General features: G+C 41.5%; 1 protein-coding gene across 4 annotated transcripts; it reads right to left on the bottom strand.

Annotated features, from left to right (window-relative positions):
* Positions 1-26,428: 26,428 nt before the first annotated feature.
* Positions 26,429-142,445, bottom strand: SUSD1 (sushi domain containing 1). Of its 4 annotated transcripts, none has more exons than XM_087419303.1 (17): positions 142,329-142,445; positions 126,995-127,102; positions 123,554-123,709; positions 111,453-111,605; positions 110,625-110,804; positions 100,511-100,690; positions 89,112-89,209; positions 88,303-88,489; positions 81,490-81,599; positions 77,481-77,673; positions 55,925-56,016; positions 54,796-54,982; positions 44,879-44,975; positions 41,238-41,496; positions 37,794-37,833; positions 27,513-27,606; positions 26,429-27,157 (listed from the first exon to the last, which is right to left on the bottom strand). In XM_087419303.1, coding segments are annotated over exons 1-17 (2,229 nt in total). In that variant the 5' UTR covers positions 142,423-142,445; the 3' UTR covers positions 26,429-27,156. The 4 variants fall into 4 exon arrangements, with proteins under 4 accessions (XP_087275429.1, XP_087275430.1, XP_087275432.1 ...); XM_087419304.1 differs by having other exon boundaries at positions 81,490-81,596; XM_087419306.1 differs by lacking the exon at positions 142,329-142,445 and adding an exon at positions 130,887-131,401.
* Positions 142,446-144,179: the final 1,734 nt, after the last annotated feature.

The raw sequence follows: 144,179 nt of genomic DNA, 5'->3' as shown, positions 1-144,179 counted from the left end.
AAAAAGCATTTTCAGGGCACAAAGGTATTACTGGAATTTTTCAGATGGTAAAACTGAGACCCAAAGACATCAATGCTGTGTCCGTGATCATACAGCTAGTGGAGGAGCTGGAGGAGCTGGACTCGGAACCCTGGTCGTGCTGATTCTTGTCCAGTATGGCTGAGCTGCCCAAGACTCAGTCCCAGCACTCAAGAAACTCACAAGAGAGGATCTAATGGACAGCACGGTATCTAGAGTTGATAATACTGCGTTGTATAATTGAAATTTGCTAAGAGAGTAGTTCTTAAGCGTTCTCACCAAAATAGCTAACTAACTATGGGAGGATATGGATGTGTTAATTAACTTGATGGTGGGAGTTCATTCACAATGTATACGAATATCAAATCACCATGTAGACTTTAAATATCTTGCAATTTTATTTGTCAATTATACCTCAATAAAGCTAAGGGAGAATAAAAGAAACTCACAAGAAATGTACACAAATTATCATAAGGTGACTGTGTGCATTAGAGTCCAGTGGGAATTTAGAGGATGGAGAAATCACATCAAAACTTTTTAATTTGGGAGAAGTGGTCCAATTGTCTGAGTAAAACCAGTCAGGATATCTGAAAGCAAGTTTGCTCTGAAAAATCTTGTGGGTGAATCTGCAAGTTGAATAAACAAAGCAAGACTTCAGGGGGTGGAGAGTACGGGCAAACATTTAAGATGGGACCTGATGGTAGGATTTGGATACGTGGAGATGGAGGAGACCTGTGGGTGTTACTTCCAAAACAGGACCAGTAACACAAAAGCCAGGAAGGCCTAGCAGATAAAGCATGATGGGAATGAATTTGTAACACAAACCTTAATGTGCAAGAAAGAGCATATTGCTTTATCTACTTTACATAAATTAGGGTATGTGTGACACTGAGCCCCTATTCCATTCAGCGGGTGGGAAATTTAATTTCAGAGATTGAGAAGGTTGCTCTTCTCTCCCCACCTCCCATTCCCATCCCCACGCCCAGAGCTAATGACCAGGAGTCGTGATGTGAAGCAAAACATTCAGGAGGCATCTCTGGTCATTGGTGTACATGGGGGGCCAGCAAACTTTTCCTGCAAAGGCTCAGATAGTGAATAGTTGAGGCTTTGCATGCCAGACAGGTCTCTGTCACAACTACTCAACTCTACCACTGTTGCTTGAAAGCAGCCATAGACAATAGGTAAATGAATGAGCTTGGCTGTGTTCCAATACTTTATTTATGGACACTGCAATTTGAATTTTATATCATTTTCACATGTCATAAAATATTATTCTTATTATGATTTTTCTCAAACATTTAAAAATGTAAAAGCCATTCTTAGTTCACAAGTCATACAAAAACAGGTGACAGGCCAGATTTGACCTATGGGCAAACTGCTTATCTACATGGTTTCCACCAAGATGCCTGTAGGCCAAGCTTACATAGATCCTTGAAGTTGGGTGGCCCTATTGCCCTGTGGAAATCTTTGTCAGGGCTGGGAGTCCCGGTAGCCAGAGTCCAGGAAGATCCTTCCTATACTTCACATGGAATTATTGCCTCTGGATGTCTTGTCATCTTCCTGAAGTTCTATGAAGGATGGGCCACAGAGCCCCATTACTTAGAAAAACTGTAGACATCCAATCCTTCCCTTGGGGAACAATCTTCCTTCTTTCACTACTAAGGATTCCACTCCTCAAAACCACTCTACAGCTCCCTTCCCTAGCATAGTGTGCTCAACTCCCTCAGGATAAAGAGAGAAAAGTCAGGAAGGGAGATGGCCTGCAGATGACTTCTTCTTTGGCCCTGCGGTAAGGGAGCATAAAGACTTGGCTACCTGCTGGAATGTTGAGTAATGTACAAAGAAAACAGGCAAATACCTCAATAAATTATCCTGCCTAGGACCAGAGCTTTCTAGCCAGGGAGCAAGTTCAGGCCTCAACATTCCAAGCTTAAGAGATCAGGCTGTTCCCCACACCTCAATGGGTATTGGTCTTGGGTGTCCTCAGAAAACCTCTGAAGGGGGGTCAGGATCCTGGTGACAAAGAGGGAAAGTACGTGATTTGGCCTTCCCCAGGACACCAGGCTCCACTGATGGTGACTCATGGTCTCGGCTTGTAAGCAACTTTGCTAATCCCTTTGACCACCACTGGTCCCTACCAGCTTCTGCTCCAGGAAGACTTCTAGCATATCTGTGGTACAAACAACACCTATCAAGCAATTTCCACTTTCCCCACAGAAGCCTGTTTTGCTTCTGCTTTGGGTGAATTGCTCAAGATCTGTGGAACTTTAGCCATAATTCCAAGAATGGGAGGTCAAATGCCCCTTCAGTCATGAAATTACCTCCAAGCCCCCAGCCTGAAGAGGCCTCTTCCCCTCCACCGATCTCAAAGCACACACTCAGCAGTGCCTGCTACTCATGTCATTACTGTATCCTTGCTCTATCTCAGGCCCCTGTGGTAACAGGATTGGCTTCAAGCATGGTTCCTGTAGCCACCTGCTCCTCAGTAGGATGGCCAGGCTTACTGGAAAAGAATGTTCTCTATGCAAAGTAATTTGAGGTAAGAAAAGTCATCCTTGAAGGGTAGGGATTGGGCAGACATGCGAGCCTAGAAAATGCAGTTTGTGCTGGGGAATTGCTCTTGTAAAGAACCCACAGGCCGTCTACTGCCCAGACTTGAACGTTATTCTCTCAAGTGGAAAACAGAAACCATTGTCCAGGCTGATTTCTTGCTCCTTATCTGTGCACCCATCAATCTTTGATGACAAGATCATTTTGATCATTGTGTACCCACACACGTCATACAGGAAAGACTCAACGAAGCCTTGTTATATGCATGGAACACTTTCAGGAGTTTGGCCAGTATTTGTCTAATTTTCTCCACACTCTAGAAAAAGGATATTTTATAAAATAGCCCTGTCATTCCACAGAGCTATATAAAGCTCCCTGGCTTAATTGACTTTTTTTTTAACTTGACACAATGATTCTTAAGTTCAAGATGGCTGCCACACATCTGCTATCTAGACAGGAAGAGGGGGAAAGGAGAGGCAACAGCCCCAATGGTACCCTTTATCAGCACAGTAAAAGCTGTCTCAGAAACTCCCCTAGTAGACCTCACTTCAGCCTAAATGACTAGACCTATATCCTCTGTCGACCCAGGGCAATGAAGGAAGCTAAGAACCTGCGAGTTCAGCTTCTCCAGCCTCTGGTGAAGAGGAGAAGGAGGATTTGGATGAGTGTAAGTGGAGTCAACCTGAAATTCTGCCACAAATAGCTATACAGTTTTGAAAAATAAAAGCACCGAAGGGGAAATCAGCTCTGTTCGCTACTAAAATATGTTATAAAACCACAGGAATAAAATCAGAGTGATACACACAAGATGTGACAGAGATTCGTAGAAGAATTAGCCCAGAATTAGCCCAGAAACAGATCCTAGTATATGTAACAAGTCAATATATGATTTTTTTTTAATTAAAGAGTTTGCTGACCCTGGGGCTAGAGGATGAAGTACTCCTGCTCCTTAGGGAATTTGCAAGACCAAAGCAGCCTCAGCTCTTGCTGGAGGGAAAATTAACCCAGAAGAGTAGAGCTCACCATCTACTCCATTGATAGGCCAGACCCCCTTCTTCCCTTTGAAGTTGGTAAAGTGTGAGCAGTGCCCAAACTAGCAACCAGGTGACGTTAAAGCTGCATTCCGGGGCCCGGCCCCGTGCGTAGCGGTTAAGTGCGCACACTCCGCTGCTGGCAGCCGGGGTTCGGATCCCGGGTGCGCACCGACGCACCACTTGGCAGGCCATGCTGTGGCGGCGTCCCACATAAAGTGGAGGAAGATGGGCACAGTTGTTAGCTCAGGACCAGTCTTCCTCAGCAAAAAGAGGAGGATTGGCATGGATGTTAGCTCAGGGCTGATCTTCCCCACAAAAAAAAAACAAAAAAAACAGCTGCATTCTGAAGATCCTGGGGGCAACAACTTCCAACTCCCCTGGAACAAGGTTGAGTTTTCCAAGAAAACTGAAGTGGGAACTAGGAACTCTGGGGACTTCAGAGTAGGCTGTAGAAGGAAGTGGGAAGAAGAGCTCTTTAAGGAAAAGAGGCCTCTGCATGGAACATCTTCTTTCTGGAGGTGGTAAGGACTTGCCTCTTAGGTTATATAAGAGGAATGAGTCAATGAAGAAAGTCTCAGTTTCCGCTCTGTGACAGTAAATTTACTCTTCATTAACAGATCTGTGATTAGCCCATTATGCACCACCAGGTGCTTGGTCTGTGGGAAAATTGTGAGCAGAAAGTTCTAGGAGAGGAGACAGCAACCACTGTTATGCCCCTTTGTTGAGCTCTGGCAGAAACGATCCTGAAAGTTCATCAGTCCCCTTTCATAAGCGGTGATGATTATAACGGTAAAAATAATAATAGATAACATTTAATGAGCATTTAGTATGAGCCAGGAGTATGGATTATATAATTTCATCCTCAAAACCACCCTTTGGAATTTTGCTATTGCCCGCCCTATTTTTTTTTTTTTTTAGATGAGGAAGCTAAATATGTTAAGTCAATCATCCAAGGCCATGCAACAAGGAAGTAATGAAGTCAGGATGCAAATCTTGGTGGAGAGACCCCAGGGTTAGTCATGGTCCTACCCCTTATCTTGTCTTGTCTCCTTTGGCAGAGCCACAGCTCCACCAGACTGACTGCTGGCAATGAGAGACCTGAGACCCACAGCAGGAGAGATGGTCCCTGGAACGAGAGAGCATGAGGCTAAATATCCTAATTTCCTGCCTCCTTCCATCTCACAGGATAATAAGAAACACCTTCATTGTATAAAAATGAAAACCGCCACTACATATAGGCTACACCCAGAATTAGTGTTGCAGTGCTCTGTTAGGAACAGGGGGGAGCAGATATTTTCTAGATTCCTTATATTCAATAAGGAAAGCAAATTCCCCTACCTAAAATCCCATCATTGACAAACAGAGAAATATAGCTTAAAGAATGCTTTTAAAAATCTTAGAGTATAATATAAGTATAATTTAAAATGTGATCTGTGACATCCAAAACCTTGAAAAACATAAAAATGACTCAGAATAGTAAAAAGATGAACAAAGAAATATGAGGCAAATGCAAACTAAAGGAAAATAGAGACTGTAGTTATTATTCTAGATAAAGTAGAACTGAAGAAAAAAGAACTAAATTGAAAAACGCACATAATTTATAATTGATATATAATAGACTTTATCTTTTATGTATCAAATAACATATCAACATATAAAAGTAAAAACTGCCAAAACTAAGGAAAAAATGATAAAAATATAATAAGAATGAGAGATTTAAAAATATTTCTATCACTATGTGACAAATCAAATGTGCAATAAAAGAAAAAGAAGCAAGGAAAAGAGAAACTGAATAATAAATAATAAGATGAGGATCAGTTCAGAAGAGCATGTTGTCTGTAAGATTTGTTTCTGGGCCCAACCCCCCAAGGCTAAGTGACAGACCCCATGCATCTCTCCTCTGACGTGAAAGACAAGCCAAGTTGCAGCAAAGATTCTTGTACACATATACTTACAGACCCGTGTCTTTCTTTCTTGGAGGTGGATTACCAAATGTGAGATTTCAAGGCCAGAGGTAAATATGTTTTTCCTTTTAATGGATATAGCTGGATTGCATTCCTAAAGACTGCACAATTCACATTCCTACCACATCTTCAGTGCTCTTTTGTGCTTCGCTAATCTAAGTGAAAAATGGTATCTCATAATTGCTTTAATTTGTATTACTGTCTTCCACATTTATTGGTCATTTGCATTTCCTTTTCTATAAATTGCCTATTCATGTCCTTATCCATTTAAAATTTGGCTTCTTTGGGTTTTTTGTCAATTTGTAAGAGCTCTTTGTACATTAGGACATTAAAACTCTATCATATGTATTACTAATATTTTTCCCAATCTGTCATCTGTCTTTTGACTTTGAGTTTAGTGTTTCTCAATATACAAAAAAAATAAGTTTTTTTTGTTTTGTTTTTTTAATTTTTATTTGTTTTTTTCCCCCAAAGCCCCGGTAGATAGTTATAGGTCATAGCTGCACAACCTTCTAGTTGCTGTATGTGGGACGCTGCCTCACCATGGCTGGAGAAGCAGTGCGGCAGTGCGCGCCAGGATCCGAACCCGGGCCACCAGTAGCAGAGCGCGCGCACTTAACCGCTAAGCCATGGTGTCGGCCCTAAAAAAAATGTTTTTAATGTAGCCAATGATATCTATGTTTTCCTTTATAGATTCTGGGTTTTCTGATTTAAGAATTCTCCCCTTGTCCGAGTTTATGCATATATTCTCCTAAATTTTCTTCTTTTTTTACATTTAAAACTTTAATTCATCTGAGATATACTTTTTGTATGTGATGTGTGAGGAAATGGTCCAACTTCATTTTCCTCATAATGCATAGTGAGCACCACTGATTAAACAGATGGATTCTTCTCCCACTTAATTTAAAGGCCACCTTTGTCCTATATTAATTACCCATGTGCACCCAAGGTTATAACTGGACTCAACTGTGTTTCTCTGATCTATGTATAGATTCTTGCATCAAGTTCATATTGTTTTTATTACCATTGCTTCATAGAATTTTTTTTTAATTTTATTTATTTATTTTTCCCCCAAAGCCCCAGTAGATAGTTGTATGTCATAGCTGCACATCCTTCTAGTTGCTGTATGTGGGACACGGCCTCAGCATGGCCGGAGAAGCGGCGTGTGGGTGCGCGCCCAGGATCCGAACCCGGGCCGCCAGTAGCGGAGCGCACGCGCTTAACTGCTAAGCCACGGGGCCGGCCCGCTTCATAGCATTTTAATGGTGTTAATTAACTACAGGTCAAGCAAAATGAAAAGTGGGACGCTATTGGATTTGGATTTGGGTCCTAAAACCATTGATCACCTTTGTGAGTACAGCTTCCATGGAGATACGGAGATGGAAGCTAGGTATGGTGATGTGCGGGAAAGAGTGGAAAGTATAGATTGTGCTCTTCAAGAATTTGGCAGTGAGAGGATGGAAGAAGGTGGTAGGGTGGATTGAGTGGCGAGCAGAAAAAGGAAAATATTTTAAAGTCCAAGGAAGATTTGCACGTTTGTGGCTCAAAATGAAAGAGTCAGTGGAAACAGATTAACTGACAACTGAGGATACACATCTACCAAAGAGTTATAACATCCATAAACTTCTTCCCAAAAGAACTAAAATAATGTGATTATCATAAAATGGTGTTACTTAGTTTCAGGATCCGTATAATGTGCGCTGCCATTAAGACATCCAGTAGTCTCTTGGGCCGGCCCCGTCGCTTAGCGGTTAAGTGTGCGCGCTCCACTACTGGCGGCCCGGGTTCCGATCCCGGGTGTGCACAGGCGCACTGCTTGTCTAGCCATGTTGAGGCCGCATCCCACATACAGCAACTAGAAGGATGTGCAACTATGACATACAACTATCTACTGGGGCTTTGGGGAGAAAAAAGGAGGAGGATTGGCAATAGATGTTAGCTCAGAGCCGGTCTTCCTCAGCAAAAAGAGGAGCATTAGCATGGATGTTAGCTGAGGGCTGATCTTCCTCACAAAAAAAAAAAAAAAAAAGACTTGCGGCAGTCTCAATTCAACATTAAGCACTATATTAAAAGAATAAATTAATTAATTAAGTTAAACGAACTACATTCTTCCCTTTGGTGAAAACAGTGATGAAGTTAATTTTTTCTCTGTCAAGTACAATTCTGAGGACAGACGTTGGGGGAGGAGGATAATGGAGGACACTAGATTTCAAGGCATCACAGGGACTGGGCTTCTTGATAACCAAGGTAATAGCAATGGTTTTACCCACCATTTGCCTGTTCCCTTTTATTCTGCTCCAAACAGGAGATTGGCTTAACCTGCGCCCTGGGGCTCTGGGGCAGTGGTTTCCAAACTGAGCTGCATGTTAGTGTTGCCTGAGAAGCGTTAAAAAAAAAATCTCAATGCCAAGGTGGCACTCCAGACCAATTAAATCAGAGTCACATGAGACCTGAGCATCAGTGTTTTTTAAAGCTTCCCAGATGATTCCAATGTGCAGCAAAGGTTATGTACCACTGATCTGGGGCTTCCGAATCAGCTGACAATGTAATCCTGTTTTCTGAAACTGCGACGTGAGCTTTGGCAAGGTCTAGTGTGAAGAAATATTAGAGACAGATGACCAAGACTCCTTCACGTGACAGAGTATATTCTCTGCAAGCTGGTTTACTTAGGATGTCCTTCCAGGAAAATGCTATCGATACCTTGAATTAGGATGTTTTCTACAGGGTTTCTAGCATGGGCAAGAATCAGAAAGGCGCAAGAGTGTTTGCATAATGAGGTGGTTTGGTCACTGTGCGAGGAAAAAAAGGCTTAAATATCACAGGAAATGAAAGAGAATCTACTTCTGATCTGGAGTTGAAAGTGAGAATTTAATTGCTAAGAGCAAGAAAGGAGTCATTCTTGAGTAGTTTCTGAGGAGGTGAACTCATTTATTTGTTGACTCTCCCAGTGGCTCGAGTGCTGTTTAAGCCAACTGCCAAGAGGCATTTAAAAATTAACTGTTCTACAAATTGTTTTGACATACAAGCACCTAGAACAAATACATATTCACACCCACCCTAAAATCAAAGTTTGCAAAACTGAAAAAATATTTGCCTGGAAACAAAATGAATCATATTGAAATTTGAAACATAGGTTGCTAGGGTGTCACCCTGACATCTGAGAAGCAAAAAGAAATATTTGCTAATGTTTGATTTTTATTCCCAGAGGTCAGTCTTTTTGTGATCTCTTAACCAGAGAACAGAAAGTCGAGTTAGTCACCCAGAAAATCCTCTAATAATGAGATAAATTTCTGTATTTATGTAACTTAGTATATACAAAACATTTCCAAGCTCAAGATTTAGACTTTGAAGCCCTAAGTTAGAATCCCAACTCTGCTAGGGGCTGGTAGGTGACCTTGGATAATGATTTAACCACCCTAAGACTCAGTTTTATCATCTTTAAAATGGGGATGATGATAATTATGATGATGATGATGATAATTAGATACCTACAACATAGGTTGTTTACAAAGTGTTTAGCTCCATACCTAGCACAGGGTAAGCATTCAATAGATGGTAATCATTCCTCTAGCCATATTCTATTCATAAATTGTCTAAGAGACCCAGAGAAATGTCCCTATCTGTCATTATCTGATATGTAAAGATCATATAGAAATAGCTGAAATTTTCTGGCATTAATAAAAAACATGTGGTTTCACTTAAAGATGCACTCTTCTGAATCTTAATTCTTGATTCTGATCCCTCAGCTGGGACCACTCTCCTTCTGAAGTAGTGCTTCTCTCTCTTAGTTACACTAGTGCCCTATCTCCAGTGAAAAACTAAAAATACATTGAGTAAACAGTACGAACTATTGGTTTATTTTTAAATTTTCCAGATTCCCTTGGAGACATAACCATCTCCCATCAGCATAACAGCTCATGCTTGCTTTCTCCTTGCTCTCTGCTGCCACACTATTCCCATAATTCAAACTCCTTCAAACCTCACACATCCCCATCTTCAATGCCACTAGGCACTGCCCTCTGGGACATTCATTATTTCAGGACCATTTTCACAGTCTTCCTTTCTGCCCCATACTCCTCCATCAATTCATGGCATTTCTAATAGTTTTTCACACTCCCAAATACAGGGACATCCATCATTACTTCATTTTAATCACTCACTCATATGCTAGTAGAGACATACCTAGGACTTTATAAATACCTAGATCTCAAAATTTTCAAATATTGCCTCTCCTCCATTCTCCCTTCTGAAATACTGATTATATTATTTCAGACTTTCACATTCTATCCTCCACATCTCAACCTCCCTTTTATACTTTATATATCCTTTTCTGTCTGTGCTTCATTCTGGGTAATTTCTTCAGATCTATCTTCCTGGTTTGCTAATTCTCTCTTCAGCTGTATTTAATATTCTGCTTAACTCATCTACTAAGAAAAATTTTTTTTAAAATATTTATATGTTTCATCTCTAAAACTTCTATTGATTCTTTTTTAATTTTATTTTTGAACAGATAAAAAGCCACATGAATCAAAAGTTAAAATGATATTAAAGGTATAAATTGAGACTTTTCATTCCTTTTTTTTTTTTTAAATAATTTTATTTATTTATTTTTCCCCCCAAAGCGCCAGTAGATAGTTGTACATCATAGTTTCACATCCTTCTAATTGCTGTACGTGGGACGCGGCCTCAGCATGACCTGACAAGCAGTACGTCAGTGCGCACCCGGGATCTGAACCCGGGCCACCAGCAGCGGAGCGCGTGCACTTAACCGCTACGCCACGGGGCTGGCCCAGAGACTTTTCATTCCTACTCCATCCCTACCCACCCCCATAGGTAATCACTTCAATTAATTTTTTGTGTATACTTCCAGTGTTTATTTATGCGGATAAAATCATATATGTATTCTCATTTTTCTCTTTCTTACACAAAATTTAGCATACCATCTATGCTATTATCAATTTAATTTTTTTTCACTTAAAAGTATATCTGGGAGATGTTGCAATTTGGTTATTTTTAAATCTTCCCAGTCACAATGAATAATTTCTGATTACTTACTCATTTTTTTAATTCCATCTTTATTTCTATAAATATTCTATGGATAGTTATTTTATATTCTGTGCCTAATAATTCCTGTATCTGAAGTCCCTAGAGTCTCCACATGGTAATTATAGATTCAGCTAACTCCCAGTCATAGTGACTTGTTTCCTTGAATGTTCAGTGATCTTTGAGATATAGTTCATAATAATTAATGGGGATCTGCTTTCCTCCAGAAAGAATTTGCATTGGTCCAGGAACTAGGAGCAAGGGGTGTTACTGACCTGCAATAACTTGAGCACTACTTCAGGGTCTTCTGCTTAATCTGAGTTTCTCATTTAGTGTCCCCTGCCCCACATACCAGGGCCAAAATTTAGGCCTACATAGAAACATTGACACCAGTGCTTGCCCTGGGTATGTTTCTGGACTTTCATTTAAATGATCTATCTCCTTCTGTGCCAGAACCAATTTACTTATTCCAGCTTTATGGTACAGTTTAATAATATCTATAGGTAGGGAAAAACTTCTCTTTTTCAAAATTGTCTAGGCTTTCCACAATCACTTATTTTCCCAAATGATCTTTTGAAAACTCATTGACTTTTCCCAAGTGAAACAATCTGTGAGGACTTATAAAGAATACGATGGCAGAAGTGCCTGTTAACTCCTAAACCCTATACCAACACAGACAGAAATGGAAAAAATAAATAAATAAAAACAAGGAAAAATGCTTTAAGTATGCTGTAGCTATGAAAGGCCTCAACATCATACTATACACTCTGAAGAATGCAGCCAGATATAACACGATTTTGAACAAATTCAGAGAGTCCCATGACCTAACACCAATCTCTAGCTCACAACAACAGTGCAGTGTTGCAGATTGCAAATGGAGGAAATTCCAAATGTTCCCACCACTGTGAGTTCTGGGAGGTTAGGCAAGCTACCGGAAGAATAAGAAACACTCCTCCTTGGAGCCCATTGGCCCATCATTGATTGCTAACGGATGCAGTGTTGCAAGAGATACTGCCTTGCCAAGCACACCATTTCTTCTCTGTCGTCGTTTTCTATCAGATTGGGGCAATGTCTAGAGGCAAAGTCCACTTCACAATCACAGGCAACATTGAAAAATCTTGTGCTGACACAATTGTAAAACTGGATGGAAAGAGATTGATAATTCCTACGCTATTTAAAATGATCTAGATCACAGAAAGAAGGAATTCTTGCCAATTAACAAATACCAATGTACTGCTGTTTTATATAGATAATGCACAACAGAAAGCTAGAGATATCAAAATTGATTCTTAAAAGATTCTAAATAAAGTATTAGCAATAGAATCTAGGAGCAGATTTAAATAGGAATACATCATGACTACAGCTGTGTATTCCTAAGGTGGCTAAATATTAGGAAATCTATATTAATGTTGAACAAAGGGGGGAAAAGCGTAGGCTCCTATAATAGATATCAACAAAACAGCTCATAAAATTTAGTGTCCTTTCCTGATAAGTGTTCCTTGTAAAATGAGATTAGGTGAATTATTTCCTTAATATCAAAACATATCTTTAAAAAAAGCCAATATCATGCTTAGTGATTAAGCGCTTATAATTTCTATACTATGACATTGCTTTTATGTGATAGACATTGCAATTAGACAAGAGAACAAAATAAGAGGTTTAAATATTAGAATGAAGAAGACAAAATTATTATTATTTGCAGATGATAGCAAGTCTAAGATTTAGTAGAAAATTATTGAAAAGTAAAAGAGCGTTCGGAAAATTTTTGCGACATATATTAATGTTCAAAAATAGAAAGTCTTATAATGCATTAAAAATATAATCCATTTGTAAAAGTTTAAAAACATAAAATTATATAAATAAATTTGAATTATATGAAAAAAATCGAAAGTTACCAAACAATATAAAATAATATGTGACTAAGTGAAAAGGCATACACTGAGTGGACAGAAATATTCAGTATAGTGTAAAAATATAAATTCTTCCAAAATAATCTAGAAAACCATCCTATTTCTGGTCAAAATCCCAACGTGATATTTGCAGAAGGAGCATTTTAAAATGTATTCCAATCTCGTGATTAAAAGGTGGTATTTCAAATCAATGATGATTGGGGAAAGATAATCACACAAATAATTGTGCAATTATAACTGCAATGAGTAGTATGAAAGAAAAATACAGGTTGGTGTGAAATGTTTTAAATACGTGGGTTCTTGTTTCACTCATTATACAAAATAAATTCCCAATACAACAAATGTTTTAAAGTAAAACTACAATTACATAAGAACTGGAAGAAAGACTGGACAAATATTTTCATAATCTTGGGTGGAAAGTCTTTCTGAGCACATCATGAAAACCTGTGATCACTAACAGAAGATCGATAACCTCAACTATGTAACAATGAAAACTTTCCAATAGCAAAAACAAACAAAAGCCCTATAAATAAAGTTGAAAGATGAAGGACAAATGAGGGCAAATATGAGCAATCAAAAGGACCGACAATCTGCTGCTACTCTGACATAATAAGAGTTGTATAGTTATTAAGACTAGGTCATTCCTCCTCCCAAGCAAAAAAGTATAGGTTCTTCAGCTGATAAAATTTTTTCTCCTATCTGTACTGACCTGCTCTCCCACACTCTGAAGGGGAAGGGAGGAGGTATGACCAATGGCAGTTCTTATCACCCACTCCTACCAGGATCGTCCTAGGGCCCTTCACACATACACTCACACACACCATACACCTCCAACACACTACGCATGTGTGCACACACACAATACACATATGCACACATATACCACACACACACACCCTCTTTGGACAGTTTACTGGCGGATCCCACCCGTGTGCTTGTAGTGTGCACCTTCCCAGTATACTGCTCAGCTGTTTCCAAGCTTTTCGTTCTTTCTGGATCCAGAATATTGCCCATGAATGTGGTGGTGGAGGGGACACATTCTGCCTGCCCCCCATAGTGGAATCAGTGCATGGAGAAGCATGGCTGCCCATTCCCTGGTTCAGGTCGTGGGAAAGGCCTTTCCTCCCTTTGCAAAAGGGCTCTGTTTTCATGAGACAAAGCCAGAGTATGCCATGAAGTCCATCCCTCCTCAGATTCTGCCATTAGGGTGTCTGTCTTGGTCTTTGACGGTATTAGGAAATTTTCTCGCCCCAGTTTTGTCGGGGTCTTTCATGGGTGATTTAGGGAGAAGTTCTAGTTATGAGTGACTGCATTGGAGGCCACTATAACAACTTGCCCAACCACGATGACAAAATTCCCCAGAATGTATATAATCATGGAATGTGATCCCCGTGTCAACAGTCACCTGTGCAGGCCAACACTGATTCCAATCCTGTGGCTGCTCAAATTATTGCTGGAATCCCTCTTTGAAGATTGCCATGGGAGCCTGAAGCACGTTTTTTTGGTATTCTGAGTCCACAAGTGAAATCCTTTTTAGACTGTATTTGATTTTTGGAAATAGGTAAAAGCCATTTGCCACATGCTCCAGTTTATAAAAGAAATTTCCAACTGGCTAAGTTTTAACAACATATTTTATATGCATATATAATGTTTTCACCATATGTAAAGAGACAGACAGAGACAGAAAACTGTGAGATAATAAGACTAATTTATCTTCTGTTGCAGCTCATAAACACACTCTGAAGGCAATTCCCAAAGGGGATTTCTAAAGATTTTTTTAAACACTAATAGCATCACTGGAGTAACTACTTAGAAGGAGAAATATAACTTAAATAAATATCTAGTATATTTTAAGGAAAAGTCTCATTAGAGTCATAATTTGTCTAGCAGATGTTCTCTTCTTTCTAAATGTTATTTTGAAAGACTTAATAAGCAAATTTTCCCCTTCCAATACCTACCTCTCTGTACCTCTTCAACACTCAGCCAATCCAATGCACTATCAACTCCTTCGTTTTCACTTTAGTGGTCTGTCTTACATTGGACTTTCTTCTCTAGTCCCTCTATTGTGATCTCTAATGTCTCTCTTCTTGAAATTTCATGTCTTTGTTCACATTCTTATACCCCATTCCCCACCCTATTACTGGAATTTCCCTCCTAGTCTTCTCTGCCCAATAAAACCCTACTAATCCTTCAAGGTCCAGTTCAAACTCCACCTGAGTAGCATTTGCTGGCCTCCTGCCCTCCTTCTCTCTGTCGTTCTGTTTGTCACTCTGAACCACTGTGTAGTGTAGAAACCATCACTGAGGGGGCTCAGTGAGACATTTGCTGGGTGTTGTGAAATGAACATTGGACTGATTTCTCAATCACAGGGCAAAGTCAGGGTCAAAATGAAAGCAAATTATATCAGTTTCAGTCAGGCAAGAGTCCAATTTGCTCATAACGAATGCTAAATTAACAACAGACGGGACTTTTACATTACCAGTCTCATTCCTTTGAAACTGTATTGGGAAGCTTCCTGGGTACACTCAATATAGAGAACACACATCAAGTCCTTCTAAGGTTTTAAGAAACATGACTTGAAGAGATATGATCAATTGGAAGCCATCAATTAGAGAAGAGTAAGATTAGGTAAGAAAAGAAAAAAGTGTTATCTGGTAATAGAAAGGTTGAAGACACCTGCCATGTGAGCTAGGATGAAAATCACACCTAGCCTTTTGTTAGTGAACATCTTGGTCAGTTGGCTGTGTCCACCTGGCTTCCTACTCCGATGTTCTCGTGTTCTTCATTTGTTGCTCCATTTTTGCTGGTGCAAGAAAAATTAAAATACAGGTATGACTTCCGGAGAAAAAAAATATCAGCAGACTTGTTGTGAATTGTTTGCTCATTTTTTTCTCCTTTGTAGGAGGATCTTACAGTTTTTCTTATTGATGTGTGAGAATATTATATAGTAAACCTATTAACTCTTTGTTAACCATACTTACTGCAAACAAGTTTTTCCCAAATGGTTAGACATTTATTCCTACGAGTCCCTGATAATCCATCATTCCCCACTAATTTGAAATTGCCACCATGGCTTTATGCTTAGCAGGAAGGACCGTCAATATAATGCACTTCTCCAAATGACAAACAGGCTCTAAACGGGAGCTCAAGGGTAACCCAGAGCAACCCCAAGCCAAATGGACAATGACATTCAGAAAACTAATAGTTAAAAACAAAGAGACAAACAAAAAAACCCTGTGTGATTCAGCAAGCTTATTCCTCAGAATAATAAAAAATAATCTACACACTTTGGTCTTAGAGCATGTGGCTTAAGTATTGAGTTTGGAGCATTTGTGAAATACAGTACAACTCAGACTAACTTAAGCTATGGTTTCTTTTACTGTGCAGCAAATCCCATCCCTTTGTGCTGTGGATAGTTAAAAAAAAAGCTTTCCTTTCACTATAAACATTCACTATAAATCATATAAAAATAGATATAAATAACTCTAGTGACCTATGACCACCCACAGAATGGGGTTCCTCAGGAGTATCATCAGATTTAGACGGGAATTCACTGAGATCAGAGAATTTTGGAGGTTCTCAGTTGAAACACTTGAAAGTTCAGTATAGCTAGGCATCCTCTCCTTCAGACTCAAGTCTCAGGCTCTCATTGCACTCAGCAAGTATCTGCTCAAAATAAGATCTTTTTCCTGTTGCTCAGTTGAAACAATTTCTTTTTGTTTCAGTTTACCAGAATACAGCATGTTGGTTGACCAAGCAAGCAAATATGCAAAGCAGAAGTCATATAGCAAAAAACATAAGACAGTTTGGAAACTTGATCAGAGTTTACAAAATGGACAAAAATGCAGGCTAATGGGCAGCAGCAGACTAGAATTAGTATGAACCATACATTCTTGGGAAACTGGTGAAGTCCCAGGGATTAAGGGCAATGACCTGAGTGACGAGGCTGATGAAAGGGCAATAAAGGGCCAGTTGGCAACCCATTTGCAGGCAGAGGCTGAGGACAATGACCTGGCTGGTCAACCTTAGAAAGCTAAGTGTGCAGTACAATCAATACAGACCACAGTCCCAGGCCAAGTGTAGAATAAACACAACTATCCCTCCAACGCACATAGGCAGCCCTCCAAGGCACACACTCAGCCTCCAATGCACACAGTCAACTCTCCAAGGCTGTTAGCGTTGTGTGTCCCTCCAGGAAGGCAGACTGCCTCCTGTCCTCCACCAGTGGGTCTCTATTTCTTTTATCTCATCCAACGACAAGCCTTGGTCTTTCTATGCTCGGCTCTCACTAAGACCACATGCTCTCCCAGCTGTATCTCCATTGTGGGTGCCAGTTCTGCATCTAGCTCCAACCTCGTCTGAGTGGCCTCTCTACCGAGGTCTGCAGGGGTCCTCCTTGAGGAAGAGGAAGCCACAGTGGCTGCAGAAATGAGGGGAAGTGGAGGAAAGTGGTTGACACCAGAGAGGTGTTTCAGCTGGAGACTAAGAGATGTAGTCTCACGAGGTCAGTGTGGGGGCTGGTCCTTTTGCACTTGCGGAATTCCTTCAGTCTCCATCTAATCCAGTGAACTGTTTCAGAGGCACCAAACTCTAACAGAAATTTAGACCGGATGGCTATGTATTAACTTTCCACGAAAAATCCGCTAAGAATGTTCACGAATGCAGATCACAGGCAGCCAAGTCAGACTCAGCTGCTTTGTGCCCTTGACAGCAAGCTGGAGACAGGCTGGAGTCTTTGATAGTGACAGCCCCATGCAGTATCTCCCTTATAGGGCTCATGCAGTGTGGACGTTTACACTCTCTGGCTAGGACCAGGACACTGTCTTCCTTGTTCGGTGCAGGAGTTGTACTGCCCAGCTGCTGCCCCTTCCTAGGCTCTGTGGTAACAATTCCCCTTTCCTAGGCACTGCCCTTCTTGAGCCAGAAGGCAGCACGGTAGAGAGCCTCACGGCTATCCCTGACCATCGCCAGCATGGCAAAGCCCATGCGAACCATCAAGGTCCTGTGGTTTGATATGGATCTCACATTTTTGTGAGATCCAAAGCATAGTGATCATCCCAAGACAACCCAAATTCCCTCTGGCTCTTGGAACTGAGCCCTCTTTCAGGTTCTAGGGTCCACTCTTCACTGGAAGGCACTTTGGACAGAGGGAGTCATAGGTTGTGGCTAAGAGCATTAAGTGATTTCCCCTCAGCCCCAGCCATTCTCTGCTGCACACAGCTGCTGCCCAGTCCTTAGCTAGGGAGGGTCCTGTGGGCTGGGGAGGACCTTTGTGCTCTCCAGCTCTGGTCCCTGGAGCTCTCACCACCCTCTGGAAGCCTTGAATCTGGTCAATGTTGCCTTACCCTGCCCAGCCCACTAAGACTCAGGATGGCTACTTCCAGGAACTACAGAACAGAGCTAACCCTTCAGGGCCACTTCTTAGGCTCTCCGGAGTTTGGCAGAGATTGACTTTTGCAGGCCATGCTCACAAATCCTGAATCCTACTAACTCAAAGGCTAGGAGATAGGACACATGCCCATGGACCCAGAGAAAGGATGCCCTTTCCCTCCCCCAAATCTTGGTGCCTCATTCAAGTGAATGGATCCAGTCCAAGGTGAGAAAGCAGCCTTATTTCCACCCCTGGCAGCCTTGGCACCTGTCCCTAGAGAGAATAGAATTATGCCCAGGCTTTTGCTATAAAGTCAAGTAGCCCTGTCAGACGAATCCAGGAAATATTGTGGTAGAGTTTAAAGTTTATAATTGGTTTTTTCTTTAGTAACTTCTGGTAGGCAGACTTCTAAGATGGCCCTTACAATCCCTGCCCCCTGGTGTCCACAGCCTGTATAATCCTTTCCTCTTGAGTGTGACTTACTTCTAACCAAAAGAAAATGGCAAAGGTGAAGGGATTTTGCAGACGTAACTGAGGTTCCAAATTAGTCATGTTCTTGTTAGTTAAAGGGGAGAGTATCCTGGGTAGGCCTGGCTGAGTCAGATGAAAGCCCTTTAAAAGAGGGCCTGGGCCCTCCCTGCAATCAAAGATCCTCCTTGCTGACTTGATAAATTAGGCAGTCTGTTCAGGAAGCCCACGTGGTAAACAACTGCAAATGGCCTCTAGGAACTGTGGGTGGCATCTAGGAACTAGGGACTGCCAGCAAAAAGTTGGGACCCTCAGCCATGCAACCACAAGGAAATGAAATCTGCCAACAATCTGAATAAGCATGGAAGAGAAGTCTTCCCCAGCTGAGCCTCCAGATGAAAATGCAACCTAGCCAACACCTTGATTGCAGACTTGTGATACTTGAGCAGAGAACCCAACTAAACTAAACCTGGATTCCTGACCCATAGAAACTTGGGGATAATAAATGTGTACTGTTTTAACCCACTAAGTTTGTGGTAATTTGTTACATAGCAATAGAAAATTAATACACGACTATAAGCATGTATAGTCTCTGCTATAATTCTCTTACAAATATTTCACCTTCTAGTTTCCTGTTGTCCTCCAAAATAACATTACCAAAGATTCACAAAAAATTTTTTAAGAAATCTGAAGCAGCACTGTGCAAGAAAGAAGAATGCACTCAATAATCAAAGCTTTGGGAAATTTTCAGAAGGTCAAAAATATCAAGTTTAAGTTAAATGCTGGCAACAGGGGCCGGCTCCGTGGCTTAGCGGTTAAGTGTGTGCGCTCTGATGCTGGCGGCCCGGGTTCGGATCCCGGGAGCGCCCCGAGGCACCACTTCTCCATCCAACGTGAGGCCGAGTCCCACGTACAGCAACTAGAAGGATGTGAACCTGTGACATACAACTATCTACTGGGGCTTTGGGGGGAAAAAACTGAATAAATAAAATCTTAAAAAAAAAAAAAAAATGTTTTAAAAAAAAAATAAATAAATGCTGGCAACAGAATTCTTAAGAAGGAAACTATTTTTGGTTTAAAAAATGCTTTGGTAAACTATTTGGGTAAAGATGCGTGTTTAGGGCAGGGATTAGCAAAAAAATAAAATAAGATATAGCTAAATTGTTCTGCATTTCAGAAACTTAGGGGATTTTAATAAACAATGAAGATAGGAAGGGATAGGTAGAGAACTTTGAAGACAAGGGATAACTAATATCCACTTCTAATTGTTTGCCTATCTAAAATATAATACTCTCTGTAGTAGGCAGAATAATGGCCACCTAAGATGTCCATGTACTAATCCAAGAGCCTGTGAATATGTCACCTTCTATGGCAAAAGGAACATTGTAGATGTGATTAAGTTAATGATCTTGAGACAGGGAGATTAACCTGGATTTTCCAGGTAGGTCCAATGTAATCACAAGGGTCCTCATAAATGAAAGAGGGGTAGAGGCAGGAAGGTCAGAGTCAGAGAGAGATTTGAAGAGGCCACACTGTTGGCTTTGAAGTTGGAGGAAAGGCCACAGCTAAGGAGTGTAGGTGGCCTCTAGAATCTGGAAAAGGCAAAGAAGTGGATTCTCCCTAGAGCTTCCAGAAGGAAAAAAAACTCTGCAAATAACTTGACTTTAGCCCGGTGAGGCTCATGACAGACTTCTGACTTCCAGAAATGTAAAATAATATATCTGTGTGGTTGTAAGCCACCAAGTTTGTGGCAATTTGTTACAGCCTCAATAGGAAACCAATATACTCTCCACTCACGTTATCTAAATGCCCAAAGTCCTTAGCGAGATTTTGAGTGGAAATCATGAAAAGGAGCTGAGTTCCACAGGTAGGTCAATGTGGGTGGAACAGGAACCCCACACAGGAGGGTGAGATGATCCTTCAACTGAACTAATTCATAAGAAGCAGAAACCAGGCCCTAAAGTTGACCATGGGAATGTAACACATACACCTCTACCCGCTCATGAAATTTTCAGAAATCTTAAAAGACAAATTCTGGATGCCCCACCAATTTTGGAATGGAGAGTTAAACCAATCTTATCCAGATCTTAAGTGTCTTGGGTTTAGATTGAGAAGGAAGCCAAGCAGTACCCTTCAGACTTTGATGGAACACATGTGTAATAGGATATTGAAGGAAACACTTTCTTTTCATTATAAAATTTTATTTTTAGGTTTTTGAAGAGTAATATACTTACTTGTTTAAAATCAAAACAAAATAAGGAGATAAACACTCAAAAGACTCACTCACACCCTGTCCACCTCCACCCCATTCTCCCTTGCTCCATTTGTTACCATTTTCATTAATTCATTGTTATTATTCCAGTGTTTATGTGAAATCGAATAAATATTTTCATTCCCCCTTTTTCTTACACAAAAGATATCATACCATATACGCTATACTCCACCTTGCTTTTCAAATTAAAACAATACATCTTAGAGATGTTTCCATTATCAGTGCACAGAGTTCTTCCTCATTCCTTTGTTACAACTGCGTGATATTCCATTGTATACATGGAAGTATCATAGTTTATTTAACTAGCTTCCTCCTGAGAGGCATTTGGGTTGTCTCCAAGCTTTTGCTTTATAAACTATGCCACGATGAATAACTCTGTGCATGTATCATTTTGAAAATGTGCAGGTGAACCCATACGATCGGTCCCAGAAGTGGGACTGTGGGGTTAGAAGACAAAGGCACCTGGAAAAAGGCAAACTAAATATTGCCAGATTCCCTTCCACAGAGGTTGTTCCGTTCTATATTCCCACTAACAATGTTTGAGTGCCTGTTTCCCCACAGTCTCAAAAAAGAGTGTGCTGTCAAGCTTCTAGATCTCCTCCAATTTGATAGGTGAGAAATGATATCTCACTAACTTGCATTGTTCTTAAAAGTGAGATTGAGCGTCTTATGTTTAGGAGTCATTTGTATTTCCTTTTCTGTGAATGAATTTCCATATCCTTTGACCCCAAATTGGACTCGTGTTATTTTGACCAAAATTCCAAAAAATTGAGAAGAAAATAATAGATTGCAAGCACTCCCATATTCTAAAATGAGGATTTCCAAATGGTCTTGTGACCCTTAGCCCAATACCCGGATATGAAGTGGTTTAAAATTGAAAAGGTCGAAAGAAAGTAGTTCTTTGAGAAAGCTGTTGGCTTGCTGAGCATTTTCTATCCCCTACCACAGTGGTAGGGGGTGAGGAGTCTTCCTGAGGAGCTTCAAGGAGACTCCCACTCACAGAATTTGACTTGTGTCCCCTAGATCTTCAGAAGACACAGTGGTCTGGTATCTGATCCCAAGGGTCAAGAAACTGAGGCTGTCAGGCCAGCAGCAGGACAAAAAAGTGGGAACCACATTGGAAGCAAACTACACTTCCACTAATGGGAGGACAAAGGTCTAATGGGTAAGAAAACTAAAGTCTGTGGTTGGAGCCATCCGTGATGGTGGGGCAATCCTTCATGTGGCATGGCAAGGGTCTGTGAGTTTCCGTAGGTCAAGCAGATACTCTGGAAAGTAACTGTGCTGGAGGAACCATCTTGATGTGACTTTTCTCAAAAAAGGCAGATTGCTAGGACAAGAGAACTCCAATAACACCAGCAGTGGGATGTACTTTTGGGGGCAGGAGCTGAGGTAGTGACTCGAGAGTTCAGGGTGACAAAATATAAAGTATCTAGACGTACACAACAAAAATTAAGCATGCACTAATTACCTCGTAAGTGGAAAACTAGAATACTCTGAACAGGGACACACAAAAAAATCAAATGGAGACACATATCATGTTTTAGGATAGGAACACTCTTTATTTAACACTTCCCCAAGAAAAATATTAAGATTTTGGGAGGAAATTGACCAAATAATTCTTTAGTTTATGTACGATAAATATGTATACATGAATAAATATATAACAAAAGCTGAGAATTAACAGAAAAAGAATGGTAACTTATTTTTACTTGGTATAAAAAAACCTATTTTTAAGTTACAGCAGGTGGTATTGGCACAGAAATAGATCAAGAGAACAAAAGAGAAAGTTCAGAAATAGACATTAGTACATGATTCAGTATACAATTCAAATCACTAGGGGAAAAAAATAACAGTCAACGAACAATAATAGGTCAATTGGCTAAACCTTTCAGCAAAAATAAAAAAAGATTCCCCCCACAACCTCACTCCTCATACGAAAATACATTTCAGATGATTAAAGATTTAAATATTTTTAAAACTGCTGAATTATATTTATTACCTTGAGATTGGAAGGTCCTTCTAAGCATGGCACCAAAGGCAGAATACATAAAGAAAAAAACTGATAAATTTGACTCTCCTAATTTAAAGTGTTTTTGTAGCAATGTAGGACACAAGCAAAGTCAAAAGGGAAATGGTAAACTAGAAAATTTGTTTACAAAATATATGATAGCTAAGAGTGAAAACTTCTATGATACAAAGAGCTTTTTCAAATCTACAAGAGACAAACAAGCCAAGTACTGAGAAAAAAGACAAATGATCAATCAACACGCAAAACAGTCAGAGAAATGCAAACAAAACACTAAAACATCATTTTTCACTTACCAGCTTAACCAAGATTAAAGATATCAACAAAGCCCAGTGGCGTTGAGGCTGTCTGCTGGCGAGAGTGTAAACTGGTATAGACTTTCTGTGAGATTCCTCTGATAACATGTAGTAAACATAAAACATATATAGTTTTCATTCCAACAATTTCACTTCTAGAACTTTAGCCTAAGTGATCCTTGCATACAATTATACAGACTTGCATAGGGATAGTAAACATCTGGAAACACTCTAAATGCACAATGCATAATAGAGAACTGGTTACATAAATTATGGTACCAACTTTTAACGCAGTCATTATTGACATGAAAAATATGCCCAGGATAGGTCGATGAATGAAAAAAGCATGTTACAAAACCACATGCATAGTGTGACCCCATTTTGGTAATCCTGAGTTGTGCCAAAAAAGTATGGATATGGATACACGCATACACACACATCACCAGAATGATTCATTCATTCATTCATTCTCTCTCTCTCTCTCTGCAACAATGAGCTTACACCGTTTTTTAAAGTTGATTTGCTTCATTGTATCACCCGCCCTCAAACTTGAGCACAGGAAAAGCCACACCCTCTCTCCCCTCTAAAACTGGGCACTTCAGTTGAACCAACAATGGTGTGGTAGGCAAAAGGTCCTTAAAACACTATCTGATTGACTACTACCACTGGTTTTCTCTTAGATAAATAGAACGGAAAAATAAAAGGTTTAGAAAATCAGAATGTGAGATTAGCAATAAAAAGGGAGCATTGAGAATTCTTTTTTACTTCCTTTAAAATCGATTTAAATATTAACTTTATTCCAAGCTAATGTGGAATTTCAAGATAATCACTTCTGCTCTGGTCTTAGCTTAAGCGCCCAGCTGCAATTTCAGGTCTTGAGTCAGAGACAGACTGTTACCTATTTCCCCTAATTAACCTCCATCTATTTGGTTGTTGGTGGCTCCTTCTAGAAGTGATGGGAGGTGGTACCTTACAGTGAAAAGAGAGGTATAAAAAGACACGTGCTATAATAGCAAAGGCAATGGTTACAAATATATATATTGTTTAGAAATGTGCAGGCCTGACTCTCTCAAGACCCAAAAGCACTGGCCAAAGTTTAGCTCAAGGTCGATCAAACCCCAGGAATGAGAACTAGACCTGCGGTCAGAAGAACTAGCCCCACAATTCAAGTCACGTGTCTGTCTGAACCCACTTCTCCATTCTAAAATGGGAAAAAAATAACCTCTAATCTTCCCACCACACAGAACTGCTGTGAGGATGGAATGGAAGAACGCATATAAACAAAAACCATGGTGGAGATAAATAAAAACTATGGGCACACACACACAGAAAATCAGCCAGGGAATAATCTGCTTCTTATCTGGGCAACCTCCCAATTTTGACTCCTAGTCTAGAAGGGAGCTCAAGACTGGATCTTAGTGCTCCCCTCTACACACTGTCCCCAAGACAGTTAATTGGGAAAAGATCCTTCTTCCAGCCCGCCCCCAGGATCTAGCTTTTTTCAGTGGCACTCATAACCCAACTCCACGTGCTGCCTGATCAGTCCTTCAACAGAAGCAGCCTGCATTTTCCCAGGAAGACTCACTATCAGTCTCCTGAGATGCCCTCCCCCGTTAAACAGGAATCCACTTGAAAAAAAAAGAACAGTATTGTGGTAAAGCTACCAGGAGAATTCAGAGAACTTAAAGCTGCCTTCACATTTAGGAGAAAATAATTAGAAAGGAACTGTAGAAAAACGGTATGTTCTCTTTGCAAACGCTCAGCACCTGCTTCTGTTAAGTATTAACACTGTGCAACTCTGTGTTATAATTTGGAACTTTTAGAGGAAGTGACAAAGTCCATGTTTTTGCCATTTTAGTATTCTTTCATGAACTGGTTTTACATTTCTGCACTGTACCCAGAAGAACATTTTCCTTAATATTTAGTCAGTTATTTTAACCAGAAACTTTTGATACTAAGCAAGTGGGATTTTTTCCTTTCCATGACAATTATGCTGAACTCCCATGTGGACAACTGTAGCTTCTCTAGCAGTTCATTCTAGAGCTGGAAATTAGGGGGGCTATAGAAACATATGGCGTTTACAGAACCGGTAAAAAATAATAATAATATGGCGGGGAGGCTCAGATTCTGTCTTTGGATAGAAGAGGCTTTGAGGAAAATCCTTACTCATCCGAGACCCTACCCTATACTAACCACAATAATTTGCAATGATTCTAAATTTAATTCAAGAGATGTGAAAATAGTATGAGTTTGAATTGTTGCATATAAAAATTAAAATTGAAAGCTATTTGTATTATTCTATTGAGAGTTCTACTCTATCATTCATCTAAGATGAGAGCAGGAAGGGTTCTAAACGTTGATCCTAAGATATAGGCCAAAGTACTACCTCAGAGGACCAAGGACAATTATTCCTTTTTTTTTGTCCCCCCAAAGCCCCAGTAGATAGTTGTATGTCATAGTTGCACATCCTTCTAGTTGCTGTACGTGGGACGCGGTCTCAGCATGGCCGGAGAAGCGGTGCATCGGTGCGCGCCGGGATCCGAACCCCGGGGCGCCAGTAGCGGAGCGCGCGCACTTAACCACTAAGCCACGGGGCCAGCCCAAGGACAATTATTCCTAATACTGCCTAATAATGGCATGGACTACCCAAGTGTCAGGATATCACCTCCCTCTCCCTGCCTCTTCCCATTTGAGTGGATATTCTTTGCGCCGGATCCCCCAGAGTGGAGCAGCTTCATAGACAGTTTCCACCTGTTCCTATTGTTCCTACTGTCTCCTCATCTGCCCACAAGCCCAGGCTACTCAGATCTGTCCCTCACTAACGCCCAGTAAGCCAGTGGAGAAACGCCAGCCCACCATGTTGGAAAGATTTTCCCTTTTCCTCAGGACCGCCCTGTTGCCCAATTCCGGGACCACGTTCACATATGCTGTCCCCTGAGGTTGTGCAATATAACTGGCCCCCTTCTTCTTCCCCCATGCTTTATCTTCTCCAGGCCTAGAAAGGGAGGGAGAAGAAGAAGGAGATACCACTGCTACTTGGAGAAGCCACAAGCTTCTGGCTTTCTTCTCCATTCATTTCTTACAAGTTCTCACTGAACTTGGAGTTACACTGTCGGTTAGGGGGGAAAGTTAAAGAATACTGATTCAGGCTTTAAAAGTTAAACCTAATACACACCTTCTATAAATTCCACGTGTTAATAGTAGGCCCAGAGCTGCTTACATCTAATGTGCCATGGTTCATGATAACAGTCCCAGTCACTCAGGCTGTAGATGAAAGGGATGATCATGTCACCCACATTGATGCCCCTTCCCTGTAAACACATGGGCTCCGGCCATGGGCCTGATATCATTTCAACCCATTGTCACTACACGACCACTGAATCTAAAGGGAGGCACAGAGCATTTTTAGGAGACGCTCAGTAATAAAAACAATAACCAAGGCTGCTATAAACATTCATGTAGAAGACAAGAACTGTCTAATGTAACAGAATATTTTTACTGGAATGAAGACTTACGGCTTTTGAATACATATAAGACAAATGGAACTGCATCAAAGCAATGCCGCCTAACGGACATTGCAGGGAGCTTATCAGAGTAGCCAAGCTAGCACCCCTTCTAATTATATGTCAATTAATTGTAAGAAAAAATAAAAAGCTGCTTTTAAAGTGTTTGACAAGTTTTCCTACTTCAATGGTCTCTATCCTTTTTGATGACTGCCTTCATCAAGTCAAATTCTAGCCCAAACTTAAGTCCATTTCATTGCTTATTGTAAAAGAATGGGTTCTGAAATAATTCACAGAGATGCTATAAAGGAAGATGCAGACACTCTCTTGCATTCAGTGTCTAGAGGAGCTGACTCTCAGGCATCACTCAGAGGAAGTCATGGGCCCAGCCCATGTGATCTGTAGCCTGTGGTCAATATCACATTGTACATCAGGAGTCTCAAGTTCATAGACACAGAACTGGTCGTGTAGCAGGGACGTCGTCAGCAATTCCTGAGTTTCTTCCTTTTAGGGGATTCCATAGCGATAGTCACCATCTTGAATCCAAGAATGGGGCCAAGCTGGAAATGGGGAAAGTTTCAGGTTCACATACACACTTGGATGGAAGCCACATGGGGCCTCTGTGCAGGCACCTGAGAAGCTGTCATAACATCTGTCCCAGCAGCAGTGCATCCTTCTCACGTAGCGCCCATCTGCAGTCTAGACATAGAGGAGGAAAAGAGAGTCCACTGACACACTTTGGTTTTCCCATGGCGCCTCCCTGTGTGCAGCTCATGCACACTCACGGGAAGCAGCCTGGAGATCAGCCATCACTCTGTGAGCAGCCAGGGCAGCCATCACCAGCCCTGCTCTTTTCCTGGGCCAGGAGGGCATCCCCCTCTCCACCCTGAGGTGCAGAGTCACTCATGCCTTTCACCTGCCGAGTGTCTGCTGAGCCCAGGACAACCTCTACCTACATCTCCTTTGACCCTCCTCAATCCCAGCTGTTCTCCATGACACCAACCCCAACCTCCCTCCATTCCATTCATTTCTCAAAAATGACAGTCTCACATACCACACTGCTGAGAAGGAGAGGAATGCGAGAACAATCACAGCAGCCACGGAGCCCAGCCCAACGCCCACCATCTGCTCTAGCGTGAGTGAAGAATCTGCGGGACAAAACCACACACTAAGCCCACAGCACGTGGACTCACGGCCCTCCCAGAAGGTGCACACCCACCTGTGCTCACTCCATTTTACCCCAGAGCTTGGGCCCATTTAACAAACCAGCCTAAGAAAGCCCAGAGAGCCTCTCTGCCCCCTGAGTTGGCCCTGAAGATGGAGGGCCTCAAGAAAACACAGTTCCAGGGTATTTCTGAAAAGGAAATGTAAAACCAGGGCACATTCAAGTTACAAGGGATAAAAAGGCTGATCTTGTTGAGCTTACAAATACATCACACTGTGGTGCTTCTGTTAGTCCTCTCCCGAGTCAATGACACTGATAGATTTTCATGGGCAGTTTTCCTTTGTATTAAGGAAGAAGTCATTCTGACATCACTTGGATTTTTGCTCCAAAAATGATAGTTAGCACAGTGGTCAAATAGAGCAAACAAATCCTCTCTGTTGGATAGTCATCTGTCATTTTCCCTACACATCAACGAGGGTGGTACCTCCCTGCTCCGCTTAGCAGGTTGCCGTGAGGATAAAATAAGAAAATTGATGTAAAAGCTCTTTGAAAGACATACATATGTTCTATTTGGGGTGCATCACATGCCAACTCCAGGGAGATCCCTGGTTATAAACTGAAAAACACCCACATTTGAGTTGCACATTTGGGCCAAGTGACTGGATCAGAGCATCATGTTCTAAAGTTCTCATCTTAATTTGCAAACACTTATTTAGCGCTTACTATGTGCCAGACACGGTTCTAATTACCTCTCCCAACCACCCAGTGGGTACCATCATCATAGTACCAGGTATTATAATAATAGTACCCAGTATAACAATAGTACCCTGACGACTATTATTATTCCCATTTTACAGACGAGGAACTGAGGCAGGGAGTGGTAAAGCAACTTGCCCAAGGTCACCCAGCTTGTAAATGAAAGAGCCAGGATTCAGACTCAAGCTGTCTGGCTCCAGTCTTTGCTTTTGACCACAGCATTGTGCTTTTCCAGTGCAGATGCATCCAGCTCTGTCTGCAGCAGAGCAGGCCATGTTCCCCCACAGAAGTCAGGGGTGCAAGCCCAGACATTTCCTGCACAAGCTGATGATGATGGGGGCTCAGGCTGCAGTAGTTCAAGTTCCTCTCTGGAAGAACAAAATTCTGTATGCAATCGTGCCAACAGACATTGAAAAGATCTTGGGGGCTGACTCTGCATGTATAGAATTAAAAATAAAAATATCACCAAGCCATAGAATAAGTGTAAGGAAGTGCACCCAAGTCCAAATTTTGCCAGATGATTTGTTGCGGTTGTCATTGTTGGGATATCAAAGTATTTCCTTTTTCTGTACCATCCTTTTACCAATGCCCCAGGGATGTGCTTCGTCTGCCCCTTGGGTAATCCAGCCCTGCCTTGGAAGAGCTGGAAACAGCAAAAGCAAAGATCTGTTACTGTAAGAGAGGAGAGGCTTGAGGGGAAAAATTGTAGCCCCCGGACTTGAGACCCTCAAAATGTACATGACTTGTTTTCCTGGCAGTGAATAAGGCACACTTGAGAACAATTCAAGCTACTTAACTATTTCATCATCTAATCTAAGCTATCCAATACGGTAGCCACTAGCCACAATGTGGCTATTTACATCTAAATTAAATTAAATCTAAAAATTCAGTTTCTCAGTCATACTATTTCAAGTGCTCAATTTCAAGCACACTGCAAGTGCTCAGCAGCCACGTGTGGCTAGCGGCTACCATATTGGATAGCACAGCTTTAACATCTTTCCATCATTGCAGAAAGTTCTATTGATCAGCACTGCTCATATCTCTACAGCCGGGTTAAGAGCAGTTTGTTTTATTGGAGACTCTAGAGGACAGCTGGCGCCAGCAAAAGCAGCCGTGGAATACACCTCTTGCTAAAGAGCCCTGCAAAACCTATTACCTCAGGAAGTGTTGTCAAGAGACTTTCCAGAAAAACATGGCTTATATTGTTTGGCTACTTTTAATATTCCGAAGAAAAAGGGCTTGGTATTTTAAGAAGCTATATTATAAAATGGAAGGAGCAGCTGTGGTTAAATTAGAAATTAGTAAAGAAAAAAATTGGGGAAGTGACTTGAATTACTAGATATTAAAACAGTGCAGTAGCAGCATAGGAATGAATACATTGGAACAAAATAGAAAGCCTCAAAATAGACATGGGTATATCAAATAATCTCAGAGCTTGAATACTGGAGTCAAGTTGTCCAAGTCTGTATTTGAACACCACTGCTTCCTAACTGTGATTTAGGGTGAGTTATTCAGCCATTCTGTGCCTCAGTTTCCCACTGAGGGATGATATAATAACATGGGAATGATAACAATAGTACCCACCTTATAGAGTTATTGTGAGAAATAAATGAGTTAATACATGTTAGAACTGTGCCCAGCACACAGTAAGCAATTGGCCTATGGTAGCTATTGTTAGTTATTGTTTTGTTTCAAACCATTGTGGAAATGATACATTACTCATAACTAGTGTTGAGAAAATTGGCTAACCATTTAGAACAAAGTAACTTTGATCACTAGTTATACTATGTACCAAAATAAAATCCAGCTGGATTAAAGACTTAAATTGAAACCTAAAAAAATTAGACAAAATATAAGTGAATATTCACCAAATATTAAAGCAAGAATTTTCTAAGCATAATTATTAATACAGAAACCTTAGGAGAATGAGAGATCCAACTATATTAAAAATCATACAGTTCTGTATACCAAAAAGTATCACAAGCAAGCTTAAAGGGCAAATGGAAAACTGGGCAAAATATTTAGAATAATTAATATGCAAGGAGTTAACATAGAGAGAGTGTTACAAATTAATAAGGAAAAGACAAATACCTCAATAGCAAAATGAGCAAATTCTATGAAAAGGTAAATCACATATAAAACATGATTACAGACGATTAATAAACCTTTGACCAACTGCTCTCTTACAAGTAATAAAAATGCTAATTAAAACATTGAGAGGCCATTTTTGTGCACTAAATTTGCTAAGTTTTTTTTTTAAGAGAAAATACAGCATTGGAGACAGTGAAAAGAATCCAGTACTTTCCTTCACTGCTTGTTTCATCCAATCTACTCAGTATTCCTCCCAATTTTAATCATCCATGCTTTCTCTATATTTTTTCCTGTATGGTTTCATCCTCTATGGTATATTTTTAATCATTGATTGATGAAAACATTGAACTGAAGATGACTGTAGACAGTGACACGTGTCCTGCATATTCCTGGATTTGACATCAACTCGTTGAGAAGCAAGCTTCAAGTAGTCGTCCAGCCAGTTTCTAAGCTCATGCACAGCCGTCATTTCCCTACATTGTTCACAGGGCATTGTTAAGCGTTGGCTGAAGTCAAAGTACATTATGCCTCCTATATTTCCCTAACCAATTAGTGACTCTGTGCAAGAAGCAAGGAGAGAAATGTGACCTAATCTACTGACTGCTGGAAACTTCGGCTTCTTCCACCAGGTAGACACAGAGCCATCTCTCGACGATCTTGCCTGGCCTTGACTTCAAGCCATCATCTTCATCTACACTTTGCAAAATCTATCTCCTTTGTACAAAGTTCCATGTTCTTTGCTCATCCCCAGTCTTCCTACTTTTCTCTTCTTCATCAAGATTTCTCAAAGACCACGTGCAATGGTTCATCCCTCTTATTTGCAAACTGTATGAACCTGCTAGAATGTGCTTAATCCAGGTCAGAAGACTTTAATTTACATAGAGCAGTTAGCTCTTCTCTTGCTTTCAAATATCCCCTGACAAACCAGCAGGACAGAAGCAAAGTAGGAGCTGAGGAACCTTTCTCTTGACCATCTGGACATCATTCACCCTAAGCAGTGGGCCCGACTGTTCCTTACTCTAGACATAAGTATTGGAAAATCACCTTTATTTATTCTGCATAACATGACTTGGGTTTGGGCTCCAGGCATGATTCTTGCTGGTAGAACAGTTCCTGGTTATATGTCTTTTTGTCTACTTTGTATATGTACTCTGTGAAACTCTGAGTCAGTCCAATCAAGAGTGAAGCCAATCATGGTGTTGCCACACAGGCTTCTTGAGGGACTTTCCTCATTAATTCCTTACTGACCAAGTTCACAACTGGCCAATTTGAAGTACATTTTTTAGAGCTTTGCCATCCTCTGGTTACCCTCCCTTCCATGCTCTCATGCCATGAAATCATATTGACTTTTCTTCTGAATCACTTGTAGAATATTTTTCTAGAAACCCAAGTGAGTGAATCATGTGTTATAGCCCAGATTCTCAGTGACTCATTCCTGGAGAAAGTAAATCTTTCAGGCTTAAACTCCACCATTCTCTTCAGGGTGGCTCCCTGAACAGGTAGAGTGCTCAGGAAGAGTGATGGAGCTTCTCTGGGCTTATCTTTAACCCTTTCACTAATGAAAATATCACAGGTGCTCAAGAGCAAGTTAGAAAGGCCCTATTCCTACCCTCAGACTTTGAGACAGCTTGAGGACTTCCTATGGCTGTGGACATTTTCTCACGAATTTACATCAGCAAGGTCATTTCCTGAAAGTAACAATTCTGTTCTCCAAAAGGTACAAATAATTAGCACTGTGACTTTTATTTAGTGTGTTCAATTTCTCTTTGCTATCCTAGGGTCTCCTCACTTGAATTCCCTGCAGAGCAGGAGATGGCAAAGGATCAAAGTAGAAAACTAATTTAGAGATAAGTAAAGCCTAATGAATCAGCAACATTATTGAGTTCCTTTTCTATTGCAGCTAAACAAACCACCATAAACCTAGCAGCTGGCACCCATTTATCAGCTCCCAGTTCCGTGGGTCAGAAGTTCAGAAACATTGTAACTGGGTCCTCTGCTCAGGGTCTTAGAAGGCTGAAATTAAGGTGTCAGGTGAGCTGCATTTCCCTCTGGAGGCTCTGGGGAAGAATCTGCTTCCAAGCTCATTCCGGTTGTGGGGTAAATTCAGTTCCTTGCAGTTGTAGGACTGAGGTCCCCATCTTCTTACTGGGTGTCAGCCAGGGGCCGCTCAGCTCCTACAGGCTGCCTGCATCCCTGCCATGTGGTCCCCTCCATCTTCAAAGCCAGCAGGAGAAACCCTTATGTCAAATCCATCTCTCCCTTTGAATCTCCAGTTTCCCCTACTCCTGACCTCTAGACCAAGAGTTAAAGGGCTCATGTGATTAGGTCAGGTCCATCTGGATAATCTCTCTATTTGGGACCTTAATTACTCTTCAAATCCTTTCACAGCAACACCTAGAATAGCCTTTGAATGAATAACTGAGAGAAGAGGGGTATACACCAGGGGCCATAAATTTGTGAGGCCATCTTAGAATTCTGCCTACCACAATTATGAAGGTTTAAAATGAGTATGTGTGGGCCGGCCCCGTGGCTTAGTGGTTAAGTGTGTGCGCTCCGCTGCTGGTGGCCCGGGTTCGGATCCTGAGCACGCACCGACGCACTTGTCCGGCCACACTGAGGCCGCGTCCCACATACAGCAACTAGAAGGATGTGCAACTATGACATACAACTATCTACTGGCGTTTTGGGAAGAAAAAAAGGAGGAGGATTGGCAATAGATGTTAGCTCAGAGCCGGTCTTCCTCAGCAAAAAGAGGAGGATTAGCATGGATGTTAGCTCAGGGCTGATCTTCCTCACAAAAAAAAATAATAATAATAATAATAATAATAACAAAATGAGTATGTGTGTGTATGCGTATGTGTGGTATGTGTGTATACATAACATATATATACATATGCATATACATACATATATATAGCATACACATACTATATGTATTAACATACATATACATACATTTACATATACATGCAATTATGAAGGTTTAAAATGAGTGTGTGTGTATGTATATGTGTATGTATATGTGTGTGTATGTGTGTATATATAGCATATACATAATACACAGATACATACATATATATAGCATATACATACATATGCCTTCACCCTAGGCTTATATCTTGATGTAAATCTCCTCTGGCTTATTTAATGTGATAAGTATTACACCTACTTAGCTTCATTTTCACCACACTGTACTGCTGGTTCCCTGGTAATCATTCAACCCAACTCTATAAATTCTGATTAAGCACCTAACGTGTGCCAGGCACTGCTCCAGCTCTTCAAATGCTCTCCCTCAAGGGTATGAAGTCTAGTAAGAAAAGACAAGTGTAAGCATTGCTCTAAAGTATGGCAGAATGGCTACAGAGAGGGAGAGAGAGAGAGATCCTGGCCCGTGGAGCAAATAAAAAATGCTTCAGAGATGACGTGGCATTTGATTTTAACCTTGAAGAACAGGTGGAATTGTAATAAACAGAGATTATGTAATATTACAGAGATTGTAATAAACAGAGAGGAAGGGCATAGGGCAATCCAGGGGGAAGTGAGCAAGTAATCATACGAGCAAAGACAAGGAGAGAAAGCAAGGCCCACATCCAGAGAAGAGCTGGCACATCAGTTTGAATAGAGAATAATGAGAGATGCAATTAGAAGGGTATGTTGGTGTCAAACTGAGGCCTTGGAAACCAGACTAAAAAGTAATGGAGAACTATAGAAGAATCATCAGGGGAAATAATAAAATTAGTGCTGCGCTTTAGAAATATGAGTCAGGTGGTAGTGTGCAGGCTAGAATGAACAGGGAAACCCCGAACACTTGTGATGGGAGGTGAGAAAGGAGGCTTTGCCAGTTGTCCATGCTACAGATATAAAAGCCAATGCTCAGGGAGTGAACACAGAAATGAAAATCAGAGAGGTCTGCCCAAGGTGCAAAATCTGGGTAAAAGAGAAAGGAGTAGTCACTAATGACTCAGAGGTCTCATGTGTATGACTGAAGAATGTTTCCTGATTAGTTTATCATCACCTCACATATATCAAATGACCTTGCTTTATGACTCAAAAAAATCACACATTCATAGTATTTTGCGGCTGGAAGGGATCTCAGAGACCTCAGGAAGAGGCAATGGAGAACCAGCCAAGTTAAATACAATTTCAAAGACACTCGGCTGATTAGTAGCAGGCTCGGGCAAGGAAGCCCAGGCCTCTGCATTTCCCATCAAACCAACTGCTGGTTCCCTGGTAATCATTACAAAACTCTTTTAGGGGTAATTTGCAAAAGGTAAATAGCATAACTAGTCACTGGGCAAAGGCAAGAATGGGGCTGTTGTTTGGTAGAAGTGAACTGGAACAATTTCAAGACTAATTTGGATGCTCGTTCTCTCCAAATTACTTTCTGAAATGGCAGTTTCCAACATTTTTGCAAGAGATGAGTACACAACACAGGTAAATTTTGCACATAGATAGATATATAGAGAGAGAGAGAGCGAGAGATGCTAGAACTGCCTTCAGAATTTCAACATAACAGCGGGTTTTCTATTATCTCTAGAGCTTTCCAGTGGTTTGAACTCAAAGGTTGGAACTCCCTTTCAATGTTGGTTCTTAAGTTGAGGGGTGAGGGAGGCACCGCCAGGAGCCACTTAGATATTTCCAAAGGAAAATCCTCCTGTTAACTTAATCACAGGAGAATGACTGCAGCTGGCTCTTTGGCCATTTCTTCCACCAGTTTGAGTATTCACTAATCATACCAAACAGTTGCTGAAAGCAGTGGGTTCTGGAAGCTATTGTTTCTGTGCCTGGCCAGGATGCTTGCATTTCTCCATTCTTCTGATAAACACTCCTCTTTTCCTTGTGGGAAATCCATTCCCATCCTTAAAGCTTTAGAGAATGGACTGGCAGAAAAATTTCCAAAGGTTGGAATGTGTGGTTGTTTCTTGTGGGCTTCGTTAAACTCCAAGAAAGGGAGCTGAGCCTATCTCCACGCAGAAATGTAACAGCACACATCTTTGTTAAGAGAGGCCCTCACTTACTATGCTAAGTGAAATGAGTCAGACAGAGAAAGACAAATATTATATGATCTCACTTATATGTGGAATCTACAAAGCTGAACGGATAGAAATAGAGAGTAGAATGGTGGTTACCAGGGGCTGAGGGGTAGGGGAAATGGGGAGATGTTGGTCAAAGGGTACAAACTTCCAGTTATAGGATAACTAAGTTCTGGGGATGTAACATACAGCATGGTGACTATAGTTAACAATATTGTATTGTCTACTTGAAAGTTGCTAGGAGAGTAGATCTTAAACGTTCTCACACACAAAACAATATATATTTATATATGGTAATTATGTGAGGTGATGGAAGTGTTAACTAACCTTATTGTGGTAACCATTTTGCAATATATATGTGTAACAAATCATCACATTGTACACCTTAAACTCACACAATGTTATATGTAGATTATATCTCAAGAAAGCTGAAAAAAAAGAGAAAGAGAGAGAGAGGCCCTCGTTGACTGGCAATCGCAATCCAAGATGGCTGATGGTCAGGTAACAGGCCTTGCTCGGTTGGAAAGCCATGTCTTCTACCCTTGTTAAAGTTGATGTGAGTAGAGATTAAAAGATGGAAAATAAGATTAGGGGATAAGCAGACAAATGAAGGAAGCCTAATTCCCTGGGTCCCTCCCAAACATTTCCTGCTATGTACCCTCTATTGACAGAGTGACAAATCCCCCATTGTAAAGCGCTGTCCACTGGAATCTTCCTGGAAGCAGGGTTATGTGGGTGCTTCCTCACCATCCCAGCCTATTGTTTTATGCTGCTCTGAGGTAAAGGGCAGGATGTAAGGGGTTAAACTGATATTTGGGCTAAGAGCAGAATTCCTCAGGCTGTTGCTAGGATTCCTAAACCACAAGGAAAAGGTCCAGATTCAAAGGTCATAAACTTGACAAGATTTGTGGTATTAGCTACAAACTAACGGAATTCCTGGGAATCAAATCCACTGGCTGGCTGCCTGCTGGTTTAAAGAAATGTACTGCCAGGGAAATCCCAGCCTGGCAAACAAGGACCTGTGATTGCTCAATCCCTAAAGCAATTCCCCCACCCGGATACCGGACAACTGCCTGTGAGAAGCAGAAGGTTTAAGCTGTGTGGCACTCAGCAGAGATCCTTCTCGCTGCATCTCTTAGGTGCGGCTTTGGAGGAAATGAACAAGTGTACTCTCTCATCAGACAGAGCCCAAGGCAGCCAAACTGACTGACCAAGTGACCCATTCTGCTGCCAGAGCAGAAGACACTTGCTTTTCCCATCCAGCAGGACGTGGTCATTGTTATGGGCTCCCTGACCACTACACAGCACTTTATCTTTTCCTCCTTTCTAAATCAAAGTACTTCTTGTGGTTTCCCAGTTTTCTCTTTCATATTATATACTGTGGTTTGAGAATGGTTAAATTTGCCATTTCATCACAGATTGCTGAACGGATCATGAGAAACATGTCTGGATTTGATCAAGAGGAGTGGATCATTCCAGGAATCCTGGTCTTGGAGCTGGATGCAGTAACAGACCCACTTTCGAGTTGTCTTCCACTAGGGTTCCATTTTTGGTTGTACGGAGGATAATTCCACTTTCTTAATGGAGGGTGTTTTTCTTAATAGTATCTGTGTGTATGTGTGCACATGCTCAGCAGCCAAATGGTTGAAAGTAGTGGACTGTTGTAGCTTTTTGTTTTGATCTGCCAACATGTTTTTCTATGCCTCTCTTCCTGATGGGGGTCATGTCCCCCTCTCACTGCAACCCTGGTGGGGTTGTCAATCACACTGATCTGCCCCCAATCAGCCATACGAGTAAGCCCAAAACCCAAGGCATGCGGATCATAGTACCCCATCTCCTATTAACAGTGATTCATCCAACGGATAGTCACTTAACCTAGGAGAAAAGATTCTTTCCCTGAATTGAAAAACTTTCTGTTTCCACTGAAGTTGCTGAGCTGGGGCAGTTGGTGCCCATCTTTCCCCATCACATGGGCTACAGTAGAAGAAAATGAGGCCAACTCACACTTAGAAACAGAGAGCAAAGACAAGAGACAGAAAGGGAGAGTTCCACTCATGGTGTCGAGTCCCAGGTCCCCAGTTCCTGGAGTCCTGATGATGTTGCTCTGGTTCTGATCACATAAGCTCCCACCCCCTCATATTTTTAGCTATGGCTTTTTGCTTAAGCTAGTATGAGATGGGTTTCTGTCACCTGTGACAATTTAAAAAGAAATCTCATTAACATACACTTGATGCCACAGATTGGACAGAGGAGAAATAGGGCAGCATTCTTAGGCAGAAAATGGTTTTACCTTTCACCTGAGCCCAAACTGCACAGGAGTATCTTCTCATCTGCAAAGGAAAACACAGCAACACATTTAATAGGTGGCACATGATGTCAGTTTAAATAATACACTTTAGCCCTCCAAGTTTCAGGGTTTTACCACTTAATTTGGACTAGATCTTTAAAGTCTCATCTAGCTCTAACATCTTATAACTTACCCATATGATCAATCACCAAGTGTTCAAGGGACTGGCATGGGTAGCAGGGACAGAAGTGACCCTAGGGATCAATTCTGTAGCTTTCCAATAGATCTCAGAAAGCATACACTGCAGGTAAACAACAGAAATGGCAATAAGTTTCATTCCCTTTGCCAGCTCCAAGCCACTGGCATTGACTGCCTGGAGAACTATGTTGAAAAGGATTCTGAGGTCACATCTAGGTTCAGCAATAAGCAGTGATGCATGTTATAGGCAAGGTTATGAGAAGTCCTGGTCTATAATAACACTTCACCTATTAGATGATATTTACCCATAAACCTCAGTTACCCAAAATGTAGCCAAGAACCAGGAAGAGAAGAAAAAGAATATGTATGAAAGCTCATCCATGGTAGAAGGGACCCACAAACTCATTGAAGTGAAATAACTTTTCTTCTTCTCCCCCACTGTTATCATATGCATATTTGTCTGCTAAGAATGCTGAGATAACTGTCTATGATAAAACTCAGCAAAATATTCCCCCGAGGAAACTGAATAGCAGGGGTTAGAAAAAGATCCCTCCAACTTCAATAGGAGAGTCTCTTTCAAGTAACAACCTTGGGCATTCTGGTTTTATTTTATTAAAAATTTTAAAAACATATTTAAATTAAAAATTCTGGGAAAAGCTTAAAATGGCCATAAGGGTTTGAATGTGACTACATTTTTCCTTGATGCTAAGTGCATCAAGTACATTTAATGGAAAGTAATACGCAAGAATAACCAGTGAAGGACATATTTCAAGACATTGGAGAAGAAAGGGGCCCTCAAATAACAAGGCAGGTACCAAGGAACTAAGTGTATGAAATGAGAGACATTGGCAGGGCCAGGTGAAGAAGGGAGCCCATTAAAATGGAGTGCCTTGATCAGATTTGCATTTTATAAAACTCATTCTGGCAGTAGTATGGAGCAAAGAGACAGGCAGAATAAGAGACAGGAAGATGAATTAAAAAATCGATGTTCAGCCAAGAGATGTCAAAGGCTAAACAGTGCTAATGAAGAAGGAGAGGAAAGGTTGATTTTAAACAGCATCAAGGTGATAGAATTGACACAGTTTGATGATGGACTAGACAAGAAGATAAGAAAAAGGGAGGATACAAGAATTATTCCTAGATTTCTGTCTTAGCAACTGGGAGCATGATGGTGCTATTGATTGGGACAGATACACAGAAGGAATAGCAAAAAAGCACAATGAGAGAATTGGAAAATTCACACTTCCTAATTTCAAATTTTACTACAAAACTACAGTAATCAAAACAGTGTGGTACTGGAATAAAGACAGACATATAGACCAATGGAATAGAATACAGAGCCCAGAAATAAACACTTGCATATATGGTCAAATGATTTTTGACAAGGGTGCCAAAACCATTCAATAGGGAAAGGAAATCTTCTCAACATGTGGTGCTGGGAAAACTGGATATCACATGCAAATGAATGAAGTGGGACCCTTACCTAACACCATATACAAAAATTAACTCAAATGGATTAAACCTAAATATAAGACCTAAAGAAAACATAGAGGAAAAGCTTCATGAAATTGGATTTGGCAATGGTTTCTTGGATATGACACTAAAGGTACAGGCAACAAAAGCAAAAATTGACAAATTGGACTTCATCAAATTAAGAACTTCTGTACACCAAAAGACGCTTCAACAGAATAAAAAGGCAACCTACAGAATGGGAAACAATATTTGCAAATTGCATATCTCATTAGGGATTAATATCCAGAATATATGGAGAACTCCTAAAACTCAACAAAGAAATAAATAATGCAAAAATGGGCAAAGGACTTGAATAACCATTTCTCCAAAGAATATATATAGATTGTCAACAGCACATGAAAAGATGCTCGATATCACTAATCAACAGGGAAATGCAAACCAAAACCACAATTAGATACCACCTCACATCCATTAGGATGGTCATTTTAAAAACAGAAAACAGCAAGTATTGGAGAAGACGTGAAGAAAATGGAACAGTTATGCACTGTTAGTGGGAATGTAAAATGAGGCAGCTGCTATGGAAAACACTATGGCAGTTCTTTAAAAAAATTAAAAATGGAATTACCATATGATCCAACAATTCTACTTTTGGGTACATACCCCCAAAAAATTGAAAGCAGAGACGCAAAGAGATATTTGTACACCCATGTTCATAGCAGCATTATTTGCAATAGCCAAAAGACAGAAGCAACCCAAGCGTCCATCCACAGATGAATGGATAAAGAAAATGTGGTATATACATACAATGGAATATTATTCAGCCTTAAAAAGGAAGGAAATTCTGACACATGCTACAACACAGATGAACCTTGAGGACATCGTGCTAAATGAAATAGGACAATCACAAAAATACAAATACCATATGATTCTGCTTACATGAGGGAACTAATGTAGTCAAATTCAGAGAGACAGAAAATAGAAAGGTAGTTGCCAGGGGTTGTTAGGGGGAGGAGGAATGGGCAGTTGTTTAATGGCTATAGAGTTTCAGTTTTACAAAATGAAAAGAGTTCTGGGGATTGGTTGCATAACAGTGTAAATGTACTTAACGCTACTAAACTGTACACTTAAAAATTGTGGGTTTTTTTACACCAAACGTCTCCTAGGGCGACCGTCACAGTGGTTCTTCCAGAAGACCTTCCATCCCTGACTGACTGATCCAGCTCTTGCTGTTCTGTCTGTCCAGCTCATTATATTTATTCATCATGTAATGAATATACAGTTCTACGTTTCATGGAAGAACCACTTCCGGAAGAAACAGCCTTTCTAAAGCCAGGGGAGAGGACAGTAGGGCCTATGCCGAAGGAAGTGATGGAAACAGAAAATAAGGCAATGCTGAGCTTAATCTGCCCCTCCTCCCTACTTCTGGGAGAATGAGGAGAGTCAGCAGCCTGGCAGGAGTACAGGGAAGTGACAGAGCAATCTAGATGTTCCTCTCCAACCCAGGCTTCAGCAGTGCAATAGGATGAGGTCATTCACCAGGCTTAAGAGGAAGAACCGAAACCAGGTCAGTCCAAATGCAGATCCAACCAGGTCCCCCAGGAAGTTCAGACTGTCTACCATCCATAAAGGTTTCACCTGCCCATCCTTTATAAAGGCAAAGTATTCAATACATTTTTATGGTTATATCTCAAATACTGGGAAAATAAATGTTCAAACATTTAAATTTCATGGGAAGAAGAAAATATAGAATTAACAAGAGCTTTTAAAGAAACATACCTTATTCCATTCACTTGTGATTCGTAATATAATGCAGTAATCATTGCCTGTTTTCAAGGGGGCATTATAGTATTTCCCGTAGTACAGCCTGTCTCCAATAGCTATCTCCATGGCATCATCTGGAACATCTTTGGCCAGTAGTTCTGCAGCCACATATCCATTAGCATCAGAAGCATTGCTGAAGAACGAGGTAGCCCCTTCAGAATCACAAGAAAATGTGCTTTGGAAGGCCAGAGGAAGCACTATCACCTGATATGAACTGGAAGAAAAAAGAAAAATGTCTATTTGACTCTTGCTTGGGGTATTCATTCATTCATTTATTCATATTTATTGAGCACCTGCTATAAGATAAGCACTTTTCTCAGCACTGAAAATATAACATTGGACAAGAAAAAGTCCTCGCCCACATGGGATTTACAGTCTGACAGCTTTAAAAGTCATGGAGCTGCAGTTTTAACCTACAGTGTCAATGCCAGATGACACTGGGCAGGGAATCTCTTCAAGTTGTGGCTGCAGATGGATGCCAAGTACATCCTCTTCATCTGGGAGAAGTTGTTGCGTGTATCACTGCCCTGCGTGTACAAGTCATCAAGTTGATCTAATCAGTGATTTTCACTTGGGCAAATAAACCCCAGCTGTGGAAAGGGCTTAACAGTCACATGGAGGCTGACTGCCTACAGGAGTTAATGTACTAAGCCTGCAAAAAGGCTCCAGAAGATCACATGGCAACCTAAAACAGAACTCATGTGACTTACACTCCCTCCAGTTCACAGACTGATACCAAAGTTCATGTGCGATAAATGAGAAGAAAGGGGTGTAAAGTCACCATGAGTCAACCTAGTCTGACAATATCCTGAAACAGCCAGAAAGGCAAAATGTCATAATGCACATTGTGACCCTGTTCCCTAAATGTGGACATAAAAAGACACCAGCATTCGAGTGTCGTTGTATCATGTGTTTTATTATTATTTATCCCACCAAACAGAAAACCTGTCCATGAAGGGAAGTGTAAGAATAAAAATGCACTGAAGACACATGTGTGTGGTGATGGGTTGTAGTTAGTATTTGGGTGGTGAACCTGATGTAATCTCTGCAGAAATAGAAGTATAATGATGTACACCTGAAATTTATACAATGTTATAAACCAATGTTACCACAATAAAAAATAATAAATAAAAAAAATGCACTGAGGAAGAATCATGCCCTCCTTTTTATTCCCATCTACTTATCACTTATCTCCTGCCTCGAGGACAGAAGTGTTTGAACGTCTGCTTTCTCTTCAGGCCTGAGAGCAGGGATTTAGATGATTTTCTTTGAAATCCTTGCACAGTTCTTTGGCTAAGGTTGACTCCCCACTCATGTTTCTTGAGTTGAAATTTCAATAAAGAGGAAAAACATGCATCAGCACCAAATATGATTAGGGTAATTTCCAAAACTCAGGAGGCCACGTGATTCTACTTCACCAGTCAATACACTCTTCCTGCTCCACATTCCTATAGCCCCATCTCCTACTTCCTGAGGGCTCCTGAGTCACTAGGTTAAGAAAAAGGAGCCCTCCCCAACAGCAGCTGTTGGATTTGGAAAGTATCGACCCAAGAGGCTCCCAAAATTCCTAGGTGTCCTCAGGGCCCTGATTTCCACAAAGTCTGGGTTCACTCTCAGCAAAGGGCTTTCTACAAAAGGGACAAAGTAAAGCCTGCAGGGCGCTGAGTTGTCACCGCCACCACCAGTAAACATTTACTAAGCCTCCACTGCCTACAAGGGAACACCTAAAACAGCAAACTTTCCTGGGGACTTGAAGACACCCCTACGAATCAGAGCCACAGGTAAGAAAGTAAATGTTGCAGCAGCTCCATGCTGTCCATAAGCGCATCTTCAAATTCCTCTCGTCTTTCCACGTAGGTGGTGGTGTTCAAATGCAAGTTCAAGGTTCACCTGAACTCATTTGGCTCTGTACATGCCCACTAGAGGCACCATTCACGGGGCATAAAGCAGTCTCTCCAATAGCATTATAATCATCATAATCACCTGAGTTGTTTGATAATCATACCAATTCCCAGCCCCTATCGCACACCTACTGAATCAAAATCTCCATGAGTAGAGTCTGAGAATTTCTACTGCTGATAAAGATTCCTATAATCTGGCAAGTATAGGAGACACTAGCATGAAGAGAGCCCAGGAACAGGCGGCATCACCCACCGAGATCACCAAGCTAAGGAAGGGAGCCTTGGTCCCAGAGCACCTGCTCCACCGTGTGCCCCCTAACAATGCACAAAGCAGATTCAGGCCCGTCTCACACACCGGGAGGCTGCTATCCTCAGCTGAAACCAGGTAGACAGGCTGAGGACACGGCCCCACTCACCTGATGGTAATTAGCCCTGATGACGTCAGGGAAGCAGTTGTGGCTGTTTAGAACATGACTGTTCTGGAAGGACAACTCCCCTTTTTCTCATCACCACCCTCCCTTGAATGACTCACTGATCTCCACTTCCTGTTTTGGAGGCACTGGCCGGCACATAACCACAAGGATAGATTGTCATTGGCTTTTCTTTCTGCCTGACGTAATTATTTGGCCTAAATATCACATTTGCTCTTGCAAATTCTCTCAGGCAGTGATATCACAACTTCTGCTCTCTTTATAGCAACAGAATTACAATGCCTTCCAGTAACTTGTCAGGAATCAAGAAATAGAACAATTTAGGCAATATCCACGCCTGGAAAGACTTCTGAACTTTTACTGAATTTAAACTAATGGAAAGGCAGGCAAAGCCTAAGTTTCATTCTAAATGGACATACAAATAATATCTCCAGACTTTCTTTTTTATAATTTTATAATATCTCACATTTATTTTTACGTTGATTGTACTGAAGGGTCATTAGACTGAAGGGTCAAGAGAGACCTAAGGCAATGTAGGTTAAGTCAAGGATGTCAAGGTTATTGTCATCTCCTTGACTTATTCCTGTGAGCAAGTTTTTCATCTCTCCAGGTGAACCTCAATCTTCCTCTCTAAAAAAGGGAATAATTCTGCTTTCATAATCCTACCATGACCTTTGTAAATAAAATGCTTAATTGAACACTATGTAGTCCACCAACTGAGGTAAATTAATTCCATCTAATACCATCTAGAATCCCAGGAGCAGTCATTAACTACGTAGTGTCTACGTAGTCAATATGTGAATGAATTAAAAGAATTATCCAAATGACCCTGTCAGAAACCACTACAAACATCCCAAGATCATCCTTAAATAAGAGATAATATGCTCTGTCTTTGGTAAATGAAATGATGCTCCTGATTCACCATCACTATGATGTACATGGAGATGTGAGTGCAAAGAATAACACTTGACACGTCATAGACACTCAACCAATGCTCCAATGAAATGGATTCAATTTTTTTAGCTAAGCTGCCCAAACGCTTGTCTCTGGTCCCTTAGAAGTCTCTCTACTTGCTTAGGAGGGTGCTGTTTGGAATTAAAGGCTCAGTCTGTGCTCAAAGAAACAAAAAAAGAGGACCTGACTGCATTGCCCCAAGTACTCAGGTAGAGTCACCTAAATGAAGTCTCCTCCTCACTCAAACCAAAGTTTCCAAAACACTCCAAGGGGATCACAGGGCAACCACGGGAAAGGGGCCACTACTAACCTGATGGGTCCATTTCTCTCCTTGGCTTTCCTCAGTCTCAGGCGTGGTAGAAGCCCTCCATGCACTGTGAAAAAGTCTACTTCTGGAAGGGGAGGCTCTGAAAACATGTTGAAAAGAAGAAAAGGGTACGATCAGAACAAGTAAAAGCACGAAGCAAGTGGTCCTTGTGGGGCCATCAAAAGGAAAATTTTAATGTAGGAAGTGATGAGCATATTCTGACACATGCTACAACATGGAAGAATCTTGAAAACACTATGCGAAGTGAAATAAGCCAGACACACAAGGACAAAGATTGTATGATTCCACTCATATGAAACAACTAGAACAGGCAAATTCAGAGATAGAAGTAGATTAGAGGTTGCCAAGGATTGAGGGGGTGGGAAGGGAGTGGGGAGGTATTGCTTAATGGTCAACAGAGTTTCTGTTTGGGGTGACAAAAACATTTTAGAAATAGACAGTGGAGATGATTTACAACACTGTGAATGTACTTAATGCCAATAAACTGTGTAATGAAAAATGGTGAAAATGGTACATTTTATGTTCTATACATTTTGCCACAATAAAAAATTTTTTTTATAAAAAGAAGAAGAAGTGATACCCCAGCACTGACAGAGGGTAGATGCTGTGGGCATTACAGTTTACTTGGTGGATAGGGTCCTATTTGGTGGGGAAGACCAGCATATCATTCCAGATCCTTTATAATCACACAGCTCTCTGTCTTTATTTTGTTCTCCCCAGAAACCAGGTTTCCCAAATAGATTTTCCGCTGGGAGGAAAATATACTAATTGGCTGACACCAGTGTTCTAGCATCTAACCGGTAGTTACATTCATGGTATAAAGGCACCAGCTGCTTTCAGCCTTATGGCAATACACCTGCCTTAGATGCACTGGGCACTAACCAAACGCACTATACATGTCCTGTATATGTCTCATCTCATTTAATCTTCTCACAATGCTATCAAGCTGTGAGCTTTATGGAGACAATCAGTTTCTCCCTCTCTTAGCGTTCCTACATTGGCCCAAGCGATAGCAACTTTCCTTTCCAAACCATTAGGAAAAGAGCTTCCACCTGTCTTTCTACGCCTCTGATTTGTGAGACAGCTAGAGTTTGGATGATGTTCCCACGTGGTTTCACCCTATTTTTTTTTCCTTTTTTTTGCAGGGTAGGGGGCAGCCTGCACGCAGGACAGGTGTTTCTCTTCCTGCTCCTGTTCTGCACGCACTAGGCAAGCCTGAGTCAAGGCAAGTCTGAAGCCAGGGCTACATTTGCCCTATAGATTCAATTTACCCATAGGTGGGGTCCAAAATTTAGATGTGGGAGGAAGTTCCAGGAAGCTTCAGACCCAAAGGTCTTGGCCTCAGACCCAAGCCAGTTTTATTGACAATAAAACTCATCATTTGATCCCTATCTTACTCTTGTTTATATTGAGAAAATAGCTTTGGGGTAGAAATCCTCAGTCCAAATGATAATAAAAACTTAGGCCTGCCTAGATAGTTTTTAAAGCTCTGTAAATGTGTTATTCATACACGCCCAGGCAACACACATTTATTAGCCACATCTATGCACCAGGCACCATACAAGGCTGAGAGAGACAGTCATGAAAGACAATTTCTTCTTTCCAGGAGCTCAGAGTCTAATAGTGGAGACAGTTTTGTAAACACGCAGAGCTTAGAGCTATGATAAATTGATACACAGGGTGTTGTGGGAGTGCAGAGGAAGAACAGCTGACCAAGGGCAGGCGGTAAACCCATCAAATTCAGAAACAGGTATATGCAGGGGCAGGAGGTAGAGGAGAGAGCGGGCAGAGACAGAACTACAAGTAGTTCAGTATGGTCGAAACATTGAGTCCCAGTGGGTAGAGGCAGGCAATCAAGTGAGAGGTGGGGTTACGTAAGGTCAGCTCTGAGGTCCTGGAAATAATGAGAAGTCATTTGAAGATTCTTAGCAGATGAGGATTTTAGAAATACATCTTAGGGACAGCCCGGTGGCGCAGCGGTTAAGTGCGCGCGCTCTGCTTCGGTGGCCCGAGGGTTCGCAGGTTCAGATCCTCGGCGCCACGGACGCACCGCTTGTCAGGCCATGCTGTGACGGCGTCCCATATAAAGTAGAGGAAGATGGGCACAGATGTTAGCCCAGGGCCAGTCTTCCTCAGCAAAAAGAGGAGGATTGGCATCGGATGTTAGCTCAGGGCTGATCTTCCTCACACACACACACACAAAAATACATCTTAGCTGGTTGGAGAATGAATTGGAAAAGAGCATAAGCACAAGTTGTCCAAAATTTGGGTAAGAAGCGCCTGAGGTGTGAAGGGAGTGATGGCACGGAGAAGGGAGAAGAAAGAGAGGCAGATGGGAGAGCCACGCAGGGGAGAGAGGAACAGTACGTACCAGAAGGAAGGGGAAGGAACCTGGGCTTGGGTTTCGGCAGCTGAGTCAGTGGTGACGTCAGCCATCAAGGTCTGGGGGAAAGTACAGAAGCAGCTCCCTTCTAGACCTGGTCAGTTTGAAGTGCTTGTGGAATTGTCGAGCAGGGAGTTAGAAACACAGATCCAGAGCTCAGGAGTAAACTGTGGTGGCGATACGGAGTCAGCCATCAGTAGGAGAAGATATGGCTGCCCAGGGGGACGGTATAAATGCATCCGATAAGAGATGAGCACCCAGGGCGGACCACCGGGAAACCCAGGCATCTAAGCCCAAGTGGAAGAGTGAGAGTTCCCTATAGTTTTTATTAAACAGTGCTAAATCTAGAATGTCTTCCAAAGTCATCCAGATGTAGTCACATAGATTATGTTTTCCATAAACCTGTGGGATTGCCACGGACCCTAGGAGGTCACCTGGAAAACCCCTGCTTACAGTTAAGGCTTCACACAAACGTGTTGAAGGTCTATGCTGTTTCCAAGAGGAGTCTAGAAAGAGATTCCATAACTGACACCCCTGAGGAAGACAATCGCTAGGTTCCAGCAGCAGTAATGGGGATAAGGGGAACTGAGTTTGAAAAGCCCCTACCAGCTCCGCCAGGGGAATGTGCCCCATCCAGTGGGAGAATTCTGCCCTCAGCCCTTCATACTGTCACTGAAATGCGCCTTCATTTGTGATGTTTTGTTGTCACAGTAAAGAAAGTGGTTTTTACCACACATTTCCTGTTTTCAGCCCTGAGGGAGATTAACTGCTCACTCTTTTTCGTGTGAGAACCTGCCTCAGGCTCTTGCAAATTATTCCTTTGTTTGCTCTTCTCTAAGATTAATAATTCTAGTTCCTCTAATCTTGTGGCTAACCTTTTAAAACCACTTGGCTTTTCATCACCCTCAGTAACAGCAGAACAAAGTGCTCACTCAGCTTGGAGAAGGTTGACCCACAGGCCAACCCACAGACCAAGCAGGAAGGCCACCACATTGCTCCTTCCAGTCTAACATCATTCTTGCAATTCTAAATGTGCCACTACCATCTGGTTGACTCAACCAACATGCAGCTTCTAGACTGTTTTCTGCTCTGCCTGCTTAAGGCCTTCCCCACTTTATATTTTAAACAGTCTACTTTTTCTCTCTAATGTAAAAGCCTGAACTTCATCAGACTGGTTCTTAGCCACGTTTCGAGGTTAAATAACTTTAACTTCTAGCCATATTTTCCAAGGTGCTGTTTCCTGTCCCCCAAACTGCTGTCCCTGGCAGACCAGCTCTCCTTTCCATTAGCCTTATTACTGATTTAAACCAAATCAGACCCAAGGCAAGAAATGGATTGTGTCTGGGCTGGAGAATGTAGTTCTTGCTCTCTGGGTATGTGAGATGGGGGAAGACCCAGGAGAGAGACCCTCAGTACCATTCCTAGGTGTCAACAATATCCATCCTCTACTAGAAGCAGACAACAAAGCAAAATATGGGGGCTGTCGTGTGAGAAAACTTTGAAGAGTAAGGAGAAAAGCCATAAAGGAGACCTGCAAAACATTAAATATATTATAAAATTGCAATAATTGAAATAGTAAGGTACAAGCACAGGACAGGCAAAGCAATGGAAGAAGCTAGACAGTCTAGAAAGAGACCCAAATAAATAAATGAGAATGCAGTGTGTGACATGGACAGTCTTCCCAAAGGTCATGGGAAACCGGTTTACCATTTGGGGGAAAAAAATTACCATGTAAATTCAGCCTTATACCACACATCAAAACAAACTCCAAATGGGTCTACGTTTAAAGGCAAAAAGAAAAACTATTACGAAGCATTAGAAAATATTAGAGAATAAGAATTGATCTGATTTCAGGGCAGGGAAGGCATGACTAGAGGCAGAAACTATAAAAGAATCAATAGAATTGATCACATGAAAATTTAAAACATCTAAATGTCAAAAAGAATATTGGAAAGGAAATTAAAGAGTAAATAACCTGGAGGGATATCATATGTACAACAAAAGATTAATATCATTAATGTAGTCAAACTATTAATATCAATAAGAGAAAGGAGGTAGTGTAAGTGCAAATGTGTGAAAATTCCTCTAAAACCCACCAAAATAAACAAAAAGAACCAAAAATAGAAGAAAACTTTATCTGTAGGAAAACTAAACAAAGGTCCCAACTTTATACTATAAACTTCAAGTAAATGCAAGGAATTAACACACATAAGTAAAAATACACAAATAAAGACACAGTGATGTTTCTTTTCTAATCCTCAGCACCTCCCCAGATAGATCACACCACCCACTCAACACTGGATAAATTGAAATTGATGGCAATAGAAAAAATGGTAGCTTATGCCATAAGTCGTAAGATATCGCAAGGCTAGCTACCTCTCCCCTATCAATAAAGTTACGAGACTTGGCCTCCCAGGGAGAAGGAACAATCTTCTTTTCATCCTTATATCCCCGTCAGCACTTAGCACAGGTTTTGTTCCACAATCAATGAAATATTTGCTGAATTAAATTAAGTCGCACCATGCCCCTCCCCCCCTCCTACCACACACAGAAACCCTGGTTTTTAGGCTTCTGATATAAATAACAAACTTTCCCATTTATATTTTGTAAAAGCTAACCTTAATACCAGAAAATAAGCCCGTTTTCCAGCCCATCCAGCCCGTTTTCCTCTGTGGTGTATCATCTTGCCTCAGTGGGCCTAAGCCAGGGCGTGGATGCTTTGAGTGAGAGGAGCTGGGAGACACTCATCTCCATATAGCCACTTTCTTGGGGGTCTGGGGGTTTGACTTGAAGCTAGAAAGTAGTTGGAAGATTTCTGGGGATGAGAGGAATAGGTAGGTGCCTCAGGGAGGTACGGAAGGGCACGTGTGCCTCCCTCCTGGCCTGACCTAACATTAGGTCTTCAGATGTCAAAAAGAACCTGTGTCCACAAAAGACTTTGAGAGAATTTGGACAAAAAAGGGAAACAGTTGGGTTGAAGGTGAGTCCCTCTCCTGACCTCTGGTTCAGCTTCTGCACCCTGGGAGCCAGGGGGACCAGCAGGAATAAGTGTGGTACCCTGGAACCAGCCTGAGGACACAGAAGTATGCTGTCTTTGGATGGTTTGTGGGTAGCCACGCAGGGAAGAGAAGCCTATGGCAGAAGAATTCAAGAGACTTGGTCCAGCACAGTCCTTCCTGAGGACAGCCAATAGTAAGAGAGGAGGTGTCAAAGGTGAGGCTCTGGTCCCTAGTTTCATAGGGAGAATCAGAGCTATCCTGACTGGACCTCTCTATTAAAGGGACAGTCTGATAATGCTTGGGACACATCTGTGTTTTCCGCTGCTTTCCTGAACATCTGAAAAAGTACATTCTATTTTCCTTATTATGAATGCACGTAGAGATGGGAAATTCCCATATAGATAGCCAGCCTTAGTACTGAAGGTAGACTCAGGAAGGAGTAATTTCGTTTACATATTTTCTTCCCTTTTCTCCTCCAGCATTCTTGGTTCCCTAAAAAACATTCATGGGGGCCAGCCCGGTGGTGTAGCGGTTAAGTTCATGAGCTCCACTTCGGTGGCCCAGGGTTGACAGGTTCGGATCCCGGGTGTGGACCTACACACCACTCAGCAAGCCATGCTGTGGCGGCGTCCCATACACAAAATGGAGGAAGATGGGCACGGGTGTTAGCTCAGGGCCAATCTTCCTCACAAAAAAACCAAAAAACAAACATTCATGTTGTGTAATGTTCACCATGTTGTGTCGTACAAGTAGTTTATTTATGCATGCATTTGCTTTCTCTCCTTCTCTCTCTCTCCCCACTTGTCCCTCTCCAGTGTTCTCTCTCTCCCTATGAGAAAAATTTTGCCTACAAGCTTTTTGACTTAGCTAAAAAATAGCATAACCAATGAGTGAAAGCTCCTCTGACTCTTTGGGGCTACGTCAAGGATGAGAGTTTGATCCTCACGCTGTCCTAAAGGAAGCAGAAGTGGTGGAGCCATTCTGAAGAATTGGGATCAATGGGCTACCTGAGGAAGCACGCCAGCCACGAGTCAGAAACACCGTGACGGCATCCGCATCTCACCCACCCCTCACCAGCACCCTCCTCCATTTTCACTGCAACACTTGCCTCTGTCCTTCCATGTTCCTAGAACTTTCACCCTCCTCTGAGGTCAGCAATATATTTGAAGGGCTTGTTTTCATTCTGTTCCCATTAGTAAGACTTAGTTTAATGTAAGACACTCAGAAGCGAAATTCCATTCACTTTTCTTCTGGGAAATCAGCTATTGCGTTTTCCAGACCCAAATCTCTTGCCTCATATTTCTGGTGAAATTCAAAAGTTCACAATTCTACGGAGACAAAGGCACATGTAGGCAACCAGGCATACTTCTTCACATCAACATATCAAGTTCTGTTTTTCCCCCTTTTATAAAAGAGAGGGTTTGGGTTTGTTGCTTTTCTTTTTGTACCCTTTCATAAGACATTAACCACTTGAATTTTCCCACTTTTTAAAAATTGCGAATTCTCTAAAATAGAGTAGAGTTGAAAAATATGTAGTCATGGTCTCAATGAATTTAGCTTCAGGGTCTCAATGAACTTAAACAGCTCAACAGTGTCCCCTGGTGGCCATGAGCACAGACACAGGGTGCTGGAGCTACTGGGGCTATATTTAGCCTACAAAACAAGGTAGAAATAAGTGTCTCATGGAGATGAACCTCCCTCTCCCCAACTCAAAAAATATGAAATGCTAATTTGAATCAGCAATGCAAACCATCCAAACACAACAAGGACCATAGAGAAGGAGATTGAATAGCTGTTCACCTTAATAAGTGACTACAGGAAGGAAGGCCCAAATTGCACATTACTTCTCTTTCCAGCTCAAAATTTGGTAAATTTTTTTTTCGGTCTAAAGCCTTTCTTAACTAATCAGGCATCTCCTCAATACGCCATACCACCCACTGGCCATTTTGGGGTTGACTCTCGTATTCATTCATTACAAAAATATTTCTTTGCTGTGCCATGTGTTAGCACTGTCCTTATGTGTTAGGGATTCAGTGCAGAATATACAGAAAAAAATCTTCAGGGAGCCTCCTATTTTAGTAGCGGAGAAAGAAAATAAACAAGTAAATTAAAAAATACAAGTTCTGAAAACAAGTTAAATGAAGAAATTCAAACAGGGTAAGTGGATAGAGAGTTAAGGGGTGGAGATGGAGAGGTTATTTGTGAAAGGATGGGCATACCTCTCTAAGGTGATGGCATTTGAGCAGAGACTTGAATGATTATAAAGAAACCATGTGGAGAGAGTGTCCCAGGAAGAGTAAACAGCAGATGGAAAGGCTTGGATGCAAGAACAAGTTCGACCTGTTTGAGGAATAGCAAGGAGGGCAGGGAGGTGATGCTTAGCAAGAAAGGGGGAGAGCAGAGGGAGATGAAGTCAATGAGGTAGACAGGGGCCAGACAACATGTTCCACAGTAAGAAACTTGGATTCTATTCTAACACCAGTGCAAACTCATTGGACAGTTTGGAGCTGGGGATGACATGTCCTCATATGCATTTTTAAAAGATCACGCTTACTCCTGAGAGATTTTTTTGTGTGTGTGAGGAAGATCAGCCCTGAGCTAAGATGCTAATCCTCCTCATTTTTTTTGCCAAGGAAGATTGGCCCTGGGCTAACATCCGTGCCCATCTTCCTCTACTTTTTATACGGAACGCCGCCACAGCAAGGCTCGACAAGCGGTGCATCAGTGCGCACCTGGGATCCGAACCTGCGAACCCTGGGCCACCAAGGTGGAGCACACGCACTTAACCACTGCACCACCGGGCCAGCCCCCATGAGTGATCTTTTTAAATTTATGGTGAAGATTAAGACTGGGGCAAGGGTGGTTGATAGGCAACTGTGAAAGGAGGGAGACCAGTTAGAAAGCTACTGCGGGAGTCCAAGCAAGAGGTTGCTGGCTTGGATTAGGTCACCAGTGGTGAAGGCAAAGCTGGGGAGAAGTGGTTGGACTCAGAATATACTTTGGAAACAAGCCAACGGGGCTTGTTGGTGGATCAGAAATTGGTGGAAGGGGTAGAATCAATTATGACTCCTTTTTGGCCTGAGCAGTTGGTGACTAGGAATGCCAATAACTGAGATAGAGAAGCCCGGATGGAAAATGGATTTGGAGGTGAGGGAAGGAGGGAGAAATCAAACGTTCCATTGGATTTGCCTATTAGATGTTCAATAGGATATGTTTAGGAGACGGGTGGATATATGAGTCTGGAGCTCAGAGGACAGATTAGGACTAGCATACACATTTGGGAATCCTCAGCATATAGGTTATATTTACAGCCACGAGGCTGGTAGAGATCGCCTAGGCAGAATGGGTAGATAATGGAGAAAAAGGAAGAGAAGAAGGCTGGGGGTCAGGGAGGAGGGGGCACCAACGAAAGTAGACGGAGCTAGAGAAGAAGACTGAGAAGGGGCAACCAGCAAGGCAGAAGGAACCAAAAGCCAAGAGAAAAGGTGTTTCAAGAAGGAGGGCAGGTCAAATGCTGCAGAGAAAATCAGTTAAGAACAAAATTGGCCAGTGGATTTTGCAAAGTGGAGACCCTTTCAGTAAAGCAGTGAGAACAAACGCCTCTGGACTGGAAGCAGCTAAAGGGAGAACGGGAGGCAAGGATGTGGAGCCTACACACCAGACACTTCTTTCAAGGAATTTTACTGTAAAGGGGGCGCTGAGAGCAGATAAAGTAGCTGGAGGGCATATGGGATCAAAGGAAGTATTTATTTTTTCTTTGTTTTCATTGAAAAAGGAGATATTACAACATGATTGTGCAGTGTTGGGACTGGTTCTATATTGGGAGGAAGTGATGATTAGGCAAGAAGGGATAGGATCCAATGCACCAGTTGAGGGGGGTGTGGTATGGGGACAAGAGAAAAGACAAAATATTCAGTTCTGTGTGCAGGTAGCAATGGAGATTTGGGAGTGGCAAGTCCTCAGTGAAATAAGATTTCACTTATTTCAATGGCTCAGTGAAATAAGAAACAAGAAGCTAATACTCTGAGTATTTGCTCACTGTGGTAGGAGGGGCGGTATCACAGATTTGAGGAGAGATGAGAAAATGGGTGGTAAGCGATTTTGCTAGGACACTAGTGTGGGACTGCCAATCATTTACCCGAGAGTAACCTCCTCTTACAGCACTTGCAACAGAATGACAATTAGAGACATTATTGAGAAAGAAACAGTAAGAGGAAAAATTCTTGTTAAGTATGAAATATTTCAAATATTTCAAATATCCAGAAGGAATTGAACCAACTCTCATGTACACACTACTCAGATTTAATCAATGTTAATATTTTGTTTTAAATATCTTTTTAAGCAGTAAAACGTTACAGTCACAATTGCAGTTCCCTTAGCACGGTCTACGTCCTTCCTCCTCTCTCTCTCAAAGTTCATTATATAAGGATAGAAAGCAGTAATGTTCCTCTTTATCTGGACCTCTCTACAGCTCTGTGGTGACTTCATTCCTCCAAATGTTGTTATTCAAGATTTACCTGTTATCTGGGTTGTCAGGGAGACGACCACAGGAAGTTCAGAAGACAAAGCCTGGACGCTGATACTGTAGTTGGTACCCGGATGCAGGTACAGGCAGATCTCAGGGGTCTGGCTGCTGGTAGTGATATTAAAGATCATTTCCTGGGCAAATTCCTTCTGATACCATCTCTGGCCCTGAATGTGGAACTGAAACATAGAAAAGTTCACTAGATGAATCGCTAGCTTGAAAGGCTCTGAACGCCTGCATACTCACCCTTTCTCACGAGCTCTCTTGCTGTCGACTCTAAAGTTTCTTCAAAGAGTGAAATACAACAGTAAGAAAATATCAGAGTTATAACACCAGAGATATTGCAGTTACAATATTATCAGTATAATAAATATATTTTTAAGTCAAAATGCACACAAAGCTGAGGCCCCAATCCTGACGACTTTCTCTTTCTCGTTCTCACACATACAAAGCACATGCAAAGTCTGTTGGCGAAACTGCAGAAGCAAAGCCAAAGAACATTTTCCTAGAAAGAAAATTAAGAATCTGAACTAAGGCTTCTCCAAAGCAGGATCTGAATTAGGATACTCCTAGCTCGTCCGGTCAAACCTGGGACGGGTTTTTCTCGTCGTCTGCCCACCCCCGTCTGACATTCCCTACACTTTCCTGTAACAACCCCGCACCTTGGCCAATAGACACACTTTTCTTCCTACTTAATTTCTTCTAGTAGCAGCTCATTCAATCCACAGTCCTCCCCTTACCTACTCACACCCACATCTAGCTTCAAAAGTTCTCCTGTACTCTCTAGGCAACACATTCAGACCCTGGTCAGAGACACTGGTATGGAGAGACACACACATGTAAAAGCCATCGTATTCCTTCCAGGGATCCTGCCTGAACATCAACTCTGCATCAGACTATGTGCACGAAGAAACCCTCACAGCTTTCTCATCAATCCTCAAGGTCTCTGTCTTCAATTACGCAGCAGAAGTGCCCATTTTCTTGTTTCTTATTGCAATTGTAACTATAAATCTTCTATTGATCATGGAAGCTATATAAGTAGATTTTTAGGTTTGTTGATATTTTTTAAACCTCCCACATAAGACAAACACCTATAAATAGAGTAACTTGCAATAACTTACTAGATACATCTCTTCTATATCAGCCGTCATCATACTTCTCCATCTCAAGCAGGTTTCATTAACTATTGAAATGTTACCAATGGTCTGTTTCACTGCAGGGGGAAAAGAAAGAGAAATCAACTTACACTCTATACAAAAATACTACTTTTTGTAGTATTTTTAACTGAACCGTTTTCCAAGGGTAAGCATTTACATAGGATGATTTCAGCATAATTTTAATTTAGAAATTAGTGGTAGCAGTCCAAGAAACACCACTTTTATGTTTATGTAAACTCAGTCCTGATGAAAGATTTAAGATCAAAAGATACACAATCAGAGGATCCGTCTTAAAAATTATTTAAATCTATTCATTGCAAACTCCCTTAGTAAAAATTGCAACTCATTGTCCCAGCCTTGGACAACCTCATCTATACAAATAAGCATCATTTGAAATTCTCAGCTGAGAGCAACATTTCAGCAGAGAACTGAGAATTGCTCCTTGAGGAACTGAAAAAGGCAATCTCAAGCAGTCAGGCCTTTCATGATGAAAAGGGAGGAGGGGTCTCTCTTGGTTTGGGCTTTCTCATCTCTGAGGATCAAAGAAGCATTTGTTGGCCTCTGCTCAATTTCATGGTAATCAATCGAAAAGGTGGTTCAGATCTGGTCCAGTGTAATATAGAGGCACATCCCCCAAGCTTTTTAAAATAAAGACTACTTATTCAAAACTCTGATATCAGAGGTTACTTCCTTCCACAATGACCCCTGTGCCTAAACTGGAAGTAATAGAGCAGACTTGCTAAGAAGTTTCACAGGAACACTGGTGATTAATAAGTGATAAAGACAACTCCCAAAGCACCTGAAAAAAAGCACTCCCAAGGCTTTATTGTGTAAGCCCCTGGCCTGACAGGTTCCTGTGAATGAAGCCAAGTTGGTAGACGTGACCCCTCTTTATCGATTGGGCAGCTTTGCACAGAGAAAACCTGCTCCACAGGTCCCAAAGCTATATTTCAAATGTTGTAACACAGAGTAGGTAAGAAAGTATAGATGATTCACGATAACGCAACCTCACTGCTGCATAGAGAAGATGTTTTTAGAGATGTTATAGTGGTCCAAGGAACCTCACATTTATAAAATTTTCAAAAACCAAATAACTCCAATACTCTTTTAAACAGTTCCAGACCATACAAAAAGGTAGAAAGTTTCCCAATTTGTTCAATGTGACTAGATAATCCACAATGCCCAAACTGTACAAGGATGGCAGAACCAATCACTAAACACACTATGCCAAACTCACTTCTTAATATAAATACAAAAATCCAAAAAACATATTAGCAAATAGAAGTCAGCAGTACATTCAAAGAACAATACACTATGACCAAGGGAGATTTATTCCAGGAATACAGAAACAATCATTATTGGGAAAGCTATTAATAGATTAAAAGAGAAAAACCATACGGTTACTTTTATAACCATAATGGTTAATATATTTAATATACATTCCTGACTACAAATCTTAGTAAACTAGGACTTAATTTGACAGAAATTCATTAATTTAAAAGTGTTTATTAGGAAACCACCATACCTAGTGGTAAAACAATGAAGCAATTTCTAGTAAAGTTAAGAACAATACAAGGATGCATGGCCTCATAGCTATTATTTAGCATTAGTCAGAAGATTCTAGACAATGCAGAAAGAGGCAAGAAAAAAAATGAGCTATAAATACCAGAAAGAAAGGGAACAAATGAGGCCATTGCCAGTAAATCTAAGAGAATCAACTGAGAAACAAATATAAAATTGTTTGAAAACAAATACAAAAAATAGGAGTTTGGTAAAGTGCACCCAAATATAAGAATGCAGAAAAACAAATTGGTTTCTGTATATCTGCAAGGACAAGTATGGTAGGCTGAATAGTGGCCCCCCAGAGATGTCCACTTCCTAGTCCCTGGAATCTGAAGTCATGTTACCTTACAGAAGGAATTTGCAAATGTGATTAAGATAAGGAGATTATCCTGGATTATCCAGTGGGCCCAATGTAGTGACAAGCGTCCCTCTAAGAGGGAGACAAGAAGATCAGGGTTAGAGAGAGATTTAAGGACGAAAGCAAAGGTTAAACTGATGAGCTTTAAAGGTGGAAGATGGGGCCACTAGCCAAGGAATGAAGGTAGGCTCTAGAAACCGGAAAGGGCAAGGAAATGGATTCTCCCTTCGAGCCCCTAGGCCTGCCGCCACCTTGATTTTAACCCAGTGAAGCTGATTCAGACTTCTGACCTCCAGAACTATAAGACAGTAAATTCGTGTTGTTTTAAGCCACTAAATTTGCAGAAATTTATCATACAAGCAATAGAAAACTAAAACAACAAATAAAATGCAATAGAAAAATTAAAAGATCCCTATTCACAAGCGAAGAAACCAAGAACAAGCTACAAATACCTAGAAATAAATCTAACTAGAAATATCCAAGACTTACATGAAGTTTTTTTTTTTTCTTTTTCTGAAGGACATAAAATAAAACAATAAAGAGAGAAATGCCACATCCTTGAATGGAAAGACTCAAAAGTGAAAAGACATCAATTCTCCACCAGTTAACCTATAAATGGAATGTACTTCCAATGGTGAGTCCAATGGACTTTCTTGCAACATGGTAAGTTTACACATTCATTCAGTGAATATTTTGAAAGTTCTCACCAGGTGCCAGGCATGCTTTAGGGGCTAAGGATAAAGGGGAGAGAAAACAAAGTCCCTGCACCTAATAGAATCCATCCTAGGGAGAAAGGCAGAAAATAAACACATAAACAAATAAATAAAAAAATATAATCCTGTGCACTGGTGAAGACTATAAAGAAAAGCATCGTCCAAGGATAGAAAGGATGGTCAGGGAAGCCCCTCTGTGGAGGTGCTATGTGAGCAGAGACCTGAAGGACATGAGTGATGAGCCACCAAGAGTGGAGGAAGAGGGCTCAGACAGAGGGCACTCCAAGGTCAAAGTCCCAGATGCAGGAATCAGCTTGGCGCCCTCAATGAACAGAAAGCAATTACTGCTAAATTTCTCCAGGAAGATTAAGAAGAATAGCAAGAAAAGAAATTGAGGGCCAGCCTTGGTGGCCTAGTGGTTAAGTTTGGCATGCTCTGCTTCAGCAGCCGGGGTTCGGTTCCCTGGCGCAGACCCACATCACTCGTCTGTTAGTGGCCATGCTGTGGAGGCGGCTCACATACAAAAAGAGGAAGACTGGCAACAGATGTTAGCGCAGGGTGAATCTTTCTCAGCAACAAATAATAAATTTAAAAAAAGAAATTGAAATATAAACATTGCAAGAGGACATAACCAGGTATCAGTGTTTCTCAACCTTTTTCATTATAGCCCCACAAGGGGCCTCTTTAAATATTTTTTTCCTGATCTTTCACCTTCTATAAAATTTTAATACCACAGACATGCTGTATATTTCTTATGTACTATGTTTATCTATGCTTCATACATAAAAAGAATATTTTTTTGCTCCTCAATTTTTTCCCCCTTGTGGGCAATTTTGCCCCCCTGAGGTGGTACCACCCCCCTCACTGAGAATGCTAGAGTAATTAGACAGTTCGTTCCTAGCAAAGGAATAAACAAATAGATCAATGGAATGGAGTAGAATCCAGAAATCAATCTATCTATGCATGGGAATTTATATAAGAGTGGAATTGCAAATTGGTGGGAAATAAATTGAGTTGGGAAATAGTTGGGAATAGAGATAAACTAATATTAGATTCCCACTTTGATATAACAGGCAAAAGTGATTCCAGCTGTATTAAATTTTCTTTTATGATTCAGTATTTCTCAGTATATTCATGATGTTGTGCAACCATCAATATTATCTAATTCAGTAACATTCTCATCACCCCAAAAAGAAACCCCATACCATTAAGAAGTCATTCCCCATTTTCCCCTCCCCCAGCCCCTGGCAACCACAAATCTACTTTCTTCTCTCTAGGGATTTGTGTATTCTGGAAATTTCATATAAATGGAATCAAACACTATGTGGGCTGGGTCATGAAACTTGAGCTCTTCACCTTTACCAAATGCTGTGACAATCCTCCTCCTCCCACCCTCCACCCCTACACACAGCTTTCCTCTTGTCCCCAGAGAAGGGCCTTCTCCCTGGTGTTCAAGCAGTATAAGCAGGTACTCACAAAAGCCTTGGGGCAGGTCTGGGTTCAAATTCTGGCTCTGTCTTGAACGATTTACTCATTTTTCCTGCTGTTGCCTTCTGAAAATTCTTTGTCATTGTTAATTTTTTAAAAATAAACTTTCAATTTTAGATATACAGAAAAATTGCAAATTAAAATTTTATTTATTTATTATTTTTTTGGTGAGGGAGGTTGGCCATGAGCTAACATCCGTTGCCAATCTTCCTCTTTTTGCTGAGGAAGATTGTCCCTGAGCTAACATCTGTGCCCGTCTTCCTCTACTTTGTATATGGGAGGCCAGCACAGCATGGCTGATGAGCGGTGTGTAGGTCCACGAGTGGGATCCGAACCTGCGAACCCCAGGCAGCCGACACAGAGTGCCCAGACTTAACCACTATGCCACTGGGCTGGCCCCTGAAAATTAAAATTTTTAATTAAAAAATATACTAGAAGAGAATATAGAAAAATAGTTCTATAATCTTGGGTGGGAAAGAAATAAGAAAACTAGAAAATATTTCTTTTTTAACTTGACTAAATAAAATGTTAAATTTTTTTGATGGCAAAAGATATAACAACCTTTAAGTTTGAAAGACAAACAACAAACTGGGAAAAAAATTGTAACATATTTGAAAAAGTTGATGGCCCTGATATCTAAGGAGCACTTAACATGAGGAAAAATACCACGACCAACATACAAAAACAAGCAATAACTAGAAAAAATGATCCATAGGAGAACTGTAATAGGCCATTAAATAATCAAAGAGGTACAAATCAAAACAAAATAAAATATGCTTTTCATTTATTAGACTCTCAAACATTAAAAAATTATAATATCCTATGTTGGTGAAGGTATTGGAAAACAGGTATGTGTGTAAATTGATACAATCTTTGTGAAGAGGAATTTATGAGGCTCTTTATCTTGGCAATTCCACTCTTAAGACTCAACTCTACAGAAATACCCTATCCAAGTATGCAAGGATATAGCACATTTCATCAAACCTAAGATGCCATTCTTGTAAGACGCACCATTAGTTTATCTCGTCAAGAAAGAAAAAATCCTGCCAAGTCAACTGTGTCATGATTATTTTCTTACCTTTTAGAATTATTTTATACTGATTGAAAGAGCTTTTTTCATATCTACAGAGACATTAAAATTTTATCATATGTCATAAAACCAAAAATATAACCAAAATTGATTGAGACACTCCTAAAATGTCTTCATATTCAGTATGTAACACTTCTCAATCACTTTTCTTTTCTTTTTTTTTTTTTTTTATTTTTAAAGATTTTATTTATTTTATTTTTTCCCCCCAAAGCCCCAGTGGATAGTTGTATGTCGTAGCTGCACATCCTTCTAGTTGCTGTATGCGGGACTCGGCCTCAGGATGAACGGAGAAGTGGTGCCTCGATGCGCACCCGGGATCCGAACCCGGGCCACCAGCATCACAGCGCACGCACTTAACCACCAAGCCACAGGGCCGGCCCCTCAATCACTTTTCAATTGAGTTCTCGATATCTGTATTTCCAAGCAATATCATCCTATGTGCTTTCTAGAGTTTTGGTGAGGCAGTATTTCTTAAAAGTGTGCTCTATTTTCTCCAGGATTTTCTTGCAAGCCACCAACACCCATTCTGATGCTGACATTTGCTTTTATACATTGCTGTTCTATTTCCCATGGTTTTCTACATACGTAATAACTTTTTGTTTCAAAGTCAAAGCATAGTGTAACCTTTTTGAAAACATTTTAATAGGCAATTAAACCCAAAACGTTAATAGTACCACTCATGTCCATAACTAAATAAAAGTAACAACACTGTGAGTAGCTATGACCAATTTGATGCATACCTGGGTAATGACAATTACGTTCATGGCAGCCACCTGACTGTATAACAATTGTGCGATTTCACAGATAATAAAATGTGAAAAAACGTGCATCTGAGAATCAACAAAACATAATATATACAAGTATATTAACAGCAGTATTGTCTGTAACAAAAATTTGAATGGGAAAAAACTTTAAATACCCCTCCATAGTGGATAAGTTAATAAATTAGTGTACCCTCACACAGTAGAATACCCTGCCTCCCTCAAAGAGAATTGAGGCGACATTATATGAACTGGAATGGAAGCATGTCCACAGAATATTGCAAAGCCAAAAATAAAAATAAAATTAAAAAGCGAGATGAGGAACGGTACGTACATAATGATTCCATTTTTTTCAAATGTACACACACAATGTTACAGTAGTAGTGGGTCTGCAATTCCTTCTGCTCACAGGAAATGCCTCACTGGTTAAATTCAGTTCCATCTTGGTCACAGAGTGACCCCTCATTCTAGGTCCCCTTCTCTCCATTCAGGTGGCTTACAGTTTGAACCACAGGCAGGTTGAACCCAGGATGAGTTCACTGGGGAGAAAAGGATCCCCTTTTGAGGACAGCTCGTCCTGAGTCCCTTCCCACCCTGCTCTCTGATGCTTTGCTATGCAAAGTAGATGCCCTGTCTCTCATAGAAATACTCCTTCTCTGGTTCATTTTTAGTCGTCACTCTGTCTTCTCTCTCTCTCCTTTTCCCGTGCTGAAAGCCAATCTAATCTAGAATCCTGAAGTTGAAAAACCAGACCTGCAAGAATGCCTCAGAGAAGAGAAAACTTGACTCTTAGTTTATCAAATTCTTTGAAACTTTGTTTCTGCTTCATTAATGTGAGCGAGCACTCTGGGCAAAATCAATCATTACTTCCTCTGTTCTCCCACAGTATCCTGCAAATCCCTCAATTACACTTTATGCATTGTACTATTATTGATCCTTGTCTCTCACCCAATTGAACTGAGACCTCCTTGAGGGGGAGACCATGTCTCATTCACCTTTGTACTCCCAGTGTCCAGAACAGTGGCAGACACAGCATTCCTGCTTGTTTAAACGTAAATAATCAGCAAAAAGGGGAAAGGCAAGCAACCGATATCATACTAACCCAATGGAATACAGGTAGCACTCCGAATAAGACATGGTTTCTGCCCTTAATATGTATTTAACCTAGAAGAGGAGTTACACCTTCTGTCAATATAACAAAAATACAAGGGAGTATATAACAAATGTCATAAGGTAAATTTAAGTAATAGTTAACATTTAATAGATGCTGATTTTATGTCAGGTATTGTGCTGGTTTTCCATAACCCATGTAGTCTCACTGAATACTGAAAATACTGAAAAGACACCTTGTATATCAGAGTACTGACAAAGCACAGGATGAAATGTCTATGAGACTTCAGGTAGTGATAGGAGAAAGGCACTGCTTCTGAGAAAGAGAAGGATTAACAGGAAGGAACTGGTGTCTTTTGGAGACTAAGTGGTGATGGGAAAAAAAAGCAAGGGGGAAATGCAAGATCCTACAAGACAAAAGAGAACCCCCAAATAGAAGAATACACAATTCATGTCCACCCTCACGAAAAAACAACAAAAATATCCTTTAAAGAAACTGCACTTCATTCAATGACAGAAGAGGGCACTCTTAACCTAGAAATCTTATTAACCATCCTAAACTACCAATTCTGTCTATAGAATTAATAGACAAAAGCAGTGTTCATTAAAAGAAAAGAAAATTATAATAAAAATATATCAGCTTGTGAAAAACTCCATATTTTTTTTTAAAAACCCACAAACTAGAAAAAAAAACATGTAACAATAAACTGAAATATCCTCAAATAAGTATTGGGGGTGTGAAGAAAACACCTTATGTCAGAAATTCAAAAAACTAAGAACAGAAATGGACAAAAAGCAGGGAGGAAATGAAACAAAAATTACTGAATTCAGGAAAGAAACAAAAAAAAAGACAAATGCATGTCAGAAATAACGTCAAAATGTCATGGCGCCCAAGTAAGAATAGACGAGAATGAAAATTTAATAAGAGGCATTGAAGAAATACAGGAAAATAAACAAAAAGAATAAAAACGACATTCAAAAGAAGTAAAAGGGATTAAAAATAAACTGGTTGAAATGGACTATAGGCAAAGATCCAACATATGTATAATAAAGTCTCTACAGAAGAAAAACATCAAAACAGAACTAATATTTAAAACTATAATCCAAGATAACTTGATAAAAATTAAAAGACCTGAATATAGATACTGAAAGGGCTCATCTGATACCTGTGAAAGCTCACTCAGAACAATCCACCCTAAGACTTATCCACGTGAAACTATTAGACTTTGAAGATAAAGAAAAAATCCTCAGCATCTCCACTCAAAGAAATACACAAATAAGATCCAAAGGCAAAAGAATTAGGCTTCATCAGTCTTCTCAAAAGTTATATAAAAGCAAGGAAACAAAAGAACTGAATTTTAAGGAAACTCCAATCAAGAAAGTGTGAACCAAGATTTTTATAACCAGCCAAGCTGTCTGCCAAGTATCAAGGCCACAGAGAAACAGTTTGAAACATGCAAGAACTCAGGAAATACTGTACTCTTGAAGAATCTACTAGAAGATGAGCTTCATTCAAGCGAGAACTGGGGAAACTTCAGCAAAAAGACTGATGATGAGCATCTGATATATTAAACTGTAGATCTAAGACTGAAGTAAAGGCAGGACAAGGTGAAGAATAAAATATAAATGGTATGTGTTCTGATAAAGCAGAAATAAGGCAACTGAGAAATTGGGAGGGGACAGGATAGAGAAAAAGGAAAACAGAATAGACTAATTTGAATGCACACAGGCAATAAATGGAAGTTAAAGTATGCCTTTAAAAATTGATAAATCAGAAAGTGAAAAGTTAAATAAGAAAACAGGAGACAGGGCACTTTTAAAAAGGTATAAAGGTAGCCATTAGAAAAAATACATAAACCTTCCTAAAAATATTATATACTTATAATATTATAGTATATAACATAATTATATATTATATATAAGTTTATATATTTATATGTATTTTTATATATATAAAGTAAAACAGCAAAGAAAACACACCACATAGAGAAAGAAATACAGAAAATACAACATAATATATATAGCTGTTATAACATAAAATAACAGGACAGAGATGAGTTCAGACATATCAGTCTTCTCAACAACTGTAAATGGACTTAACTTACCTATTAAAAAATAAAAAAGATTTTCAATTTGCCTCACAATGCAAGATCCTCCTATATGCCATGTACTAGAGGGACTCCTCAAACAAAGTGATTCAGAAAGGCTAAAGATAAAGTGATGGACAACAGTGTAGCAGACAAATGGAAACCATAAGGAAGTAGGGGTGGCAATCCTCAAGAACATACAATGGAATGAAAGTCTCTTCAATAAATGGTGTTGGGAAAACTGGACAGCCACATGCAAAAGAATGAAAGTAGACCATTATCTTACACCACACACAAAAATTAACTCAAAATGGATTAAAGACTTAAATGTAACACCTGAAGCCATAAAACTCCTAGAGGAAAATATAGGCAGTACACTCTTTGACATCAGTCTTAGCAGTATCTTTTCGAATACCATGTCTACTCAGGCAAAGGAAACAAAAGGAAAAATAAACAAATAGGACTACATCAGACTAAAAACCTTCTGCACAGCAAAGGAAACCATGAACAAAATGAAAAGACAACCCACCAACTGGGAGAAAATATTTGCAAATCATATATCCAATAAGGGATTAATTTCCAAAATATATAAAGAACACATACAACTCAACAACAAAAAAATGAACAATCTGATCAAAAAATGGGCAGAGGATATGAACAGACATTTTTCCAAAGAAGATATACAGATGGCCATCAGTCACATGAAAAGAGGTTCAGCATCACTAATTATTAGAGAAATGCAAATCAAAACTACGATGAGATATCACCTCACACCCATCAGAATGGCTATAATTAACAAGACAAGAAATAACAAGTGTTGGGGAGGATGTGGAGACAAGGGAACCCTCGTACACTGCTGGGGGGAAGGCAAACTGGTGTAGCCACTATGGAAAATAATATGGAGATTTCTCAAATAATTAAAAATAGAAATACCATGTGATCCAGCTATTACACTACTGGGTATTTATCCAAAGAACAGGAAATCAATAATTCAAAAAGATATATGCACCCCTACGTTCATCGCAGAATTATTCACAATAGCCAAGACATGGAAGCAACTCAAGTGCCCATCAATAGATGAATGGATAAAGATGTGGTGTATATATATATATATATATATAGACACACACACACACACACACACAATGGAATACTACTCAGCCATAAAAAAAAACAAAATTGTGCCATTTGCAACAACATGGATGGACCTTGAGGGCGTTATGCCGAGCGAAATAAGTCAGAGAAAGACAAATACCATATGATTTCACTCATATGTGGAAGATTAACAAACAAACACATAAAGAGAACAGATCAGTGGTTACCAGAGGAGAAGGGGGCGGGGAGGGCAAAAGGAGCAAAGGGGCACATATGTATGGTGACGGATAAAAGCTGGACTATTGGTGGTGAACACGATGCAGTTTATACAGAAACTGAAACATAGTGATGTGCACCTGAAATTTACACAATGTTGTAAACCAATACGACCTCAATAAAATAATTTTAAAAAAAGAAAGTAGGGGTGGCAATCCTGATATAAGCAGAATTCAAGTCAAGAAGCATTAAATATGACAGGGAAGGACACTTTTTAATGCAAAAAGCCACAATTCACAATGAAGAGAAAATGCAACCAACTTTATCAAGCAAAAGAAAGCATAAGAAAGGATATAATAAATATGAAAGCAGAAATTAATGATGTTTTGCAAGGGTCAGCAAATTTTTCTATAGAGGGTCAGGTAGTAAATATTTTAGATTTTCTGGGCCAGACAGTTCTGTCACAACTGCTCAATTCTGCCTTTGTAACACAAAAGCAGCCACAGACAATATGTAAACGAATGACTTGGCTGTGTTCCAATAAAATTTTATTATAAAAACAGGCAACACGCCAGATTTGGCCTGCAGGCTATAGTTTGCTAATCCGTGATGTAGAGGAGAAAGAAAAATAGTAGATCTAATTAATAAAACAAAATCTTGGCTTTTTGAAAATACTAATAAAATAGACAAACCACTAGCTAACTTGATCTAGAAAAAAGGAAGAAAATATAAATAAAGGGAGAAACAATCATTGAAGCAGAAGAAAATTCAAAAAGTTAAATGAGACTACTTTGCAGACCACTATGCAAATAAATTTGAAAACATAGATGAAATAAGAAAATAGTTTGCCAAAATTGACCCCATTAGACGTAAAAGCTTAAACAGACCAATTTTTTTTCATAGAAAAAAACTGAGAAAGTTATCAAGGAACTATCCCACAGAAAAGCACCATGTCCAGATTGTTTCAGAGGGGAATTCTACCAAACCATCTGAGACCAGATAGATCAAATGATACATGAATTATAATAAGGAAGGAAACCTTTCAAATAATGAAGGGCATAATAATGAAGAAAATCTTTCTAATTCTTTTTATAAAGCAAGGAAAATACTAATGCCTAAACCTGATAAGATGGTACAAAAAGATATAAAACTATAAACCAATATCATTTATGAATAATGGTACGAAAATACTAAAGAAAATAGTAGTGAACAGAATCCAACATTACCTAAGAAATAATATACCATGACCAAGTGGGATTTATTTCAGGAAGAGGGAGAGAAGGAGAAAGAGTGAGAGAGAGGGAACAGGAACAAGAGAGAGAAATTTGAAATTATATCAAATTAAAAAGTTACAAGGAGGGGCCAGCCCAGTGGCATGCAGTTAAGTTCACGCTTTTCACTTGAGCAGCCCAGGGTTCACTGGTTCGGATCCTGGGCGTGGACCTACTTACCGCTCATCAAGCCATGCTGAGGCAGTGTCCCATATAGAAGAGCTACAACTCTACAACTATGATACACAACTATGTACTGGGGCTTTGGGGAGAAAAAAGAAAAAAAAAAAGAGGAAGATTGGCAACAGATGTTAGCAAAGGGCCAATCTTCTTTAAAAAAAAAAAGATCAGGGGCCGGCCCGGTGGCACAAACGGTTAAGTGCGTGCGCTCCTCTGCAGCGGCCCAGGGTTCGCAGGTTCGGATCCTGGGTGCGCACTGATGCACCACTTGTCAAGCCATGCTGTGGCGGCGTCGCATATAAAGTGGAGGAAGATGGCCACTGATGTTAGCTCAGGGCCAATCTTCCTCAAGAAAAAAGGGGGAGGACTGGCATCAGATGTTAGCTCAGGGCTAGTCCTCCTCACATAAAACAAAAGATCAATATTATTAAAGAAAGTTACAAGGAAATGAAATAAAAAAGAATACCTTGTAGTTAGCTTTCCTTTGCATTGTATTAATGGATATTTTAGACTAAGAAGTAAGAGCTCTTTTCTCTGATTTCAGCCTTGGACGCTCCTTGTCTGTACACATGATTAGAATAGGGTAGTCCTGAAAAGAAGGAGATGAACCTATTGCCTCCAGAGCCATTTAGGACCCATTTAGCGAAGGGCTCCATTTCTAAACAATCTATTCATCCTTATTTACCCCCATAGTTATGGTCCTACCTAGCTGGATCTACGATGTCATTATCTTGTCTTTAAAAAGAACAACCATTTACTCTCCCCATTTGGCACATATTACAAATGATTGGATATTCCATGCAAAATATATGCCGATTTCTGGCTTGACCAACTGCAAGTGTAAGTTTCTCAGGCTGATGGTTTATAAGAGAAGCACAATGACTTCAGACATAATTCTTCTACCACAGAATACTGTTATGATACTTATCATTTTGTGGGAAAATACCAGAAACAATGTTAAATTATTTACGGTCTTTATTATCTTTTGTTTGGACTTCGACTCTGTGAGCAGGAATCAGTTATGGGAGAAGTTTTATAAGGTCAACATAGATCTCAAATTATACATGCAGTTAGAAAACCTGCAGCATAAGCCACCTTAACAGTTATGGTTTTCTACCAGGGAATAGAGGGAAGACTATTCTCTTCCCCCTTCTTTTGATTTTTTTTTTAACTTACCAACACTATTTTAGAAGTCTCTAAATGCGTGCAATCATCTGCTAAAGAGAAGGGAAAAACAAGCATTCTCTTACTCATAAATGATATGGTTCTAAAACCTCTAATTAGAAGCAGCCTAAATAGACAGTTGGCTTTGCAAGGTAAATATTGTTAGAAAGAATGGCTACAAATCAACTATTTTGAAAGCAAAGTCACTATTTTTATCACTGCTCTATAAATAGCAGTATCATTTTATTATCCTGTAGCTGTCCTTGATGTACATTTTGCAAACAGTTTATCTTAGAAAGAACAAAAGGACATAAAATTGTTTAAAGTTGGGAGTTTTACTGTTATTTTGTTGAAATTTTTCTTAAGACAAATTTGGTATCTGGTTACAACTACCCTAAAATTTTCAGGCTAAAAGTATGTGACCAAACTATATGAAGAGGAATGTGGGGGATTCGATCACTCATCCATCCATGCAGAGAAGATTCAAACAATTTTTTCAGCTCAGCTCCCTAGGCTCCGCCTTCTAAGAGAGGTGGGCAGCCTTCTATTCAGGCATAAGTCCTTGTTATTCAACTGGCAACACGCTCCCCAGGTGCTCATGAGAGAGAACAGTCTCATGCTCAGTGACACCAACCATTTATCAAATCTAAGTTGAGAAAAATAAAATTGCTTGAAAGACATGGATTCCAGTCATTTCTCCAAATAATCTAAAATAATCTAATCCTACCCCTGAATCAAGCCAGATCAGCAGAGCACAGTTTCTAAGGCATCCTTCCTCGTCCACCCCCCACTGAATTGTGCTTTTTTATAACACAATGAGCCATACGGAAAAACAACATGAGAAACAGCCTCATAAAATCCTCGTAAAACGCTGCTCATATATTGTACTATTTATGAAAGCCCCTGGAATCAGAAATTCCTATCTGATCTTGCTGTTGAAAAAATTCTACTTCTCTGAGCCAGCCCCGGTTGCATAGTAGTTAAGTTTGGCACACTCCACGCCCTGGCCAAACCGGGCTTATGTTCCCAGGCATGGACCTACACCACTCATCCGTCAGTGGCCATGCTATGGTGGCAGCTCACATACAAAAAAAGAGGAAGATTGGCAATGGATGTTAGCTCAGGGCAAATTTCCTCAGGTGGAAAAAAAATTCTACTTCTCCCAGAACACATTACTTGGTTGTAACCTTATGGACAATGTAATGGCTCCCTTTCTAACTGGATGGGGTGAAAACTTAGACCTAAATTTGTGAGCCACTAATGAACAAGTAAATACGTTATAAGGATATGAATCATTCTTAACCTTATTCCTACATCTTCTTTCATGTCCTTGTCTTTGTCTTCTCTCTTCTTTAGCTTAGATATCTAACTTATTATCTTTTATTTTATATGCCCATGCAGGTCACTTAAAGTCTTTCCTAGAAATAAGATGGGATACCAATAAATACTCTTGTGTAAAAAAACTCTATATTAATATTAATGTAATAAATCACAAAGGAAAAGATCAATAGAATTGACTGCATAGAAATCTAAAACTTTTATAGGTCAAAACACCATAAACAAAAATTAAGAAACTATAAAACAGGAGAAATGTTTGACAAATAATTATCAAATATGAGTAAGTTGTATATATCAATAAGAACACAAAACTGGATAAATGAAATGATGATAAATAAGTCACTCAAGAAATTTAGATGTTGAGGGCCAGCCCCGTGGCTTAGTGGTTGGGTGTGCGCCCTCTGCTGGCGGCCCAGGTTCGGATCCCGGGCGCACACCGACGCACGGCTTCTCCGGCCACACTGAGGCCGCGTCCCACATACAGCAACTAGAAGGATGTGCACCTATGACATAACAACTATCTACTGGGGCTTTGGGGGGAAAATAAATAAATAAATAAATAAAATAAAAATCTTAAAAAAGAAATTTAGATGTTGAAATAAATAAATTTGAAGGAAACTAAAATTGCTTTCCTATCATAGACTCCTAGAACCAGTATGGACCCTTCCTGTGCAACTCTCTAACATTACAGAGGTCAATTACCTTGCTCAAGTATGTTAAAGGTTGCTATTTACCTGTCTTCCCATTTCCATAAAGGAAAGGACAGTTTTGGCCTCTCTCTACTCCCAACTCACTAATCTTGAAGGAAGGAACAGTAAATATGTAATCTGATTAGTAGAAGACTACTATTCCTTGGGTCGCATTTCTTAGTGGGTAGAGTTCATATATTACAGGTCACTGCCCAAACAAGATGCACATTCTTGTTCTCTGGGACCTGCCTTTGCACAGGTACAAGGGACACCTATATCTCCAGTCTCCAAGAAGTAAGCAAGCAGTCTCTGCCCACTGCCCTTTCCTTGGCTTTACAGCCTGAGACTGTGTGGGTGAGCCAGGCGACTGGATCCCTTGCAGATCCAATCGCTCATACTTCCGTGGAAAGGGAGTAGGAAGGCCCATTTGGCCACATATCTAAGCCTCCTTCTCCAATACAGCTTTTACCAGAAACTCTGTGTTGGGAGTGTTCCTGGGAACATGCCCAGGCAATAAAGTTGATGCTTTCCTTCTCATGTGTCAGTCTGCTAACCCTGTGTGACCTCAGGTGGAAAGGAGGGGTAAGATGCAGTCTCTCCCACCTGCGAAATGTGAATATACTGATTGGAACTTTGAGTCTAAAGACAAGGGCTGCCACAGGGAGCAAAGCACCACGGGGGAGGAAGCAGCTGGAACTGCAGGAACCGATGGGGAGATATTCAACTATTAGGAAAACGTCCCAAAAAGGCAAAGCTTCAACACACAGGTTTCTTAGGCATAAGGAGACAGAATTATTTTGGCTACTTTCTTTCCCTTTCTTTTTTTATTTATTTATTTTGCCTTTCCTTTTATCATGTTTTTACCTTCAAGGGAGGGCTTTAAATTGCCCAGAGGTAGCTAAGGTCTTTGTGGTTAGAGCAGTGCTACTCAAAATGTGGGCTGGCAGCATCAGCGAGGCCTGGGAACTTGCTAGAAATGAAAATCTGGGGTCCCCACTCCAGACCTACTGAATCAGAGCCTCTAGGATGGAGCCCAGGAACCTGCGTTTTAATAAGCTCTGCAGGTGATTCTTATGTCCGCTAAAGAGTGAGAAGCACAAAGACAGCAGAGTGGGAGATTTTTGAAGATTTTAGACAGCGTTTTGGGAAGCTGGACATTAGCAGACAGCGGTAGATTAGCTGCCCAAAATTCTGTTCCTCTTTATCGTGTTTGCAAGAAAGAGAAGTAGGAAAAGACTGAATCCATGGTTTGTCTACAGGCACAGGGGTCACCCCAACACCACAGGCTCTCCAACTGCTTTGTATTATCTGCTTTACAGAGACCCAGACCGGGCATTCTACAGCAGGGATTCTTCTTGGGTTGAAGTAGATAAAATCCAGTGGGATTATTGCAAACTCAAGTGCTAAGAAGGAATTCTAAAAGGTGTATGCCTAGAACCCTCTGTTTCTAAAAATGAGATTTGCTCAGTCTCTGAAAAAAAAATAATGAAATCAGTTTACAAAACAGGTCTTGGTCTTGCAGACAGGCCAAGATTAGTAAAGAATGAAATAAACTGAAAGAAATCACACCAAGAAGGGGAAGAAAATTTGAAATCATATTGGCCCAGCTAGAAAAATTTGAGAAGGAAAAGGAGATATGTCCAAATGTAACTGCTCTACAGAGACTAGAAAAGATAGGGAGATTTTTACCAGGGCAGGGAAAGTGGCTCAAAATCGTCAGAGAAGAATAAAAGGACTATTTTGGAGAACAGAATAAAATGCCAGCCACCCCCACCATAGGGTGCCCAGATTCAGGCATCATTATATCAAGAAGGGTCCTCTTAGGGCCGGCCCCGTGGCTTAGCGGTTAAGTGCGGGTGCTCCGCTGCTGGCGGCCCGGGTTCAGATCCCAGGCGCGCACCGACACACTGCTTCTCCGGTCATGCTGAAGCCGTGTCCCACATACAGCAACTAGAAGGATGTGCAACTGTGACATACAACTATCTACTGGGGCTTTGGGGGAAAAATAAATAAATAAAATTATTAAAAAAAAAAAAAGAAGGGTCCTCCTAAAGCTTTAAATAGGGAACCCAGAGAAAGCATCAATGAGGAACTCCTCAATAACTGGAATTGTGATACCATGTAGTTACAGAAAATGTGGACGTATTTAAAAAGAGGAAGACTAGAAAGATCAGTGTGGAATTCTTCAAGCATTGTTAAATTAGTTTTAAGGTGACATTGTTCTTATAGATGGAACAGCAGGTATAGCACAGGCTAAAAGGAGGTGTGCCTGGGAAATGTAGGGAGTTAGTACTTGAAGAGAAGGAACAGAAAAGTAGAGACGTATTAAAGAGGACCCAGGGAGGATGACAATTGATCAAGCCCAGGCCTGGGTCATAGGCTGAACTGAATAGAAATAAATGTCTCCTAATGAAAGTGAAGGTGGGTAGGATTTGTTTGAACACTGGATATTTGTGGCAGATTCAGAACTCTTTGCCCTCATTTCCTCTCTATGGAGACCTCAGTGGCAGAATCCAAAGTAATATGTTAGGAGAACAAAAATCTAAGTATGAAAACAAAAAGCAAATACAAGGAAGGAAAGTACTAGGACCTAGCAAAAGTATTAGCCAGACCTGGGGATAAAGAAGGAACAGAAACAACTGGGATGGAAGGTTAAAAGCTTCAGCCGGGCCTGCTGAACAGAAGGAATACTCAGAGGGAACTGGAACACTGGAGGCTTATCTCTCTGATGCAGAAAAGGAAATGTGGCAGGAAGAAATGCTTCAGTTCCCATCAAGGAAGCACAGGCGGTTCAAGACTTAGAAATTCAGTTCTAAGGAAAGGTGGGGCTTGAGTGGAAAACCACTAACCTAGAGGACTTCCTGGACCTCATTAGACCAGTGAAAGCCCAGTTTCCAGAAACTGAACAGCAGCTCAAGGATAGCTGAGGGTAATTCTCCAGGGTAGAGGAACATGAAACCTCCTCACCACAAAGCAGGACTCAGAGGTAAGGCATTCAATAACAGGATCCCAAGGAGCTCAGGACTAAAACAATTCTTGGGATCTTTCTGGGGATAGAGAAATTCAGAGAAAAAGAGCAGAAAATTGGGACTGTGACAGGGGCAAGCAAAACAATGCATTTCACTTGAAGAGTTTCCTACTATAAATGTGGGGTACTCTACCCACAAAGAAATGAGGTTCTTTCACTAAAGAGATAAAGATCTTCAGCAACAGTGGAGGGTGGGTAGAAACAGGGCTTAAAGGAGAAATGAAAATGAAAAGGTTCTAAATACTTGAGATGGGCACCAAGAAAGACCTGGAGCCACCACTGCAAAGTTCTAAAATGTTCAAGGAGAGTGGATTTCCCTTCCCCCAAAACATATGGGAAGCCTAGTGTCAGACTGAATCCAAGTAAGCTCATGAGAAAGAGATTTCCCAAACTAAGTTTAAATTCACAGGTGGAGGACTCCAGACTACTTGGTAACCTGCAGAGGCTGAATCATCACACGCTAGATTATACTTACTACTGGCCATCCAGGCTCCGCATTGCAAAGGAGAAGGTAACAATGGACCCAACTTTCTGAACTTGACACCGTGGGTCTCTCATTATAGGCAAGCTCGAGTTTAGACCTCATCTCCTACCACTTTCTCCAGCTCACTCTGCTCCAACCATATTGGATTCCTTGATGTTCTTAGAACATGGCAAGGACTTGCCTGCCTCAAGACCTTGTCATTTGGTGTTCCCCCATGCATGCTTACTCGTTCACGTCCTTCAGATCTGTGCATAAATGTCACTTTATAATTGAGGCCTTCTCTGATCATCATTTGTCACTCCCTTTGTCATGCTGTATTCTTCATCTTAACACTTAGCCCCACCTAACAGATGACATATTTCCTTACTTGTTTTATTTGTATTCTCCTCTATCCCACAACTCCAGCCCATGACAGCTGGGATTCTTATTGCTGCTACAGCGTCAGCTATCAGGACCTGCCTGACACATAGTAGACAAGAAATAAACATTTGTTAAATGAACGCATTTATGCGTCCACGGCATTTGAAGTCTTTGCTTGTGGTCTAAGGTTGACAGAAGCAAGGTGGGTCTGGACTGAGTATGTACTCGGTTCTGGGAACATAATTTTGACTTTTTCTATTTAATAACTAAATATTTAGTAAGATGCAGTAGATGCACTGATTAAGAATGAGGGCCCTGGAGCCAGACTGCCTGTCTTCAAATCTTAGCTATACCCCTCACTAGCTGTGTGATCTCGGACAAGTTGTTGAACTTCTCTCGGCCTCAGGATCCTTATCTGTAAAACAGGGATAATAGCAATGGCTTCCTCCTAAGGTTTGGTGGGTTTGAGTTGACCCAAAGACAGCACTTTGAACAGTCCTGGCACATATTTTGTGCTCAAGAAATGTAGCTATTATTGTCATCATCATTATTATGTGCTGGGAACTATTCTCAACACTTTAGTTGTATTATGTCATGTAATGATCGCTCAGAAGGTACCTGAAGCCCAGATGCAAGAACATAGCTAATCCACTGGCTTTTTTTAAAAAAACTGAAATTCACACAACATAAAATTAATTGCTTTATGGGCTGGCCCCGTGGCTTAGCAGTTAAGCACGGGTGCTCCGCTGCTGGCGGCCTGGGTTCGGATCCCGGCGCGCACCGACGCACCGCTTCTCCGGCCATGCTGAGGCCACGTCCCACATACAGCAACTAGAAGGATGTGCAGCTATGACATACAACTATCTACTGGGGCTTTGGGGGAAAAAATAAATAAATAAATAAAATTATAAAAAAAAAAATAATAAGCCTATATCTTCTTAAAAAAATAAAAATAAAAAAATTAAATTAATTGCTTTAAAGTGTACAATTCAGTGACATTTGCAACGTTGAGCAACCAACAATAATTTTTCTTTTGTAAGTTCTGTATCCCTAGGACTCATATTGAGAAATAGGAAAATGAAACTTGGAATAAGATGAATTCAACTTTGGAGGTACCAAAGGAAGAATAGCTACTACGTAACAAGATTTCTAGGACGCAACAGCTAGAACCACTCTCCATTTCAGAGGGACCACTCCGGCTGAGGCCAAGCAGAGAAGACAATGGGAAGGAAAGAAGCTGGGACTTGAATGCCTTTGTAGTTTAATTTACAAGGGGAGGTGGATTTTATTTTTAGACTTTAATTTCTCTGAGAATTTAATAATTGTAGGGAATTCATATTCAAATTGTGAGCATTTTCTGTAGCTGGAAATGTATTTTGGTGTTAAGTTTATGCCGTCATGGGGTGTTCATGTGCAACCTCTGCTGATACATATAGGACAAGGCGTAATGTGAGACGGAAAATAGAATAAGAAGTGAATTTTCAGCCTCAAGTGCCAGATGGCCCCATTAGGATCTAACATATTTCAGAGTCTTCCAAGTACAAAGGCCAAAGTGCCCACCTCTGACCCACAAAGAGCAGTGGTGCACATGGGAGAGAGGTCTCAGGAAAGCAGGAGCAGGACCTACCCCATTCTACTGTTTTCCTTCAAAGGGGGCGGCCTCTCTGCCTGGTTGCCCATAAATTTGTCTGTTAAACCCAATGGATTAGGGGCTGGCCCCGTGGCGTAGTGGTTAAGTGCGCACACTCGGCTGCTGGCGGCCCGGGTTCGGATCCCGGGCGCGCACCGACGCACCACTTGTCAGGCCACGCTGGGGCGGCATTCCATATAAAGTGGAGGAAGATCGGCCAAGATGTTAGCTCAGGGCCGGTCTCCCTTAGCAAAAACAGGAGGATTGGCATGGATGTTAGCTCAGGGCTGATTTTCCTCACAAAAAAATTAAAATTAAAATTAAAATTAAAAAAAAAAAAAAAGCTTCTGTGTCCCTTTCCACGAGGGAGAGCTGTGGAATTGATACTGCTGGCCTCTATATGGCTTCCTCACAAGGCCACAAGCCCTTTCTAAAAAACCCGACCTTCATTAGACCACTGTTCTCTAGACTGGGTCATGTGCTCATACATGGCCCACTCTCGAGGCCTCTTTGTCCTACCAGCGCCCCACATGCTGAGGTTCACATTTCTGATGTCCCCAGAAGTTGGTTCTAGTTGTCCATAATGACTACCCTTAGGGCTCAGCTGTCTTAAATTTGGGGTGAAAGGTAGGAGGCCTTACAGTATTGTCAATCTATCACTACCAGGGAACCCTGAGTAAAGCAGTCTTCTCTTGGTCTGTACCCTCTATGAGCTGGCACTCCTGTGGGGAAGGGGAGAGGTAGTAAGATTCGGGAACCCTGAACCCCAAAGTTGGTAGTTTGTTAGAACTAGAACTCAAGTTTCTTGACTCCCAGACTAGCATTCTTTATGCTCCCCTGCATTGTACAGTTCAATTCACATATTTAACTTGTCCTGAGAGACATCGACACCTACCTGCTGGTGCGGTGGTTATCGTCATTTGCACTGAGTGCTGCTCTGCAGATCCCAATAGGGTGATATTCACGGTGTAATCAGTTGCTGGGTACAGATCTAAACACACTACTGGAGTTCTTTCCCTCGTCGTGAAGTTAAATGATGTTACGTGATAAAAATTATTCAGATACCACCTTTGACCCAGAACTTTAAACTGTCATGGGATTAAAAGAAAGTGTTGCATTAAATTTTCTGTTGGCTTGCAGATGTCTAGACTATAAGCAAAATGGAGATTAGGCAAGAAGGTTCCTTCTATTTGACCTCACCCACCAAGAATTATTTTTAATACAATAAAAAGCTAAACTGGGGAACGACTTTCCAAAGCTACCCTGCCTATCCTATTCAACTTCCCCCTGAACCAGCTACAGGACTAAGCTTACAATGCATAATGACATCTCAGAAGAACAAAACGTCAGACTATTTTAAGATAATCCCTTGATGTCCACCCAGGTGAAAGAGATTGCACTGAAGATATTGGGCAAAATTCTTTTCTTTTCATTCATAAGGAATTTATAAAGCCTCATAGGACAGAGTTTTTAAACTTTATGAGGACTACTCCAAATTATGCATCCAAAGCAACTGCACAATGGTATTCGCTTGATCCTTCCTATTAGAGCTCTGGTAAAAGAGTTTTTGGTCCATGGAGTCATCACACATGCTGTTAACCCAATAATACTCCATCCATTGCCAACTCAAGATGCATGTATAACATAGGGATTCATAAGGGGAAAATATGTGAAAGTCCCAGAAGTAATATGATCAGTTCTTGATCAGTCAGTGCTTCAGCTGGATGTCCATTTGTTCAGTGTTTCCTTTGATGCTCATGTCATTGGCTATACCACCCTCAATCCCTCCTCGTCATCCTCATCACTGTCATTCTTTCACAGTCATCCAAGACCCTGACACCCAGCTCATTGGGATATTCCTCTCTCCTCCAATTCCTAGCATTCTCTTGGGTAACTTAAAGGTCCGAGATAAGCCATAGAAACTTGGCCTCAGAGTTTCTTGAGCTCAGTGCTACGAAGTTCCTCCACTCCACTTTAGCTACTCATATCCATAGCCACATCCTAGACTGTGTCATCCTCAGTGCTGCTCCACCAAGATCTCGTAATCCCCTATCTTCTGGACCACTCACTCCCACTATGCCTGATCTCTCTCAAGAAGCCCCCCCAAGACTTCCTCACTCAAGATTTTCTACTAATATTCTACCACCCCCAACCTTGTCTTCCCAGATACCATTGTCTATCACTTCATTTTTCTCTTGCCCAATATCCTCAACACCCTTGCCCCTTTGTTCTCAATTCCACCCATTCTAGAAAACTCAAAACACGGAGTCAATCCAGATGTTTGACCTCACCACTTCTACATTCAGGTTGCTGCCATCTGCTAGAGAAAACCTCACAACTATGTAGGTTGCATTTCTACTAAGTCAGTCTCATCCTAAACTCCATGTAGTTTAGTCTATAAACAAGAAAATTACTTTCTAGTTACAAACTTTGAATCATGGTGTATGCATGATTTTATAAGACAATCTTTCTATTTAAAATATACTATAAAGTTTTCTCTATCATTAATTCACTCTGTAAATAGATAGAGTGGCTATTATTTGCCAACCAGAGTATACAGTGCTGTGTACAAATGGCAAATAAGATACAGGTCCTAACCTCAAGGAACTCACAGATAAGTATCTAGGCAAATAAAATACCCAGGGATAAGTGTTATAATACATGAGGCTATAGGAGCACTCAGGAGGGACGCCTGACCCTCCTCTCTAGGGCTCAAGGAAGGCTTCCCTATCTTAATTGTGAAGTGAAGAAGAAATTAGCATTGACTAGGTGAGTTGGGGATATGAAAGGTCAGGGCAGGAAAAACCATTCAGGTAGCAGGAACAGCGTTTGGGGCAGGAGGTCAATGAAGACCTTCCACCAGGGGAGATGACTGAGCTGAGCTTTGAAGAATAAGCATGAGTTAGCCAGGTAGAGTAAGGAAGGGAAGAACACTGCAGGTAGGAGGGTCACATATGTGAAGACACAATGCGAAAGAAAGCACAAGAAGCTAGTCAAGGAGTACAGGGCTTAGAGCTTATAGAATAGATTACGGCCTGAAGAAACAGATTTAGGAGTCTTGAGCATGGAGATACTTAAGGAAGTCAAGAGATTGGGTAAGACAGCCCAAAGAGGGGTACAGAATGGCAAGAGAACAGGGAAGGTACAACCTTGAGGGTAATCAAACGGAAGGGAAAGGCAGAGGAAGGGAATCTTGTGAAGGAGACGGAGAGGGGTCAAACCCACAGGAGAAAAAGACACTATTTCAGTAGTATTCTCCAGGAATATTTGGTCAACAGCAGCAAATGCCGTCCAGTGTGAAGCGAACGTATTTTGTGTCTGCATTGTGTTCAATCAGATGAATGCATGATTATTTATTTAACCAAATCTCTATTGATGGACATTTGAGTAGTTTCCAATTTCCCCTACTACAAATACAGCTTCAGAGAACAGCTTAATCTTTCTGTTTACATCTGAATAATTAATTACAGTACACTTCTAAAAGTTGTTGATAGATACAACTTTGATAGATGTACTGTGTGTAATAGTGTTCTCCCCAAGTTTATACAAGAATCATAGTATCTCATGGTTTAATTTTTTTTTTCTCTCTAGTGAGGCATAATGTGTTCATGTGTGTTTTGGCAATATGTACATTCTCTTTTGCAAGCTGCCTTTGAATGTTCACTTTTTTCCAATGAATTTGTTAAGAACAAATTTGTTGAGAGTGTTTCACATGTTACTTCAATTAATCTTTGTCTAACATATTAAAAAATAGTAACTTTTTTCAATTTAACTCTTGTATCATTTTAGTGTAAGATTTTTTCTTAACCAAGTAGCTAACCAATTGTCCCAGAACCATTTATTTCTGTACTCATTTGAAAAAAATCCTCTGTATCTTATATTAAATTACTTGGGTACTTGAATATGTTTCTAGCCCCTGTGTTCTTTCTAATGTGAAGATTTGAATATTTCACTCACCTGCTTAAAATCCTTCAGTGGCTTCACATAGACATCAAAATAAGATCCAAACTCAAAATTACAGGATACAGGGCTTTTCGTGATCTGCCCACTGCTTAGATTTTTGCCTCATCTCTTCCTGTTCTCCCTTGTTTTCTCTGTTCCCCAAGAGAGCCACGTTCTCTATTATCCAACATGCTCCTCTACTTGCCCACAATGCCCTTCTTCACCCACACCTCACATCTTTTATCTGGTTAATTCCTACTCATTCTCTATGATTCAGCATAGTCTTTGCTTCTTGTTAAAAAAAAAAAAAATTGTACCTGGACATACACACACACAAACACACAATTTCCCTTTCCATTGATTCACTTTTTATCAAAGCACTTATTATACCATATTGCAGTTGTCTGTTTACTTATATATTTATATTAGTTTGAATTGAAAATTCCAGGTCCTAATACATGACTTTCTTTTGGTAAATGGTTAAGGAATGAATGAATGAATTTGAATTTAATACTTAGTCTACTCTGCCAGATGATTTGCTAGGCACTAAAAATGACATAAAAATAACAAATCTCAGTTCCTCCCTGAATTTACTTATAATTTTACTTGAGATTTGTGATTTTTAAAAAGTCAAGTTAAACGAGGACCAATAGTCATGCAAGGAGTTTCTTAAAAATCCACATCCAACAGGGAATTTGATGACAAAATAAGCTGTAACATAAAATATAACACATGTGAAATACCAAAGGAAAATGACAGCAAGTCACCAAATATAGCGTCCTGCTTCAATTTAGTCCCTCACTTGCATCCATCTCACATCTCACATCCATCTCTAGAAACAAAAATCAGACTGTCTAGAAGTTCATTGTGTTAGTGTTTTTAAAAACTTTGGATCCTCACTTGGAGAATACCCAAAAGTTTAAGTGACACAATTCTTTGACGGATAGCATAAGAGAGCTTACTTGGTACGTTCGTTCTGATCCAACTTTCCTAGAACGCCTGTTCAATTTCAAACAAGCTTCATTAAATATTGAAATATTGAAAATTCCATCATCTTCTAGGAGATCATCTTCTAAAAGGTAAGAGAAAACATATGGAAAGGTTGCATCATCTTACCAAAACATATCATGGCCAAGTACAATTGAAACTCTGACATCTTAAGAGAGCCAACAGGGTGATTAACAGCAAGATCATTACATTTGGCTTCAAGTCCTGGCTCTACAACTTCTGAATTGCACGACCTTAGCTAAGTCACTTAACCCCTCTGAACCTCAGTTTCCTTACTTATGAAATCAAGTAATCCAGTTTGCTTTTCTTACATCACAGGTTATTGAGAGAATCAAATGAAATCATGCATATTTAAAAATCACTATAAACTAATAAAGCTGTGATATTTTTAGAAAGTTAATCCTATCACTTGAACACTACCTAAGTAAAATGTCATGAAGGTAAGCATATCAATAGCCAGAAAGTCTAAGAATAAAGAAAGAGGTTAAGAAAAGTCAAACACCATGGATTAGAACTCTCAGAGCAGGTGTTTCCAACCTAGAAGATGACCAGAAAATAGATGACTAGGCAAGATGTTTGTTCTCACAGTAGACAGCATTTCAAAAGCTACTCAGGTGAGTACTGAGGCAGTAAAATAATCAGAGAGCAGACTTATTCCAACCACTGTATTAAAAAAAGTCATTTCATGCCTCTTCAGTCAAATTCATTTCTTCAGTGGTCTATTTTCTTAATGTAATCAAAAAGAAAAGGTTTATTACTGATGAGTAAAGAACTCACAGAAAGTCCAGGAGTACCATGGCTAATTTCCAAGGAAAAGCAAATTTCCTAACAAACAAGCCTTTACATTTTCTACAAATGAGAAAAAGTTTAAATGTCTATCAGAGAGAAGCTTTTTCTAACTACCTTTTATGTGTATTTCTCCCACGGGAGTCTCTGCTAGCTAAGAAGAAATAATGATAACAATAAATTATTCTATTCAAAATCAGAATTGTCCACAGCATTTTCAATATCACTGACATATGCAGCACAAGGCAATTAGCTGGGAGAAAATATTCTTGGCTATAATTGGAAAATATAAAAATATGCTTATGAGAGAGAATTTGAAGACCTATCACAAGTGCTCTCCTTTATCTTCACAACTTTTATTTTAAATACTTCATAAGGACATCAGATACAAAAATTGCCACACGTATGCATACGATTTTGAGGCAAATGTATAAATGTAAGAAAAACCACGTACATATATACATGTATATGTCCGTACGGAAACAGAACACACAGCAGAAGTACTATCTGCATAGTTCCCATCTCAATATGATTTTCCCACTTATAGCCATTATAGTCTGAATTCAGGAGAAGATGGTAACGTGAACAAAAGCATCTGGCTCCCACTTCCCACCCGCAATCCTGACAGAAGTGACTGAGAATAGTAAAAATGGGTCAAAATTTGCATCTGGGTTGGAAAGGAGGGTTGGTTGCCATACACAAGGCAAAAACATGAAGATGTTTCTGCTAAGCACAGTGTGGAAGAGACTAGGAGAAAGAAAGACACTGAGGGCTTCTGTGCAACATGCCTTCCAAGCAAAAGAGCACAGTCTCAAAGCCTCAAAGGAAGGAACCGGAGGAGGACTGGTGCCCACAGTGGTGGGGGCTGGAGGCATGGACAGGCCACAAGGCAAACAAGTGATGAATGTTCCATCTGGAGCCATTTAGTTCAGTGGTTCCCAATCCTAACTATATATCAGAATCACTCAGACACAGCAGATCTGAAGTAAAGCTAGGACATCTGTATTTTTTTTTTTTAATTCACCAGGCAATTCTGAAAGGCAGCCAGGGGAGATACACTCCTATTACTACTACTCCTACTACTACTAATAATAGCCCTCCGTTAGCACACTGGAGATCAGTCACAGGCAAGGACTTCTAAGGGGAGGCCAAGAGACCTGGAGGTTCCACCTGACAGAGAGCCTGGGTTGGCAGAAGGAGGCACTTGGTTCTTTCCTGCCTCTCTAGGCTATAGCACCATAATGACGCCAGGCAACAATGAGCTGGCCCAAGAGCAACAACTTCACCAATCCAGACAGCACAGTGCTCAGGAATAAAGCTCAGAGCAGTGGGCTTTCTCACAGCTGCTCCCCAAAGGATGCTGGATCATCCGACCAGCGGTAAATCCTTCAAGATGAGATCTGAAATAAGCACACTAACATTATCCAATAAAAAGCAAGATCAAAGGGAATACCATCCATTTTATTATGAGGGAAATGTCAGACCTAGATAAAACTTTTATCTTCCAAGGACAAGTGATCTAGAAGCAAAAAAAAAAAGCTACGAAATGATTCTACAAAGAAGAAGGAGACCATGCTTAGGAGGCAAAGAATGAACACACTTTTGAAAAAAAATATTGAGCAAAGTATGGTAAAATTAGGCAACATCTGTTTGTACTTTCAGTAAAAAATTTTAAAGATGGGTTCAAACAGATAAAGGGTGAGATAATAAGAGAATGCAATTGCGGAGAGGAAACTGGTTGAGAGAAGCAGAAATAAAAAGGGAAGTAGATGAGGCAAAAAACAAAAGGAAATGAATGTGCAACAACAGAATTGAAAGTGCATTAAAATAGTAAAGATCAGAAATGTCAATGCACGTATGCATAAATGCGTATAAAGAACAAACTTGCTACATACTCCCAGAAGGCAGAGGAAAAAGACATGGATATAAAAAAGAAGAAAATGGCAGACCAATGCAGACAGACAAGAAATTCCACATAGGAGCATTTCAAGGGTCAAAAAAAAAAAAAAGCCACAATCAGAGATTCAGTGAAAGAAAATGTTCCTAATGTAGATAAACTGAAATCTGAAGATCCAAAACTCACAGAGTACAAAGAAAACTTAGTGAAAAACATTAACATTTATACCACCCACGACTGAAGTTTCATGAAAGAAGGGAAATCTGTCTCATTCACTATTGAATTCCCAATGCCTAAAACAGTGTCAAACACATAGTAGGTGGTCAATAAACATTTACCATGTGTATGAATAAATGATTAAACTCTTGAATTTCACACATAAAGAAAGCCTCTATGATAGCCAGTCCAAAAAATCAGATTATCTACATAGCATTTGTTTTAAAAAATCACACCTTCTTGAAATTCCTCTTTTGAAACTTTAAATTCCCAAAGCCAATATGAAACGCCTCCAGAATTCTGACAACAAAGGTTATGTATGGCCCAAGAATTTTTTCTTCGCTCAAGCTCCCATTTACTTGTGAAGGCAACAAAAAGACATTCTCAGATAATCATGGGCTCAGAAAGTACTCCATTCCTCAGTGAGGAGAAGACAGAAATCATTGTGCAGAGAGAGATAAAAAAAGAGAAAAAATACAGAAACTTTAGCATGAAAGGACTGGTAGTAAGCACTGAAACTATTAAAACATATACTTGCTTAAACAATTGTTATAAACATTGCTATAAATCAATATCAAAATGAATTCTTTAAAGATGTAATACATGCTAAAAATAATGAAAAATAAGAAGCTGGCAATAAAATGTTGTATTAAACCAATAACATAAGAGAAGCAAGAGGGGAAGGAATAAAAAGAAATACAGAATGCTAACTTCCGTGTCTTATTCAGGCAGAAGCTAACATTATTTCCATCTTAACACTGGTAATCAGAGAAATACAGATTCAAATAGGATTTGTTTTGGTTTTTAATGTGTAATGTAGAATAAAAGCAAAATGTCGGAATCACTGAAAAAGAAATCTGTGGAGCAAAAAGATGGAAAACAATGGACATAAAGTAGCATAAAAAAGCGAAAAATAAAACAATGAACGAAGAAACAAAAATCATATCACAACCAACACTAATGCAAATTGCTTATCTACTCAAAACTTTTCTCAGAAAGGTTTGCAATATAGGCTGTCTCCCGGAGTACATCTACAGCAATGTTATCTAGAGAGCTTTTAAGAACAAAAGTGGGAAAAGGCATATCATGCAAATAGAAGCACAAAGGAATCAAGAAAACCAATATTACTATCAAAGTATAATTCAAGGCAAAAAATATTAAACAAGAAAAAGTGAGCCATTTGTTACTAGTGAAAGTTAGAATCTACAATTAAGATATCAGTCATGAACATAACATATCATAACATCAAAGTGTGTGAAACAATTAGAATTTCTAAGAGAAACTGAGAAAAATGGCAATCCAAGTAAGCAAAAAACAACAAAAAAACGTAAGTCCTGAATAACATTATTAATAGAGTTGATTTAAGACCAGATCTTACTCTACCTACAAGCACTCTGCCTTATTATCACAAAACTTTGCCAAATAATAAGCCCCAAGAAAATGTCATAAATCCCTCCAGAGAATACCAAAGTGTAATAAGACTAGAAATTAAAAACAAAGTGTAAATGTTAAAAAACAAAACCTACCACTTGTATAACACACTTATAATTAATCCTTCAATCAATGGGGAAATTAAAATAGCAATTATATAATGTTTTGAAAGTAAAGATAAAAAGAACTTATATTAACACACTCATAAATAATTCTTCAATCAAAGGGAAAATCAGAATAACAATTATATCATGCCTTGAAAGTAAGGATAAACAGAACATGTATCAAGGCCTAATGAATTCTGCCAAAGCTCAAATCTGGAAGGGAAAAAGAAGCATGAAAGACTTTTATTATCAAACAGGAAAGAATGGGGGTTGGTCCCGTAGCATAGCAGTTAAGTGCGCGCGCTCTGCTGCTGGCGGCCCAGGCTAGGATCCCGGGCACACACCGACGCACCACTTGTCAGGCCATGTTGTGGTGGCGTCCCACATAAAGTGGAGGAGGATGGGCACGGATGTTAGCCCAGGACCAGTCCTTCTCAGCAAAAAGAGGAGGATTGGCATGGATGTTAGCTCAGGGCTGATCTTCCTCACACACACACAAAAAAAAAAAACAGGAAAGAATGGAAATAAGTTGAATTATGCATTCAACTCAAGAATTTAGTAATAGAACAATATAACCAACTTAAGGGGAAAAATTAACAAGATAGAAAAAAGCAAAACAATTTAAAAACCCAAGAGTTTATCCTTTGGAGAAAAGAACAGTAATAAAACAGACAACCCAAGCTAAGCTAACTGATTTTTAAAAAGAAAGAGAGAAAAAATTAGGAATCAAAATAACCTGGGGTTATATAACCCATAACCCCAGAGGAGTTGTAAACAAATATTCCATATGACATTCTGCCAATATATTTAAAATCTCAACCAAATGGACATTTTTTGGGGAAAATATAATTATAAAAATTGACTCAAGAAAATGTGGGAAACATAAACGGACCAAAGGGGAAAAAAAAAAAAAAAATCACAGAAGAAATTGACAAGGTTATCAAAGAATTATCTCTCAAAAAAGGTGAAACTTAAATGATCTTATGAGCAAATGTGTCCAACTTTAAAGGAAGAGAATAATTCCAAAGTGATATAAACTTTTCCAGAGCACAAAAAATATGGAAAACTTCTCAATTCATTTTAAGAGAACTAGCATAACGTTAATAATGAAATCAGCTTGGTAAATGTGCGGGATCTAGAGGAAGGGCATCACAAATCTTTACAACAGAGCATAAATGAAAAGATAAAACTTTACATAAACTTTCTACATAAAAATGTAGAAACGTACCTTGTTCCCAGTTGGAATGACTCAATAAAAATCCCAGTTCTCACTAGAGTAATTTAAGAATGTAATCCAATTCCACTTAAAATTTCAGACAGAGGAAAGAGGTCTGGAGATAAAAAAAACTCAGCCACGGTCACCCAACTCTTCAACACAGAGTTAAGATGCAAAACCAGGTCTGTCTGACCCCAAAGACCATGCTTTTCCCAGTGGAAATTAACGTGAAGAGGTAATTGGATATTAGTGAAAACAGCTGACACTGAAGAGCAAGCTGTCATTCTGACTGAACAGTGACAGATGAGTTTGAAGTCCTGGGATAATCTTTTGAAGAAGACGTATTCCTAATAAATCCACAGCAGTTGATTATTAATTTCGAACAAGTTTTTTTAATTAGTTACCACATTAATTTTACAATATCTTACCCTACATATTATTTACTTAGAATGAAATCATTTTGTTTTATTTATATACAAGTATCCTGAGACCTAATTTGTGCAATTTCGTAGTTGGCTTCATATTAAGATAACAGACTTTTTGATTATTTCTGCCAAATCCCTGTCACTTCCCAGTTCCTAGTGGCAGCAATACTTGCAAGTTGAGGTACATTTTCTTAAGAGGGACATCAAAGAGCTAGTTGAGAACTACCTCAAATCCCCCAAAATAATAAATGGCATCAATGGCATCCTAGATATAAAGCTACTAGGTCAGCCTCCCTGGTTCCTCCTCTTTTATAGGCAAGAGTCAAATAACTTTTAGTTTCTTACTGAAGATAAGCCACATGGCAATCTTCTATTGCCTTGGATAATTGAGAATAGATTGCATCATCACTTAATGTTCTCCTCTTTTAAATGCCTTCTTATTACCTTCTATTTCAACCAGAGGACAGAGCTGAGAAACAATACAGCAGTGCCCATTCAGCCTGGCATCAATAGATAGGAATCTCTCCTACTAGACCTGCTCTGTTCTGACCCCTGGAGCAATTACATTCTCCTGGCTACAAATGTCAGAAAGCAACTATGAACTCTCCTGCCCAGTTGATTCTGAAGCACATTACCCCACACCCTGTGCTTAGCATTTTCTCAGAGGAAATGAGACCTTCATCTCCACCTACCAGCTGTCTGGAACCCAATGGTGGCTGGCACAGAGCGTCTGGGGGGGGCAGTGGAAATGCTCATGGTATAGTTGGTGGCTTGGTACAAATCTAGGCACACTTCTGGAGTCCTGCTGTCTGTGGTCAAGTTGACTGTCTTCTCATGAACTGACTCCATAGGGTCCAACCGTTGTCCTTTTATGTATATCTTTGTGAGGGAAAAAGACAAGAGAACCCACCATGACCCTGGTTAAAACAACTGAGAGAGACTTTGTGGTGCTGGATCCTGTTCTCCTACTATCCCCTTTCACACTGCACTGCACACCTCGGGGAGATAAATAAGGTAAACCTCTGCTATCAGGTATCTGATGACGAAGTCTGATCAGCCCAGGAATCAATGAACCCTAAGAAGTGACATAAAATGAGGAGTCCCTCTAGGGAGTGCTATCCTGCACACAAGTGACCAGCAATGAATGGAGGCAGCCACAACCTGAGAACCACTCGCTGCTTCCTGTCACCAAGTCAGCAGATGCTTCTAGCACGATGATCTGGGGGAGTGAAATACAAGTGCTTGGGAACAAGCGATAATGATGATGCCAAATATAAACACATCCCCACACATACACCCTGTTGAATGACAAACACATTAAACACAAAATGTAAAATAAAATAATCCAGATATCTTAAAAATTCTGATCATTTTTTAAAAGGACAATGGAATTGGAAAGCAATTAGATTGAGAAACTCTTATGGAAGCTAGTCCTTCCAACTCATGTTCCCATAGGATACTATTTCTGCCCTAGCAGGAAAAAGTAGATCATTTTACTTACCACATAGACAATCTTGGAATTTATCCTTCCTGGGTTTATTTGCCACCTCACACAGGTGTTATTGAACACTGATACATCAATAATTTCTGTAATTATTTCTAAAATAGAAGAAGAGAGAGTCCATTCACAAAATGCACCAGTGGGCTTTGGAGAAATCCTAATGGTGACAACATTGAAAGGCATGACTTAGTGTTTTGCTTTTTTTTTTAAGACTCTATTCTTTGTAAGGGCAGTTTTAGATTCACAGCAAAATTGAGGGGAAGGTATAGAGAATTCTCAAATGGCCCCTGCCCCACACATGCACAGCCTCCCCCATTATCAACATCCCCCACCAGACTAGTGCATTTGTTTACAATTGATTAACCTACACTGACACATCATTATCACCCAAAGTCCACAGTTTACATCAGGGTTCATCTTGGTGTTGTACATTCTATGGGTTTGGACAAAAGTATAATGACATGTATCCATCATTATGGTATCATACAGAGTACTTTCACTGCCCTAAAAATACTCTATTTATCCCTCCTCCCTTCCAACCCCTGGTAACCACTGATCCTGTTACTGTCTCCATGGTTTTGCCTTTTCCAGAATGCCATATAGTTGGAATCATACAGTATGTAGCCTCTTCAGACCGGCTTCTTTCATTTAGTAAGGAGCATTTAAGATTCCTCTTTGTTTCTCCATGGCTGGATAGCTCATTTCTTTTTAGTGCTGAATAATATTCCATTGTCTGGATGTACTACAGTTTATTTATCCATTCACCTACTGAAGGACATCTCAGTTGCTTCCAAGTTTTGGCAATTATGAATAAAGCTTCTATAAACATCTGTGTGCAGTTTTTTGTGTAGACATAAACCTTCAACTCATTTGGGTAAATACCAAGGAGCGAGATTGCTGAATGGTATGGCAAGAGTATGTTTAGTTTTGTAAGAAACCACCAAACTAGGGCACGACTTAGTTTATCTGCCCAGCTGATATCTCTGCTGATCACCATTCATGCTCTGATTCAGAAACCAAATCAGGCAATTCAAGCTACCCCAGGCCAATCACCCCATTTATCTTCACCATGAATGAGCCTGGCCCATTACCCAACCTGGAGGAAAAGGAGAGTCCTGCTTGAATATGGGTAAGAATTCCAACCTGTGATTGGTCTCACAGGCCACTGGATGCCACTGGTGTTCTACTCATGTGGGATGGAAAGAGGCCCAGAGCTGTGCCCTGAGTCATCCCTGCAGCCACACAGGTAGGATTTGCTCTGGCTTCTTCACCCCACCCAGCTGACCGAGCACTCTTATTTTCAGGTGATTGCTGTTCCCAAGAGGGACATGACACGCATCACCACACAGGATCATTCCTCAGGAGCAGCCTGGGGTAAACTAAATAAATTCTCCACAAGGTCCCTGGATACTTCTGGGATTCCTTTAACTGAAGCTATTTAATCTTGATCTATCAGGAAGCCACTGATTTCTTCGAGTGTTCTGCTTCTTTTAAATATGCTGCATGTATTTCATGTAACGAATTTGTCAACATGGGAAACCGTATTAGGGTCTTGGCTCCCTGAGGTAACACAGTTTCCACTGGACCCAGTTAAGCACCTAGGAAGTTGTTCAGATGGGAAGAGGGCAAGGCTCTAGCTTTTTATCTACTTAAAATCAAATTAAAATTCCCTGCAGGTATGTAAAACGATCTCTATTTCCAGACGACATAATCTTGTCTATAAAAAATCTTAAGGAATTTACAAAAATAAAAACTATTAGAGCTAAGAAAGGAGTTCAGCCAGGTTGTAGGATACAAGGTGAATGTACAAAAATCAGTTGTATTTCTGTATACTAGCAAGGAACAATGCAAAAATGAAATTAAGAAAACAATTTCATTTACAATAGCATCAAAAAGAATAAAATTCCCCGCAGATAGAAGCTCCCATACTATCATCCCTAAAGGAGAGAATCCTCATTTCACCAAACGGGAATATTCCACTTTCCCACTGAATCAGACATCCCTTATGGATTCTTTAGAACCTCTCAGCCTCACCTGTGCCTTGTTCCAGCCTGACATGGGCTTTGACAACATGACTGTGTCTTATCTCCCCTTCTGGGGCTTTCCTGCTGGGGCACCTACACCTAAGCACATGCAATCTGGAAGTGCAGGGGGATTAACACCTCAAGGGGACAGGAGATAGTGGGTAAATCTTCCCCCATCCTTCTTCCCCCTGAAGGGCAGTCCTACAAAGCCCTCCCAGGGCACTGTTGCACAGAAGGAGCGATCATCTGCACTTAGTGGACCCAGTGCAACAAGGCGTCTTCTATCGGCTCTCCTTCCTCCCTGCTTTACTCACCTTAGCCCTCACTCCTGCTCCCTGGGATATCATTCCCTATTGTGTGATAAATATAAGCCCTCTGCCTCAGGCTCTGTTTTCTGGGAAACCCAAGGTAAGACTCCCATCAAGAAGGGTGAGAAAGGGGGCCGGCCTGGTGGCGCAAGCTGTTAAGGTTCAGATCCCGGTGCGCACCGACGCACCGCTTGTCAAGCCACGCTGTGGCGGCGTCCCACATAAAGTGGAGGAAGATGGGCATGGATGTTAGCCCAGGGCCAGTCTTCCTCAGGAGAAAGAGGGGGATTGGCAGATGTTAGCTCAGGGCCGATCTTCCTCACACACACACACACACACACACACAAAAAGGGTGAGAAAGATAATTCTCCATCTCAAAATGGCTCTCCTCAACTCAGCTCCTGTCCTTCTCTTCTAGTAAATCTCTGCTCAGCCTCCAAGTGGAAAAGGGATCCTGCACCTTAGGCCCTTGTAGGGTCAACTCATTTCTCTGGTACTCAGAGCCAATGTCACCTTTAGAAAGACCCTGGTCTACTGATCTCTTTGCCCACAGAAGAGTTTATGTCTTTACAAAAGCACCTCATCAGCAGCATTTCCGAGATTCTATGTCCCACATTACCTGGTCTTGGGTAAGCCCAGGTCAGCTATCAGTATATGGGAATAAATGGAGGCAGAGAGAAGAAAAGAGGCAAACTCCTGGAGAGACACCAGAGGATCACCTATGACTGTCTAAAACACCCCTGGGTCTCTACATCAATACTTCTTCCCAGAGCACAGATAATTTGAAATCAAAGAAATACTCTAGCTGTGGACATGGGTACCCTAAGAGATGCAAAGATCCTAACCATTCACCCCCTTGCGTAGCATAAAGATGATGCTGGTACCAGTCTTTTATCAGCTTGAACAAGCCCCAAATATTCCTGGCCCCTTCTCTCTCTGCTGCCCTTCAACACCCTAGAGCTCTGGACTCCTCTGCTCATGCACACATCCCTCTGATACCAACTCACCACCTGGTCCAGAAGGAAAGAGAACATCCACACCTTCTCTCTGAGTTGCCAGTAAAGCAAATTTCCTTCTCACTCGGGGCCCCTTTGCCACCCAAGCAGAGATTAGAAAGGAGACACAGACATGAAAGTTTCCTTTCTTGTCCTTCCTTCTTCCCCATTCACTACATCAACTGCAAATGACATCTCAAAAATGCCATCTGCCTCCAGCCTGTGCCATGCTCTCTGCACAGATGGGACCCATATCCAATTATAGGGATGTCAGATATTTCATCCCAAGGAGCGGTGTAACGAAGCTTGGTTGCTTTTCCCTCCAGGTGTCTACAAATAAGCTAGAAAGACTTCTTTACAAACATATCAGATATTAAACATTCACATCGATGCTGCCCTTTTAAAAGAGATAACTTAGGAGGCTATGCCCTAATTCTAATAGTACCAATAACTGATAACATTTCTGGAAGTTCTCTTTGGAACTAACTCCAGGGCTCTTTATTCATCATTCACTGAATGATTACCAAATACCAAGCATCATACCATGCCAGGCACTGAGCTGTGACAATAATCAGAACTTAAGTCCTCCCCTTAGGAACATGTTGTCAAATGGAGGAAGCAAACATACAAGCAGGTAAATTACAACTCGGTAAATATTAGAACAAAGTTACACACAAGTACAGCAGGGTATAGACAAAGAAGCCATCGACTCTCACCGGAGGATGTGGGGAAGCGGGCTTCATGGAGGGCATGACCTTAATAGATAAATGGATGAAGAGTAGGGAAGAGATCTAAGCAGACAGAACAGCAGGTCCAAGGTCTAGATCATAAAAGGGTGCGGTATACTCCGAGTGGTGAGAGAGAAGCATCATGTGACTGAGGAGGAAGAAAGGTGGGAAGTGAGTTTGCAGAGGGAGGACAGGGCAGGACTGGGAAAGACAGGGACTGCCAGACTAAGTGCAGACTTACTCCTCTGAGCAATGGAGAGCTAAAAGCAGGAAAATAATGGGAACTTTTTTTTAAGAAAGATAACTCTGGTGTATTTTGAAGGAGACTGGAGTACAGAACTGGAGGTCACAAGGAAAGAATATGATATCATTTACTCAGTGATTACAATATGTCAAACACTGATAGGTCTTTATAGACTTGTCCTCATCTTCACAACAACCATAAGAAGCAATAATAAAAACAATAACGAGTGAACATTTACGGAGTTATTACTACGGACCAGAGAGTATGTATAGTAATTTAAATGTATCATTTATTTAATTTTCAAAATAACCCCATGAGCTAGATACTGTGTCTCTTTATAACCCTGAGGCTTAGAGAAGTTAAGTAACCTGCCAAAGGTCATACAGCTAGTAAGTAGGCAAGTCAGGATTCAAAATTAGATGTGTCAGACTCCAAAGCCAAGAGCCTTTGCATTGAAGCAATTATTCCGCAAAGAGGTGAACAGATGAAATCAGGGCACTGTAGTTAAAAATATGAGACAATTCTGAAGAAGAAGCAATAGGAGGTGAGAGATAAGGAACAGCAAGGAGTCTAGGCTGACTGCCAGTCTTTGAGCTTGAGAGTCTGAATGATTGCCTTTTACTGTTCTCTTAAGAAATATAGGAGGGGGGCTGGCCCAGTGGTGTAGTGGTTAAGTTCACACGCTCCACTTCGGTGGCACGGGGTTCGCAGGTTCGGATCCCAGGCGCAGACCTACGCACCGCACATCAAGCCACACTGTGGCTTTGTCCCACATACAAAAGAGAGGAAGATGGACACAGATGTTAGCTCAGGGCCAATCTTCCTCACCAAAAACAAAGAAATATAGGAGGAAGCAGACCGGGTTTGTTAGAAAGACACTAATGAATTGTGTTTAGAACATGCTAAATCTGAGGTATCTGCAAACTATCCAAGTGAAAAAATAGTCTTGAAAGTCATCAATGTGTGGATGGTAGTTGAAGCCCTGGATGCAGGTGAAACATCCAGGTAGGACATACAGAATGGCCCAATGGCAGAACACTGGGACACACCAAAACCCACAGAGACACTAGAGAAAGAGCAATGCAGAAGAGAATAGGAGGTTGGCTGAGAGAGTATGGTGCATAGGAAGACAAGGAAAGAAAAGATTTGTGAGAGTGTCTGCTTCCTCAAAAGTTCTCTCCCTTCCTTCCCACCAATCCCCCACAACCTCCCACCCAAAAAGTGCCTGGAGCAGATCGTCAAGGCCCTGGGGGCAGGACCAGTCTCTCTCTCTTCCCTCATATGGCTCTTCCTCCCCTGATGGAGCGCCCCCAGCGTCATGCTTAGATCTGAGGTTTGACTTTGGGTAGAAGTAGGCAGAGCAGGCCTTTGGCTTGTCCTGTCATAGGACACTTAGGCATCTCTGGCTTAAAAAAAAGAGGCCTCCCACAATAGCCAATTGAATTCTGCATTGGATTTGGGGAACCAAAGCCTCAGTGGGTAGTAAAGTTCCTTGGCTTTGCTTTAGATTCTACATGTGGTGTGTGCACGCACGGACGTGCGTGTGTATACAAATGTACACATGTACGTAAAGTTATGTACTGTAGTATTCTATTAGCATCCAGCATTTTTCTGTTATCACATTTGTAACTAAATAATTTTGTAATTAGTTATTTAATGTCTCTCTCTCCTAAATGTAAGCTATATGACGGCAAAGACCAGGTTTATCTCTATCCCCAGAATCTAATATAGTGCCTTGGAAATATATATTCTTTAAATATTTATTATTTGGTTGATTGGTTGAATGGATGGATGAACAGACAGATGATAAACAATGCTAAATGTTGTGGAAAGGTTAAGAGGAATGAGTACTGAAACTAGAACATGAATTTGGTAGTTAGGGGGCCGACCTGGTGGCATGGTGTTAAGTTCACGCGCTCTGCTTCGGGGGCCTGGAGTTCGTGGGTTTGGAACCCACTCGCAGACCTACACACCACTCATCAAGCCATGCTGTGGCAGCGTCCCACATATAAAATAGAGGAAGATTGGCACAGATGTTAGCTCGGGGACAATCTTCCTCAAGCAAAAAAAAAAAAGAGGAAGATTGGCAACAGATGTTAGCGCAGAGCCAATCTTCCTCACACACACACAAAAAAGAGTGCTCTGAATTTGGCAGTTAGGTGGTCATTAGTGACCTTGGTGAGAGAGCTGTAGTGTAGTGGAGTGTTGGATGCCTGATTCTCCTTCAGTAGGCTGAGAAGAGAATAAGATGGGAGGAACCGAGACAGGGGGCATAGACTACTTTTTCAGAAGTCCCATTGTGGGCAGGGACCAGTCCACTACACTCTCTTGGTTTCTAATTTTATATCCTTTTTCTTTATTTTTGGCAACAGTAAAAGGTCACACAGAATAAATTTAAGTGACCCAAACAGATGGCCAAGCCCAATGTCATTTCTAGTTAAATGTTATCTCTGATTTCAAAAGTAATATGACTGATACTCTAATGTGACTCATAAACTACCTCCAAAGGCAATTCCCAAACAGGGATTACAAAACAGACATATTTTGATAATGGCAGCATCATTGAAATGAGGGTATGGCTTCCCAAGGTGATAGGTGACTACTTTGAATAAATGCATGTTTGGCTACAACACTTCTGCTATGTTTTCTTTCTTTTTTTTAAGTCTCTAGAGTCACATAAAATAGGTAGAAGCAGCATGGCTTAGAGTAGTGCCTTCTTAAAATGCATTATACAATTTAGGATGATTTTTGGTAGCACTTGAATAAATTTTTATATGTTCACTTTGTATTGATTTTTCTGTATATTAGACAAATATACCTAGTTCATCAAACTCATGATACCACATATATTATAAAGTGTCCTTGATCAATAAATTTAAATTATATGGGCCGGCCCCATGGCTTAGCGGTTAAGTGCGCGCGCTCCGCTGCTGGTGGCCCGGGTTCGGATCCCAGGCGTGCACCGACGCACCGCTTCTCTGGCCATGCTGAGGCCGTGTCCCACATATAGCAACTAGAAGGATGTGCAACTATGACATACAACTATCTACTGGGGCTTTGGGGGAAAAACAAATAAATAAATAAATAAATTTTTTTAAAATAAATAAATAAATTTAAATTATAAATTTAAGTTTTAAATATAAACTGTTTTAAGAAACTTACTAAATAAATAATACTTGTGTGATGGCAAACATTGTCAGGGTGGCATACAAATCATTCAAGCTTGGGAAACACTGGTGTAGGAGAGAGAGTGTGAGCTTTCAGGGCCTACAGACCTGAGTTCAAATCCTGGCTCTGGCTTTTACTAGTTACTGAATGACCTTGGGAAAGTTGCTTAACTTTTATGAGTCTCAGATTTCTCATCTATGAAATGAAAAGAACAATACTTACTCCACAAGGTGTTGCTGAGGACAAACGAACTCAAGCATTAAGACTTCTCGCAGAGCTCTGGGCATGTAAGGTGGTGTGCAACGAAAGTAGCTATGATGCTTGACGGTCCACACATTATACACATATTCAAACAAACCCCAGCCGTGCGGCTACTCATATAAACGTGTCCACTTATGCCAGCTGACCTTTCTTTTCCCATCTGGAATGTGTAGAGCCGCAAGCGAGCACTCAAGGAGCTGAAGGGGAGGGTCAACAACACAACAGAAGGAGCAGAGGCTAACAGCAGGCATTTGGACTCAGGGCCTGAATCAGCTTAGGGGGTCAGGAAGGATCCCAGGAGAGAAATAGTCTGTGTCCCAAAGAGATGTTATCCTTCTAAGAGCACGGAGAGAGTAAGCGTCAACCTTATAATTATTAACTCAGATTCTAAACATAAAGAGCCAAATGACCTGTGCAGAATGAAAGCCAGGGACAGTCTTATCAAGAATGAATCAACCTCTTTGATCTTGAGGTAAACCAACTCACTAAACACGAAGCTTCCACCTGGGGTTTTTCCAGACACTAAAGTGGTTGCCTAATTCTTAGCTGTCTGGAGTTTCCAGTTCAGTCTGGCCTTAAAAAAAAACTCCCGCCACCTTGCCGGAGTTCACACTCCATGAAAAATATATATAGACTCGTGCTACTAATCCAAAGAAATAGGGGCTCCAGAAATATTTCTAAGGTGACTAAAAACAATCCAGGTAAAGACACCTTCTTCCCCCCAATTTGGAATTAAACAGTCAAATATAAAAAGAGGGGTAAATGGAATGAAAACAGAGCAGAGGTAGAAGGCATTCAGAGGGTAGGCAGAAAAGTAGAAGAAAATGGAAAAAAAAAAAAAAAAAACCCAAAAGGGAACACTGAGGAAGGTAAATACAAAATAGACAGAGGGAGTTGGGACAGAAGGGGAGGTGTGAAGAAGTGGGTAAAAAAATAGACAAAAGATGAAAGAAGAGGGGCAGCTGAACAAGAGCCACGGTAATCAGCATCTCTCACTACATTTCCAGAAGCCTCTCCTACCTACCCACCCAGAGATCATGTGCTCCGCACCATGAATTAATCAGCATGTAAATCACTCCCTTTATCTGCGGAAATTGAATTTAGCTGCCAATCTTGATTGAGGGCATAGAGGCCTCCTCACAGAAAGATCACAGCTCTCAGGGAAAATGCCTTTTCTCTCCTTAAATCAAAGCTTGCATAAACCCATGGAAACAGCTGCAGCTGGAGACAACAGAGTTTGTGAAAGGTGGCAGGCTGAGGACAGTAATTATAATTAGCAGTTACATAACATGTTTGTTCTTCAAAGTGCTCTACAAGCATCAGCTAATTAATAGCTTACTATGCCCCATGCAGGTCCACTGGTTTTTCATGTAGTGACTAATCCTTGCACCCCCATTGAATTCTGAACCGTGGAAACAGAGCAGCTAGAGCAATGAAGTAAATGGCTGAGGGTCCAGATCTCTTCCTAAGTAACTCCACAGGTAGCTCTGGGCCAAGAACACTTCCCCAAATGTTGAATGCAGCAACCCATGAGGCAGCTGCCTCACTTCCTCCAAATAACTCTTAGAGGTACTGTTAGAGATGCAATAATAAGTTGGAAATGACCGTCAGTCTGCTCCAATATGGCATCAGCTCTACTCAATTTCCCCACTATTACGACTGGGACCCTGGAGTCCATGGTGTTAGTTACAGGTTTGCCTTTGCTTCTCTGTGCAAGTTGGGCAAGTCAATGAGACCTCTCTAAGAGAAGGCTGACCTAGATCTCTGGGTTCTGATGCATGTCTATGTTTCTTTGTTTCTATGATTGCAGTCTCTAGCCTACATTCTCTTGCATTTGTGGTGATGACAATGCGGGAACTACATGGCATAGACAGACCTTAGCAGCAGAGCTGAGTTCTCCATCTACTCCAGTGATGCTTTAGCCAAGGACTTCAGAGGTTCATGAACACTTTGAACTTGTAAAACATTGTACATATATGTGTATATGCAGTTCTGTGGAGAAAAGTCTGTTTACCCTCTTGCCCTGTAAATCCCAAGAAAGTAGTGTCTAGCAAAGTCCTCACACGTAGTGTATACTAAATAGATATCTATTGAATGACTTGATAGATTTCTTCAAATTCCTATCCCCAAAATGGTTACGAACCATTGCTCTGCGGACAAATAATCCCCAGTAGTCCACATGTTTTGCTTGCTCTGGCTAGACTTGCCTAGGGAAAACTCTGATGAGCAAGACATTCTACCACAATTATGTTGCAAGTCAAATCAGAGACCCAGACCAAAGCTACTTTGAGATTTTACTCTTCAGAGCCAAGCAAGTCAACAGCTAGAGATATAATCCTAAAGCCATTCAAGACTATATGACAACCATTTGTCACACCCCCTGACCAACCACCACAAATGGTAAGAATCATTGCCTTTTCTCATCTTGTTTCTTGGAGGCAGAAGTATAAAATAAAACATGTAGGAATGCACACTTCTGATTCAGAAGAAGATCTTCTTCAAGCAAGGCTAATAATTTCAGCAAAAGACCTAATATGTGCATGGTGCTTTCAACTTTTCAAAATGCTCCCCATAGACTATCTCATTTGATTCCCTCTCAACAACCCTTGGAAGCAGGAAAAGCAGACTTTATTTCCTCCCTTTTATAGATGAGGAAATTGAGGCTCTGAGAGAATAATGCCTTCTCTGATGACACACAGCTAATATATGGCACTGCTAGAATTTGAACTGAAGTCTCAAAACTCCTTTTCACCAGTAATTCCATTTTGGGGTGTATATCAAAAAGAATCGAAAGCAGGGTCTCAAAGAGCTACTTGTACACCCATGCTCATAGCAGCATTACTCACAATAACCAAAAGGTGGAAGCAACACAAGTGTCCATCAGTGGATGAATGGATAAACAAAATGTGGTACACACATAAAATGGAATATTATTCAGCCTTAAAAAAGAAGGAAATCCCACCATTTGTGACAACATAGATGAATCTGGAGCATAATATGCTAAGTAAAATAAGCCAGTTACAGAAGGACAAATACTGCATGATTCTGCTTATACAAGATATCTAAATTAGTCAAACTCATAGAAACAGAAAGTAGAATGGTGGTGCCAGAGGCTAGGGAAAGGGGGAAGTGGGGAGTTATTGTTTAACGGGTACAGAATTTCAGTTCTACAAAATGAAAAAGTTCTAGAGATTGGTTGCACAACAATGTGAATATACATAACACTCAAAAATGGTTAAGATGGTAAATTTTACGTAGTGTGTTTTGCCACAATTAAAAACAAAAATGAACATTAAAAACCTCTTTATCATTATACCAACTTTTCTCTGAAAAGCTGTCAACATGTGCAAGTTAGGACTTTTAAGTATGCCCCCCTGAGAAAATGGTTCATGGAGAAAAATTTCTCAGCCAGCCAAGCAGAGGAGACAGGAATCACTGTGATTTAAACTGAGTTTCAAAAGACGGAGGCATAAAATTTTCTAACTTATTTTCCCAATCCATTCTCTAAATTTTCAGGATTTAGCTGACAAACCTAAAGCCAGGTGCCCACCCAGGTGAATGGGACAGCCAGACACAGGACACAGAGTGAGCAATCCAATGGCTTTAGGTCTCATACTCCCACTGGCTATTTGCTTCTGGGAAACAGAAACCCCATAGAATAAAGTCTATACCTTTGCATGTCAAAGTACTTTCTCTCCAGGTGCCTTTCTCTGTGCAAACAGAAGTGATCTTTCCTCCAGGGCTCTCAAAGCCCTCTTGACAGACATAGTGAGCCACACTGCCCAGTTTGGAGCTGTGATTCCCCACCAGGATGGCATGCTGCATTTCCGGAGGGCGGCCACAGTTGATCTCTGCAATGGGAAGTAACACAGCACTCGTTATGACCCCCGACTTCTACTCCTATCATTCATATTTTAGAAATAAATGTTTAGTAATGATAGAGTCCACCCATACGGGAAAAGAGAGAACACTAACCCATCAAATAATCCAGTTGCAGGTATAGTTATATGAGACTGTTCAGAAGTAGAGAAAATAAATATGTCTGACTTTAATGAAATTTACAAATACGTATACATAGATAATATTCCAATTATGAGATTATTTACATTATAAAGAATTCCCTGGTCAATGAATAACCCACCTCAGGTTTCTTTTAAACATTAAGATTTTCTGGTACCTTTTACTGTGTATCTTCAGATTATTAACTCCTGAGTAGAAGATAATGCAATTGTAGGAGTTTTGTTACCAACTGAATATTAAATGAAATATATACAAAACTTCTGAACTTTTTAAGGCAAATTAATGTGGGAAGTACTTATAGTCTAAACATTCAATTTATATGCACTTGTCAAAGAAAAAAATCAGTTGCATGGAGGGAGACAAACCTGGAATTATAAAATTGTTATGAAATTTCTTCTCTGCAACTCTGACTACTAGAAGACACTGGAATATTTAAAGAGAACTATCAGAAGTAAAAGGACTATGACATTATCATTTTAGACCCAGCCAAACTCTACTTCACATAAGAGTAAAAGAAAGTCACTTTCAGATATTTAACAATTAAAAACTCCACATGTGTACCTTTTTTAGAAAAAAAAATCAAAAATAACTCCAGTCCAGCAAAAAAATGAATCAGAATAAATAAATAAACGAGGAGGATAAGTTTTAGAAGAAACACTAGTGAACAATGAAATCAACATAATGTACAGATAAGTCCCCATAATCATTTAAATGTGACTGTAGAGCTTGATACAACTAGTAGTAAAGGATTCTAGAACTAAAAGCTGAACAATGTAAAAAAATTAATAATTTGAAAATAAAATTCCAAATTATTTCAATAAAATCTGAGCAGTGAGGTGAAGGAAGAAATAAAACATACTAAATTTCTCATGCAGCAGTGGGGAACTCATAGATATAATTTTATTCAAGAAAGCATAACACAGGCCAGCACTGGTGGCCTCGTGGTTAAGTTCAGCACACTCTACTTTGGCGGCCTGGGTTCAGTTCCCAGACACAGACCTATACCACTTCCAAATGTAATCAATAATCCCAGTTATACCTAAATAAAGAAAGAAAAAAATATATAACTTTTGGCATTCATTCTGATTTTTAGTTTTCTCTTCAATCTGTAGAAAGCCCAAAAAATTAAGCACTCCTGACATCCAGGCTTTTAAAACATAAGTTCATTTATTGAGATAAAGCATTCAAAATAGAGAAAATGGTATGATCTGTTCCCAACTCCTCACCAACCATTCTTGGCCTTAGAAATAGTAAAGGAGCTTCTGATACAGAATTGGTGGATTTAATGGAATTGCACTCTTCTCCATCCCATTATGGATGCTTGATCTGTTGCAGAACCCCAGAGTTTTTCCCGAGGGAGGCCTCCCAGCACAAGGTTTCATCTGTTGTCATTGGAGTTATCATAAGACCCTCAATACAACAGCCCAACCCACCTGACCAGTCGCTTGGCTCTGAGATTTAAAAAAACAGAGTCAGCCTCTGGTCAGTGCAGATTCAAGTCCTGAGCAGTTATGGGACCGGAATGAGGTGATCATTTCATAAATCCTCCAACCCTGCCTACCTCTCAAGTCCCATGGCTGCTCACAGGGCTTTGTTCCCTTTTCCTACATGTTTACCAGACACAAGACCCCTTGGCCCTCATCATGTTTTCCCAGCATCAAAACCATGTTTTACCAGCCCAAAATATTCCAAGACATGAGTATATTTGTGTACACATGAGCAACCAACCGAACAGGTAGTTAACGTTTCATAAGACTGCCCAGTCTTTGTCTACATCTAAAACATCTTCTAGTTTAAACAAGGGTTCAGTTACAGCAGGAAGTAGAGGGAGCATCAGGGAAGAGACTGAGGGTATAGGTTTATGTAGGTTTATGGACCTTAAAGCTGGAATTCTAAAGAGCACCTTGGAGAGGTTTGGGAGGGAACTCAGTGACAGACAGTTGGATTAGGGAAGAAGCACAGATACTAAAGGGAGAAGAGTACAGAAGATCACTAAATTGGTAGTCTATTAGACATACACTATCTTAGTTATTCCTCACAGAAACCCTGTAAGCTGGATGGTTTTTTCTCATGTAGTTGATAGATACGAAAATGGAGGTCCTAAGAGCTTAAGTCACATTCAAAAGTCACACCACCAGTAAAAGATAGAGCCAGTATTCAAACCATAGTTTGTGTGACCCCCAAAATCCAGGTCTCTTAAATCTGGGCAGCCTCACGATGAAGAGATCCACTCTAGACCCTGACTGAGACTGATCTTATAGGTTAGCTAAAACCTCAGGAGAAAGGTTGCACGAAGGAGCATTCACATCAGTCTGGAAGGGTTCTATGACAATTCCCTCTGGCCAATCTTGTCTCCAAGAACTTTCCCAGAGCAAGAGAACTGCTAGAAATAGACTCCCCACTGCAGCTGTGTGACCCCCTAAAGCCTTCTTGGTACTGATGTTTAACCCCATGATATGGGGGCTTAGGTCTCACTTGGAACATGGCCCTGTCACAGACATTCCCACCACGCTTAAGAGAGATGGCAGCCACTGAAACTTCTGCTCAGACCAAATGGTACCCAAGAAAGTGGGTGGCTCCTATTAAGAAATACTCAAAAATCAATCCAACAGAGGCTGCAGTTGGTGGTAATGAAAATATAGGTCTACATGAAAACCCCAAAGGTTTATCACAAGGAAACAAGCCATTTAAAAACAGTATATGTCCAAAGGAAAGAAAAATATAAGCAGCACAAATTTGCATTGCATGTGCATTGGGAGTGTTCACTAAAGCACACGTTTCTCTGGCTAATTACATTATTAACTAACAGTGTTTGGATCTGCATCAGGAATACACTCAACTAATTATGAACATGGCTGGGAATTTTTCCTTACTGTCCTATTATCTGTGATGTTATTCAAATAGTCAACTTCAAAATAGGTCTCCCTGGGGGAAAATGCGCTGTACCAGTTTCAAGGACCACATTTATATTGTAACTTTTGCAACGTTTGTCCACACTGCTAGCTTTAATATTCTACCAAGAAAATATTCCAGAAGGAAATCTGTTTGGTGAAAGATATAGGCAATTTAGCATCTAATCAATAACTGATTGTATCACCAAATTATTCACATTGGCTGCTGTTTATTATAAACATCAGTACAATGTGATTGATGACGGAAATAACATAGTAATATAAGGCTTCATCTAAGACTGTTTTAGAGACCAATAAATACCAAGCTGAGAAAGAAAAAAAATGATCAATAATGTCTATAAATTGAGGCAGACATTTTGCCAAGTGCCAGGGGAATGAATGATAGACCTATTCCATTTATAGATATTGACCCAAAAAAAAAAATCTTCCCAGAAAAATAAACTACTAGATGGAAAGCTCTGGCAAAAAGCAGAAACAAGTATGAAAACTGAGGAATATCACATTAAAGTCAGTTTTCATCTTCACCCAACAATAATAGAAATAAGTCTCTATTGTGCCTTAGAATCAATTCAAATTACATATTACCTGGAAACTAGTGTAAAGGGGTAGGTTTTAAGGGTCCAAATGGTCTAGACAGATTAACACCAGAGTCGACACTAGACTCATGTTCTGAATTAGATAACTCAGCACTTTTATCTATACTTTCATCATTTGTTTCATTTGTAAAAATGTTCTCTTCCCCCCATAACGGTAAGTTCTTTGTGGGCTGTACCCATATCCTATATTTTTAAAATATCCCTGTAGTCATGTGAGTTATTAATATTATTACAAACATTATTAACATTTGTGATGTTTATATGTAAGACATGTGGCCTACAGAATGGGGCTGAAAAGTGTAACTTTATGACAAAGTTTCACGCACTTTATGGCATGTTCCAAATTGAGCCAAATATAGTTAGACCATCATTCCAGGATTGGATCACTTGGGTACTAAATTACATATATCATCAGCGTTGGAGGTTGGAATCTGACATCTCAATATATGGCAACTTGAATTTATAAAGTGCTATTGTAACCATCAAAAGAAAGGGAGGGTTATAGTCTGCCATGAAGCACATTCTCAAGAGTAGCTTATTAACTGCTGTAACTAAGCTAACGGGCTCATTAGTACCAAAAAGTTCACTTGCTCTTAAGGCAGTAGAAAGAAAAGAATTACTTTTTGATGTATCCTGTATTCAAAACTCTTTCCTGAACTTTAGCCTCAGCTAACAATTCATTTCTTTGGATCATATTCCTAAAGAAAGCTCATTTGGAGGAAAAAGAAAGTTTTTCATTTCACATACCAACACTTACTGTGTCTAGTATAAAAATTCTAGCTAGAATCTGGACACTTCAGAAACTGCAGAGGAGGTGATAGGGTAGGTAAAGCATGGGTGCTAGAAAGAAAAAAATAGTTTATCAGCATCTCTCTCATCAGGATCTGCCATTTGTAGAGGTGATAATGGTTTTTTATGCTTTGAGCTGCAGATGAATCTTTTTTCAAAAAATATTAAAACTCTTCATTTTAATATTGTAGCTGCAAATAGAATATGTGAATCAAAAAACGATAAATAAGATAATGTGAAAGCTGAAGAATTTTCAGAAAGATCTTAAATTTTGGTAGAAACATTACCTGCCACTCTCCACTGGATTATGACTCTCTTACAATGGCTAACACTCATCCAGCAGCTAATCAGCATCAGGCACTGCCAAGTGCTTTTATATCATTATCTCATTAAATCTTCATAATAACTCCATAGGATGAAAACAATTTTATCTCCTTCTACAGAAAGACACTGGAGTTTAGAGAAGTTCAGAGGTGGTTACGTAACTAGTAAGTGGCTCAGCCAAAAGTCACACAAGTCTTTCTGATTCTAAGGCTCATGCTTCACCACCCTGAGTCTCATAACCACTGTCATCATTCATTTTGCACACTCAAATGACTCCAACCATTTCTAAGTGACATATTTTAACGGCATTTACTTGGCAAAAGGGTGACACAAGAGATTTGTTGTATGCAGTGAGTAAGTCAATACAGTTTTTTTCCTCAATGTTTTAAAAGATCAGCATTTAGTGAGGTACCAAAAAATCCATTTCAAATGAGCAAAACCTCCCATCACCTAGAACATAGATGACAGACACAAGGTAAGTATGCTGCCACTCAGTGCTCCCTCACCCATGGTGGACACCATGTGTCGATCACAGCACTCTTCCCTGCTAAGTCCAGATATGGTCTCAGAGTCCTCTCCACAGCACTACTGAAAATTCAGAGACAGCAGCGCAATGAAACTTATCTGCCACCCCTCACCTGAACGCGCTAATTTGTTTTCCAACTTAGGTCAAAGCTTTTTCAAAGACTTCCCAACTTTGTAGAGATAAGCTTGGGCTCCATTAAGAAAATCTCAAAAGATGAAGAGTTGACTCAGCAACATTAAATACCCGCTGGGTGGGTCCGAGATCACACTGTGCAGGAAGGCATGTTTGCCCCAGCATCTCTCTCCTTCTAAGACCCTCAACTTTTCATCATTGCCTTCCATCTCCAGGACTCATTAGGGCTGCTTCTACATGGAATTTGCCTTCTAGAAAAGTGCTTTGGATTCTCATCTTGATGCAATAAACTAGAGACATGGGGTGAGTTGTTTCCTCACTGTGGTTCTTAATGGGAAATAATATCCATTATTAGTTGTAAATAGAGTATTTGTAAAACAGGAAATAATACCAACATATTAATCACCTCAGACAGCATTTGTATTTGCGTTTTTTTTTGTTTTGGTGGGGAAGATTGGCCCTAAGCTAACGTCTGTTGCCAATCTTCCTCTTTTTGTTTGAGGAAGATTGTCGCTGAGCTAACATCTGTGCCAGTCTTCCCCTATTTTGTACATGGGATGCCGCCACAGCATGGCTTGATGAGCAGTGTGTAGGTCCACACCCAGGATCCGAACCGGCGAACCCCAGGCCACAGCAGTGGAGCAGACTCACTTAACTGCTTGTGCCACCGGGCTGGCCCCGAGAAGTGGATTCTTAAAGGGACTGTTCAGTACGGACACACCGCCGGTGAGAATTCCCAGCCCAAAAGGTGGATCAGGCCCCATAACGTATGGGAGCATATCTAGAAGACAGATAGTCCCAGAACCCTCCAATTGGTCTGCCTACACTGCAAACCACTCCTCACTGGACTCTTACACAGGAGGCAGACCACTCAAAGGGAAAAGCAAAAATGCCACCCTTCCATGTTTCCACCCCATTTCCCCATCTGAATCTCTTCATCTTTCTCCAATCTTCTCACATAATACTTAGGAGCTCACCCTTTTATAATAGTTTGTGGTGCACCTGACTTTTCTCTCCTCTCAGACTCCAGACTTTCTTAGTAACAGGATCTATCTATCACGGTATATCTGTAGCGGCAGACCTCGACTGGATTTGTTGTTGATGACAACACGGCTAAAGTGATTTCCTCACCTTGTTCCTGGCTTGGCTGAATTTTAAAAACTTAAGTTCTTTAAGCCGCACTTACAACTTGCACCTTTTCTGAAAATTAAAGAAATAATGATAATAACAAAATACTAGGAAATGCAAGCTAGAGATTCTATCTTTTCCAGAAAGTTGATGGAAATGTGTGACTGACATTTCCGTAAATTTCTACCTACAGCAGAATAGGGGCCCCAGGGGCCCCTGCCGTTGGAAGTTTTCATCCTCACTTCCAGCTCCCACCTCTGAGGGCTGCTTAGATGGGGCCCCCACGTCACAGGCCTCCCTGCCAAGGCAGCAGAGCCTCCACGGACATAGCAATTGGGAGAAGGCAAACCACGGGATCCACCAACTGTACCTTCTCTGACGGGAAAGTCCGTTATTGGACACAAAAGCTGCCATCTGTAACACACAGCTGCTCCCTTCACAAGTACCTGCTCCTCAGCGGCACCCAAGTTCACAGTTTGCTACTGTTTTTAGTGGAATTCCCCATTCCTGTGGCTTTATCACTCTGAGCTAAAAATACAGTGCCAGCTGGCACACGGCCCAGATTCTGGAGCCCCAAGAAGAGTGAAGGATAAATAAGAAGGGGTGTGCTGAGAGAGGAGCAGGCACAGCCTGTGAGAAGCCGACGGCCATGTGGTGACACAGGGGAGGAGGAGGAAGGTGCCAGCAGGCAGAGGGAGCAGTTATTTAGAGGAGGGAAAAAAAAGAAGTGAAGAACTTCTAAATAACAGTTCTTTGGGGACTGTAACAAGCATTCTCCTCCACATTAACTTTCTACATTCTCAGTCCAATAATCCAGATGACTACTAATTTTCAAAGTAATACAAATTATTTTATCTGGGGTTTCCTATAGAAATCCTTAGCGAGTTCTTTGATATGCATTATGGCACATTTTCATCTAAATTCTGCATTTTAACTGATCCACTGAAAGATAATGTTAGAACTGAAATGTACTTTTAGACTTTCTTAACCCCCAGTATGATAATTAACAAAATGTGTTCAGAGCCTGAATCACAAATCAGAATATCAGAAGGATTAACTTAGCCAAGCACGTCACTGAGGTTTCTTAGCTACACAATAAATTCAGTGAAAACTGTTTTTTTTCTTTTTTCTAAAATGGAAACATCTTTGTGACTTTGTCTAATATGTTAAAAATTCCTTCAATACAGAAAGTATATAAAATGTAAAAGTCATCCAGGATCCCCCCAGTGGAAATTACCACTGCAGGGCCGGCCCCATGGCTTAGCCGTTAAGTGCTCGCGCTCCACTGCTGGCGGCCTGGGTCTGGATCCCGGGCACGCACCGACGCACCACTTCTCCGGCCATGCTGAGGCCGCGTCCCACATACAGCAACTAGAAGGATGTGCAGCTATGACATACAACTATCTACTGGGGCTTTGGGGGAAAAAATAAATAAATAAAATTAAAAAAAAAAATTACCACTACTAACATCTTGATGTATAGCCTTCTAAACTTTTTGTAAGCATATCCGTACATACGAACTTTTTCAAAATTAAGAGCATGTTATTCACACAGTTTGTAACTCCATAATATACTGTTAATACTTACCTATGTCAAAAAACATTCTTTTCCAACATAATTTTTATTGGCTACATAATATTCCATTTTATGTACATGCCATGATTTATTTAACCCATCTATTGATAGACATTGGGGATTGTTTCTAATATTTCACTATTATAAACAACTATAAATAAATATAACCACAGAAAATCAAAAGTGTGAGTGCTTTACATTTCTCTCTACAAATAAATTTGAAAATCTAGATGAAATAAGTGATTTTCTAGGAATACGTACATTACCAAAATGGATACCAAAAAGAACAGGATACTAAACAGACTAGTAAGTATTAAGTTTTTTTAAATAGCCCAAGGGCTACCTCTCCAAAGGTGTCACATTCAGATGGTTTTCCAGGTGAAATCTCCCAAATCTTTAGAAATTCTATTTAAAATATTCCAGAGAAAGAAGGAAATCCTTTCACATTCTTTTTTTAAAATTTAGAGGGCTGGCCCAGTGGTGTAGTGATTAATTTCATGTGCTCCGCTTCAGTGGCCTGGGGTTTGCAGGTTCAGATCCCAGGCGCAGACCTACATGCCACTCATCAAGCCATGCTGTGGCAGCGTCCCACGTACAAAATGGAGGAAGATTGGCACAGATGTTAGCTCAGGGCCAATCTTCCACACCAAAAAAATAAAATAAGATAAATAAATAAAAATTAAAAAAATAATAAAATTTAGTATAACGTTGATACCAAATCCAACAAAGGTGGCATAGAAAAAGAAAATAGACCAATCTCACTTATGAATATCAATGTAAGAATTCTAAGTAAAATTTAGCAAATATAACCCAGATTAAAAAAATAAAACACCAAAGATCCAGAAGAATCCATTCCAGCAATTAGTATTCATCATTAACAGGAAATCTAAAAATATAACCCACCATATAACTGGCTCAAAGGAGAAAAAATATATATGATCCCCTTAACACACACCTAAAAGACGTGATAAAAATAACTCATTTCTGATTTTTTTTTAAAAATCCTAGTAAAATGGGAATAGATGGATGCTTCCTTAAGATTATGCATATATAGCCAAAAAACAGTAAAATGATAACAGATGAAGGGAGAGAAAGCCAAAATTAGAAAACAAAACAAAAGCCAACATGATCACAAAAACAGAAGCAGTATAGCAAAGTGATTAAGAACACAACCTCTGAAACTAGAATTTCTGGGTTTAAATTTCAGCTTTATCACTAGTTGTATAACCTTGAACAAATTACTTAACTTCTCCAATGCCTCAGTTTTCTCATCTGTAAAATGTGATAACAATAATAGTCCCTACCCACAGGGATACTGTGAGGATTGAATGAGTCAATATATATATAAAATGCTTAGAACAGCCCTTGACACATAGGGCTGTATTAGTGTACATAAGTATATGAGTAGATATACCTAACATCAAAAAGCCAAGACCATGAATGAATAATGAAACAGTAAAACCATTGCCATGAAAGTCAGGAATAAGAAAAGAACATTGAAGGTCCACACTACTATTTAAATTTTTGTTCTGAAAACACTAGCTAAGTGATTAGTCAAGAGAAAAATATAACTTTTATAAATATAGAAAAATGAAGGATGGAATTATCATTATTTGCAAATGAGAAGATACTATTCCTGAAAATACCAAGAGGACATTAGAAACAATGGGAATTTATTGGATTTACTTAATTTATTCACTACCCCAAAGAGAAATTTAGAGAGAAATATGAAAACAATCTCAAAATGGTATAAACTGTGAACCCGAACCTTTTGAAAACTCACCTTGGCAATTTAACTTTGGGGACTCCCAGGTGCCCAAGGGTGTACAGCTTGAAACTGTATCTTCTGGGACACTGAAAAATCCTTCTTTGCAAGCATAACGAACCTGACTGCCAAGCCTAGAGGTATAATTTCCTATGATATAGCCATCTGGGACTTCAGGAGGGGTGCCACAGTCTATTTCTGAAAACAAATTAACATCAAATTCATTACTACGTGAATGTGAATTTTCAAAATTCATAATTTCTCTCCACTTCTATCCCATCCCCTCTCCCCACACACACACACCCTGGAGCCATATTTTAAATAGGCTGGTTCATTTCCACATGACTTCTGGGCATGGCTCCAAGGATTGTCTCTATTCAATCTTCTGGCCTTCCATAGGTAATAGAATCTCCACATGCACAAGGCAGAAAGAAGTTGGCAACCAACCCTCACTAATTCATACTAACTAAAGAGAAGCCTAGCCCAATGAAGTGAAAATTTTGAATTGCAAAATACCTTAAGATATATATGCTTTTATAATTTTCAGGATCACTTTTGAGATGCTGGTCCTTACCAGATCAGCTGTGTTTACGATCTAACATAAAGTTTAATATCTGAATATCTATTAACCGCTAAAAATCCCTGGTTGACTAATTTTAGCTTTTCTAATATAGCCCCTTCAATCTTGATTACTTTCTTTATTTCATAGGTCGCACAAATGCACAAAGGAACAGATAATCTTCACCCATGTCCCCAACACAGACCCACAGACATACACTCAGAGCAGGAGAGTCACCATCAATAGAATCTCACCTTCAGATGCTGCATTCTTTGGCAGAAACCCACCTGTGCATGACGTGGCATCTCTGGTCGGATGGAAAGGCTCGGGCCCATTCTTTGGCAAGTATCCATCCATACAGTAGCATTCAAAGCTCCCATGGGTGTTCACACACCATCCTCCGTGCCTGCACACGCCGGAAACCTCACACTCATCTATGTCTTGAGACCCATCCCAAATACAAGAAGGAAGAGAAAAACAGAAAAAGGTAAAAAAAAAAAAGGTGCTGGGGAGGGCATTGTGAGAGCCATTCCTTACATTCCCAAACTACCCTTATAAATGGACACATTTGTTTGCAATTGTATCATGAATTTTATTTTACTCCATAAGCGTTCTTCTTATGTATCCTTCCCATCACAGGCACTAAGATGTGCTCAAGAAATACTTGTCAACGTATTCTGGGAATTTATAAAAACCATCAACCGTCATCAACGCTCTGACACCTAACAAAATGAACCCAAAAAAGAATGCTAAAAAATTCAATTACTATAAAATAAAGATGGCCTCAACCTCACAAATAGCCTCTAAAATATCTGAAGTAGAACTCCAAACCCAAAACAATTTAGACCAGAGTGAAAAATGCTTTTCAGCTCATGAGCACAAGATGGTGAGGCAGGAAGTAAAGGGATAATTCAGAAGGGTCTCACTAATTTTACCAAGATTAGATGGGCTTAAAACAGGCTTCAAGAAGGATAAGACATGCCCCTCAGCAGACTTTTCGCCTTGAATGAAGATTGCCAGAGGCAGCAGGTACACGGGTGAAAACCACACAATAATTTAGAGGCTGAAGAAGAAATCTCTCTGCCAGTTGGTAGTTTCTTCCCTCAGAACTGGCTTAGAGAACAAAACTAAAAGCTTCAGGAATTCCATCAGAGCCACACACACCAATTTCACTTGGAGAAAAAAAGTACCTTAAGCGAAATGGGACCTTTCCCAGCACATTTGCAAGAACCATCAGGGGGGCAGTGGACAGGGAGCAGCATGACTGAAGAAAGCCTAGTTGTTCCTGGACTCTGGGATTTCAAAGACCAGTCATTTTGGAAGGATTGATATAAGGTGGCCAATATTCTATTTTGCCAGGTAAAGCCTTTTATTTTCCCCCAAAAACCTACTAATACCATAATTTCATAAAAGAAAGAACAGTTTAACCTCCCAAAAAGAAGGAAGAAAATAATCTCAGAATCCTTTTAAATTTTTGTTTAATGTGATTTTATTAAAATTCACTATATGCTCCTTTACGTTTCTTCGTTTTTTGGTCTTGGACCAATGAACACCTCATCACTCACTGGTCATTGTTTGGGAACCAGTAATTCATTCACTTGCTGAAGGAGCCCACACAAGTTACCAATTCTGACCAACCTACACCTTTAGTGCAGCAAACTTTGAGGAACTCTGTGGGGGATAGTCTCCAAAGATGGCTGACAACAATTCCTCCCCTCCTCCCACCAAGAGTGGGATTCATTTGCCCTCCCCTTGGGCTGGCCTTGAGACTTGCTTTGGCCAATAGAATGTGGCAACAGTAACACTGTGCCTGCTCTGGACCTAGCCTTGTAGATGGCAGCTTCCTCTTTCCCTCTGTTGGAATCCAGTGTCCATGATTGTAAGCAAATCCAGGCTATTGTGCTTGGGAGAAAGACCACTCGGAGAAGCCCTCAAGATGAGAGCCACATGAAGAGAGAGGCCATGCGGAAGAGAACTAAGGTGCCCTACTGATAGTCAGTATCAAGGTCTTTTACCTACCAGCCCAACCCAGCCCAGCCACCACTAAATATATCCACACGACTGACAAAACCACCTAGCCATGGAATTGCCAGAAATAATAGTTTTAAGCCACTAAATTTGGGAGGGTGGGAAGAGTAGAGTCATGCAATAATAGATAACCAAGACACTCTTGACATATGAAGAGAGGCAGAAGTCCAAACAAGATTAAGAGGATACTATATCAATGATAAAAGAGAGGAGTTTCTGAGGAAACAATGAGGTCTTGAAAACTAAAACCAAAATATGAATGCCAAAAATAAAAACTCAATAGAGGCATTGAATAATAGGTTGGTCACTGCTAGAAAATAAATTCACAAATTCCAACCTGAAGAATTCACCAAAAACATATAGAAAAATAAAATTATGTGAGATAGAAACTATAGGACCAAAAATTGATATGATGACAGATCCAAAATATTTAATATCCATTTAAGAGAAATTACAGAAGAGAATGGAGTAGACATAGAAGAATTAATATCAAAAGAAAAAATTGCTCAGTTTATATATTCAAATCCAAATAGTCTTTTAAGGTGACAGGCATGAATGCTGAAAAAAGAAAGTCACTCTGAATTTCATGGAATAAGAGAAAGATCCATAAACTTCCTGAGAGAAAGGGGGTACTCTATAAGGAAAAGAGAACCAGTCTGACCCGGGACTTTTTGTCTGAAACACTAAATGCTAGATAGTAATGGAGTAATATTTATGGAGTTCTAAGGAAAACGGGGCAAAACATCATGCTATATTTAAGCAAAGAAATGACCTTTTGGAACATGAATGATCTCAGGAATTATACCACTGACATTTCTTTTCTGAAAAAGATTTTGAGAAAATACTCAAGCCAGTGAAAAACATCAGAATAAATAATGTCAGGGCCAGCCTGGCGGCACAGCGGTTAAGTACACGCACTCCGCTGCAGCAGCCCGGGGTTCGCAGGTTCGGATCCCAGGCGCACATTGACGCACTGCTTGTTAAGCCATGCTGTAGCGGCGTCCCATATAAAGTAGAGGAAGATGGGCACGGATGTTAGCCCAAGGCCAATCTTCCTCGGCAAAAAGACGAGGATGGGCATCAGATGTTGGCTCAGGGCTGATCTTCCTTACCAAAAAAAAAAAAAAAAGAATAAATAAGATGTCAAGAAAGGGGAAGACAATAAAACACAACAAAGAGTAGCAAGAAATGAAACTAGTAATACTTAGAGTTAAATGACTGTTGATAATAGAATCATGGAGTTTTCGGTAATTGTTAAAAAAGGATTCTGGGCCGGCCCCGTGGCTTAGCGGTTAAGTGCGCGCGCTCCACTGCTGGCGGCCTGGGTTCGGATCCCAGGCGAGCATCGACGCACCGCTTCTCCAGCCATGCTGAGGCCGTGTCCCATATACAGCAACTAGAAGGATGTGCAGCTATGACATACAACTATCTACTGGGGCTTTGGGGGAAAAATAAATAAATAAATAAAATTATTAAAAAAAAGGATTCTTAAAATAATGTAAAGTAAAAATCAATCTTAATCTAGTATGAACTTTAGAGACGATTTCAACACTGCAGAAGCCAACACGTGTTCCTAGAGTTGCACCCATCATTTTAGCTTATCAAGATTTTTTATTCCAATGAGGAATCTGTAAATACATCTGTATACCTTTGACACAGAAACCATTTTCCAGCCTGTCCACTCACCCTAGACTCCTCAAAAGATAGTGGGTGCGAATAAATAGATTTTTCAGGAGACTTCTAAAAATAAGCAGTAGGGCCGGCCCTGTGGCTTAGCGGTTAAGTGCGCCCGCTCCACTACTGGCAGCCCGGGTTCGGATCCCAGGCGCGCACCGACGCACCGCTTCTCCAGCCATGCTGAGGCCACGTCCCACATACAGCACCTAGAAAGATGTGCAACTATGATATACAACTATCTACTGGGGCTTTGGAGGGGAAAAAACAAAAGGAGGAGGATTGGCAATAGATGTTAGCTCAGAGTCGGTCTTCCTCAGCAAAAAGAGGAGGATTAACATGGATGTTAGCTCAGGGCTGATCTTCCTCACAAAAAAAATAATAAAATAAATAAATAAATAAAAATAAAAATAAGCAGTAGACATACTATATGGCAAAAATGTGGCTAAGCAGCAGTGATGTGGAACAAATTTGGAGTTTCTAGATACTGATCAGCTCTGTATGAGTCACTACAGTCATTAATCAGTTTGTTTTGTGTACAGTCATTCAACTACCTAATAATAATAATTGTCACAATGATTGTTAATAACAATAACTCCTGCATGTCATCCTGCACATGCCAGGCACCGTTCTAAACACTTCGTTATTTATTAGTGATTATTTTCATCTCATGTAATCCTCACAATAACCCATGAGGTAGATGCTAGTACTGTCCCCATTTTACAGCTGAAGTAACTGAAGCATAGAGTGGTTACCTAACTGGGCTGAAGTCACGGAAGTAAGTAGTGGTAAAGCCAGGATTTGAAGCCAGATATCTGGCTCCAGAGACCATATTCTTAACCACTACGCCACACAGTCTCTCTCATTACAATCTAATTGTACTAGCATCCCATCAATAATTCCCCGTCCACAGGGATTGCCGAAGAGATCATCAATGAAGTCTAGATATATCTACCATGGATTACTGAGATTAGTATGACAGGATTTTGAATTTTAATCCCCTGCTACCTCTTAATGCTCACAAACCATCCCTTTTCTGGGCCAGCCCCATGGCTTAGCGGTTAAGTGCGAGCGCTCCGCTACCGGCGGCCCAGGTTCGGCTCCAGGGCGCGCACCAATGTACCGCTTGTCCGGCCATGCTGAGGCCACGTCCCACATACAGCAACTAGAACGATGTGCAACTATGACATACAACTATCTACTGGGGCTTTGGGGAGAAAAAGGGGAAAAAAAAAAAAAGGGAGGAAGATTGGCAAACAGATGTGAGCTCAGAGCTGGTCTTCCTCAGCAAAAAGAGGAGGATTAGCACAGATGTTAGCTCAGGGCTGATCTTCCTCACAAAAAAAAAAAAAAGAAAAGAAAGACTCCTAAAAAAAAAAACCATCCCTTTTCTAATCTGTTCTAGAATCTTAGCTGGATAAACATGTTAAGCTCATCAGAACAACTTCTCCACATGGGGTAGACTCCATGGAGTCTCCAAGGTTATAATATACTTGCTTGTGAAGAGAAAACTTGTTCTAAGAAACCTTATTAACATACTTAACTAATCAAGGGGGGGAATTCCCTGTGTCCCATTCTACATACGGGATTGTTTAACTTTATCTGCAGCCAGAGCAATTACTTACTAGAAAGTAGCAAAACCGAACAGAACACTCTGACCTGGTCCCAGGGCCTGGTGTTCTATATTTAGCCCTTTCAACTAATAGCATGGGTTTGAAAGTCAAACAGACCCAGGTTTGAGAACTGATTCTGCCATTTACTAGATGTACTAATGTCCGTTCCTTAACCTTTCTAAACCATTTCTGTAAAAAGAAGTTAATTTTAGTAGGTTTTTTGAGGGGATTAAATAGAACATGTGTGGAAACACTTAGCACAGTGCCCAGCAGACGGTAGGTCCTCACTCCATAGTAGCTAGTACACAAATGGGCCTTGCCTCTCTACTGACTCAGTTCTCCCTGGAGCACAAGCCACTACTTCATAACCCACACCTGAGCCTGAGCATGGCCATGAGCAATGCACACACACACACATGCACACACACATAATACACACTCCCCAGGCTTCCTGGTTGGGGTCTAGGGAGTGGCCACATGGCTTGCTCCACTAGATTTGAATGATACAGGATTGAAGCAGAAAATCCATCTGGCGGAGCCTTAGCTAGAACAGGAGTGCCAAAGAGGCCAGAGTTTAAAAAGAAGCTACTCGGGACGGCCCAGTGGCGCAAGTGGTTAAGTGCGAGTGCTCCGCTGCAGCGGCCCAGGGTTTGCCCGAGGTTCACCGGTTCAGACCCCCGGCGTGCACTGCTTGGCAGGCCATGCTGTGGCAGCGTCCCATATAAAGTGGAGGAAGATGGGCATGTATGTTAACCCAGGGCCGGTCTTCTTCAGCAAAAAAAAGAGGAGGATTGGCAGATGTTAGCACAGGGCTGATCTTCCTCACAAATAAATAAATAAATAAAATAAAAAGAAGCTACTCTGTGAATACTTCTTGTCTTGAGAAGCCTTTACAATCTGAAGAATCAGAATGGATCCAGTGAGAAAAACGCATTGAAGAACTTTCAAATTCATGAAAATGCTCTCACAGCCTACTTTTCTCCATATTGCCACCTAAGAACTAGATCCTTCCAACTCCATGGAGTTTGGAAAGCAATTACTTTTTTCTTGCCACCTTCCCTCCTCAAACGCCAAATTCAGCTAAGAAGCCTACATCTTAAGAAGCCACATTAGAGGAACACAAACACCCATTTAAAATCAGAACTGTTAAATTCACATCATTTGTTGATATTATCCAGTGTGGGCAAGGATGTGAAGAAATGAAGACCTTCGTGAAATGATTAGTGAGAGAGAATATTGGTATGAACTTTCCGGAAGACAGTCTGGCACGTTATTAAAATGTAAAATGTGTATGTATGTATACCTTTGACACAGTAACCATTTTCCAGAATTTATAACAAGGAGATAATTATTTGTAAGGATATAACTACAAGGATGTTCATTATAGCATTTCTCATAATAGCAAAATAAAATAACCCGAGGCTGGCCCAGGGGCATAGTGGTTAAGTTCACGTGCTCTGCTTTGGCCACCCAGGGTTCACAGGTTCAGATCCCAGGAGCAGACTTACATACACACTGCTTACCAAGCCATGCTGTGGCAGCGTCCCACATGTAAATTAGAGGAAGATGGGCAGGGATGTTAGCCCAGGGCCAATCTTCCTCAGCAAAAAGAGGAGGATTGGCAACAGATGTTAGCTCAGGGCTAAACTTCCTCAAAAAAAAAAAAAAACCCAACAAGGAAATAATCACAACGGGAAAAAAAGAATCAGTTAAGTAACATATTATAGCCATATAATAAATTCCATGAGGTTAAGATAAAAGGTTTCGTATATCTACCTCCATATTATTTTTTAAGTAATAATTTACATACAATAAAATGTACTGATCTTAAGTGTCCAGTTCATGAATTTTGAAAATCTCATACAACCATGTAGCCAACATCCAAAATAAGATATAGAGCATTTCCATCACACTAGGAAGTGCCCTCACGTTTCTTTATTTTTTTTATGTTTTTCTATTTTTATTTATTTTTGTGTGTGTGAGGAAGATCAGCCCCGAGCTAACATCCATGCTAATCCTCCTCTTTTTGCTGAGGAAGACCAGCTCTGAGCTAACATCTATTGCCAATCCTCCTCCTTTTTTTTCCCCCAAAGCCCCAGTAGATAGTTGTATGTCATAGTTGCACATCCTTCTAGTTGCTGTATGTGGGACGCAGCCTCAGCATGGCCGGACAAGCGGTGGATCGGTGTGCGCCCAGGATCCGAACCTGGGCCGCCAGTAGCGGAGCGCGCACACTTAACCACTACACCACAGGGCCGGCCCCTAGTATGTGTTTTTTTTTAATAAGCGGAAAAAACAAAGCTATATTCCTTCTTATGAGGAAAAACATATTGCCTTATTCTTCTGTCTTCTTTTGGGAAGTACAATCATGGATCATCACAATCAGAACTAAATGACCCATTCACCCCTAATCTATTCCAGAGCTCCATCCTAGGGTAACACCTCCATCTTTTTTGACACATAACTTTTGCTAAAGCAGTCTCTGAATAAATGAAGAACCATTTTTGAGGTCATGCTCAGAGATGTGTTCGCCATGAGCAAAGAGTCTGAACTCAAAGGGCTAAACATTTCCTTCACAATCTTGCCAATATTGATAGCTTGCTTAGGAAAGCCTACTTTATAGATAGTTCAAAGATAAACTTAAGCCCAGCTCCTGTGCCTACTACTCCTCCCAAAACTTTAAATTAGTGGAGTAAAAAAGAACCATATATATGTATTTTGCTATACTCAACAGGGCCTTGGGACAGAACCTGGGACATCCATATCCTGGGGCTTGAGCAAGTAAGAAGCAAGAGTAAAGGGTGGGAGACGTCAACCTGCAGGGGGAACTCAGGCATGCCCCCCTCACTCCCAAAGAGGGACAACGGTGCCTTAGTCAAGGCCTCTGGCATTTGTGGGGATGGAGCTTTGGTTTAACCATCTTTTGATTCAGAATCTGCGGCCTCTTTCTCCTTCCTAGGAGCTGGGGCAGAGCAGGAGCCTGAAGCCATCACCCACCACAGTGGGAGACATAAACAGGAATCAGAGGGATTCCACAGGGAAGGCAGGCAAGGAGCCAATGCTTGTGAGCACCGCTCTGGGAAGTAGGGAGCAATGCCCTCTCTGTGCTTTTCCTTGGGTTTATCTTTCCTTGCTTCTTCCTTCTTTCAGACTGGTAAAACATGACTCTTTGGAAACAAATCCAGCTAAAACAAAGGACTGGGATTTGGGGAGCAAAGTTCTGTTTGGAGAGAGCACTGGGAAAAACCCCAGGACAGCTGCAAGCCTATTGAGCAACAGCCCACGCAGACAAGCAGAATCTCGGTGGGGCTATGCATTTGTGTCTGAGGCCACAGCAGGCTGCTCCAGGACCTGAAAGAGAGGGGCAGCTGAGAAGCTTGTAGACAATGGCTCACATGGAGAAGGCAGCTCCTGACCTGGGAGAGAAACCAACCGACTACACTGGTCTTGGTAGCAGTAGGGATTTACATCTAGGAATGAAGGTGTTTACTTCACAATAGGCAGGCCTATGGGATACCGGCTTTGGGCAGGAGGTTCCAGGAATTGATGAATGACAAATCATTCACTCCCTCTAGGTTCTTTTTTTTCCTCCCCTTTTCCCCATTTCTCAGCCAAGGGTGAAGCGCTGTTACATTTCTCCAGAAGAAATGGCATCAGGCTCTGATATCGCAGGAAATGAACTTATGAAAAAGAAAGTTGCTGCTGCCCTCAGAGTCGAGATGGATTCCCAAGAGTTGGGGAGTTCAGAGGCACAGAAAAGTATTTTGTAGTTTTCAGCAGACCCTCCCAAGGCCATGCTTACTTGGAGTCATGATGGTGGGGGGATGACAGCCCCAGGCCTTATTCCCACATCAGTCTCATTTCTCTCCACTTACTCTCAGCCCACGCAAGTCAAACCACCCTCACACTGGAAGTGCCACAGAGCTTCTTCCCTCGGGTTGTGGCTCATGGCAGTTTCCATGATGCCCAGGAGTCATTCAGAGGGCAGCCCTGGGGGTCAGAACATCTGCAGGTTCTCCAGAACTAGAACCCCTACAACTCAGTCCTCATCTATCCTTGGTGGCATCCAAAGAGGCCTACTTGCAACAAGCTCCTGAATTTGATTTGAACTCTGCAAAGTACAATAAACACCTGGTCACAGGATTTCTTGGAATTTAAGAACTAGGATTCACATCATGTGGTTCCAGGCAAATACTGGATACCTGCTGATACCCTAAAACTTACTGAGCCTCTGCCCTAGCTAAAGTCCACTGATGTTTCTGTGGCAACCGTGATTCTGAAAAAAAACTCAATACCATCAAGAAAAGTCATCTTGGGCCGGCCCTGTGGCTTGGTGGTTAAGTGCGCGCGCTGCGATGCTGGTGGCCCGGGTTCGGATCCCGGGTGCGCATCGAGGCACCGCTTCTCCGTTCATCCTGAGGCCGAGTCCCACATACAGCAACTAGAAGGATGTGCAGCTACAACATACAACTATCCACTGGGGCTTTGGGGGGAAAAAAAAAAAAAAAAGAAAAGTCATCTATCTGAATAGATAAAGAAGATGTGGTATATATGTACAATGGAATACTACTCAGCCTTAAAAAAAGACAAAATCGTGCCATTTGCAACAACATGGATGGACCATGAGGGTATTATGCTAAGTGAAAAGAGTCAGACAGAGAAAGACAAATACCATATGACTCCACTCATATGTGGAAGATAAAAAAACACATAGATACAGAGAACAGATTGGTGGTTACCAGGGGGGAAGGAGAAGTGGGGGGAGGGCGAAAGGGGTAAAAGGGGACATGTGTATGGCGACAGATGGCAACTAGACTTTTGGTGGTGAACACGCAGGCTATGTAGAACTCGAAATATAATGATACACACCTGTAATTTATATAATGTTATAAACCAATGTGACCTCAATAAAAAGAAAGAAAAAAAAAGAAAAGTCATCAGTCAGCTTTTACAAAGTGATAACTGGAGACCTCAAAAGGAAAGATCATGAGAATGACTGCCAATGGATATAGGGCTTCCTTTGGGGGTGATGGAGATGTTCTAAAATTAGATGGAGGAGATTGTTGCATAACTTTGTGAATATACTAAAAACCATTGAAGTATGCACTTCCAAAAGGTAAATTTTACGGCATGTGAATTATACCTCAATTTTTTTAAAAAAAAGGAAAGGTCACTAAATAATTACAAGAAGTAGAATAGATAGAAGCAGAGCCTACATCAGGATTTTGTTCCAGGAAGATTGGTTCTTATCAGGCTGACATCTATTTGGCGTTTTCATAAAATACTTCTTTCTTCTTATCCTCCTTCTTCGTATCTTTTTAAAAGTAGAATGCATCCTTGGGAACCATACTGATATATACAGTTATAAAAGTTTTTCCTGGGGCCGGCCCCGTGGCGCAGTGGTTAAGTGCGTGCACTCCACTGCTGGCTGCCCGGGGTTCAGATCCCAGGGTTTGGATCCCTCAAGACGCACCGCTTGTCAGGCCATGCTGTGGCATATAAAGTGGAGGAAGAGGGGCACGGATGTTAGCCCAAGGCCAGTCTTCCTCAGCAAAAAGAGGAGGATTAGCATGGATGTTAGCTCAGGGCTGATCTTCCTCACAAATAAATAAATAAATAAAAGTTTTTCCTGGCAAACTCCCACAGCCTTGAAAATACAATTTCAGGTGTCCTGTCCTCCAGAAAGTTCCCCCAATCCCTTCCCCACTTCCAAGGTAAGTGCCCCCATGGATCCTGGATTCCAGTAAGCACCCTTTGCTTCCCAATCACTAACACTTTATACTGAAATTAGCTGTCTGCCATCATCTTGCACTAGCACAGCCTTGGCACGTAGGAACTGCATGAGAAATGTGTATTGAATGAACTGAACACCAGATCATCATCTTGTACGTTTTTTTTTTTATAATTGTTATCTTTTTTTTTTAATTCTGCAACATTACGCTCCCGCAATCATGTAGCAAGTAATTTGTTACCTAAAACAAGAGGATATTATAAAATGCTTTTTCTGAGGGAATGTGTTCATTCATGCCAAGAATAAATCAAATGTATCCTTTGAGGGATTTTTACCTTGTACAAGTCAAGAGGGAGAATGAATCAGAGCATCAGAACCTGTGGTTCCTGGGGAATAAGAAGACGAAACGTGTTCTCCTCTCTCTCTTTTCCCTGAAAACCTTTAAATATCACAAAGCCTTTAAGCAGTCATGAGGTCTATGCAAAACCATCTCAGAACCAGGAGTCTTTTCCTGCCTTGCCTCTTCATTATTGCTCAAACATTGTCTAAGAAAACTCAAGAGCTATATTATCACGACGTGCTGTAAATAGAGTTCAGATAGTACAGGGGCCACTGAAAATTCGGAGGGTTTTGCCTAGCCCTAGTATTAAAATACCAACATATGCCCAGAAATCTGACCTTCGAAGCTACTGATGTCCTAAAAGTTGCACTCCTTACCTTATTCCTCTGGGAGGCAAGCCCACCTCTCTAACAGGAGCAGCACTCTGACCTCCCAGGAGCCGACATCACAGTGCCCACCCCCTGGGCCCTTAGTGGGCAGTGTGCACACAGCTGGCGAGTGCCAGAGTCACCCCAAGAACACCCCACCTGGGGTTATAGGAATCTGCAGATGGCACACCATCTCTGCGAGTCCCTCCTTGTTGTTTGTTATAAAAATGATCAAACACACAGAGCAAGAAGAAGAATTTATTACAATGAACTCCCATAGACTCACTCCCTGAGATTCAACAATTGTTCACATTTTGCCATTGAAAATACCTTCAGCTATAACACTAGATACTTCATAATAACACCCCTAGATGCTTCAGCATGCATCTCCCAAAATAAGAATATTATCCTCAATACCACAATACCATTATCCTGTCTAACAAAATTAGTAGTAATTCCCTAATATTAACTAATACTCAGTCCATGGCCAAATTTCCCTCATTTAAGATATTCTTAAAGGAGAGTCCCTCCCTTAAATCACACCCTGTCCTGGCCCTGCCCTCTCCCTCCTCCACACCCAGACACTGTCCTGCCATCACGGAGTTGCCACCCCTGCAGCCCTCTCCTTGCGTACCTGTGCAAAACGTGCCGTCATTGGGAATGAACGTCTTGTTGTTGTTTGTGGCTCGGTATCCTTCTAGGCAGATGCAATAAAAGCCTCCGAGCGTGTTGTGACAAGATGTGTGGTTCCCACAGACCACGGTGGCTCCAAACTGGCACTCATTTTTATCTGTTGATACATTGAGACACGCTCAGGAAGGGCTATCAATCCACACCACATTCAACAACCCAGACTGTCCTCCTGTGCTACGGACTCGGGAATCGATATTCTGTGACAACAGCTTAAGAATCTACTTTCCCAGCCTCTTTTCCTTTCCCTATGCTTCTCAGACTATAGGACATGGGCCCTTCGTCATGTCCCAGGTAGATACAAATCCACAAGAGAAACCCAACATCTCAGTCTGGCAATCCATCTTATTTGAAGATTGGGAGAAGGGGATTCTTGTCGAACTTTTCCACACTTAAAAAGATATTATCAGAGGCTTGAGGAAAGAAATCCAGCAGAATCCCACTTCTCCAGCTCAGCTTCCTCTTGCTTTTTCATGAAAGCCAGAGTAGGATGATTTTACATCCAGTGATTAACTGGAAAATTTGTTACTTCTGAGTTACCAGGAAACATAATGGAATTAAGTGCTCCAGCCTCATCCGGGCACAGGGCTAATATTGTGGCAGGAACAGCTCCTGCTAATAATCATCAGTGACCCTTGTAAATAATGTTAGTCACCCAGCAGGAGGAGCTGGAATGAGGGATGCTTGATGAGTCCACAGAAGCCTGCCCTGAATATTCTTAATTCAATAACTCAACGTAGATGTAAAATGAAAGTCAATCTCCCTCCTGTCTCTTCCTCTACCCAGGGGTCAGCAAACTTTTTCTGTAAAGGGCCAGTCATAGGTCTCTGGTTGCAACTGCTCACTCGTGCTCTTGGAGCCCGAAAGCAGCCACAGAGGATACGTAAACAAATGAACAATGCTGTGTTCTAATAAAACTCTCCTTACAAAAACAGGCAGAGGCTAAATTTGGCCTGCATGCCAGAGTTTGCTGACTGTGCCCTCGCCTCTCGCCTCTACCATCAGAGCAAACTCCTGTGGCCAGTTTCTTATGTATCCTTTTAGAGCTGAATAGATCAGCTAGTGATTTGGCGGGGGTGGGGAGCGGGAGCAGATCATCAACTTACGAACTGGAGTTTTTCTGTTCATTTGTTATTTAGTGTTTTATTGCACCATTGGTCCTCTCAAAGCAGTTCAACTGCTTCTCACAACTGTGCTCGATTCCTGCTAACTCAAAAGGACCCCCAAAAAACTGGTGTTTTTGTCTTGTATTATCTTTTTAAAATTTAATTGAACCTAGAACATGATTCATCGTTAAAACGGTCTGTGGTAAGATCCGCATGAGAGCTTAGAGACAGAACGGGCCCTTAAGCCATAGCCAGGCCAAGTGTCCAGTCCAGCTAATTGAGCACGGCATGGGGGTTTCAGACACAAGTCCAGCTGCCCACAAAATGGGATATCTCTTTCCTTTGCAATTGTTTCTGAGGTGTCTCCCCTGCAGACTTCGCCAGAAGCGTTTGTAAGGGATTTCTAGAATTCTTAGGTTCCTTGGCTTAATACCATGTCAGAGGGGCCAGCCCGGTGGTATAGCGGTTAGGTGCGTGCACTCTGCTGTGGCAGCCCAGGGTTCGCAGGTTCGGATCCCGGGCATACACCAACACACCGCTTGTCAGGCCATGCTGTGGCGGTGTCCCACATAAAGTAGAGGAAGATGGGCACGAATGTTAGCTCAGGGCCTATCTTCCTCACCAAAAAGAGAAGGATTGGCATCAGATGTTACTCGGGGCTAATCTTCCTCACACACACACAAAAAAATACCATGTCATAGCACCTCTGGGTCATGTATAACCTCACCTGTAACCATAGTGCTGTCTCAGCAGGCCAAGTACTGGGAGATGCAGTGTCTAGTGTTTGGGAGCAAGTACCACATAAATTCATAAAGCCCCCTCCTCCCATTAAGAGAAGTTTCTATTGTTAAGGAGTCAAAGAGCAATCAATAGTGCAGCTAGTGTTCATGGGAGGAGGACTTCATTAGTGAAGGGAGCAGAAAAGGTTTGGCCATGCTCCTCCATTCCAACTTCATTTCAAGTCCCAGCTAGCAAGTGGTGGGTGGAGAAGGGGGTAGGGGAAATGCCCTCAGGAACCTCAGACTGCAGGGCAGCCACACTTCTCATGGGCAGAATCCTAAAGAGAGAGGGTCAAAGAAGGTAGACCTCAGGCCGGCCCGGTGGCACAGCGGTTAAGTACGCATGCTCCGCTGTGGCAGCTCGGGGTTCGCAGGTTCGGATCCCGGGCACGCACAAACCACTTGTCAAGCCATGCTGTGGTGGCATCCCATACACAGTAGAGGAAGATGGGCACGGATGTTAGCCCAGGGCCAATCTTCCTCAGGAAAAAACAAAAAAACAAAAAAAAAGAGGAGGATTGGCATCAGATGTAAGCTCAGGGCTGATCTTCCTCACAAAAAAAAAAAAAAAAAGAAGAAGGTACACCTCCAACCTGCAGGAACAGGCAAAAGTATGTGATTGTGAAGGCTTGCATCTGTGAAGGAGAACATGACTTTTTGAACTCCGGACTGAACTGTTATTTTTCTTTAGGTAGAAAAGAAACAAAGATATCACAACAAGGTTGTCCACACTGTCAATCCACAAATGCAAGGCAAAACTATCAATATTTCTACTGCACGTAACAAGGTTGCTGGGAGGAAACTGACATTACCGATTATCCTAACATTCACTCTTGTGAAGTTGCTGTGAAACTCTCCCTCTCTCTGAATTGGGCTGGAACCTGGATATTGTCTGCCTTTCGTGGTTCGGTGGATGCCAGGAGGCAAAAAATAACCTCAGATGCTTCTAACCTAGGGGTCTTTGTATTCCTTTAAGTCACTCAAGACCCCAAAGGTCACAACTACAAAAAATGTGGAGGATAGACACTGGCAGACATGAGACTCACAGCAACAGTATTTCACCAATCAGCCAAAAAGTCCAATAGGCAATTGTGTTTTGTTTTTCCTCATGGTACTAATATAAATAGTTTTATATCAAAGCAACCAGAGAAATTAAGAAATGCAATATTTGAGTTGTGAAGTTAAACTCAAGACTTGAAACAGATTCAAATTTGTGTTAGGTCAGAGAGTTTCCAGAGATTCAAGTTCAATGACCTCTAACGTAAGAGATACTTCCTCGCAAACACTAGAGAAAAGATATATCCAAATGCTAAAACAAAGACAAGTTCTGTTGTCTTTGTTATACAAGTTGTTGTCTTTGTTATACAAGTCTTTTTATAGAAGTATAAAAACACGTGAACAAAGTAACAACGTTTTCCCCCCAAGGACATCAACTCTTTAACACTAGAGAATATTGTTTCTTGATTCACCTTTCAACTTAACCCAGGACTCAAAACTTACCGACACACTGCGTCCTCCCATTGCCCGCAAATCCATACTTGCACATACACATCTTCTTCCCTTCTCTCTGCTCACAGGTAGCATGTTCATGGCAAGTGGCACAGACGTCTAAACCAGAATCATAAATTGTATATTTCAGGAAAAGGAAAATTCAATCACCTCCTCTAGTCAAGTCACATTTTAGGTAGTAGACATTTATAACAGAGAACTAAAATTTGAATACCAAAATTAAAAAGGATAGATCTGATCTCATCCTTAAAAGCCTGCAATGGCTACTCATTGCCCACAGAGGAAAGTACAAATTCCTCTACCTGGCAATCAATGCTCTTAACGGTCTGACTCTGGGCTATCTCCTCCAGCCTCACTGTTCCCAAACCCCAACTACACACAGTATTCTCTAAGCAGGAGGCCGACTATTCTTTCCCTTACATGCTATCCTGTCATACTTCATGTTTAGTCATGACGTTATCTTCACATAGAACGCCTATCCCTCCTTCTCTGTCCAGCTATCACCTACTCCTATTTCAAGACCCAGCTTAAATGTCACACTCTCCCTGAGGTCTTCCCCATGCCTCCATTCTGGAGGAAAATTGAGTGTATCTTCCTCTGTGCTCCCCGATACTTGTACATTCCCATATCAACCATGTTAATTTGTCATTATAGTCTATTCCAGCTCTGTCTTCCCAGCTTGGTATTCTGAATGAGATTCTCAAGGACAGGGATTATGTCATTTGCCTATATGTCATTATGGAGCAACATAAATATTCAATACATTTTTATTGACTGACTCGATAAAGAAAGCTGTAATCCTACTTGCTACAGCTCCAAAAGCAAATGGAGGGGGGACGAATTAACCTATCTATTACCCTATCCATTTTCCTTTTAGGGAAAATGTGTTTAAAATGTCAGTGAGGCAACAGCCAGGTCCCAGTGGAATGACCAGATCCAAGTTACTTAGATAAACAGCAAAAATGTTTGGGGCTGAAACTCCTGAAACATCCAAATCTACCAATGGTGATATATGGCCCAAGATCAAACAAGAATTTCTACCCGAGGCTATGTGGGAGACTGTGTGGCTCTCTCGGTGTCTGTAATTTCAGGAAGGCACGGTAAGGAGAACCTTTCAGCATGGAATTCCATCTGAGTCTTGGCCCCATTACCACCCAGGTAATAAAGACTTAGTCCTCGGGCTGCTCCAAGCATGAAACCAACTGAGACAGGGAGATTTCTAAATACTCTTAACCACGCTTGCTTTTTTTTTTTTTTTTAACAAAAGATAACACAGAAATGAGACAAACCATTACTTATCACTAAGAAGTAACAAATTAACCATGGAATATTTACAAAATTTATTATATCCCAGACCATAAAGAAAAATGCAAAAAATTTCAAAAATGTAGATATGATAGAGGTCATACTATCTGACCGTGTAATAATGTATTAAAACTACAAAATAAAACATGAGACGAGCATCCCCAAAAGAAAACCTACTTGGAAACTACAGAACATTCTCCTACATAATTCTTGGGACAAAGAGAATATCAAAATTGAAATGTTTAATACTAGATATGAAAACTTATCTACTCCAGAAAATTTGAGTTTTGCATGGTTTTATGCTTTAAAAGAGAGAAAGAAGGGCCCAGCCGAGTGGCGTAGCAGTTAAGTTCGAGCACTCCACTTCAGCAGCCAGGGGTTCGAGGGTTCAGATCCTGGGCATGGGCCAGCACACCACTTGTCAAGCCATGCTGTGGCGGTGTCACGTATAAAGTGGAGGAAAATGGGCACAGATGTCAGCCCAGGGCCAGTCTTCCTCAGCAAAAAGAGGAGGATTGGCAACAGATGTTAGCTCAGGACTAATCTTCCTCACAAAAAAAAAAAAAGAGAGAGAGAGCGCGAAAGAAAAGCAGGCAGAGAGGTGGGAAAAAAACTAGAATTTCAATGCAAGAAATTTGAGGAAAAAAGAAAATAGAGGTTTATGGGGGGTTAGGAATTCATTAAGATTAAAAAGATGTTAGCGGGACCGGCCCCATGGCGTAGTAGCAGTTAAGTGCGCGCGCTCTGCTGCTGGCGGCCCGGTTCTGGATCCCAGGCGCGCACCAACGCACAGCTTGTCAGGCCATGCTGTGGTGGCATCCCATATAAAGTGGAGGAAGATGGGCACGGATGTTAGACCAGGGCCAGTCTTCCTCAGCAAAAAAGAAAAAAAGAGGAGGATTGGTATGGATGTTAGCTCACGGCTGATCTTCCTCACCAAAAAAAACAAAAAAACAAAAAAAAAAAACGATGTTAGGGCCGGCCTGGTGGCGTAGTGGTTAAATGCACACGCTCCGCTTCCGCGGCCCAAGGTTCACATTCGGGCATGCACCAACACACCGCTTGTCAGGTCATGCTGTGGCGCTGTCCCATATAAAGTGGAGGAAGATGGGCACGGGTGTTAGCCCAGGGCCAGTCTTCATCAGCAAAAAGAGGAGGATTGGCAGATGTTAGCTCAGGGCCGATCTTCCTCACAAAAAATAAATAAATAAATAAATATAAAAAGATGTTAAAGAATTAGAAAATATATTCAAATTCATTGGCAAACAAAACACTCTCCCCAAAGTTAGTGTATCATTAAGACTCCAAACTCAAGTAAGATTGGTGAGGGGGAAAAAAAGAACATGTAGAAATACATAAAATTACAAATCAGAAAGAGCTTATAACAAAAAACACATAAAGATTTCTTTAAATCACAAATGAAAGACTTCCAGTTAAACATTGCAGATTTAATACACTCTCTAACAAGCCCCCTCCCTCAAAAAATGACATCAAGGACTAGAAATATATAAACCCTGGGAGAGAAGATGATGGCAGACAAAGGATGTCGACAATATTGCAGAATATGGAAGAGATGGACGCATGGAAATTGCCTGAGAGAGGAAGAACTAAAAGCCAACCCCAACAGACTCAGGAATTGGGGTCACTGAGTGTCTCAGAAGGCAAGCATAAGGCATAGGCCTGAAAGTTCAATGTTGAAAATATGTATAAGGAGTAGTTAGATGCCCAGATTCTCTCACTAATTCTGGCATAAGATGGAGTTTCACAACCCGGAGAAAATGAACCAGAAAAGCTTCTGATTATAAGGGCAACAGGCAGAGCTGAGTGAGAATGAGTCCCCATACCTAAATGTCCATTGATACGGGGTAAATATATTTAACCATTTTAACATTTTGACACATAACATTTTAAAATAGTACCATAAGGACATTATCAAGTCATAATTACATGCAAATCCTGGAAACACCTTTTAAATAATGGATCCTGGGTCAAGTCCACAAACCCAGCTGTGATCAGCTATATAATGATGAACATTCTCCCTGGTGTGTGCGTGTAGTGCAATAATAGATATAAACACCATACTAATGAAATCAGCAATAAAACGGTAAAATGATTTTTTTCTCATATAGAATACTTGTCTTTATAAAGATGGCAGCATTTATATACATTCAGTTCCAGAAACTTACATCAGGTGGAAAATGATTACTTCACGTAACTGTTGAGTAAATCTAATGAACACACCAAAAAATTAAGAAGCAAAGTAGTGCCACCCACTCAGATAAATAAAGGAAGTCCCATCTGAATTAGTGAAGGACAGAATTTAAAGGTTTTTTAAATAAACTGAATTAAGTTCCAGTTCATTCAATACATAGAATGAGACAAACAAAATATGGCCTTGCAGGAAGGCAGCCGGTATAGAAGAAAGCACTGGACTTGAGCGTCAAAATTGGATGCTCAACCCAGCTGAGTCTAATTCATTGCGTGACCTTTAGCAAGTCACTTAACCTCTCTGGGTCTGAGTTTTTTCATCTGTAAAACAACGGCTTTGGACTCAAGTTTTAAAGCACATTCAAATTACCTGGGGATCTTGTTTATCTTCAGGCTCTTGATTCAGTTGGTCTGGGGCGGGGCCCTGTATTTTGCATTTCTAACAAGCTCCCAGGTGTATCACATTTTGCAGGGGTTAAATGGCCCCTAAAGTCCTTTCTCTTTAATGTTCTGACACTGCATCCTTAGGGTACCTGTTTTTAACGACCCATTAATGTCACGGACTAGTGCCCTGAGGAACTCAAGGGTGGGTTTGGAAGCATTTAACTGTTTTTATGTTAAGGAGAAAAACCCAGCAACCACCCGGAAACTAACCAAGCCCCCCTACAAAAGTGAGGCCCGTGACCTTGCCTTAATTTTTTGTGTGTGTGAGAAAGACTAGCCCTGAGCTAACATCCGATGCCAATCCTCCTCTTTTTGCTGAGGAAGATTGGCCCTGGGCTAACATCCGTGCCCATCTTCCTCTACTTTATATGGGACACCGCCACAGCATGGCCTGACAAGCGGTGTGTCTGTCCGCGCCTGGGATCCGAACCTGCAAACCCTGGGCCACAGAAGCGGAGGCGCGTGCACTTAACCGATATGCCACTGGGCCGGCCCCCTTGCCTTAATTTTAATACCAAGATCTGTTCAGGAGGAGATTTAGCTTCATACCTTAATCTGCACTGTATGCAGAAGCATATTTTCCAACTGAGCCTGCACAAGCGAATACCCGCCTCTCCCTTTTGAATATTCATTCTCTGACTGAAATAAAATTCCTGCTTCCCTTTTGAAACCAGCAAACAGCCATTGATGATTAAGCAGCTAGTAACTGTGGGGGATTGGAATTTGCCAACTCATACTATGTCTCTGCCTGAATGATGTTTTGGCCCCCACCCCCACTAACTGACCAAAGGAGTTTGGGATGGGAGGCCTGCCCCCAGAATAGGCCATTACCATAGACATCTCCTGTGTCTGGGTGGGTCCGTGCTAAACCCATTCTTAGTTCTGGTAACGCTTTATGAGAGACATTTACATTTGAAAAGAAAATCTCCATCTGTAAAGGTATCTTCTTCCCTGTACCAGGAAGAAGGGAGGATGTCCTTACCTAGAAACTTATCAGAACAGAAGATGAGGACTTAAATCTGCATGATAAACTTATCCATTGTTAACTGTGCTGTTTGGGCAATACGCTCTCTGACTCCCACTAGGTTCCTACAGGTAACATCCCCCTGGAGTCGGGGTCACCACGGTAATGGATGTTTGAGCTATTTTTTCAGGAACTGAACCCCTTGTCCACTTCAGGCTGGATTGAGACCACCAACCCATCAACTGGGCCCTTTTGGCGGCAAGAGATTGGAACTCCACCATCAGGGCAGGCTAATACCGCCCTTCTGTGAAGATGTGTCCTATGAAGAAACATGAAGCCTGACTACGCCTGCGCAGATCATCAATTACCGCATCCCTCCTCACCTCCAATCATTTCACACCACCTTGCCCCTTCCCCATAAATACCCCTGAGTCCCTATTTTCAGGGAGGCGGATTTGAGACTTGTTCTTCCGTTTTCCTCACTTGGCTGCCTTGTGATTAAACCCTCTCTCTCTGCAATCTCGTTGTCTTGGTGATTGGCTTTCTGGGCGGCAGGCAAAAACGGACCTGGTGCAGTAACACTTTGGGGATGCATGACTTTGGAAATGATTCCTCGTGGCCTCCTATTTGCTGCAAATACACTTTACTTTGTGAGACAACTTCCACTGGTGTAGAGTCTCATTTAGCTCACCAGGAGGCGAGCCCACTTGGTTCGGTATCATTAAGAATAATTTAGCATAAGTGTAGCCCCAAGGATGGTACCTGCTGGCGTGTTTAGCTCAATAAATGTTTGTTCCCCATACAGGCAAAAAAGACAGGCTACCAAGATGTATACCAGGCTACCAAAGGCTTCTCAGATCACCTGCAGAAAAGAGGGTGGTTTGCAGAGGAAGAGGGGCCTCAGCTGAAGCATATTATTCAGCCATGGTTAGCTTAGTCTGCAGCACCTTGCAGGGTGGCCCTCTGAGTTCTAATTGCTTGAGGGACCAAATTCCCTCCTGGGAAAAAAAGGTATCCTAAAGAAAGGGGCAGGGAGCACAACCCCAATCCAAGGATGGTGAGGGGAGGCGCGCACTTCTGACCACACAACAGTGTCCATTGTTCAACAGCCCCAAGCTCGGTTAAGAACCGCCTGGAGACAGGGTGACTAATTAGTCCCAGTTTTAATACTAAAAGTCCTGTGTCCCAGGAAATCCCTCAATTTGGTGCAAACCAAGACAGTTGGTCACCCTACCCGGAGAGCTTGTTAAAACAGAATCCCCAGAGACTCTGATTCAGTAGGTAGGGGGTGGGGCCTGAGAATCTGCATTTCTAAGAAGCTCCCAGGTGGCCCACACAAGAGCAGCACTGCAAGTCCAGCTCAACCTCAAGGACTTGGGTCAGAATCCTGGGGACAGAGGAGGCAATACTGAAAGAAGTCTTTCACCAAGTCTAGACTGATGCATAGCAGAGCTATGGAACCACTGTGACAGAATAACCCAAACGAGAGGAATTCTCCAGGCTAATGAAAGATCACCATGCCTTTCCCGTGACCTGAGGGGGAGCTGTGTAAGGGGCCAGCATCACATCCATGTCAAGGACGACTTGAGTTCTGTCACCAGCAGACTGCTCAGGAGAACACAGAGGTGGCTGCCATATAGTATCAGAGGGATACTCACCGCAAAGGTGAGGGCTCCCCTCCCCACCACCCCAGGGACGCCGAGAATCACTGGCAGAGAAACAGGAGAGTGGGGATTCCAAAATCTAGAAGGAGGAAAAGCCTGACAAGTACTCTTTGTTACTATTATGTGTCCCCCAGTTAGGGCTGCCACCCTAGACTCACTTCTGTTCTCCACTCTGCAGCGACTAAGCCAGCTAAAACCACATCCAACACTACGAGGATGACACAGGTTTTGGTGTCTCAACTTAGGCTGTAGTCTTCCCTCTTGCTCCCTGGTTACGTGAACTTAGGCAAGCTAAACTGTCAGTCCTCCAGTTTTGATACCAGCTCAACACAAGGTTGACATAAAGGAAATCATATCATCGAAAAGAAACAATATTGTAACTTCGAATGACCTGATGAACTAATCCAGCTGGATATGCACCCCCTAGGAGATCCACCTGCTCTGTAGATTTTTTTTTTTAACTTTTTTTTTTCCTGCTCTGTAGATTTTATGGCCCCTCCCAGCTGCTATAAGTCAATAAGTTTGTTCTCTTGAGTTCTTTAGGAATGTGATGACCCCAAGGCAGAGTCTATGCTGATAGCCATCAGCTGAAAGACCAGGGTATAGGGCGTTGCTCCGGTCTCTGATACATATCCAATAAAACAAAGGACTGCCAGGAACTAAGACCAGATGTCTGTCCCCAAGCGAAGATCAGATGGATGCCCCCACCTGAAGATCCGATGCCTCCCCTACAACTGGAGACCAGCCCCCTATCTAACTGGCCTGTAGTCTTTGTTCTGTAAGATGGTTCTTTCAGACATTAGTCAGCCATCTTCCCCCTTGCTAGCAGGCTGTAATAAAACCCTTTCTCTCCTACCACCTTGCCTCTTGACTCTCGGCATGTCTTGCCGTGGGGGGACGACTCCCCTTGGGTGGTAACAGTTTTAATCTGTGAGATGTAGATCCTGTTGCAAGGACTCAATGAGAAATATAAATGCTGTATGAGCTCTAAAGTACTAGACAAAGAGCTAATTTACATGAATATTTATATCTCTTCCTATAGATATTGTTATTATTGTTAGAAACAAGTCATGCAAGATACAGTGCCTGGTATTTGGCCTCAGAGCAGGGTCAAGAGAGGGATTATTGGGGGACGGGCCTGGTGGCGCAAGCAGTTAAGTGCGCCCGCTCCGCTGCGGTGGCCTGGGGTTCGCCGGTTCGGATCCCGGACGCGCACCGACGCACCGCTTGTCAGGCCATGCTGTGGCAGCGTCCCATATAAAGCAGAGGAAGATGGGCAAGGATGTTAGCCCAGCACCAGTCTTCCTCAGCAGAAAGAGGAGGATTGGCAGATGTTAGCTCAGGGCCGATCTTCCTCACAACAAAAAAAAAGAGAGAGAGGGATTATTGGGCTACATTCCTAGCTCCGCCACTTGCTAGTTGTGTAATCCTTGATGATCCCGGTGCCTCAGTTTCCTGTAAATCTGTAATAGGACGATAACAGCAAAGCTACCTCATGACAATAGATTTTCACATATTGAGGTGTATGGGGCAGCTCTTCTGGTTCAAAACTGATTCAGCTTGAACTACAGGAGCCTGATTTGTGGCCTGCCAGGCATGCGTTGTGCGTCTGCTTTGACCATTAAAGTGGGGAATGCATTAAACATTTTCTCAAGGTCAAACAGTGCACTCTTTTAAGATAAGAATGCATACTTCCCCTCCTAGACCCACCAGTACGGGTCACGCCCATATTAGTACTTCTGAAGACAGCTTCCCTTTCCGGGACGTCAGGGTCATGTTGACCTGCTAATGTGGGGCTGAATACCTCTTTGAAACTTTGATGAATATGTATCCTGGGCGTGTTTGGTGTATGTCCTTTGTTCTGAAAAGGTGTTAAGACCGTGCTGAAAGCCACGCTTCTCCAGAACACTTTCTTCCTTTGTGGAAACTGCCTTCCCGGGTTATAATCCTCAGCTTGGCTCAAGTAAAGGTCATCTTATCTCTCTTATCTATAGAATGTTTATTGGTTATTTTCCATCGACACTCATATGGTTGTGGCAAGGATCAAAGAGTAAATGAGTTAATACATGAAAAGCAATTAGAATATGTTAGACAGTATTACAACAACTTCTCAACAACTCTTTGTTAATGAATAAATGAAGGTACCGACAGCTAGCCAACTCCCAATTACTAACGAAGAGAGCATGGAGAACTGCGTTGATGCAAAACCCAAAGCAATATCTTTGTGTGGACAGATGCCTACCTATTCATGGGGATGATTTTCTGGGAACCCTAATATCTTCATTTACATAATCACTCCCTGCCTTCCCCACATCCTCCCAGCCTTCTGGGTAATTCCTGACTCAGAAGTTCACCCCCCTCCCCCTTTCAACCCTGCCCACCTCTCCCTCCTCTCCACCACACAACAAGTAAACCTAGACCTCACGATGGAATGGAGGCTGCCAGCCTGAGCAAGCTACTTTCACTCTTTATTTCAGTAGCAAGCAACAAGTTAACTGTACTTTTGAAATAACAGCAGATGGACTTTGACATTACAATGAAGAGATTCTGTCCACCGTCCAGGGACGAAGGCAGTTTAAAGGCACAAAGGGAGTCCTTGAATTTAAATCTGAATCGAATCCCCAGCCATTCACAGTCAGACCAAACAGACCCACTGCACAACCTTCATGAGATCCCGTCTCTCAAACTTGTGGAGACATGTGGAAACAGATCAGATGACCTGCATAAATAAGCAAAGGGGGCCCAAACTCAGGAAGAGAAAGCATTCTCAAGTCTTCTACAACACTACATAAAATGGCGTTGCTCTTAAGAGACTGCATCAAATTCCAGAGAGGGAAGGAACCTGAGAAAGCTCATATTCTCTCCTCTCCAACATCCCTGACAGAGAAAAACAAAAACATAGCCCTTGCTTTAAAATCCCCTCAGACAGAAAGCACTTTACCCTCTCAAACACTATAATCCTTGCAGGGCAACGTGAACCATCGTCTATCTCCCTACCCCACCCCAACCGAGGACTGACATTCCCCATCAAGAACCCATAACCTTTCCTCGTGTAAATGGTTATAGGGCCCTCAGTTCCTTTTGCCCTCTTCTTTCCACTTCCTGTTTGACCAAGACGAACTTGCAGTGGGGCCTCCATACCTGGCTTCCAGACCAGGAACCAACCGACACTGTCCCAATTTCAATGCTTTTGAGTTTTGAGTTAAGCAGCCTTTCATTTAGGCCACACCCTAGGTTCATGTCCAGTATGTCACCCATTACTAGGCATGCCTCACACCTGACTCACATTGTCCAGTAGGCTGTACACTTTTTTTTAATCTGTAAAAATCATCCCCCCATCTCCTCTGCAGAGCTGAGGCCAAAAGGCCACTGGCTACCTCGGGCTATCTCAGGCTGCAGAGACCTAGGGGCCCACTTTAGGATTTGACCAGAAGGCTGAGGATGTGTCCAGGGCCAAGTCCCTGGAGGTGGAAGACAGGCCACAGTGGGGCCCTTCTTCATGAGCTCTGATCCTGCCCCCTTACTTTGAGCAACTGTAAGTCACTCCAAAACAATTCACTCCCTCCATTTCTCCTCTTTCTTCCTCTTCTCTACTCTGAACAGTGAATATGCTGCTGTGATTCATGATGACAGAGTGAAGATCAAGCCTATAAAATGAATGATTAGTGAAGTCAGGTGCCCTTTATACAGTGAGAACAACTTCCCCAACTTCTCAACCATTGCTTCCCCAAGTTTCTCAAGGCTTCTGCCCGTCCTCTGTAGGGGAGGAAGACATATCCTCTACCCACTCTGGGTCCTTCCGGCTGGGGTATGAATTAAATTGAGATGAGACAGAATAACAGGAGAAAATCCAACAAAGCTTTATAACATGTATATATGGGAGAGACCCAGGAAACTGGGTAATTCAACAAAATGGCAGAGGCTTTCATCTAGAATACGATCTTCAGCTACAAACAAAGAAGGATATTGGGGGTAGAGGAAGTTAGTTATGAGAGATTACCAGAAAAGCACAGTAAACAAGAGTAAGGTTATTATGCAGATTTAAGTCCTCGCCTTCCTCATTGATAAGAGTTTCTAGGGATAAGATCATCCCTCCTTCTCCCTGGTATAGAGACGAGATACCTTTACAAACGGAGATTTCCCTTACAAATGTAAATGTCTCTTACAAGGGGTAATTTCTACTTTTCAGAGCTTCTCCCATGTCTGCAGTTTTTAAAAGTAACCAACCCAAAATATTCCTCACGCCAAAGAGGCACATTTTGGGGAGGCCAATTCTGATCCCCTACACCACCTCTGGCCTTCCCAAACCCCAGCCAGGCCTGAGCCAACAAGTCCCCAGCCACTCCCAGACTCTGAGAAATGCCAGATAAATGTTAAGAAACAAGACTGACTGGTTCCACCCCTCCTCACCCATTCCTGACCTCTCTATTCCCCTGGGCCTAGCACCCCACCCACCCACTCACCAACACCCTTCTGCTCTACCAGCTATGCCTCTCGCCCTTTCCTCACACTCGGGCCATCTGACGTCGCCTCTTCCACTCTCCCTCCCTGAAACATCTTTGGTAACAAATGTAATTCAGCACGTGTTACCAGCGAGAGACTGATTATACAAATGGACAATGGCCAGACCATATATAAAAACAGAACTCTGACCCACAATCTGCAGCCATCAGTCCAAGAAGTCAAACCACAACCTCTGCAGGAATAAGTGTCAAATGGTCACAATTTAATCAATAATGGCCAGCTTCCCTAATTTTTGCCCCAGCTTCAAACTTAGGACCAATAAGAGAAAACCAAATATGCTTCCCTAACCAATGACATAGGATGCCTACTGTTACTAAGCCACACCCAGCTTCCGCATGCCAACATCCTCTAACCAGGGCACACCTGAAACCCTCCCCTTCGTTCTACTATAAAGCTTTTACGCTGCCCTGCCTGCCTTTGAGTCTCTGTCAAATGTAAGTGATGGTGGCTGATTCACTCGCTATAGCAAGCTCTGAATAAATAGGCTTGGCCTCTTCTCATTTGGGTAGTCTTTGTTTATTTCCATGCCAGATTCCTAAAACAAGCCACAGTCCCTACTCACAAGGAGCTTAGTCCAGTAAACAATTACGCTGCAATATGGTATAAGCATGTAGAGAAAGGGTACTATATAAACATGTATGTATATAAGTAAGTGTGTAAGTGTTCCCTACAAATCTGGTACAGAGGCACGGGCATGGCATCTCTGGTGCTGGAAAGGGAACTGGAAAACTCCAAGGGGCTTCCCAGGAGGGAAGACAACAGGGCTGGTTTTGAATATGAATAGCACTCACTAAGTAGATTGCTGTGGGCATGGACGAAGGGATGAGCAGTTCTCCAATCTTCTCCTTCTCTCCCCTTTCAGAGACTAAGCTTTCCCACTTGAAGACCAACTTTGTTTTTTGACTGCTCCATTAAATATCTCACACTTATTTTTGCTTTTTTTTTTTTTTTTTGGTGAGGAAGATTGTCTCTGAGCTAAGATCTGTACCAATCTTCCTCTATTTTGCATGTGGGATGCTGCCATAGCATGGCTTGATGAGCGGTGTGTAGGTCCACGCCCAGGATCCAAACCTGTGAACCCCAGGCCACCAAAGCAGAGTGTGCAAACAACACTACACCACTGGGCTGGCCCCACATTTATTTTTGCATTTGCAACTTCTCCTTCTCTACTGAATAATGCCCCTCAGTCTAAAACGTGCTTGAGTCTGCTTTACCACCCTTGCCCAAATAATTCTTGCATTGACTTGGCCAGCACAACTGAATGATACATTCTCTTTCCTTCTAACTTCTTTAAACAGTATCTGCTCTGCAGGCAAGGTCTCTATACTCACCCGAGAGCCCTCTGCATCCGGCTCTCATGCTCACTGCTCTGCTACTGCTCGCTCACTACTGACCAGAGTCACCAAATCCAAAGCCTTTTTCTCAATCTCTGTCCCCTCGGCTTCCCCTCCCCTGGTTTCCCTGAGGCTCTACTAGCCCAGTTTTCCTCCTACCTACGTGGCTGCTTCTCTTTCTCCTCCACTTGAGTGTACCATCTAAACTTGGTCTTCCTCAAGAATGTGTCTTTGGGGGCTGCCCCGGTGGCATAGTGGTTAAGTGCGCACACTCCGCTTCAGTGGCCCAGGGTTCCCAGGTTTGGATCCCAGGCGTGGACCTACGCATCGCTTATCAAGCCATGCTATGGTGGCGTCCCACACATAAAGTAGAGGAAGATAGGCACGGATGTTAGCCCAGGGCCCATCTTCCTCGGCAAAAAGAGGGGGATTGGCAACAGATTTAGCTCTGGACTAATCTTCCTCACCAAAAACGAAAAGCATCTGTCCTTGGTCCTCTTAATCTTAGCAACCTCAAGGCTTCGAGTGACCATCAAGTCTACATCATATGCACACACCTATTGTCCAGAGTATTAACTCCCTATGGATTTCATCTCTCCAAAAGCCCTAACATTGCCTCAAATTCAGGATAGCCAAAACAACTAGTCATCTTTCTTCCCAGATCTTTTTTCTCCTCCTATAGAACCATATATCCAAGTCACCCAGTCCCCAAATCTTAGTGTCATCTTTCTTCTGTTCCCTTGCACCTTAACATCTGTTATTAACTCCCTCCAGTTCTACTTCCACCTTCTCATCTACACACAGTCCTCTTCGCCTGCCATCATTACTGTGGGCCAGTCCTCAGAACTTCTAGGCCAGCTATGGCAACTCCCTCAATGGCTCTAAGCCTCCAGTCATTCCCCACATTGTTCACTACAAGGAAACCTGCCCTTAATAAAACCAGATTCTCCAAGGTCGTAAATGAAGGGAGAATGCCTACGCAGGGAGAGGAGGCTCAACCAGGCAACCTTTTTTTTTTTTTCAAGATTTTATTTATTTATTTTTTTTCCCCAAAGCCCCAGTAGATAGTTGTATGTCATAGCTGCACATCCTTCTAGTTGCTGTATGTGGGATGCGGCCTCAGCATGGCCGGAGAAGCGGTGCGTCAGTGCACGCCCCGGAATCCGAACCCGGGCTGCCAGGAGCGGAGCGCGCGCACTTAACCGCTAAGCCACGGGGCGGCCCCATCAACCAGGCAACCTTGACTTCCATCTTCCAAAATGCACCCCATAGCCTTTAAGTAGTAGCAGCGAATGGATGACCTTAGGTAGTTCCTTTGTCCAACAGTCTTAGCTCAGCAATTGGATGGGGCCACATTTGACAGTTCCCTAGGCTAGAGAGTCTTAAGGCAAAGATTCTGAAATAGGCTACTAGGGTGAGCAAGCTTTCACGAACACTGCCATGGGCGACTAAGACAGGGAAGGAAGCCAGAAAGCCTACCAGAGCATCTGATGTACAAAAATAGCCACTCCAGAAGGTTGACCCATCAAGTGAAACACCCACCAGTGATGGTAAAAGTCCCAAGATGAAGAGAATTTGGGGGAACAAGAGTCTGAGCTGCAAAGTACCCCCCATATCACTCTCCCTCACGAAATTTCCCTTCCACTTTAGGATCAGTGTTTGGTTTTATTAAGGAAGCCAGAGGGTTTCCTTATATCCACTTTTTATATCACTCTCTGTACAAAAACCTGCAATGACTTCCAGTGGCTTCCCACTGTCCAGGAACAGCTAAGTCTAAATGCCTTGGTCTGCCAATCAAGGCACTCTGCCTTCTGGTTAAATCTAATCTGCTTTTCCACCTCCATTTCCCATCCATCTCCTACCTACCAGTCTAACTGAACTACAGGCCCCAAGCTTTTGTGCCTCCATGTGCGTCCTCTCTCAGCCTCTCCCTCTGAAAATCATTCATTCTGCACATATTTGTGGAGAGCTGACTGTGCCCTCTGCTATAAGCTGGAATGCCTTTTCTTCATCTTCCCATGTCCAAATATTACCAATCCTTGATCGCCCAGTTCAAGGGTCACCTCATCCATGACTCCACTGGATTCCCCCAGCTTGAGTAATCTTTCCCTCCTCTGACCACCCACACCATCTCAGAGCACTTTTTGATATTCTGCCGTCTATTACAGTTATTTGGGCAAATGCCACCTCCCCCACATGCCTGAATCCTCCGTGTAACTCCTACCACATTCAACACTGCGTTTTGCAGACGGAAGAAAAAACTACTCCAATTGCCTGGAATGGATTCTTTGCTATCTGTCTCCTCCAGAATATGAACTCAATGAGGGCCAGCAGGAGACCTGTCATCCTGCACAGAGAAACGAGGCCCATATGTGGAATGCATGAATTGATTAATGAATGCTTTGTTCCTGTAAACTTCCTCACACTTCTTTATCACCATATTAGCATCTGGTTCTTCATCAAGATGAAAAACTTAAAAGGCAGAAAGAAAGTTGCTTCAGGTCAAGAATTTGTCGTGCAAAAGCCACAGCAGAGCCGGAAGCGTGACAGAGCAGCCGGAACGCCCTTCCACGCCCTTCCACGGCCGGCGCGGCTCTCCCCCGGGGCCCGCGCCTGCGCCCAGCCCCCACATCCCTCAGGTCCCCCGGGGGCGCGGGCAAGGTCGCCTCCAAACAGGTCTCCACCGCGTCCCTGGGGCGGGGACGGGGACGTCCCTCCTGCTTCTTTGAGATCCGCCTTCCTGATTCCCAACCGCTGGAGTGGGCCCCACCTGCGCTCCACGCCGGGGCTCCGCGCGCGCCCGGCCCGGGGGAGGGGAAGCGTCCCGGGCGGCGTCCTCGAGGACCCAGCCGGGGGGGCCCCTGCGCCCCGCCCGCACTCACCGTCCGCGCCCGCCGCTCCGGTCGCCACGCGGGCCAGGCCGAGCAGCAGCAGGAGCGGCAGCAGGCGGCCCGCGCCCCGGGGCCCCTGGCCCATGCCGCCGCCGCGTCCCTCCCGGCGCGCCCGCGCCTCCTCCTGCGCCCCGAGGCGCCGAGATAAGGCAGCGGGCGCCGCGGGAAGGGGGCCGGCCCGGCCGCTTCCGGCGCCGCGCGGGGCAGCGGAGGGCGCTGCAGGGGCCCCGGGAGGCGGCGGGGCGCCAGCCCTCCTCCCGGCTCCGTGCTTCCCTCGCTCGTGCGCTCAGTCGTGCACCTGCTGCGCGCGGTGGCACTGGGCACACACCGCGGGCGGAGAGACAGGGCCCGGCACTCGCGGCGCGTACGTTCCATAAGGGGGACAGCCATCCAGGAGATAGTGACACAGCTGAGCCCTAGAGCCCCGAACGTGCGCCGTGCGCTAAGCGTATGAAACCAACGGGGGATCCGAGCGGGTCAGGAGCTCAGGGAGGCACCCCCGGGGTGGCACAGGAAGAGGGGTGAGGGGCAGAGGAGCGGGAATCTTCGAGGAGGTGAAAGAGCTGGGGTGAGATGGCTGGAGCTCCAAGGGCAAGGTGAGAGGGCGAGAAGCCGCCGAGCCAGGCCACCCAGGGCGACAGCCTTGACCAGGTGACAAGATCGTAAGGGGTGACAGAGCTGTGGCGGGGGAAAGGCTGGCAGGAGTTCCTGCTGCTCCGAGGACACCCATCTTGGGGCGTCAGGGAGGGGGCTTCAGGAGGAAGTAAGCTAAGACCCTGAGGATGAGAAGGACGTGGGAGAGGAATCCAAGCAGTGAGAAAGGCATATGCAGGGACAGAGACCAGAGAGCGTATTCTAGAAATGGGGAGGAAGACCTCCTTAGAGTGGGAACAGACGGTTGGAGAGGGGCATTAAGCTGCAGAGATAAATAAGACCTCATAAACCGAGTAAAGAAGGTTGCTGAGAAGCTGTGGCAGGGTTTTAAGCAGAGAGTGAGCTCATGGGGAAAGGCTCCCTGTGTCTGCTCTGTAGGATTGGAACTGGGGCATGGGAGGCAGGGAGGCTGTCTGGAGCTGCTGCAGGAGTCCAGGCAAGAGAAGCCCTGTCCAGGAGCAGGGCATTGGCAATGAGCATAGAGAGAAGTGGCAAATGAGAGTGATACTGGGTGGAATCCACTGGGTTTTACGACCAGTAGAATGTGGAGGAGAAGGAAAGAGAAATTACAGATGGCACCTAAAATTTCTGGTTTGGGCAGCTGAGTTGATGGTGGTGGGAGCCGCTGAGATAGAGAACCAAAGGGAGTTGTTGCAAGTTGGAGAGGCTGCAGGGGGAGAAGAAAGTTCCAGTTTGAAGCTTTGAGCTGGTGATATCTGTGGGGCTCTCCAAGAACAGGGCCCCCCACCTACTTCACCCATATCCTCACTTGCTTTCTCTCTCTACCCTGAGCCTGGCCTAACTCTAACCACCCATGAACACACCCATATAAGGGCTAAACTTGTTGTGCAGCCTTAAAAAGAAGTAGTTAAAAATAAACTTCCTAGGCTCTTCTGCAGCAGGCTTTCTTGCTAATTATTTTTTTGTTCCGCAAAGATAAGAGAGTCTGCTCTGGGGAGTAGTAGATGGGCAGTGTGGTACTGCAGTCTATCGCCTAGTATTTAGACAAAATTTTTGTTAAGCTCAGCTCTCCATGAACTTTGAAATCATGTAATTGTTTCAACAAAAATACATTCTTCAACCAACCTCTACCTCTCCTTCTCTGCCATGCCCCCCTGCAGAATAAACAAATAAATTTAAATATACTTATGTGTGTGTATATATATACATATATATATTTTTTTTTTT

This window comes from Ceratotherium simum, chromosome 29 (genome assembly GCF_057802395.1).
Source record: "Ceratotherium simum simum isolate JZ-2026a chromosome 29, ASM5780239v1, whole genome shotgun sequence".
In the NCBI taxonomy this organism is placed as follows: domain Eukaryota; kingdom Metazoa; phylum Chordata; class Mammalia; order Perissodactyla; family Rhinocerotidae; genus Ceratotherium; species Ceratotherium simum.
Note: the sequence above shows the minus strand (reverse complement) of the source record. Positions and strands in the feature narration are given on the sequence as shown.

Bases quoted from the DNA above. Each gene is read 5' to 3' on its own strand.
- SUSD1 (XM_087419303.1), bottom strand. From the start codon at position 142,422: ATGGGCCAGGGGCCCCGGGGCGCGGGCCGCCTGCTGCCGCTCCTGCTG. The intron at 123,710-126,994 runs GTAAGTTTTGAG...ATGTATCAACAG, and splicing joins TGGGAGGACGCAGTGTGTCG to ATAAAAATGAGTGCCAGTTT. The intron at 111,606-123,553 runs GTACGCAAGGAG...ATGGGTCTCAAG, and splicing joins TGACGGCACGTTTTGCACAG to ACATAGATGAGTGTGAGGTT.